General features: G+C 33.2%; 11 protein-coding genes across 25 annotated transcripts; 5 read left to right on the top strand and 6 right to left on the bottom strand.

The window, feature by feature from the left end:
• Positions 1-10,623: 10,623 nt before the first annotated feature.
• Positions 10,624-12,521, bottom strand: LOC129303306 (ethylene-responsive transcription factor CRF1-like). Its single transcript, XM_054942526.1, has one exon. The coding sequence runs from the start codon at positions 11,879-11,881 to the stop codon at positions 10,781-10,783; it is 1,101 nt and encodes a 366-aa protein (XP_054798501.1). The 5' UTR covers positions 11,882-12,521; the 3' UTR covers positions 10,624-10,780.
• A 25,138-nt stretch (positions 12,522-37,659) lies between these two features.
• Positions 37,660-40,719, bottom strand: LOC129303473 (ubiquitin-conjugating enzyme E2 10). The gene is made up of 5 exons (XM_054942815.1): positions 40,551-40,719; positions 40,338-40,415; positions 38,890-39,017; positions 38,358-38,462; positions 37,660-38,044 (listed from the first exon to the last, which is right to left on the bottom strand). The coding sequence occupies exons 2-5, from the start codon at positions 40,405-40,407 to the stop codon at positions 37,901-37,903; spliced, it is 447 nt and encodes a 148-aa protein (XP_054798790.1). The 5' UTR covers positions 40,408-40,415; positions 40,551-40,719; the 3' UTR covers positions 37,660-37,900.
• Positions 40,720-43,974: 3,255 nt separating this feature from the next.
• On the top strand, positions 43,975-46,392 carry LOC129301764 (uncharacterized). 2 transcript variants are annotated; one of them, XM_054940358.1, is made up of 5 exons: positions 43,975-44,383; positions 45,321-45,386; positions 45,516-45,639; positions 45,917-45,975; positions 46,076-46,392. In XM_054940358.1, exons 1-5 carry the CDS (start codon positions 44,095-44,097, stop codon positions 46,105-46,107), a joined length of 570 nt encoding a protein of 189 aa, XP_054796333.1. In that variant the 5' UTR covers positions 43,975-44,094; the 3' UTR covers positions 46,108-46,392. The 2 variants fall into 2 exon arrangements, with proteins under 2 accessions (XP_054796333.1, XP_054796332.1); XM_054940357.1 differs by having other exon boundaries at positions 43,986-44,383; positions 45,321-45,639.
• Positions 46,393-47,496: 1,104 nt separating this feature from the next.
• LOC129304073 (probable inactive receptor kinase At4g23740) lies at positions 47,497-51,185 on the bottom strand. Of its 3 annotated transcripts, none has more exons than XM_054943710.1 (4): positions 51,060-51,185; positions 50,425-50,670; positions 48,765-50,098; positions 47,497-48,669 (listed from the first exon to the last, which is right to left on the bottom strand). In XM_054943710.1, the coding sequence occupies exons 3-4, from the start codon at positions 50,002-50,004 to the stop codon at positions 48,014-48,016; spliced, it is 1,896 nt and encodes a 631-aa protein (XP_054799685.1). In that variant the 5' UTR covers positions 50,005-50,098; positions 50,425-50,670; positions 51,060-51,185; the 3' UTR covers positions 47,497-48,013. The 3 variants fall into 3 exon arrangements, with proteins under 3 accessions (XP_054799685.1, XP_054799684.1, XP_054799686.1); XM_054943709.1 differs by lacking the exon at positions 51,060-51,185 and adding an exon at positions 50,884-51,029; XM_054943711.1 differs by lacking the exon at positions 51,060-51,185 and having other exon boundaries at positions 48,765-50,093; positions 50,425-51,024.
• An 11,563-nt stretch (positions 51,186-62,748) lies between these two features.
• Positions 62,749-68,187, top strand: LOC129301737 (uncharacterized). The gene is made up of 5 exons (XM_054940330.1): positions 62,749-63,078; positions 63,444-63,496; positions 65,789-65,953; positions 66,350-66,451; positions 67,894-68,187. The coding sequence occupies exons 1-5, from the start codon at positions 62,874-62,876 to the stop codon at positions 68,026-68,028; spliced, it is 660 nt and encodes a 219-aa protein (XP_054796305.1). The 5' UTR covers positions 62,749-62,873; the 3' UTR covers positions 68,029-68,187.
• Positions 68,188-73,121: 4,934 nt separating this feature from the next.
• Positions 73,122-74,196, bottom strand: LOC129304156 (protein MKS1-like). The gene has a single exon (XM_054943837.1). The coding sequence runs from the start codon at positions 74,114-74,116 to the stop codon at positions 73,460-73,462; it is 657 nt and encodes a 218-aa protein (XP_054799812.1). The 5' UTR covers positions 74,117-74,196; the 3' UTR covers positions 73,122-73,459.
• Positions 74,197-80,214: 6,018 nt separating this feature from the next.
• Positions 80,215-81,278, bottom strand: LOC129302524 (uncharacterized). The gene is made up of 4 exons (XM_054941465.1): positions 81,144-81,278; positions 80,781-81,068; positions 80,420-80,712; positions 80,215-80,296 (listed from the first exon to the last, which is right to left on the bottom strand). Exons 1-4 carry the CDS (start codon positions 81,276-81,278, stop codon positions 80,215-80,217), a joined length of 798 nt encoding a protein of 265 aa, XP_054797440.1.
• Positions 81,279-90,031: 8,753 nt separating this feature from the next.
• LOC129303498 (ABC transporter G family member 22-like) lies at positions 90,032-93,760 on the top strand. 2 transcript variants are annotated; one of them, XR_008591503.1, is made up of 10 exons: positions 90,032-90,571; positions 90,695-90,789; positions 90,875-91,107; positions 91,204-91,359; positions 91,453-91,636; positions 91,730-92,038; positions 92,135-92,425; positions 92,499-92,783; positions 92,869-92,981; positions 93,233-93,373. XR_008591503.1 is itself a non-coding variant. In XM_054942857.1 (10 exons), the coding sequence occupies exons 1-10, from the start codon at positions 90,199-90,201 to the stop codon at positions 93,482-93,484; spliced, it is 2,286 nt and encodes a 761-aa protein (XP_054798832.1). In that variant the 5' UTR covers positions 90,038-90,198; the 3' UTR covers positions 93,485-93,760. The 2 variants fall into 2 exon arrangements, 1 of the variants encoding a protein (XP_054798832.1); XM_054942857.1 differs by having other exon boundaries at positions 90,038-90,571; positions 92,874-92,981; positions 93,233-93,760.
• Positions 93,761-100,500: 6,740 nt separating this feature from the next.
• On the top strand, positions 100,501-103,967 carry LOC129303730 (dof zinc finger protein DOF1.2-like). 6 transcript variants are annotated; one of them, XR_008591532.1, is made up of 3 exons: positions 100,511-101,459; positions 102,684-102,867; positions 102,962-103,573. XR_008591532.1 is itself a non-coding variant. In XM_054943229.1 (2 exons), exons 1-2 carry the CDS (start codon positions 100,710-100,712, stop codon positions 103,748-103,750), a joined length of 921 nt encoding a protein of 306 aa, XP_054799204.1. In that variant the 5' UTR covers positions 100,501-100,709; the 3' UTR covers positions 103,751-103,967. The 6 variants fall into 6 exon arrangements, 5 of the variants coding, with proteins under 5 accessions (XP_054799204.1, XP_054799205.1, XP_054799206.1 ...); XM_054943229.1 differs by lacking the exons at positions 102,684-102,867; positions 102,962-103,573 and adding an exon at positions 103,580-103,967 and having other exon boundaries at positions 100,501-101,459; XM_054943230.1 differs by lacking the exon at positions 102,684-102,867 and having other exon boundaries at positions 100,507-101,459.
• Positions 103,968-110,387: 6,420 nt separating this feature from the next.
• Positions 110,388-114,839, top strand: LOC129303440 (LRR receptor-like serine/threonine-protein kinase RGI2). Of its 4 annotated transcripts, none has more exons than XM_054942758.1 (3): positions 110,388-111,707; positions 111,825-113,300; positions 113,460-114,839. In XM_054942758.1, exons 1-3 carry the CDS (start codon positions 110,495-110,497, stop codon positions 113,918-113,920), a joined length of 3,150 nt encoding a protein of 1,049 aa, XP_054798733.1. In that variant the 5' UTR covers positions 110,388-110,494; the 3' UTR covers positions 113,921-114,839. The 4 variants fall into 4 exon arrangements, 3 of the variants coding, with proteins under 3 accessions (XP_054798733.1, XP_054798732.1, XP_054798730.1); XM_054942757.1 differs by having other exon boundaries at positions 110,388-112,421; positions 112,527-113,300; XR_008591490.1 differs by having other exon boundaries at positions 110,389-113,300; positions 113,460-114,131; positions 114,374-114,839.
• A 3,089-nt stretch (positions 114,840-117,928) lies between these two features.
• Positions 117,929-123,796, bottom strand: LOC129303475 (uncharacterized). Of its 3 annotated transcripts, XM_054942818.1 has the most exons (11): positions 123,703-123,796; positions 123,463-123,558; positions 123,278-123,343; positions 119,998-120,078; positions 119,855-119,908; positions 119,709-119,777; positions 119,003-119,065; positions 118,681-118,763; positions 118,527-118,592; positions 118,352-118,431; positions 117,929-118,244 (listed from the first exon to the last, which is right to left on the bottom strand). In XM_054942818.1, exons 2-10 carry the CDS (start codon positions 123,508-123,510, stop codon positions 118,386-118,388), a joined length of 576 nt encoding a protein of 191 aa, XP_054798793.1. In that variant the 5' UTR covers positions 123,511-123,558; positions 123,703-123,796; the 3' UTR covers positions 117,929-118,244; positions 118,352-118,385. The 3 variants fall into 3 exon arrangements, with proteins under 3 accessions (XP_054798793.1, XP_054798792.1, XP_054798794.1); XM_054942817.1 differs by lacking the exon at positions 123,703-123,796 and having other exon boundaries at positions 123,463-123,696; XM_054942819.1 differs by lacking the exons at positions 123,463-123,558; positions 123,703-123,796 and adding an exon at positions 123,052-123,162 and having other exon boundaries at positions 123,278-123,312.
• Between the last annotated feature and the right edge of the window lie 6,997 nt (positions 123,797-130,793).

Below are 130,793 nucleotides of genomic sequence, written 5' to 3'. Positions count from 1 at the left end.
CATTTTATCCTGCTTGGGCTTTCGCGGCAGCTGCATCGAAGAGAGATTGTCGATGATGTGGTTTTGTGCTTTTGTTCCCAAAAGAAAAAATGTGGTGTGAATATGTAAGTTAAGAAATGACATTTAAACTAACACCAATAACCTTCAGCTTCTTGGTAGTCGATCTGTATCCGAAAATATACGCACTTTTATAATTTGTGAAGGTTGGTAAAGTCTCTTATTGAGAATGCAATTCTGTCCAACTAAGTGGAGTCCTCGGTTTCGTCATATGCATGTATCACAATTTGCCACGAACAGCGATATTAAAGACCTCTTTTTGCAGAATTAAAAAAACTTGTGATGCTGAAATTTGGGGTGGAAATGATGGACCTGTGGATACCAGCAACTTCATTTTGCTTTCACCAGGTTCTTGAAAAATGGATCGACCTGTTGTTACTCCAAGCTCAATGATGACCACAGTAATTGCATCGCATCGGGATTTCCTGCGGATGCGTGGATCGATCGAGAGTTTAGTCAACACGCGATTGGAGGAAAAATGTCAAAACGAAAGAAATGTCGGAAAGTTTTTGTTTCTATACCGGCAACTACTTTTTGACCCTTGCTTTAGGGATTTAATCATCGACGAAATGAGGAAGCATCAGCAGTTTGAACATGATGATTCACCTGTGTCTAAACACTAGCTTTGACTTCCCATTGGATGCATAATATTTATAAACATATATTAATTAATTGCATGAAACTAATGAGTAAAACAAACATAGTATCTACAGAATCAAGCACAAGAGTGTGGTACTGTTAGACAGACAGAAAACAACCCTTCCTTTTACGGTCCAACTTTTCCTTATCATTCTCCAATTCCGCTGTTCCTTTTTCCCTCTGCTGTTAACAGACTTTTCCTTTCTATACTTCAATTTTATGATCTCCATGGGGCCATGAAAAGATTGTGTCTCTGTGGAAGCTGTCAGGTTCATGTGATAAAGATAGGTCAACTTGCAACATAAATATCTTGCCCCGTCTATCAACTTAATTAGTTGTAAATTCAAACTCTACTTTTTATATAGGGACAGGCGGCCCGACCATGTTCAACTCCCCACACGAGAAACGGAGAACCATTTCAGTACAACTTACTTTTTCTTTCATATTTGAAACAAGAAATGTAATGAGATTGTGAAAGAGAGAAAGAGGTCGGCATCAATCTCTCTCTTGCTTCGTGTCTTGTGCACATTTTTCTTACTACTTGACACTAGACAGTAGTATAACAAATTAGTTATATTCATATTTAATTTGACGCTGTCCATTTCGGATCTATATATCCTTGATGAGATCGAATTTTGATCCTTGTGTGAGAAATGACATATACTGGCTCCTTACCAATACCTGTCTTGTCTTGCGCATTTGGAAGGACCTCCACTAAAAGGGCCCCCCCGTTTTGAATATGTGTGATGGGTTAGAGTCACACTTGAATTTTTCTTTAAGATTACTTCCTCAAATTTATTTAAAAATTATTTTTATTAACATCATCCATATTAATACAATAAAAATATAAAAAATAAAACATAAAATTTTAAATATAATTCTAAAATAAAAAATAAAAAGTAAACAAGTAATATAATATTATTTTTTATCTTTCCCTTTCTTACTTTTTAATGATAATTTAAAAATTTTATTTAAAACAAAACTATCTCATCAACTAGTACTTAAAAGAGAGACTAAATTATGCTTTTAAAAAGTGATTAATATACAAAATTGTAGGAGTGCATTAGAAAGAATCTTTCTATCATATTTCTTGCTGGTTTAAATACATGCGTCATGAAAATACAGAATCTTTCATTTGTTTCTTTTTTTAAATTATATGATATCTACAAAAAAAAAAAAGGGAGCATCATATCACCAGATTATAAAGCGATTCATGGGTCCTCTGATTTGTTAAAAGAGGAGATAAAAAAGGGATTTGGATCATGGCCCAACACTCACTCATTTATACAACTAAAGGGACATTAGAGATTTTGTTGTATAAAATTTAAAAAGTATCAAATTAATTTTGTTGTATAAAACTTAAAAAGTATTAAATTTCAAATCATTAAAGAGAATAAAGAGTGTTTTCATCATAAAAAATCATGATTAAGATTTTTATTTGCTAAGTAAATTTAGGTTACTCACCGAATCTAATCGAAATAAATAGGAAAGCCATGTAAGTGTAGATGTGTAATACAATAAAGTGAGGGAAATGGAGGGATTTTGAATGAATGTGCAGCGAAAGATGTAGCGAGTTCCATTGATGTCGGTGGGTGAGATGCGCAGCGTTTGAGATCATTAGAGACGGAGAGAGTGAGGCCTCTCTCTGTGGGGCTGTCCGCACACGATCACATCACGCCTTCGGTGATGAGCGCCGCGCCGCCATCATTCACAACATGCAAATCGGGCCTTCAGAAATGCCACGCGTATTCCACCCGATCCCCTTCTCCCTTCAGACTAATATTATTTACCAGGAAAAAAAAAATCATTTCTTTTTAATGACGTCATGTGAGGCATGCTTCCTCCGTTAATTATTATTTTTTAAATAAAGGCAGTGATATGATATAATACAAATAAATCAAATTTGTGTTTTTTATCTCCACGGAGAACACTTTCTTTTTTTGGGGGGGGAGGGTGGGAGAGCGTTCACTTTAAACTTGACAGATTCATGGTATGCTTAGATAGTTATGGATTTAGATTTGCATTTAAATTTAAATTTTAACTAAATACTCTATTTAAACACTTAAAAATTTATAAATCTGGACCTTATTTAAATCTAAATCTAAATTTTTTATTTTTTTAATTTAAAATCTTTTATGAATCTTTGCCATAATATAAATACATAAAAATTTTATGAAATTTAAAGGTTACTTCAATATCATGTTGTTAGCTTGGTATAACAAAACTATCAATTATCACTAAAGTTGTTGGTTGAATTATTTAGTTGGCAATTAAACAATAATAATTAATAAATATTTAATAATAATTGATAAAAATATAAAGTTTTAGAATAATTTTATTTAAATTGTTCGGGTGGGAGTACACTTTCAAAAAGTTAAAAAAGAAAAAGAAGAAGAAAGAAAGAAAAGATGTGGAGGGGTTCCGTACATGGCCCGTGGTATAGAACAGACTGGGGGACGAGGGTGTTAAAAAATGGTTAGTGTGCAGAATGGATGGATGTGGGGCCCTCTTTGATTTGAAATATGAATAGACGGGCCAATAGCGTGATTGCAATTGTTCGGGCCTTGCTTCTCCCATATTTTCTTTTGCATTTGGCGAAGGAGAAACGGAGAAGAGGCACGTTCAAAGATCGCTCAAATAAAATATTAATAAATAAAAATTAATAATAAGTTTAATTTGAAAAAAATAAATTGTATTTTTATTTAACAACAATATATTTCATCTTGATCATTATCTGCAAATAATTTCTTAAATAGTTATTGAATGCAGTTCTTTCATTAATATAACTGAATTAACATAATTGATTTTAATTAAAAGAGCGGGTTAATCCATTCAATCAAGGTTTGCATTCTTTTTAAAAAAATATTTACATTTAATATTTGTTTGTCTCTTGAATATGATAATTTTTAACAAAAGAATACATTTTTATAGTGAAAAAATAGTCAAGAAAGACCATATAAGTGGTTGCATGATACAGAACGACTAGCTGGGGACTGCACATGTTATTAGGGCTAATAATTTAAACAAAACTCGACAAATCAATCAAAATAAAAAAAATTTAAGAACAAGCTAACCAAAATCATACTTTTTCATGTTTGGCATCCAAATGAGTCAAAAAAAATTCAAGCCAAGCTCGATCAGATTCAAGCTTGACTCAAATATCGAACCAAATTTTTTTAAAATATATATAATGTATTAAATGTTAATTGTTACTTTAAATTTTAGTTCATTTTAGATTAAAAGACCATTTGAGTATATTATTATAGATATTTTCTAAAAAAATAAAAAATGTTCACATTGTTATATTTTTAATCCACAAAATATCTCAAAAAAGTATTTAAAATGTAGTCAATATTGATTGTTAAACTTTGAGACTTGCAAATTTTTTTTTAAAATGAGTTTTGTACATTTTTATGATATAAAAAATAATTAATTTTAAAGTAAAAATTGAAATTTGTTTTAAAAAAATTGGCAACTTAGATATTTTAATTAACCCTGATGTCATAATATATTACGATCAAGTTTGACTATTTAATTTTTTTTTTATAAGTCTAAGCTTGTTTGACTCAATTTAGATAAAACTGGCCTACTCGAATTACGCACTATATGTATTTAGGGAATTTTTCTCAAACTCAAAAAAGTAGCAAGTAATTAAAGCGGTGGTGGGATTATGATGAGTACATTAATATAGAGCAAGTAATAGCAAGAGTAATGAGTTTGGCCTAAATCTCATCCACTAAGACAAGTAGAGCACCTTCAATTATTCTTCAATTCCATGCCTAACTTTCTTAGGTCCTTTTCCTTCTTCCATAATTCCTTCCCTCCTCTCCTATCAATCTCTCCTCCATTGACAGACAATCTACATTTGCTTTTCATCTCTCTCTCTCTCTCTGATTCATTTTCACAATTTATTTGGATCGTAGACAAAAGATGGAGCATGAGTTAATAACATTAGGTAGTTGAATATTGTCCAATTCACCAAACCATCCAAACCCCTTGCTTCCATTTTAAATGCAACCTCTTACATTTAACTCTAGAGTCACTTCATTTACTCCTCTATGGCCCCTGTCATCACCACAAAACATAACACTTCCCTAACACTGCATGCCCACTTACCTTTCACACACACACACACAAACCAATCTCAAACCCAATTTTTACTCTTACATTCTCCTCACCAAAATAGTAAATATGGTCTCCCTCTATTCCCCTGGGTCTGATTATATAATATGACACTGAACATTATATCATCACATCACCATTAATGCACTTTTATCTTGCAATTTTATGAATACTGAGGGAGTTAGTCTGATGCAAATATAATAAAATTCATAGCAATTTGAATAGCAAATCATGAATTCTTTCCTCATACAATTCCTAGAATATCATATCAAGGTCATTAAGAAAGCAAGAGCCACACCCACCACCCCCCATTGTCCCTATGCGAACTTGTATGCAAGTTGATGCAACAATATAGTTTTGAACCTCTATCATCCCTGTCAAGTTTTGGCCATATATATGGCCTTGGAATGACCTAATCAACTTTTACAAATGTCGTAAGGACTCGATCCACTGTTCGCTATGTATATCATCCAAAATGGTTTGTGTTTTGTTCACATTATAATATCACTTTCCTCTCTTGTGAATATCCTCTTCCCCGTCGACACCTCTCATTCCTCGTACATAAACATCAAAAAACCATCATTATGAACCAAAACCCAATATAGAACTCTAAGTGATTCTGAAACCAATGAGTGTCTTGAGTATGTCTTTTCATGACTTTAATAAAGTTGAGAATATAGATGGGCTCGGCCTTTATAGGCTCATTATGAACCAAAACTCTATACATAACTCCAAGTGATTCTAAAACCAATCAATGTCTTGAGTATGTCTTTTCATGGCTTCAGTAGAGAATACGAATGGATGCAGTCCTTATGAGGCCAGCCCTTAAGGGCTTGAGCCCTAAAGTTTGGTTTTTCATTTTTAATCTCATTTTTCAAGTATGGCCCTTATATGAAGGGCTTAGGATTTGGCTCGGAAGCCCTTTTTAAAAATTAAAATAAAATTATAAATTATAAATTAATTAAAATATTTTGAAATTAAAAAATCAAAATCTTCATAATTTTTTAGAAATTAGACAACACATATTTAAAAGTCTAATAATAAAATTAAAATTTTGGTTAAAACAATAGTTCATTTTTTTATAAATATACAAATATAATAATTATAAAAAATAAAAAAAATGTATACTATACATTGATGTTTATTAAATTATATTAAATTAATTTTAAAATAAATTAAAATTAATAATAATATTATGCGTGTAAGATTAGGTAAGCAGATTATTAGTTTTAAACACGTGTTCCACCAGACAAAATAACAATAATAATAATATAATAGGGTTTAAAGGGCTAACCGAGCCCGAGCTTTTTTTTAAGAGCTTATCAAAACTAAGCCCTCAAGCTCAATTACTTTTAAAAAAATTATTTTGAAAATTTGAATCTTTATTTAAACAAGACCTCCAAGCCCGGCACTTTAAGCATAGCCCTTATTCTCTTGACTCTAGGTTTCAGTCAAGTAACTCATTGTATTATTTATTTATTACTCCTTTTGTTATAAATGTAAGACATTTTTAACCGAATCTCACCCCTCAATAAAGTAGTTACTTAATTTTAAAATAACCTTTTTTTTTTATTTATTTTTATTAAATATTTTATAATAAATATAAAGTCACTCTTAATAAAGGTATTTGAAAAAATAATAATTATATTTTAAAAGATTAAAAATATCTTATATTTTTTAATATCTGATTTTCATATATTTTTAAATAGAGATAATTATTAATTGCATGCACGTGCCTTTGCCTGTGCGTAGAATGACAGAAGCACTGTATAGATTACAAGGTGACCTTGTTAGGGGTTCTATCATCTATGTATGACCTTGCGGACTATTGGCAAATCACATAGGTAAGAATTTTAATAGACCACTAAAAATGTCAGGTTCTTTTAGCTTTTATGCATACTGTCTAAAAGTGATCGACCTGAGGCTATAATTGCCCGCGACTGGCCACACAGTGAAAGTAACCTAACTGCATATATAAACAGTGCTTGGAGATGTGGCTGATGCAGACTTGCAGAGTGGATGGGAGCAAGTTCTAAATTTAATAATATCTCACGTGAAAGGAGATATCATGAGACTTTGACAATAAAAAAGAATTGAGCAGCCTGAAAGATATTTTTATAATCAAATAAGCTGCCTGAGATAATTTTTTAAATTCATAGAAATCCTTACAATCATGAAGCTATCATTTCAAACATGTCCTTCCTTCCAGTCCTGCCTGGCGCTTCATCAAGAACAGTGCCCAATGGAGCTGCTTCGAGAAATTGTGTGTGTGCAAGAATGTTCGTTATACAGTTATTAAAAAAAAAAAAAAAATCCTCAACTCCTTTGCTGCTCTACCATTACACCAAGCAGCTTTAATTCTTGTTAATTTTTGAAACTTACACGTATTTATATTTAAGTATTATACAAATATTTGTTATTTTCTTTATTTTCTATATTCATATTCTAGTATTGATTATTTATCATATCAGTTTTATTAATCTCAACATTTTATCGTTTCATGATTTAATACAATTTAATATTTATTATTTTTGAAATATTAAATAATAACCGGCGTTGACACCATATACAGGGATTCATTTGATTATTTCATTTATAACACAACACAGTTTAGGAAAATAAAATGAATAGATTAGAAAAAGTATAAATCAATTCCCTATGTAGCTGTACAGGTGAACGTATTTTTTTGGGGAAAAAAGTCATAATTAAAAAAAAAAAAATAGAATTACTTTTTTTCTACTTGTAAACATGACATATTGATATTGGTTATTGGTTAAAAGATTTAAAGATAAACCGTCTAAAACATAAAAAAGTAATGATTCCACAGGCCACAGCAGTGTGCTTTAATTTGTATGGCCGTATTATTGTGTCCCTACAGCTTTCCTGCTCACATGGCACTGACTTATGTTGCAAATATCAGCATAAAAAAGAGGAGATGAAGATGGTATTTGAGACCAAAAATTGCCAAATGAGAGTAGATAATAGGAATATATAAAGAGAACGCAGTAGTTGCATGAATGAAGTATTAGGTGAGATGTCTTTGAATGCCTGAAAGGTGTGTGCAGTGCTGCAGAAGCCTGATAGAAGGGCAAGCAAAGGGGAAGAGTTAATTCATGGAGAGATCAGTTAATGCCCCCAGCAATATCAATAAATTTCAAAGGGGAGACCCCTTCTGGTGACACGCCACAAAAATATGTGAAAACCACACTTCAATTATAAACGAGGCACTTATTTTCAAGACTGGCAGAGTTGGTGAACTGTAATGGCTTCAAAACAACATCATTTAATTTCAACGAGCCATCTTCACGCCGTACATTGCTCTTCGTTAACATGCATTAATAATCCATACTCGTATCCAATGTTCTCACATACCTACACACACACTCCCTGTATGTATACGAATGTGGATACAGTATGTTTATTTTAGGGTACAAGGAATATGCAGATCCACGTTGTGGGGTTTAGTTCGCATTAAAAAGCATACGCATAATGGGAATTCAGGTGCCAGCTCCGTAGCTGTGGGAATGAGAATTCATTCATAGACAATAGAAGGGGAATTATGGTGTTGGAATAATGTTGTCATTTTCCACTGTGTTTCTCTGTTTGGCCACGCTGGACTCTTGTCTTTTCCCTCATCAGTTTGTTTTGCCTCTTGCTCTTCTCTTGCTTGTGGTTGGTGGAATTGGGAGACTCAGGAGGACTCACCCTCGCAAAAGAAGAAGAAGAAGAAGAAGGAACAATTCGAGAATGATGATACGCCTTTTTCCCTTAAAGTACTATATCATCAAAATAGCTTGTGAAGGCTTTAAGTAGTTATCAGTGTTAATCATGGAGGGAAATGATTATGTGGAAGCCTTTTGGCATATGGCAATTATTGTCAGCAGTTGTTATATTCATCGTGTAATTAGGTGAGGTTGACATGGTCAAATCAGAATTTGAAGAGAATATAGGAAGAGAATTCTGGAAGAATGAAGGTCTAGTGACGAAAGAGTAGTGGAGATGCAAGCGGTGAGATATTGGTATCTGAAAATGGAAAAAGAAAGGGGCATAAAGTGGAGAACGGAGATAGGGAAAGAGGAAAATAATGTGGGGGCGAATTAGTAATTGACACGTTAGTTAAGGGGGAATAAGAGGAGGGCAGGAGCAGCGAGCGGCAAAGGAAAGAGTGGGAAAAAGCTCGGGATTATGTTTGACCTACTCTATTTTTTTCCCCCAGCCTGAAAATGGAGCCCATGCATCAGCAATTACAAATTGATCAACCAATAAAAGTTGGTTTGAGTGGTCCGTTTAAGTGAGGTCTTGAATTGGAGTTTTGTGCATGAAGAAAACCTTTTCTGAAAGACTCATCCACTATAGCCACATGCGCAATCTGGGTCAGACCCGGATTAATCAGGTTGAAGCTTTAGATATTGGGTTGGGCAACAAAAAAATTGCAAATTGAGCAAGAACTCAGCAAAATTGTAACACAAACTAAAACTGGAGACGTGAGTGAGAAAGGGCACGTGTGTGGGTGAGAGGGACGGAGAAGATGATTAGGAGCATGTGAATTAAGAGACAGGCTTTCAAATAGAGGTGAGCACAATAATATTAATAATGGGGGGATAGATTCCTAGACTGTGAATTGAAGTGCGCTGGCGAGAGAAGGCGCGCCCTTCTAATAATGGTTTGCCTAATTTGTAGCATATGGCCTAATCTTGCTTCAGACACAATCATAATCATTCACTTTGCAAGCCCCATTTTCGTTTTCGTGGAGTGATCGTGAAGCAATTTATCTCCTGCGTGCCCCTTTCCCTCACTTTCTCAAACATTTTCTGCCGCCATAGTCTATTCATTGCTTTATTTCGTAAATTCCTCAAAAAACATTAATCCGCGCACATTCTATGTGTGCGCAATATTTATTAATGGGAAAATTTCAAAAAATAAGGGGAAGGAAAAAAAAAACAGGGAAAATAGTAATGGGAGGGGAGGATACGGGAAATCTTGAATTGTGTCAATATCAAGCTTCCTGTTTTGTCTTGCACGCAAACTGCATCCAATCCGAGCGTGGTTTATTTTTCTCAAATGGAGTAAAGTATTGCACGAGCACTTGATCTTTGTCATGGGACGAAAGATTTCAAGTATATTTGGCTAGCGAGCAGTACCCATCGCTGGGCGGCCGGATCAAGTCTACACGTTCAGGAAGCAAAATTAAGAATGCGGGATGCATGATTCGTGCCCAAATTTCAATTTGACTTTTCAACAATATTTTGTTCCTTTTGGCGTGAATCATTTTTGGGGCTGACTCCACCCAGTTCAAAAACGCGAAAACGCTCCTTCCCATTCACAAATGAATTTCGTAATAAATGAAAAGGGGGAATTTTTGGAGGTAGGAATGAGACGGAGTGGGGGTACGAAGGCCCGAGAGTCCCGACAATTAAGTGAGTCTCTCATGTTGTTCGCCTTTTCACGTCCACGCACACCTTCCTTTATACGGCTGCTTTGCGGCCACCACTCTCATCAATGCCCCAAAAAAGCAGCCCCACACGCCTCTGCCTCAACGCTCACACCTCCCGCCTACCACCGCAATCACCGCCCCGTCCACCCCCTTCAACCACCCCGCCCTGTTTTTTTATTTATTTATTATTTATTCAAAAATAATATTAATGATTAATCCAAATCAAAGTATCTGCTCTTGGTTGTGAGTTGGGACCTGGAATTTTGCTCAGAACCACTTCATACATTTTTGGATTAATAGTTGGGTACAATATGTTACACTCTCGTCAACACTGGCTAGTTATTAAGCAACCCAAGTGTAAAATGCAAACCTTAAACAAAACTTCACTGCTGTTTATCACGGAGATTTTAGAGACAAATAAATATAATAAGAAATACTCATATGTATGTCTGCCACCGGAGCAAAATGTGGCAAGGGACGGCGGCAAAACGCAAAGCCAACGCTCCACTCAGTCAATGACTGACAGTCTCAGAGCACCACCAGAGGATCCGAACCCGACAATATGTCTTGAAAGAAATCGTCCATTTGGCATAACGTCGATGGCAAGAATGATTTCTCCAAATCCAAATCCAACTCTGGTCCCCCCACTATCATGGTGTCCGCCTTGAAATCTTCCTCTGCTATCATTGCCGTCGTCTCCCCTAGAAACGGTGGAGCTTCTTCTAACAGCAATGAGTATTCCGGTTCTGGCGTTGAGAAATCGAACACCTGCTCCCAATCTGGCATATCGAAGCCGAAGTAATCCTCCTTCGCCATGTCGAACCCGAAATAATCCTCCTTCTCATCCGACAAGCTCGATTCGCCTTCACACTCCCGGGATACGTCTTCACCTTCAGCCGCCTCCGCCTCGCTTTCTTTCTCCCGTTCGCTTGCCCCCTGGGCCTCGGTCTCTTCGCTGCAATTGCTTCTGAATTGCAGCACTGACGTGGGAGATGGTAGACGGTGTGATTCGTCGCCGGAATCGTAGCCGGAGCCGGACGCTTCTGACTTCACCACCACATTCATTTCCGTCTTCACCGCCACCTCTGCTTCGTCGGGCTTTTCCCTCGGCGGAGGGGTCACGAAGTTTGTCAACGCGTCCGGTCCACGAATCTTAATCGCGGCATTGTCATAAACCATAGCCGCTTCCTCCGCAGTGTCGAAGGTTCCCAACCACACGCGTACGCGACGCGCGGGATCTCGAATCTCTGCCGCCCATTTCCCCCAAGGTCTCTGTCGTACTCCTCGGAACTTCCTTCCGTTATTTGTAGAAGAAACCTTCACCGGCCGCCGGCAAGCAGAAGCTTCTCCGGCGGGTCTCTTTCGCGGATTAGGGGCAACCGCGCTCTTGCAGCTAGCTTCGATGTTAACCTGGTTCACATAACGCTTCACTCTCTGACGGCCAAAGAAGTACCCTCCTTCCTCATCGCTGGAGGAGTCAGTGGCGTCCGGATCGGTTACAGATATCCGTACCACTCTGGGCTCTATGAGAGTGTGAGCGTCAGAGGCTTTGCTGGCCGCCAACGGCCTGGTGTACTTCTTGGTAACACTTTGGTGGACTGTGTATTTGCATAGGATACTCTGTTCCATGATTTCTACCCCAAACAGAGCGTATTCTGGGCAGAACAAATAGGCCAGGCCTTTGGAATAAAAGAGAACCGTGAAGAAGAAGACTGAGACTTTAAGAGGGGCACTCCAAAGGTCTTTTGTTGATAAATCTGCCAAAAAGACATCCAAGGGTGGGAGGGAATGGGAGGAAGAAAAGCAATAATGACAGTATTGATGAAATGGGAGGGGGTCACAGAGGAAACGGAAATGGGAGAGAGAGAGACGGGAATAAAGAGAAAAGAGGAGCTTTTAACATCATGGGGGAGGGATAGAAACCGGTGGATAAGTGAAAAATCTGAGAGAGAGCAATAGGGCTTAAAGGAGAAGCCGAAGGAGAATTATTGGGATGGATTCCGATAATCTTGAGCGATTCTCGGTGACACTTTCCTTGAAGTTTCTAAAGCGAACACTGTTTGGCGCCCTCGAAAGAGGAGCATAGGGATTCAAATCGAAGAGATCAGATGGAGATTCTGGGGTCCTGCACACTCTGTGGCTGTGGGAACGGAGAACAAAGCTAAGCAGTGAGAGCGTTGGTTGAATGGGTGAGAGAGCTGAAGCCTGAAATGGAGAACCAGGAACCAGCAGTTTAGTTGTTGAGGGGGCCGAAACACCGAAATCGCTGTTTTATAGGACCAAACAGCCGAAATGGGAATGCTCGCAACATCAGACTATATATTTTTTTTTTTTCAAAATAAAAAACATTAAATTAAATGCTAACGAATCTTTCAGATTTTTTTTACAGGGTTGGATAACAAACTTGTATCAGATCACTTTCTCCAAACGCGCCCGATATTTTTAATTTTTTGTTAAACAATGTTGCCCTTTATCTTACAAAAAGATTGCAATGTCACCTTACGGTTAAATTCCATCAACATTGACAGTTAATTTGACTACTTTGGCTAGCAAACACACGTGAGGCAAATTGAGTTGGGGAGAGGGGGAGGGAGAAGAGGCTACATGTGAAATGCTTGAAGTTAGAGAAAGGAAGATGGACTAATAAATGGCTTAATGCTCGGTATTGTTGCTATTTCAAAGGGAAAATCGATGGGGAAGAGCATTACCTTCTGCTCCAAACAAAAATCTTACCTGCTTATTATATTGAAATCTTGCCATTATATCGATATAATGGTTATTTGAAAGAATTTCAAGTGTTAATTTCATATTAATAGAACACGCTCATAATTGTAGGATTTCATATTTCAATGACTCGTCCATCATTCCAGTGTGTGTGGTTCATACCTTATGACTTGTTGTTCATTTTTCTATCTCACTTGTTCATTACAACACTGGCTTGAAAAAATTTTAATTGTTGGTTTCATATTAGTAGAACATGCTCATACTGGTAGGGTTTCATATTTGAATGACCTATTTGTCACCCTAATGTGTGTGGTTCATTATCTCATGGACTATTGTTCATTTTCACACATCACTTATTCATCATAACATTGACTTGAAAGAATTACAAGTGTTGGTTTCATATTTGAATAACTCGTTCATGACCCTACTGTGTGTGATTCATTATCTTATAGAATGTCATTCATTTTCCTACATCACTTATTTGTTATAATGCTAACTTGAAAGAATTTAAAGTATTGGTTTTATATCGATAGAACATGCTCTTACTGATAGGGTTCATGTTTGAATGACTTATTTATCATCCTAATATATGTGGTTCAGTACCCTATGATATGTTGTTCATTTTCCTGCCTCACTTGTTTGTTACTATACTAATTTGAAAGATTTTCAAATATTGGTTTCATATCAATAGAACATGCTCGTGACAATAGGGTTTCATATTTGAATGTCCTGCCTGTGGATTGTTGTTCATTTTATCACCTCACTTGTTCATTACAACACTAACTTGAAAGAATTACAAATGTTGGTTTCATGTTTGAAGGACTTGTTTGCGACCCTACTATATGTAATTCATTATCCTACATAATGTTATTCATTTTTTCACCTCACTTGTTCATTGCAACATTGAAACAATTTCAAGTGTTGGTTTCAAGTCGATAGAACATGCTTATATCGATAGGGTTTCATGTCTGAATGACTTGTTTGTCACCCTAGTGTGTGTGGTTTATTACTTTGTGGATTTATATTCATTTTTCCACCTCATTTGTTCATATTGATAGAACATGCTCATGCTAGTATAACAAATTGATACGGAGCATAAGTGACTCATATCGAAATAAGTTCCAAATATTGGTATGATTGAGGAAGGTGTGGACGTTGGGAGGCTACTGTGGCATGAAAATTCACTAGGATTTAAGCATGACTTACCGATATCATATGCATATATCGGGTCAATAGGTACGTTTTTTCATATCTCATCTTTAAATTTCCATCATTCATTTTAAATTCCAAGCAACGATTTCTCAAATGTCATCACTTTCATATACCATTCATTTTTATCCTTATTATGAAACCCTATTGATACCACATCCATTCTCTCCCAACTCAATTATCCTCTCTTGATCACCAAAATCAAATTCCTCCCAGGACTCGGCCAGGGAGACTCTTGGGTAAGAACTTTAGTGACAAAGATATGATTAATTTTCAAATGTCCTAATTCAAGTTATGCAAAGAAGTTTGGGAAGCTTCATTATGTGTGTATTTTGTTTTCTGCGTGTTTGCGTTGTAAGTTTAAATAATTGACTATTTTTCCTTTTCCTTTCAATAAGAGGAAATATTATCATTTTTCTGTGAAATTTAAGATCAAATTAATATGCCAAATTTAAAGTGACATTTCAAAAATTTAGAAGGTTTTTTTTTTAGTGAGTTTGATTCAAGAGTTTTTAGTGAAATTTTTACTAAAAAAAATTTAAAGGTAAATTTGACTTAGTGCCTGTTTGGATAGGCGCCAGAATTGATTATCCAAGACAAAATTATGGTTTCAATAAAAATCACCCGAACAATCCCTAACTCTTTTTTCAGTTCTCACGCTTCTTTTTCCAAAGGTGTGAAAGATGAACCGGTGATGCAGCACAGCAACATGGTGCGTCCCGCCGCATCCTTAGGATTTTGACACGTTGCCGGAGTGGGACCCGCAGAGAAGACCTGGACCTATGGAGAAGCATCAACGGTGCTGAGTAATCATATCTCGGACAATGCGATGCCAGTCACGTGAGGCCTAAGATACCCGGTCACTTAATGTTGATCGATCAAATTGTTTTGACCATCCCAGAGCATCTTTGATTCCAATTTACCTTTTCCCCTGATTTATGCACCAAATTTGCCGACTAACGCGAGTGATTAAGGCGGGACAGTAAAGGGCAATTCAGTAATAATGTCAAATTCCGGAAACACTTCATGCTGTGCTGGCCAGCGGCCCTATGGGGGGGCCAATGAGTTTTTTCCCTCTAGCGGTTAAAGTTTAAAAAAGCCAAAAAGGAGCTTCTATTTTAAACTTGCATCCTGTGGTTCCGCTTCATAACAGATTTTTTATAATATTTACTTTTTACAGCTAAGAACTAACGTGGCGGGCAACCTAGAATTCGCCGCCATATACAATTCGATTCTGCACGTCTCTGGGGTTTTTTCCCCGTTCACCGTTACAGGAATCGAGGAATGCCCGATTCTACGCGCGGAAGGGACCCGTGTTACGCACTCTCCAGTGTGGCCATGATAGAAACAGGACGCTCGGAGTGAAATTGCACTTAGTATCCATTATTGTGGAAGTAAATTGGGCTTTGCGTATGCCTAAAGTAAATGGGGGGATACAGCCTAAACAAAAAAATAAAGAGGGAGGAACGGCTTTGACCCACTTAAGTAACGTTTGAATTTAATTTATATTTTTTTCCAAAAAAAAATAATTTAGCCAAGTAACGCTTTGCGATAAAAAATCGTTGCGATTCAATATTTTATTAGCTGGATTTTTTTCCTCTAAACATTTTGCTTTACATACGGGAATATTGAGCATTTGCTCAGCTTAATAATATACAAGCATTAAGTAAGTAGCAGAGGGACTGTTTGTTTGTTTGTTTTTTTTTTTTGGTCATTAATTCGACGAAAAATCAAAAGGAAACCTTTTAACTTGAAGGCGAGCGAAAGGTTTCTTATAAGTCAAGTAGTTGAAGTTTTACACAGTGATTGCGTTGAAAGAATTGGAGTTAAATGCAATAGAGTTGGCAGATTTGAGACCGGCATTTATATGTGACATTCAATTGCTTATGAAAATTATTGCCGCAACTTTCTTTTTTTTTTTTTTTGGGTTCCGGATTCTAATAAAGAGAAAAGAACAATGCGCTTTAGAAGCCACGTATTTTTGCTGGGCACATGAAAGAGAAAAAGGGAGGGAAGCTTTTTAGGGGAGCGCGTGTGCGAGAGTAATAAAGAAAGAATGCGGAGTATGGCGTGCTTCAGCTGAGGCGATACGTTGCCGATCGCAGAGGCGCACACATCGCTCATGCCATGACCGAGGTTCCACAGCGGCATGTGGGCCCCACATCCATCCGACGTACGGCAGCTTTATTGACCCCACCCTCCTCCTGCTTTCATGTAACCAACCACCGTTACTTATTTCATGCATCCAATTTTCCATCCGCCAGATATTAATCACGTTTTGAGAATTTAAAGATCTACGGTGAATCATTTCGTGAGCGTCCGTTTCCTTCAGGAAACAAATTACTTTTATCCCTTACTACTCCCCACTTCAGTTCCATTAATGAGGATGGACCGCTCAGAATGATAGGCTGGACGCCATCGATTATTGACCCTTAATTCGATTAAAAAGCTTCCATTATGCAGAACTAATTAATAAAAGGCGCATGTCCTATTTCCTTTCTAATTATTTAAATTTTTTAAAAAATTTCCTTCCTGATATTTGTTGCCGTTTTCTGTAAATACAATGACTTAAAAATATACTTGCAACATACAAAGCCAACGAGTTCATGTTTATTTCCTAATACTGTTCATTTATAACATAAATATTTTTATTTCATTATCTGTCATCTGGTCTCAGTTTTAATCTATGCCTATTAATTTATTTTATTTATTTATTTATTCCGTGCTTAATAATACCGGTCAAGGTACCGTACGCAACCGCGTTAACCTTAATTACTAGCGACTCGAGTGCCAAGCAAGAGCTCCAACAAGTAGGGAGATGCTGCTAATTGCGCTGTACAGATTCGGTCACTCCTTATCCTGTTTGCATAAACTGAAAATATTTATTTATTATCATATAAAAATACAAAATGTAATTATGTCCAACGATATTTTTGCTGCCCACTTTCATAAAGACAAGCATCCCTCACTGTGGAAATATTGACTCTTATTCTGTCAATTTTAATAATTAAAAATACTTTGTTTGGAATAATATACGGGCCAGAACCGGCCCTGAGAAAACGTCGCACGCACCCAGAACACTAAAACATTACATAAAACAAAGAGGCCGACCCCTTTGGTTTTATCTCTGCATTTTTAAGAAATAACAAAAAATAAACAAATTGGAAGAAGCCGCAAGTGGAAGGAGTGATCGTGCCCATGGCTTGGCACTCCGATGTCCAGGTATGACCGGCGTCGCTATGTGGCGAGCAATGATTGGTGGTTGGGCTTTCTTATTCAGAATTTAGTAATATTTTTTGGAAAGAAACCAGACGGAGAGTGAATAAAATCGCGCATAAATTCAAGAGTCTGCTTTTTGCCGATTTGGACGGGGAAGGCTGCTTTGGTTTTTGTAGCATCGCTTTGTATATAGATACATGTGATTTCATGTTTTCCCGACTGAACTTAATTTTTTTTTTTAAAAAAAAAGGTTGGTTAGCGCGATTATTTTTGAGAAAACACTGTAGTTGGATCTTAATTTTTTTTTAAAAAAAGTGAACCATTATTCTCAGAATATATAAAAGTAATAAAAGCAATGGGAGTATATGTGAAATGGTTCTGAATTAATATATTTAAACAATGCAAGTAGAAAAAAAAAAGCATGGCGTGGACCGTGGAGGTTATGAGAAGATCGATGGATGTCCAAAGGGTGATGATGCCGGGATCAGGTAGTACTCACATGAGGTGTTGCATTTTTCCGACACAAATGTAGTGGAGCACAGCCATAAATACACACACAAAAACAGCTTTCATCAATTGCATAATCGCATATACCTTATGTCATGAGAAATTTTCCTCAGTAACTTCAAGAATTATACAAGAGCCAGCATCAAAATAAAGTATATGCAGAGACAAAGCTCCTCAAACTGTTGATATAATGTAGCTAGCTGTAATAGTAAGAAATGAATATATATATATATATATATATATAGTGGAAGTTGAAAATAGCAGTGGACACGGATGAGAAGAGGAGAGGGAAGTGTGGAGGTAATAATTGTGGGGGGGGGGATGGTGAGTCACATGATGAAGTGGGATGTGGGATGTGGGAACACATAAAACAGTGTAAAACATGGGAAGTGATAGTGAAGGGGTTGGTGTAATATATTGTGGTGTGCATAATTAAATTCATCCTTGTGACTTTATCATCCCATGTTTTCCTATCTTGCTTCAGTACTTGATTACTCTCACTCATTTATGAATACGCAACATTTTCAGCCCCAATTCGGTGCTGGTAATGGTATAGTAACTTTTTAGTCATACAGTTAGCAAAGACAAGATAGGGGTTAATGCAAGTTGAGAAATGGGGTTTGATGTTATAACAAGCTGAAGAGAGAGGATGGCATAAAACTAGGGGAGTGAAAACCAGGACGACAAGAAGGGTGTGCACATTAGTGAAGGAAGATCCTATGGATCAACAGAGAGAAGACAAAAGCCAAGTCGAGGTTGTAGCTTTGGAGAGGGGAAGAAACTCTTATTAATATAGGCAAATGGCCCTCAATGTGTCTTGTCCTCCATTGAGCCAAGTGAAGGCTTACGAAAAAATACGGTCGCTCACTCTTAAATGAGCAGACAATGCCAGATTCGACAAAATATCACACCCCACTCTTGCCCTCTCAACTTGTTCCATTCTTTATTAGTATTTTTACTGTTTTGAGCTGAACCGACATCCGAGAACGTCGTCGTTCTCTTCGTTCCTAACTTTCTCGGCTTCGCTTCACCCTCTGGGGCCCCTCATCACGTTCACGTTCTGTTGATAAGGAAATAAAACAAACAAGGCTTAATTGAGTTTTAGCGACGCGTAGTGCGTACTGCCACGGAGGAATGAAGTCAAGGGGGCATGGAATCCAAGATCCTGCATGTTGGATCCTTTGAATTTGTTCGTCTCATCTTCAATTTCTTCCTCCAAATCCTCCGCTGTCCCTACGCGGATCGATGCTCTTGAATTTCGTGTAACCGCCTCGGCCTCTCGTCACTCTCTTTCATCTTATTACCCCTAGTAATCTTGCTTGCTTAACTGTCACCTTACCTTTCCACCGTCTAAATACTTAGCAAAGTGTGCTAGTTTAATGTAAGAAACGTGAAATCAAACGGGAGTAGTAAAGTCAATTAATTACAACCCTCCATATGTGTGTATAAATTGTTGTGTTAATTTATATATGATAGATAGATAGATAGATATATACACTCCTTCTAATCCTATTTATAGGATACTTTTTAGAAGTGAATTTCGCAATAATAATTAAATTATTTTTTTATTTTATTCTTTCTTAATTAATATGAAGGTATTTAATGTAGTTATATTATTATTTAAAATTAAAGATAAAAATAAAGTACATATAATTTTTTTATGATATCAAGAAAAAAATTATTTTTTTAAAATATGTAAAATAGTTGAAAGTATCTTATAATAAGAACCAGAGAGGGTATATGTAAAGAGAAATGCTATTCTAATAATTGTAAGATTATCTTAAAATAATTATAATATAATTTCTTTGTCTCCAATTATAAGACATTATTAGGAAAGATACAACATTTCAAAATGTAAGATACTTTGATAAAAATAAAGTTTTATTAATGATATTTTTTAATATTATCCTTCTCATATATTATCTTTTTTCAATATTATTTCATCAATTAAGTATTAAATAAAGGGTATTTTTAAAAATTTATATTTTTATCTTGAAAAAGTAAAGTTGTAAAGTGTATTTAATTAAATTTATTGATATATGATATTTTATCTAAAAATATTTTATAATTTAAAATAGAAAGAGTATGAAATTATAAATATGGGATTGATAATATCTTATGAAAGAAAAATTACCCCAAACAAATCAAATCATATCAATTACAATTAACTCCACCCTCAAACTAGGAACTGGTTTCGGTGCTTATATAATTAAATAAAAATTATAATTTTGTATAAATAAAATTTTTAATAAATTTATTCTATTATCAATTCAAACAATACAGATTCAATTTAAATGATCAATTAAATATTAAAAATTTTATAATTTTTATAAATTGATTACTCGAATATAATTTGAACAGTCTAGATTTGATATTTCTTTTTTATAAATTTTTATTTTGGTGAATATAATATTAAAAATAAAGATAATACATTTTTTTAAAAAATTCTTTTGGAAAAAGTTGTTAGTTAAAAATTTTAAATCTAAATCGTTCAAAGTACATTTAGATAGTTAACTTATAAAAATTTTAAAATTTTAAATATTAAATTAAATTTCAGATTAAATTTATATTATCTAAATTGATGATAAACTATATTTATTAAATTTTTTATATTTTTATTAAAATAAAAAATAATCTTTAAATTTGGACTGTCCATGTTAAAATCTGGACAGTCCAGATCTAAGCACCCTGAACACCCTCAAACTGAAGGATGAGGATAAAGGGGAAAGTATATTGAGTTTGCTCACTGGCTAAAGACTTGATGAACATATATATTACTGTAAGCAATTTTCACGACGCTCCAACTATCACTGCAGAGATCAGCGGAAGAAAGTGACGAGGAAAGGCAATAGTGTTGGTGACACAATAAATTAAGGTTGGCACTAAAGAAAAAATGCAAAATCCAGTTGTAGATCCACGATCACTATGTTCACCTCCCCAGTCAGCATCTTCAGAGCAAGAGAGAAATTCACCCTCATCAAATCATATCAATCATAATTAACTACACAAATTGGCATTTCTTGTCGACTGACCCTATCCGACCATAAAAAAGAAAAAAGAAAACAAAGAAAGAAAAAGGATGGCGATGCAATGTAAAAAAAAAAGAATTTCACCGACACACAATAGAAAGAGAATATAGTTTTTTTTTTTTTTGAGTGATCCTTTTGCAGTTGAAATTTTAGTTTGCAAAGGAAGGCAGAATGGCAGACGATGCAGCGTTAAACAAATGAGCAACACCCATGTTTCTGCAATAAATCGGAGCAGGAAGAGAGATAAAGAAATGAAAGCCAGATCTATTCTAAAAAGAAGGGTCATTTGGTTCAGAAGTCGGAAGCTTTATTATCATCATGTGTGGGACGTCTTAATATCTGTGTTACCGCTTCATTATCAAACAACGTAGCTCGCTTTCCCATATAACCCCATCAAAATCTAAACAAGGTGCGGTCGATCTCTTGCGGGATGGCCACTCTTAAAATAATTAATCCGAACACTAATCATATATTCATCTCCCATTCTTTTACTGTCCCTCCGCAAACTTCTTTTCGAAGCAAGAGATGTTGGTTTTCTTTCTGTCTCTACTCTCTGCGTGCGCTTATAGTCTTCAACCACAAGACCCGCCCCTTGAAGGGGAAAAACAGAAAATATGGTATATTATCATTAGATCAAGCGTGCGTGCGTGCGTGCGTGTTTAGTTATGGCTATGATGATGGAGCTCTTTCTGTTTAATCATATCACTCTCTCCCAGTACTTTTTCATTCTGGTTTGGTGTAGTTTTGCAGTAAAATCTTTGGAACAAGAGGAAAATGACGGTGATGGGTTCCGTTTTTATCCAGGGTAACTTGTTAGATAGATAGAAGTCAGCAATTAGTAGTGAAAGTTGATAGCATCATTCTGGTAGGTAGGATTTTCTGATCTTATTAGTCTCAGTAGTCAGCAAGTCAACATGGCACGTGCTTCCTCCTCCTTGATTTCCTCTTTCTTAAGTACTTGGGAGGGGAGGGCAATCGAATATTTAAAAGGGAAACGCTTTTACAAATTTTATATTGGAAAAGAAATAGTTGTATTTCCCCCCTGTGCGAACGAATTTTGTAAATTGACAAAGATGCTGCGATGAGTATATTGCCATAAAAGGAAACCAAAGAAAAAGTGGAAAAGGAGTAGATTAACCAAAGATGCTGCAATGAATACATTTATGTGGGCATTTTCTTTTTTCCCTTCTTTGTGATGAAAAGAAAGGTTTACCTTCCTACACTTTTCTGCTTCATGTTCCCCTTCACTTTCTATTCCAAAAAACAATTAGAATCCTCTCATCCGCGAGTAATTTTTTTCTTCTTTTTTTTGGGATTAAAGTTGTCATCTTTTGTTCTTCTTTCGGGAGTGAAATTCAACTTTATTTCTTGCCAAGCTTATTTTTGTGCAAGATAAAGAAACAGGTTTACGAACGAAGCAGCCCTCCATCTTTCTTTTGCATATATTATATATTTTAGTGAACGACAAATACCTGCAACACCACTCAGGGAAAGAGAAACTGAAGAAGAAAACAGAAGCCTATAGCTACGTGTTAAGTTGAGCATAGGGGCTTTGGCAGGATTCAAATTTTCAAATGAATGGATTGTGAATGAAGATTCACTACAGTTGAAGCACATCACGTGCTTGTCTGTGGAAAATTTTGGACCAACTTAAAGAATGCTATCCGATCATAAGCATGTATGAATCTAAAATTTACTATAGTCTTGTGGAAAAGGGAGAGGCGTCATGCATAAGAAAGTTTCGTTGGAGATCTTTGTTTTTTCAGCTGAAATATTTGAATATAAATTTAAACTCTTTTTCACGCTTAGTTCAGACTTATTCCAACAGTTAGTGAGCAGGACGTGAGAGGATTAAAAGCTGGTATCAGTTGTTCTCGCTCCATGTTCGACCATTCACAAAGTTTGGTCCCAGAAATTAAAATTGCTAAAAGGCATATTCCATGCAACTGATTTGATAAATTTCAGATTCTATTTAATGTATGCATGTGTTGGTATGTGCGTGAATAAAGAAAATCGAATCTGTATTTGCTTCCAGGAACTTGCACAAAAAAGTGCACTGCATTTAATAATCAAATACTATGCTAGCTTTATGCCCGCAAATTTAAGTCTCACTTCTCATTGCTGTAAAAAGTTTGAACACATTTACTAGCATGCTAACGGATTTGTTTAGACCTGTCCGACTCGGTCAAAAGCCTTGTTTTAAGCAAGTTAATGCGAAAGTAACTTTAGCTTGAAGGTTATGAAAGCCTGTTGTCAACTGAAAATTGGATCATAACAGTGAGACTGGCTTGTAACAGTAGTTTTGCATGTAGAAACAATTTTTTTTTTTAATTCACAATTGCAAATGAACGTAGCAATTTATATTGTCTCTGAACTATAATATAAATCATAATTATTTAATTTATGATTTATAAATAATATTAATTGAAATTTTAAATTTTTAAAAATATTCATATCTTTTCAATTATACCTCATTTGATATCATATATAAGAACATTGATAATATTAATTAAAATTGTAATGTATGGTTTTTTTTAAAAAATAATAATAAATGAAGTAGAGATATAATTAAAAAATAAAAAAATTATTTAATATTTTATATTTTGAACTAGATAAAATTTATAGAAGATGTCTTATGGTCAGGAGAGAGCATTTTTTTACCTCGTTTTAGTTGGTAGGCATTCTAACTCTTCACATACATTATGTTTGTTTATTTTTTGGTTAATTTAACTTGCAACACGTACATATAGTGAAGACATTCATATGTAAGGTAAATATTAAATACTAAATAAGGGAATATGGATGATATTTGAAGAGTGAAATTTAAAATGTAATTTAGGAAAAATAAAATGATGGGATAGAAGTAGAAAGGATGGAAAGACAATTTAAAATAAAGAAAGAAAGAAAATGGGATTTGGTGGGAAAGGGGGGAGGTGATGCGGTACACTGTTCCTGGGAGGAGGGGTTTTGACGCCCACACCCTAATTGCTTGGCACCCTGCATCCTGCAAACGCCACGTGTACTCCCCCTTCTTTTTTAATTTTTTTTTAAATCACGCCTTGTGTTATGCCCTCATGCTTTCAATATTATCCCTTCTTTCTTAAATTATAAGATATTTTTAAATAAAATTTTATATATTAATAAATTTCATTAAATACACTTAATAATCTCGTCTTTTTAAAATAAAAAAATAAACTTTTAAAAATGCCCATCATTTAACATATTAAAAAGAGTAGGGATGGAAATTAATTATAAAAAGAGAAGGGATAAATTTAAAATTGATGCATTTAATGAAACCTAAATATATCTAAAGTGTCTTATATTTTAAGATGGAGAAACTCCTTCAAAAGTGTCTTATAATTTGAAATAGAGGGAATAGTAAAAATCACACCTTGTGGTTAAGTTGATTAATAGATTTGGATTCATAGCAACTATAGACATTGAATGTTTATATCTAATTAAATCAAGTGTTTGGAGAATTACGCTGTAATCAAAACCAAAAACATTGAATCCAAATTTATTCAAATCTCTAAATAGCATCACATAGTAAATGTCCATCCTGTTGCACGCATAAAATTTATAACTTTCTTAAATAGTGCATACTTATATTAGTATTTTTATATGATTATGATACTTTGCATCTATCTTTTCTATTCACCACCATAAAAATATGATTTTAGGAGCGCCTTTATGAGAGCGCTTTTGTTAAAAAGTGCTCCTAAATTGAGAGGCAAAACTTACCAAAGTGAATTTTAGTTAAAAGCACTGCGTAATGCATAACATATAGGAGCACTTTACAAACAAGCACTCCTAAAGTATCATAAAAAATAAAAAAAATAATTTATACTTTCTTTTAGAAGTATTAAAAAAAAAGAGCACTCGTAAATTCATACGCCTTTATGAGCACTTATAAAAAAAGCGCTCCTAAAAGTTGATAAAAGAAAATAAAAAATTTATTAATCTTTAGGAACACTTATTTATAAAGCACTCCTAAGTATCTCTTTAGGAACGCTCATTTAATGAGCACTCCTAAAATTTTTAAAAAATTGTTTTTTCATTTCAATTTTTGTTAAAAATAGTTTCTATTTTAGATTTATAGCATCAGATGCGTCTCCCCACTCCCCACACGAAGTCGAAACTTTTGTCATTAAACTCTCCAGTCCCTACACCCGATCCTGTTGAGTTTTATACATAAAAAAAAAAGGTTTGTATTATTTGCTTAATTAAACAAATTGGTGTGCATTTACATGATTGTTTAATTGATATTTTAAGTTTGTATTTTGAATATGCTGTTTTGGATTGATATAAAATTTCTAAAAATTTTAAAATGCCCAATTTATAGGGGAGACTCTACCAAATTTTTGCCAGCAAATTAGAATTACATATATAATTTCATCCCCAAAGTGTTAGTAATTAAGTTAAGATTTGTTTATATCTTATTTGGATAATAACATCTTCTATTTTTTTATAGGTACCTAAACAAGTACAAGGTTGGGATTGTGGATATTATGTGATGAAGTTTATGAAAGAAATAGTCACATAATAAGAGTTGATCATTCTTGAGAATGTAAGCCAAGTGTTTTAAAATTAAATTAATATAATGTTAATTACTTATATGTTGCTTTTGTAACACCCTCAAAACTTACAGACCGATTTTTTACAAATTATTAATTCAACAAATCATTTTTTTTCATTGAACCCTTATCATACCCTTATCATGGTAGAAAAATTTCTACCATGATACATCCAAGACAATATACCACAGGTCTTAAAATATCTCAAAAAACAATTAGAACCATGAGGGACAGACATAATCTTCATGGTCATATGACTACTTTTTATAAAAAGGATTAGAGTTTACATGCTCCACAAAGAAGATATGTCCTAAGTTGGCACAAGATACATTGTATAATCCAAAATAAGAGGCAATGTAAAAGATGGTGTCTCATACACCATAATTACACCTCTGGTACTTTCTCGATCGGACTCGCTCCTGTAAAAATATTAACCACGGGGAATGAGACTTAAAAGTCCCAGTAACCAAAAATTAATATGTAATGATGCATGCGGATGTAACTAATCATGCGATTGCTAAGTGGGCACATAAAACATTTAACCGAACAATATTTTCAAACAAATCGAACAAGTATATAATTGCATGACTGCACCTTATATCCTCCTTTCACCCTGCTCGGACGCCAAATCACCCGGCCAAAGGTGAGTTGGACCAAGCGACACGCCACTCATTGGGTCCAATGAGGGCTTACCACGTGGTAATAATTAACCAAACAGAAATTTCCATTAACACCATACATTAAAATACCCTGACAAGTCATGCATCATTCAAATATCCAAACAGGAATATATCCGAACAATAATATCTCATCATGATAAAGAAAAATAAATTTTTAACCCACTTGGCAATAATTTCAAACAAGTATATATAGTATTTATTTTCAATAATTCATAATTTTTCCAAACAACAAAACAACACATAACCATTCACAAACACACCCATCACAACATATTAATAATGGTTACCTTGTGTCTTGAATAACAAGTTCCCCTTCACAACTCCTTTTTCACCACTATCTTTGTCAATATAATCTACATAATTATTTCACAATACTATATATTAATTTTACATTAAAATAAATAACTCTAATTTAAATAATTAGAAAGTCTTAGATCTATAATCCATATTAACACTAATTTAAGATTTATGCCTCATTTAACTTCCCAAATTCTTTTCTAAAATTCTCGTACCCTAATAAACTATTTTTTTTATCCTCAAATCACTTCTAGTATCACAATTTCATCCTTCTATATTCTAAAAATTTGTCTAAAAATAAATTAAATTTTAAAATTATCCTGAAGCCTCAAATCACCTTTCTATAACCTCAAAAATACCTATTCATACTTAAATAAATATTTAATAATCATAGGTTTATCCCTACATCTCAGATTCTACATAAATTCAACCATATAGATCTAGATTTTAACTCAAAAATTCTTAAACATGAATTTCAACCTCAATAAAATATTCTATAATATTTATTATATCCCTAAGAGTTTTAACCTATATTTTTAATCCATCATATCATCAGATTAACTATCCTATAGAAAAATCCTAATCAAAATATTTACTCTATCCTACAAAATAATCATATTACTAAAAAGCTAATATTATTTTAAAAAAATAACTATAAAATTAATTTTATAATTAAATAAATTTTTAAATGCTAATCTAAACAGGAAAATTAAAACATACTTGAAGAAAAAGAAAATAATCCCCCCTTACGAGAAAACGCCGAGCAACGTGAGAGGAAGAGAGAAAAATAATATAAAAATGGGATTGTGAGTCCCAAAATTATATTAAAAAAAAACTATAGGTTTGAATTTAATTATTCAAACCTTTGGGCCAAAAGTTGCAATTTTCTCTAAATTGCATCTTAGCCTCTCATGCTTCCTAATGCACACACCCCCTCCTTTTTATACATGAAGGCACCTCTTCTCTTCCCTCATCTAACCAATGTGGGACTTAGAAACAACAACCTTTCACCCCCCCTTTTTTTTGTTCCTTCTACTTTCTCTTTTTTTTTAACACACACATAAAAAAAATTATTTATGTATTATATCTTAACTAAATATTGCTTATGTTGTTTTAAATTTAAATTTTAAATTCATAATTAAATACCTAATCATAATATTATTTCTAAATAACCTCAAATAATATAAATTCCTATTATTATCATTTTTTTCCTCAAAACCTAAATTCCACAATTTCTTTATTATATAAAAATCAGGATGTTACAGCTTTCATTTTTCATGTAGTATTTTGCGAGAGCAAGAACTTCACATTTTACCATGGAGCAAATAGAAGATGTAGTTGAAGAGTGTTCAAAATATATAATTGGTTATTTGTGATGATAGATAACTTGGCTTTTAATGCTAGAAACACCAATAGTTTTTATTTGTTAGGCTAGGTAGAAATTAGACAAGTTAGGAAATTGAAGTAATTGTTTTATTTTTAAGTTCTTTCATTATATATAACCTTTTATATTCAATAATAATGTTTGTAAATTAATTTTTGATATTGAAATTAGTTATTTTAAACAAATAATATGAGGACATATTAAATTAATTCGATTGTAAAAAAATGTACACAAGGGAACATTCTATGGAAGAGCTCACTTGAAGATCCTATCATACGGGAGCACTCTACTAAAGGGCTCTCTAATAAGTTACCATTAAGGAGCGCTCTCGTATGATAACTTATGGGAGCGTTCTCTTTGAAGAGCACTACCCTAAGTTAATTTTACATATTAAAAGTGCTCCAGTATGTACCAGAGCACTGGTTACAAGAGCGCTCCCAAAGGCCTTAATAAAGAGCTTCTATAGAGTTATTTTATAGTAGTGATTACTTCTCTAGTCATATTTATAAATTACTTTCAATATATTTTACTAGTACCAAGAAAAACTTTAAAACTCATTAACTCTATCTTAAAATTTAATAAATTCTTAACTTTACTCCTATTAAATATACATACTTCATTAACATATTTTCTCTCCATAACATTCAATGGAGAGTAAAAGAAAAAATTTAATGACGTGATTTATAAATAGGATAAAAAAAATTCTTCTATCTTTTCCCTATAAATAAGACCAAAGGGAGTATGATTTTTTTTATTATGATATATTATTTATGAAAGGATTTGCATTATTATATTATTATTTTTCCATCATATGTTGCTCAATGTCATAGGAAATTGAGGAAAATTTTATACCAACAATAGGAAAGGAATTTGACAATGTAGAAGAAATATGAAAATTTTAGATAGTTTAAGGAAGTTCTAAATTTTAGGCTAAAAATGGGGTAGACATTCATTACATGATACAAATTTGATATAAATGTAAGAAATTTTGATGGATTCAGACTTATTATTTGTGATTTTAGTTGCAAAAAGATTCCTCAGACCCTTGATCCAAGGAACATTATAGATTTTACCACATGTATATAAGCACCCAATGCATACAGCTGCTCTAGGCATGGGATCCAAATCCTTGATTAAGAGTCTTTAAACACTACTACAAAATAGACTTTTCACGTCACATTTTTAAGCATTTTCACGTCACAATTGAAGGAAAAATCATATTGGGCGACTTAGAATAATGGCTTATCCACGTCGCAAATGCCTATGACATGGAATATCATAAACTATGTCCCCTTTAATAATAGGTGAGGTGGTTTCTACAAAATTCACGTCCCCCCTTATAGGTGATGGACGTAGTTTATAAAGAAACCACATCCCCTTCTAGTAAGAGAGACGTGATTTCTCATTGCTTTGTTCATAGATTGAGAAATCACATCCCTCTTGATATAAAGGGACGTGGTTTCTTAAGAATTCACGTCCCCTGTGGTATGGGGGACGTGGTTTCTCATCTAGATTCACAAATCACGTCCCTTTCTACCGATAGGGGGACGTGGTTTTTAAATTTTTTTATATATAATTTTCATTTATTATACAACTAAAATAGAATTTGTCAAAATATGTTATAGAAACAGCCAATTCATACAGTGAAAGTCTAATAAATAGCAATTTATTACAACCATTTATACACTATCACAACAAAATACACCAAATGCAATGAAAAACAAAATGATTGCACCTATAATTATATAATTATAAAATTATCTAAAATAATAAGTACATACTTTCATGGGCTCAAACAAAATTTAAGCATCATAATATCATATATATCATGTAAAACTAAAATTAATTGATCACATTCTTAGGTCAAAATAAAAATCACATTCTTGCGTGGAAACCTGTTCAAGAAAATAAAAAAACAAGGAAAAAAAAACCTGGAGAGAAGAGAAGAGGTCCTTAGTCGTGAGTGGCTGGGCTTCTTCGTCCACAGAGCTGCCGAGAGAGACAGAGGCAATGAGGAAGCTGGGAGATAAGAGATAGAGAGCGAGGGAGGGAGTTGAGAGATAAGAGATAGAGACAGGGAGAGCTGAGAGATGAGAGACAGAGACAGGGAGAGCTGAGAGAGAGAGAGAGAGTGAGGGAGGGAGCTAAGAAAAGAGAGACAGAGAAAAGAAATGAGGAAGCTGAGATGAGAGAGGGAATTATGAGGGAGGGAGCCGAGATGAAGACAGAGAAAAAAGATGAGGGAGCTGAGATAAAAGAGGGAGCTGCGAGGGAGGCAGAGATAGCACAGGGAGCTGATACACTAGTTTTGAAAAAAGAAAAAGTGAGTATGCACGGAGTTTAAAATTTCAACATATTATACGTCCTCTTTTTAGAAGGGGGATGTGAAGTTGAGAATCCACATCCCCCAAGGGAAAGGAGAAGGGGGAAGTGGATTTAAGAATCCAAGTCCCCTAGGGGGGAGGGGGACGTGGATTGTTTAGAATCCATGTCCCCTTCCCAGTTGGGGGACGTGGATTCTAAAGAATCCACTTCACCTAACTTACGGGAGATGTGAATTTTTAAATTTACTTTCCTCTCATATTTGTGTGACATTGATTTATTTTTTTAAGTCTCATTTCCAAAACAGGACGTGAATTAGGGTAATAGAAAAGCCTTTTTGTAGTAGTAAAAATTGCAAAATTTTCCAATCTTTACCCTTATTTGATAATGAATATCAATTAGGATATCTTATTAATTAAACTCATTAATTAAGGTTATTTTTAGGAAAATCTCATTAATTGTACCTTAAAATACCCAAAATGTCTTATATTTTTTAAAATCCAACTTGAAAAAAATGTCTTCTATTTTTCAAATGAAGGGAGTAGTAAATTATGGGTATCTAGCTAATTGTAAATTTTTATCTACAATTATGGTCTACAAGTTACATCAAACTACCTCATTAAAATTAAGAAAAGAAAACGTGGTTACGTTCGTATGAAACAAATAATAAATTTTAATTTAACTTATATATGTATAAACGAAAGATTTTTCATATTTTCATGACATTCGCTTTTCATTGTTTAATAAGTTTAAATAGAGATATTTTAAATAAATTTAATTAATATCTTATCTCTGTCTTTATCTTATAACTAGACAGTTTCTTGTGCGTTGTATGGGTTAGATTTAAAGAATTTAAAACAAATATCATGGATACTATTGATATTGATACATCTAAAATTGCTAAAATTTTAAAATTTCCTCTATTCAATCATTTTTATTTTTAAAATTACAGAGTTTGAAAAGGTCAATTTTTTTATGATTCCTTCATACATGATTAAGGTGTGAAAACTTCTGAATAAGTATCATTTCATTTAAAAAAATGATGTAGAAAATGTGAATTATATACTTTTTTAGTATTTGAAATATATACAACATAATTATATTTGTTATTTTGATTTCATGTTTATAGTGTATTGTTAGAAAAATTATCGCGCAAATGTTTTTCATTAAAATTGTATATAATTATATGTCTAATAACTTAAATATGAGTGAATTAATTTTTGTAAATTGCTAAGGTTTGATGTAAGAAAATTATAGGTAATAATATAGATATAGCCAAGTAATATTGATATGAACTCATCAACAATATGAAAAGGTTCTACAAATCAATATATTTTCATTTCATTTTGTAGTAGTGGAGTACAAGCTATAATTTTGTATCATCCAGTGCAAGTAACAACAAAGATACTGGCCAGGAGGTATAATAAACTTTCTTAAATATTTAAGTCTATTTCGTTGGCACTCCATCAGAACAAAACAAAATAGAATTTGAAGACTTAAAAATTGTAAGGCACCTCAAAGACTTTCCTCTGTCAACACTGAATAAGTGAAGCAACTAATATATCCCCAAGTAATAACATAAACTTCCATCCTTTAATATCGTGCTAATTCATGTCCCAAATTAATTGTACAAGATATACATATTTAATAATCAATGTAAGTAATGATTCTTCAAACTATTGCAACACTATATGAAAGGCTTAGTCTCATTTATTCAGTTAAAAAGATGCATTAATTGGTCTATTTGAACAATCAATTATTAAAGCACATCAAGAACTTACAGAATGACTGAAGTATTGGAATTTGGCTTTGTTCCAATTGTCGCCAAAAAAAAAAAAAAATCAATGGCAAGAGACTGCCTTAGACCAATAGTACTTGTAAAAGCCACGTGATCATGAAGATACTGAACTTCTAACTACAGTTAAAGGCACAATTATAATTTATCAGAGACGATATTATATCTCACTCAAAATTTGCTTCCCAATAATATAAAATAGTACCTTGCTTAAGCTGTAATAAGTTAGTTGTATTGAAGCTATGGTTTTCTCAGAACCAATTTTGAACCTCCACAAGAAACCTGACTGTTTTGTGATATAGAAATATTTTCACAAGAATCAATTACAAAACACATCAGAACCAATTGCATATGCATTCTAACATTCTATGTTTTTTTTCAAAACAAAATTGTTTAAACAAAGCAGAAAAATAATTACATTAATAGTCTAAATAAGGACGTTTGCGGAAGCATATCTGTTGAGATGGTGTCCAACGACTTACCATATAAAAGATTCATATTTTCTGGAAGTATACCCATGAACAGATTCACCTATGTGTAAACGAAAGATTTTTCATATTTCCATTACATTCGCTTTTCATTGTTTAATAAGTTTAAAGAGAGATGATTTTAAATAAATTTAATTAGTGTCTCATCTCTGTCTTTATCTTATAATAAGGACATGACTATGCGGGAATGCAGGACAACCGTACCATTTCATTAATTAAAGTTTAATTTTCAACGTTACAATTACATTATTATTATTATTATTATTATTATTATTTGATTGCACCATACAATTACATTATTGATGCGTTGATTAGCTCCTGGGAATCCAAACTTTCTCTGAATGAGAGGGTGGAATGGAAGGATACATAATCTGGGAGTGTGGATTTCCAAAGCTTTTTTTTTTTTTTCATTAGATAAAACTTTATTACTAGTAAAAAGAACATATAGTTGCAGGGGGAGAAGAAAGAAAGTGGATTTTTGCATATATACTTTCACTTTTTTAATGCAAGACCCAAAATGATATTCCTGCCTAAAAAATTATCTTCAAAACTTGAATCCCTTGATTTAAGAACAAAGCTGGCCAAAATGGGTTTGGTTACGGACACAGAATAATGTCTGGTTTGCCACCAGCCTCTCACGGTTTTTTTTTTTTGAAAAAGAAGAAGAAGAAAAGAGTGAGAAAACAAGCAGGAAGAACCAGAAGCAAAGAAAGACACGAAGGAAGGCAAAACCCAGAGAACAAGGGAGATTTGGTAATTGAAAAGCTCAAGTCCAAAAAATCTGTCCTCTAAAAGCATAGCTCACTAATAATAATAATTTGCAGCTATATATCTGCCCAGAGAATCCCTGTCCAACCGACCTCAACTTTATTCGTATTCTACTAAGCTTATAACTCCCTTGTTATTATTGCCAAACATCTGATTTTCTTTATATTCTGTCTCTCCAAGAACATGAATAAGCTCTGATTCCTCTTCCTAACTTGGTAACATTATTGAACGCTCTTAGTGCGCGGCATGAGTATCCACCCCGCTCATACTTGTAATTGTTCTCTTCATGTTCATTAATCATTCATAGCTCCAGCTCACTAACTGCTAAAATTCCACTGTTTAGATTCATTAGTGTAGAAATTAATATTTGCTCTCTTCTTCAGGTACGGTTTTTGGGTGGTTCTGTCCTCAGAAAAGACAAGACCAGAACTACATTTGCAAGTGAGATTAGGTATTTAGTTTTTACACCCTAATATAAACCAGATTTTCAGGGGCTGTGCCCTTAAACCCACTCGTGGGCACGACCAATTGGCGAGATTTTTATTGTTTCTTTTTTCTTTTAATGAAAAGCCAGCCTACTTAATTGTTTATGTAAATACAATATCATAGGTATGCATGCTGGACAGGTAAGATTGTAAATAAGTTATTGAGATATTCAGCAGAGCCGTGAAAAGAAATAATAATATTATGCATACGGGACATGGGTCACGACACTGTCCTTTAGATAGTTATATACATTATTAATTATTAATAAATTCTCTAAGTAATGCAGTCTGCTTGTGGGTTGGCTTCTTCTCAGTATATGGCTGAATTAATAAATACAATATAGATATTGGCATTCCTAGGCTTTCTTTGTCCGTTAATATTTTGTTTGTTTTCTGGGCAAGTGGTGTTGTTAGCTTTCAAGGTCAACAAGGAGACATAAAAGGCATAAATACGTTGACGTATATATATGTTTCTTTCAAATGATTAGAGTCTATAATTATAATTCCGCGAGTTATTACAATGCTCAAGGTATGACCAAGAAAATGTTCACCGGATTTTAGCAAAAATAAAATAACTCATTTGAATCGATCACTGTTCAGTTTTGTGTGTAATTGATCGTGCTGGATGACCGCTGCAATGTTTTGTGAAATCAGCAGTTTATGAATTTAGTTAACAATCTATTGAGTTGCTTAAAAAATGCTGCGCTTGCATATACATGCTTAAAAAACAAATGCAACGTGGGAAGCAAAAAAGGAATTTACGTATATATAAACTAAGATCTAAATTTAATAATTATATTTAATACAGGTATTGAGTGTCTATATTATCTAAGCTATTAAAATTTATATTGACAGTTTTAAATTTATATTCTACTTGATATTAATGAATAAGTAAATTCATTTGAATCATTGATATAGATTTCAATGCTCACATAATGCAAGAATTTAGTGCCTACAATTACTGAATCCAAAACTATAAAAACTATAGGTTTATGGTTCAAATGCTATAACAAGCATTTCATTTTTCTTGTTCGATCACTGTAGTTTCAATTTCATCCTAGAGTTTATTCCGTTTTCTTTTGCTTTTTCTTTTTTTGGTTCATCAAAACCTAAGTCTGAGATTTCCTCAATGATTTGGAAAATGGTCAATATTATTTCCTCTCCTCGTTGTGCTAACTTCACCAACGGATCTATCCTAGGCGGCCAATAGTTGAATGAATGTTTTCTGAATTTTTAATGGCTTCACGGTAGTCCCTTATATGTTTTTTAAAATTCAAAGATATTGATTAAATTTAAACATCTTCCTTTTTTTTTTTTACACTGTGACTCTCTAACTAAAAGGTTCGATTCTATGGCGTCCTTGTCTCTGCAATCTGAAAGCATTAAACATTATCAAACATTTTTCACCCAAAAAAAAAAACATTTTTAAACATTTGTTTACTTAATTCAGCCACAAAGGGATCCGCTACTATAGTATAATAGAAAAGGACACTTTTATGACAAACAAGAAATATGTGTGGGGCGCTGTGTGTGTTATGAATTGGAATATACTTTTTTTAATTTTTTTTGTAAGTCACTTTTAATATATTTAATTAAAATTAAAAAAATTTAAATCTCGTTAACTTTCTCTTAAAATTTAATAAATTTTTATCTCTATCCTCTAACAAGGATAAAAAAATTATTTTTAATAAATTTTTATAATATTTTATAAGGATAAAAATGTAAAGATAAATATAAACAAATAGTAAAGTGCTGTATAAATAAAATTAAAATTAATTTTTTTATTGTATAAATAGTATTAGACAAGTAGTAAAGTTCAAACATGAAAATAGAAATAATTGAGAATATAGTATATATGTGTGCAATGAAAACTCACCATTCAACTAACAATAATTGGAACAGATATAGAGCATAGGAAGGGAAGGACACGAGCTCATGAAACATGAAAATAACTAAAATGTGGAGGATGGATGCTCTGAATCGAAAAGGAATATAAAAAAGGAAATGGGAAGAAACATGCCACTTTTGAAGGGTTTGAAGGGATATGAAAATGGAGTGAATGCAGCCGATAACTTTGACCCTTCGACCACAACACAACTTGCCTATGAATGCCTTCTAAGGCTCCTACCCTTTCCTAATTAATTTACTGCGCAGCAGGCATCAACCATCCTGTCTCTCAATTAATGTCTTTGTCCCACCTTCATTTGCCTCCTTAATTTAATCCAACCACCCTCAATTATCTTCTGCTGCTCTATTAACTTTCCAAAAACAAAGGAATTTGCCAGTTGGGGACTGCAGATTCATTGTTCTCTCGCAGTACACAGCCACTTTTAATCACTTCACAATAATTAAAATAATAATTAAAAGCAGTTTATGTAATTAAAATAATAAAAATTGTCACTACTTTTTAGGACTATCCTCCAATTAAAAATCAATATATCTTAATTGCTTTTAATTTATTTCTTATACAGTCTCCCTACAATACAATTACTAAGTTCATTAGTGAAAAAAGAATTTAATGCAATTGACATTTTGCAAGTGTTTTGCATTTAGAACCAACACCAACGAGTAGAAAATGTCCACCTAGTAAAAAAAAAATAAAGGAAAATATCCTGTATTAAAGGGGGGGATTATCCTTGTTCCTTTTGTTTTCGTCTTAAGTTGCTTCACTTGTATAAAATTGAAACTAACCAACAGAATTCCCATACACCCTGTGTCTGGGTACTGGCCTCGCCTGCAACCAGCTTAGGCATTGCCATTGAACCAAACCTTCTTTCTTGTTTAATAAATGAAAATGGGCCATGATGCCCAGCAACATGGGGTTGGGCTGAGTTTGTCCTTTTTAGGATGGGCTGAGATTCCTAATTTGATGCACTCAGCTTTATATGTTATTGGCATAAAAAAAGAAAGACAAGGAAGAAGTTCTGCTGCGCCTTGCTTGTTCCATTGTTTCTTTCGTGTCGTTATTTTTATTTGATTTCGCTGGCCCAAATGGATACGTCTTCCCAGAAAATTGAAAATCATTGCAATACGACCGAAGAGGACAGAACGATAAGGCGACGTGGCCAGATTTCTGATAGCCGATTTCATCTGATATCAGTTTTGTTCGTTATGCTTCTTAATTCAAGTAATCTAGGTTTTTTTTTGGCCTTAAAAATCATATCATTGATTGAATTAACATCTAAGATTTATTTCTTGACAAAAAAAAATGCTAGTCGAATCTTGCAAGGCTAAAGGGAACATGAGATGATAAGATTGTTAATAAACTGCTTTTCTCATGATAGGAGAAAAAGAAATGACTTATTCAGCTTTATTATAAAAAATTAGTGTGTTGTTCAAATGAAATGTATATATTAGATACATATATACACAAATTTGCGTGTCTTAGTGTGCCTTTTCATTTGCATTCTATTAATACGACGCATAATTTGGCACAAAATGTGAGAAATAGTTCCCAATCCCCTTCCTTTACCTCAGAGCTACCCAAGAGTTGAGACATTTTTTTTTTTTTTTACACATCACTCCCGAAGAAGGTAAGTTACCCAACGAATATGATTTCCACTCAACCTTCAATAATATTTTCGATCTTAAAAAGGAGATGAAATGTGAAATTTAATACACTGAGAAAGGGGTCTAAGTCCCTGAACCATAAACTCAGGTTCAATTCCAATCATGGGAATGAAAAAAATAAGCTTGAAAGAATTATCCCATGTTTGGGACCCAAGCCGGCTCGAACTCACTTCGAATGTGGAATGGTTTAACACCACCCCAAAAAAATAAAAAAGACCACTCACTACCTCCATCGAAAAAGATACGATGATACTAATTTTTATTTTAGAGTTCTCCAATAATTATAGAAATGCTTCGAGTTCAGTCGATTTCCAACCATCAAGACTCCATGGATATTTGATGATATCAAAGCAGGGTTAGGAATTTAGTCATACGCTTTCATTAGGCCCCACATGAGTGTCATAGAAAGCAAGGTTTGTAAATTGCAATACACCAGTAGAAAAAAAATGTTATGCCCCATCCACATCTTTAACTGGAGGCGCCATAATCAATTCAAGATTGAAGACATGAAGTTTTCATTACACGTTACACCCGGCTGCTAGGCCTAAACACTGAAAAATAAAGGGCATCTCCCTCACACATCATCTCACGGGTGTCTTAGCCCATGGCGTATTTCTGAGTCCAGCTTCTTGCAGTTGTCTCATACTTGTTCCGGTCTGTCTTGTACATGTGGGCGATTTCAGGGACCAAAGGATCATCAGGATTTGGGTCCGTCAAAAGGGAACAGATTGAGAGCAACACCTGGAGAAAGCTAGCAGTGATTATTGCAATCCCAACACGTAAACGAAACAACGGGTTTTATACTGATGATGCATAGAACCCCGACTACAACATAAAATAAAAGCATGTTTCAATGACCAGTACAGTGCGATGAAACCCGCTCTGTATGAAATGGACTTGGCCTATATCAGAACCATAAGGAAAATCAAGTGGATTCACCTTACCGGGAAGTACCAACTAAATAATTGCCGTATCTGTGCTGATTTGGGAACTTAAAAATGTGCTTCATGGAATGAAGATTTTCCTAATTATCCGAAACTGAAAAGAAACAAACCTTCGAAATGGTCAGAGCAGGGCTCCACTGCTCCTTTAGTATGTCAAGGCAAATGCTTCCATTGCTATTGATATTCGGGTGGAATACCTTCGTCCTAAATGCAACCTGCAAGATGGAAATGAGAGATCAATTTAAAAAGTACCAGGAGAACAATCCACAAGCATTTTTACATATACACTGAAGGAACAGGCATGCTCCCTCTCAATTTTTTCAGCTAAAAGAAAGCATGCAGCTAGATTCCAAAAGTCAACATTTTTCTTAAAGTTTAGATTGAATCACAAATGCCATGTTTTTTAATTTAAACTTGACACCAAGCATAAAATTCTAATTTGTTGGCGAGTTAGCATTCTAATAACAAAAAAAGTTGGATTTAAAATTCATATACCTGCCTCTAGAAGCAAAATACAAACTATATGTGAGAAGAAGAATGAAATCACTAAATAAAACTGAACTAGCGAACATGTAAAGACAGTGAAGAAGGAAACAAGAAAAGCAATACAAAAATAAATAGACAAGTGAATGAATTACAGACCTTTGGTGGCTTGAAGGGATAATCTGGAGGAAAATGAATGGTAACTAGGAAAACACCTCCAGCATAAGGACTGTCTGGAGGGCCCATAATTGTTGCTTGCCAATGAAACATGTCTTCAGCAACTGGACCTTCAATGTTTAGAAATAAATAGTGCACAATATAAGCAAACGTGAAAACAACGGCCAATGCAAATATAAGTTACATATTGCTTACATCAAACAATACAATGTACATCTCATGCAGTTAGTCAGCAGACTGTTAGCAAGTTAGAAAGCCAAAATTCCAGTAATTTTAGTTGACTGCGGAGAATATCTAAGCATGCATAATCTTTGCCACCCTCCTTAGCTTGGATAGCCAGTGCACATTGCGACTGTCCTAGGTTTAAGTCATAGCAACAAGTAACAACTTTCCACAGCATTGTCGAAAAAATTATGTGCCTTCTAACGCGTCTGAATCAATCTTTTTCCCTATTCAAATAATTTCACTGAAATTTCAAAACCCTTTATATCACTAAAATCCCAAAGACCAAAAGGAGAATCCAATTACAAAAGAGATTTTAGTTTGATTCTCATCCCCGCCCTCATGCCATAACCGAAGTGCACGGATATCCCAAAAGAGTATTAAAAGAAAGAATAGCGCAAAAACACCAATATCACATATATTGCTGACTGATTTGATCATAATAATGGCTGTGCAGGCGATATGTAAAATTGAAACATCACTCAGCTACAAGTACAAAGTCCAAATTCATAATTGCAGAATCTAGTACAAAATAAAATGCATATTAGCCAGGGCAATAGTTGAGAGTCATGCCACCGTCTGCTAAAAAAGGAAGACGAGATTTTAAATCAAAGACACAGCCTACCTATTAAGAAACAAATAAAACCAAATATTCATTTTACATTCCCAAAAAGTGCGTTGTTCACAAGCTTAATTATTTAGCAAGCGATGTATAACCCCGGTCATAAGACCAAGTAATCTTCCTAACCTACAATCTCCAGTTTAAGAAAAGCATACGACTCATTCGACTTCAATGCCATTTACGCCGCTTTGGTTTCACCATTTTTGCCCCATGAACCCAGAACCCCCAGATACAAAGATTGCCCTCAATGCAAGAAGGCTCCACAATCGGCGGCGAGTCCCAAAATATTCTGAACGTAACATTTCGATGTCGGCAGAATCAATAGAAATCAGTTGCAATCAGAAATGTCAGGCGGAAAGGACTCAATCGACGAAAGAGAATGCAAGAAACTCAGGATCGTAAGTTCCTCAAGAAGTCAGAAGATGTACACATATCATAACAAAATTTAAATTACAGCCACCGAATATAACTAGAACGATTTTTTCCCCTAAGAAAATTGCGAAGTCGAAGCATGAGCGAAGACAAGCACGCGAACGAAAAATCAAAACGAAAAAAACTGGGCCAGAAGCAATAAGAAATGCAATACCGGCGCTGCAGGATGTGGGAGGATCCTTCTGCAAATCCTTGAGTTCCTTCAAGATCCGCTTGGAGGCCATCACGAAACCTAAGCAAAAATTTAAAACCGATTCAGATCAAAGCCTACGCTTACACATGCACATGCACATGTAGGCACGGAGCACCAGGAACCGAGAGAATATATTTCTTTTTTAGGGGGGAGGGGAGGGGGATGCCATCATACCGAAGAGAAAACCGACAGATCCTCCTCTAGCCTTTAGATTTGGGAACGGATTTGCAAAGGAGGAGGAGGAGGAGGAGGAGAGAAACAAAGAGAAAAAAATAAGTGGAAGGCGAAGATGACTTTTGTAAATGACTGGGGCGGCTTCAGAATCGATCCCCGATCTTATTTCTTCGGTTGATTAGCATTGTTGCTTCTCTGATTAATTATTAATGTCATTATACTATTCGATTATTTTTTATAATTTATTTCCTCTTTGAAAGAGTGGGTCCCAACTTGGCGTTTTCTGTACGAAACCCCTTTCCTTTTTCTCTCTCGTGCCAAAGGTGGCCGCCGAAAAGGAAAGGAGGTCCGCGCTCCTTACTCCTTAGGCTCATCCCTCCTCAACGGCGTCGTTCCGCATCTTGATTTCGCGCGTTCGATTGCTGTCTTTCTGGCGTTGCGTGTGAATTTTGTTTTCCTCGGCTCTCATGCAAAATATTGGTGTAATCCTTATCATTTAAATAAAGTATTAATGTTTAACTTTATTTTTGTATTTATTTTTTTAATAATATCAGGTAGTCTATACTCTTAAATAAAATAATTTTATTCATATATTATTTTTTTGAGAAGTAAAAAATTCTTTTGTTAATGAATATTAACTTTTCCATTATCATTTGATACTAATGTGTTTCCAAACTCTTTTTTCAACATCGCTGAGTACCTTAAAATTTTTTCTAGAAGTGCTGGTCACCTTAAAATCTTGTTAAAATAAAATTTAATAAATATTATTAAAATATTAGATATTTTAATATTTAATAATTTAAATATTATTATTTAAAATATTACACCACTCAATTTAATATTTTATAATTTTATATTAAAAATGAAGAGAATAAACCTCTAAATTAACGAAGAGATTTTTTTTCTTCTCATCTCTTTATTTTTTCTTGTTAAATAACTTTTTTAGTAGTACAATAATGACATAAGTGATATTTTTTAAATAAATATTTTTTGTCATATTGTTAGTCTTAATTGTCACATTTTTTATTTTACTTCTGATACTGCAACATAGAGAGAGTATTAAATTTGGGTAGTATAATTTTTTAAAAAAAGATTATTAGTTGACTAAAAAATTAAGGAACTTAATCAATATTAAAAACATAAGTAAGTTCGACATGTACAAAAATCATAATAAATTAGGCATTATTTTGAAGAAAAGATTCAATGTTGATATATAAAAATAAAAAATTATTTATAAATTTACAAAATACTAATTTAAGTTGTTAATATTTAAAAAGTAATTTATAAATTCTAAATGAATATTTATAAATAATAATATTTAAATTATTAAATATGAAATATTTGATATTTTCACAACATTTATTAAATTTTATTTTAATAAGACTTTTAAAGTATTTAATACTCTTAAAAAAAACTTTAGAGTGTTTAACGTTCGTAGAAAAAAAAGTTTAGAAATAAATTAACACTAAAATATATGGTTAGAGTCTAACTTGTCATTATGTTTAGGCTCCACAGACATGCCACGTTAGCATATAACGGCATAATTAATGGTTCATTAATGGATGAGATTTTTTGTTTCTTGAAAAGATAATTTAGAGATAAACTTATTTTACTTAAGAATATAGAGTACCCAGCGCTCCTAAAAAATAAATATAAGGGCAAAATTGAATCTTTATCCTTTAAATAAATGGTTGAGCTTGTATATGTAGTATTTAGTTAAGGGAGGTTTATTCATTATTTTGAGTACTCCCTCCAAAGAATAATATAATCTTCTAAAAATCTTGTTTTGAATTTAAATTTAAAATATAAGATATTGAGTGGATTTTATAATTATTTTTTAATTATACTCCTATTTTATTTATTATTTTTTGAAAAAATTATGTATTAAAAATTTAATTATCATTATTAAAGCACATATAGGTTATTTAATGAAGATAAAATTAAAAAAATATAAATTATTTTAAGAAATTAAAGTTTTAATTAATATTTTTAAAATCATAATATAATTATCAATGTTTTGTATTTTAATTTTGATGGAGTATATTTTTTTGTTTTGGCGAAACTTATTTCTTATATTTACAAAAAAAATGTTGATGTAATTTTCTTTTATCTCCTTATCTTTGATTTTTAGTTTCATTTTTAATTCTGATAATAGGTGATAACGTTATATCCGAAAACATCACAAATCACGATAGCTGCTTTGACTCTTCAACTAACTTTTTGGAGTTAAAACACTGGTTTAAAGCTTCTAAAAGCCAGACTAAACATCCGCCTAGAATAATTTGTCCATTTAATTCGGTCCAGTTGATTATTTTTCTCTTGTTTAACTAGTCAAAATCATTCAAATTGGTTTTCATCGTTAAAAATCTCAGAAGAAGGAGTGGAACTATATATGTAGATGTACTTACTTCATAAAATCCGTGCACCATTATTAAAAAAAAAAAGTTATATTGGCATTAGTAAATAAATCTGTTCTAAAAGTATAATTTCTCTGTGAAATAGATTTCACACGCTCAAGTTTCAATGTTTCATGATAATATAATTTTATAATTTTGTTTTCTTTATTTATAATTTTTGAATCATTTATTATAATTTTTGATTTTCTTTTATAATTTTTAAGATTATTTTTTATTATTTTATGATCAATTAATGATCAAAATTGACTTTTAATAGCGGGATCGAATGCTATTGTTTTTAAAAATTAAAGAAATAATTCGTATAAGATATGAATCATGATTTATAATAGTATTAGACCTAAAATTTAAGCTAGTTTATCTATTATTTAAAAATATTTTTTTACATTTGGACGATTTGCAAATTTTTTATTATATAGAATATAGATATTTAAATTTCAATATTTTATATAAACACATATACTAATATAAAGACAATCAGCAACTCAAATTGCCATTAATGACAGAGATAAGGCAACCAGTTTATGATGATTGTTGAGAACTTATCGTGTCTGGATTGCTTAGATTTAATTTGAATAAGTTTTTTTTTTGGTCAGAAATTTGAATAAGTTAGATTTACAATTTTTTACTTTTATTTTCTTAAAGGAAATTATTTTAATAAATATAAAATTTTAAAATAAAGATAATCTTTTAATCGTTAATCTTTTAAAAAATATTTTTTTATTTGAAAAACACTAATTAAAAAATTGTAAATATGCACCATAAAAATTAAATCCGGACCGGGAGACACAGCTTCTAGGACTTATCTATAGATGAGCGCTGAATTACTCTGTTTCTCGTAATTGAAAGTGTTTGCCGATCAACGTCGTGATGATCACTAATCAGTAAACAATCGCCTGGCCGGAGCTGGACACTGCTGGCTCACAAAGTGCAGCTAGCTGACGTATAAGCCAGCTGGAACCAGATGGTTACGAGGCTCAGGAGCACGTGGTCCCACCATGACCATGTCACACCGCACGCAACTCCCCACAACTCCCAAAGGCATCAACCACAACCAGCACAGCATTCGCAGGCTGCACCGCTTCCCTCCGTCTCCGAGTCCCATCACCGCTCCAAAGCTTCAACTCTAGATGGAACGGTTCAGGACGGAGAGACGGGTCCAGATTCAAGATTCCAGATCCGATCCTTCCAAAGACGGTGGTGTCGAGGATGACGACTCCTCTCGAGGGCGATACGATAACGAAATCGAACAAGAGGAAAATTTGCGCTTGAGTTTTTCCAACGGCAGTGTTTCCGAAGATCAAGAGCCATTCATGGGCATCAAGGTCCGGAGAAAGGCGTCTCTTCACAGAGATTTTAAAGGGGACTACATCGATGTCCCTTCACAACCTTCTTTGATGAAAATTTTGCAGAAACAAGGTTAGTCCTTAAACGCAAATATCTTGTTATCCACTGGTAGTACGGCTGTGTAGAACTCTTTTGATGGTTGCGGATTGCTGGATTCGGTGTTTTCGAAACTAGCCTTTGGGTATCTGGCATGTTAACTGGGAAATTTGATCGTTTAATGAGACAATTGACTTGTTCAATGATAAGGACACGGGCAACTAGTGCCAATTAACATTTGTTACCAGTTAGTGGATTGATTCTTCTGTGATCTAAGCACGTAGTTATAATTTAAGTGTTTGCCTAAAGGACATACTAAATGATAGTTTGGATTGATCTTAGATAATGCGTTTGTTAATGTTACATTTCTGCAAGTAAAGCTCAGGAGTCATTCATGGTGCTGAATAATGCCATCCTACTGTGATCACTGATGAGAAAAGGAGAGGAAGATTGATTTTTTCTTACCCTTTTTTGTAGATTTACCATATTATGTATGAAAGAAACATAGGTCTTCGGTCTCTAGAGAGCCAAATATGTTTTAGGTGACGTAGTTCTTCAACTCCTGACAGTTCTGACTAGTGCATTCAATGGTTCAGTGCTCAATTCTGGAGTTTTCTTTTTCTTTAATGAGAAGTTTGTCAACGGTATACCAGAATATCGAAGCTTAACCGTTTGAATTTAACCAAGCTTATTGTATGATATCTGCAGGAAGGTGGGATCTCCACGGAGTAAAAAAATGAAAAAGAATTATGTGATATAAAAATAAGTGAATATAGAAATTCAGGGATTTTTTTTTTTTTTTGGAAAAAAAGAGACGCAATTGTGCAAGATGAATAGAGAGCAGTTTGGAAAGCCTTGCATCATGTTTGCATTTTTTGAGAAATGCAGTGGAGGGAGTGGGGTGGGAGAGGGTAAGATGTGGTGTACAGCCTACCGAGTTATGAAATTCTAATCTCCGTTCATTTTCCTCCAGGGGACAAGCAAGTTCTGTTTGCAGATAAAGTTTTGAAGTTCACTGGCTTGGGGAAAATGAAAAAACGTATCCTCTTAATTACTGATTTCGCCATTTATATTGTTGACCCGGATACTGGTGCCCTTAAAAGGAGGATAGCCCTTGCAGCTGTTGAGAGAATGTGTCTGAGCGAACTAAGTGATAACTTTTTTGCAGTAATAATTCCAACAGAGTATGATCTATTCATGGCCAGTACTAGAAAAACTGAAATTGTCACTGTGTTAGTCGAAGCTACTAAGAGTGCATCTGATTATCAACTTGATGTGGTTTTCTCCAATAGGTAAATGAAATTTATGCCTATTGCTCTGTGCTGTATGTTCTTGAATTCCAATCTATCCTTCATTAATGTTTCATTCTTGCTCCAGTGATCTATTCTTCATTATATATTTAAGTTGAGCCCTGGGGCAATTTTAACCTGAAAATATTTAGATTATTGGGCAAAATTTGACTCCTTGTCGTCCAGATTATACAATCAAATGATCTACATACTTACACATCCATTGACTTGCAAATGGTAATCAATCGTCAATAAAGGATATTTTGCTATTTCTTTGTAGGTTTGAGTATAATGCTGCCTCTGACATTGTCAAGGAAATACAGTTTGAGGAAGTTGAAGGTATGTTGCCACCACCCTACCCATTCTTATTTTGCTTAATGTAGCGTAATTTCTGCCTCCATTTTGCGAAGCTTCTCTTATTTTTGCTTTGCTAATATAGGGGGGGTGAAAACAAGAATTTTGAGGAAGTGAGTTGCAGTGCCCTTTGTGTGATGGCTGAGTTAGGAGATACGTACAGCTAATGATTCTGGGGTGATTGTGTGACCAAGGTTCTCACTGGGATAGTTTGGCTTCTCTTTTGAATGTCTGAATTATGCCTGTAATTCTGATACCTCATATTTCAAAATGAAAGAAATATATATACGTGATGTAAAATTTTTACTCGAAACCAGATTGGCGGATTTCTCTGGATGAATGAAATGGCCCATGGAACCCTTGTAGTTTTTATTATATTATATCCAGCCACACCTTTTTTAATGTTGTTATCTTCATCGCCATCTAGCTTGCTCAGCAGGTACTTTTCGACTTTAAATACTCAATTCTATTGTAATTTATTGTTAACTCATGAAATGGAAATTGTTAATCTGTTCTCTCTCCACTAATACTCATACCGCTTGAGAATAACAACTCGATCCAAGTTCCGAGGTGCGAATTGCCAGTTTGCGAATCCAGTGTGCGAGCGGATTGAGCTTAAAAGAAACTGTAGATTAGTAGACGGGGGCTATTATTCTTGTTATTTTCTTCTGGTTGAAAGGACCAAATGGTTGCCACATAACTGGAAAAACGGGCCAACCTGATTCTAAAAAGTTGGCCTTTGGTAGGCTTGGGTTTAAAAAGATCAGGCTTAAAAAGCCTATTTTTCTTTTGAGATATTAAATTGCGGGGCCCAACCTTTGAGATAGCAGGTTCAGGCTTACGGGCTTCAAATCCTATTACTTATTTTTATTTTTTTATTAAATTTTTTTATCAAATTAAATAGTAATATTTCATTTTATTTCATAACTCAAAAATTTCATTCTAGTATATAAATTAAGAGTACAACCATATCAATAAATGAAATGGTAGCAATTGAAATAAAACAACTGAATAAACCATAAACGCAAACAAAATGATACTATCAGAATGACCAAACAAAATAAATCATAGGCACAAGGTTGACTGAGAGCAAAACTAAGAATAAGGAAAAACAAATCAAACTACAGTTCTATTCGAGTAAGAGGATGACTTGAGAGATGATGTCATTTGAATCTTTGAGTTTGGCAAAGCATTGTCATAGACGAAGGAGCACGATGAAGTTCAATCACGGACAATGGAGCATTGTTGGAATTTGGGAGATTTTATCAATAAAGGGGAATGATGAAAGACGAGCACAACTCACATAAATAAGAGATAAATTACAGAGGGGTAGAATTAGTGGAATGTAGTCTGGAGAGTTAAGTTAGAAGATTTAAGATTAGTTGTTATTTTTTAAATATTTTTTTTCCTGTAGATATGGGCTAATATGTACAGATAGATTATGCTTAAATTTTTTTTTTAAGTCCAAGAGCCTATCAAAAGTTAATTATTTGAATAAAAAAAAAGTTACGTGGCCTTAAATAGATTGGCCCTCAACACATTTCAACTCAAATTACATTTCAAGAGTTTTAATTACAAGTTCAGCCCTCTTGTTAAACGGGCTTGAACAAGCCAATCCGAAGGGCTAGGCCCGTATTCCCACTAAAGTTGGTAACTTGATTAGTTTGAGCAGCAAGCTTCTCATGTTCTTAAATGGTTTCAAATTTCATTGACCAAGCGACTTGAGAACAACGACCATAATATTCTCAAGAACTGGCATCCCAAGAAGTAGGATCACTCAGTGGACTGTTCTTAAAAAATGACAAGCTATTTGTAATGGCCGAGAGACCAGGAAAGTAGAAGAATAATCTTTCATTTTGCTGGAGTACGTCAACTGACCTCCTTGACAATGATTCCAGCTAGATTTGGCTGCTGAACACGCATCCATTGAGAGAGTGGACAACAATCAACAATTTTTTTCCCTTCGCAGATGAAATTAAACTTGCATACATCTGAACAGCAATTGACTAAAGACGAAAGAATCTTATTGCCGAACAGAGGAAGAAGAAGGTACGTCAATAATTGCTTGTGGGGTCGGTGTGGAAGCTTCCGTGGATGATTGGGTCCCGGTATTCACTTTACGAACTTCCTCCAACATCCTCACAACATGTTGCACTTTTGGTCTCCGTTCTGGCACCCTCACCGCGCATGCCATCCCTATCTGCAACATATCTACCATTTCTTCCTCAATATTCGAATATCTCAGTAACTCAACGTCAAACACCTCCGCCGTCCACTCCTCCCTCACCACTGAATTCACCCACCTAACCAGGTGCACCGCCTCCTCACTCCCTGTGGCATGTATGGGTGATTTCCCGGTCAGAAGCTCAAGCACCAGCACCCCAAAACTGTATATGTCAGCCGCATGGCTCGCTTTTCTCATGTCTGTTACTTCCGGTGCACGGTACCCTCCGGTTCTCTGTGCTGGTAAGGCCATTGAACTTGTTAATGTCGCCAAGCCTGCATCAGATACACAACCATATCCTTGCGAGTTTAAGAAGACGTTTGAGGCTTTTAGGTTCCCATGTACTAGTTTCCCTCCATGTTGTGTGTGGATATGAGCCATCCCTCTTGCTGCACCGATCGCAATTCTCAGCCGGCTATCCCAGTCTAAAGAAGCCCTGCCTTCCCCTTTCCTACCTGCATGACGGGGATGCGTGAGCATTGCATTATTACCGTTAGCAAATAAGGTTTTCTAGTGCAAACAAGATGATAGAAGAAAAGGCTTAACGTACCATGTAACATTGCAGAAACGCTACCCTGTTCGAAGTGATCATACACCATAAGTTTCTCTTCCTTGGAATAATAGTATGCCCTTAATGGAACCACATTATCGTGCCTAATCCTCCCCACCACCTCCATCTGCTGTTCAAACTCACGTTTTCCGACCACAACTTCCTTCAATCTCTTCACCACCACCGTGGTTACATCATCTAGAGCAGCCTTGTATGTGGTCCCGAAAGTTCCTTTTCCTAGTACCTCGGCAGATGATCTCAACAGGTCTTCCAGGTCAAAGGCAAGATTGCGACCCTCAAAGAACACAATCTTGTTCTTGTCCTGACTTTCAGTTTCAGATGCTTCTTTTTTCAGAGACTCTTCCTTTTTCTTTGACTTCACTGGTGGCAAATCTTCATCTCCTTTCTGATAGCTGCGGATAAGCAAGAAAGCTGCAATCACCAGAAATAATAGCACACAGCCACCAATGATTATAGCCAATAATGCAGGTTCACTTAGTTTGGTTTTCATTCTCGGAGGAGCATTTGGCGGCTGAAGTGGCATTGCCGGAGGAATTGCATTTTCTGTTGTAAGATTGTCGTTACCAGCAAAAGCTGAACCTGGAAATCTCTCAAGGGATTTAGGCACAACCCCACTAAGGTGGTTGTTGGCTAAATTTAGCTCTTTTAGGCTAGGGATATCGAGGTCAGGAATTTCCCCTGAAAGCGAGTTGTTTGCTAGGACTAAATATGTGAGATGAGTCAATTTTGAAATGGACGAAGGGATGCTTCCAGTAAAAGAATTATTGCATAGATTGATAACAATAAGATTATTCCAACCTGAAAAATCCGATGGCAGTGGACCGGAAAACTTGTTGAATTGGAGATAAACATAACTCAAATTTTTAAGCTCAGAGAAATCAGAAGGAAAAGGACCCGTTATTCTATTGGATCTAAGACTCAAAGTATGTAGTTCTGAAAGACGACCAAGAGTATTAGATGGGAATGGACCGCTCAACCCAGCTCCTGGTAAATGGAGGGCTACGACTCTGGATTGTTTACTGTTGCAGAACACTCCTCTCCAGCTTTTGCATGCAGAAGAATTCTCATCCCAGTTGAGAGGATGAGAGTGACCGATATTGCGATAAAAATCAAGCAACGCTTTTTTATCTTCCACTGGCTCAGCACCAACACTCACGAAAATTGCCCCAGTGATGAAGGCTGCTGACAAAGTTATCAAGAGGCTCGTTTTCTTGCCCATTTTCTCGCTTCACTGAAGACGATGAGATCGTTGTTCAAGGAACTTGCACGAACGACTCTCCGCAAGATCCTGGTCGCATCTTCTTGTGACTAAACTGAAGAGAAAACAGAGGATTGGAGGATTAAACAATGGTATTAATATCTATCCAAAGCTGAACCAAGAGACAACTGGGTGGGATTTGTTAGAGTAATTTAATGACAGTAAAGTTTATCTTTGAAATTGCGGGTCAAAATGAAACAGCTCATGGTTGAATTCCAAATTTACCAACTCAATTTTCTACTCACCCTCTCTGTTAGCTCACAGAAACTTTGAAACTAAATTCTGCTCTTCAATTTGGTTGGTAGCTTATCAGTATCAATTAAACAAGCACAATCCATCCTTGGTATTATCATAGAGGGGGGAAAAAAATGTAACACTTACTTGTGGATTTCAAAACTTGGAAGCTAGATCAAGATCCAGAGACAGCCGGCAATGTCCCGCACAAGCAACGAATTGGGGTTTGCAAGAAGAAATCGAGTAGGGCCAGAAGCAAACCAGAAATAGCACTATCGTGTTCCAGAAGCAGTTAGAGGGCGAAAATCCATCCAAAATCGGGGTTCGTTGCAATGATGGGGTTATCGGTCGTGATGGAGAAGATGAGCTGGTATATGCTTGTGGAATCGGCAGCTTCACATGCAAAAGAAACAAGTTAATCCATCGGTAATCATTTAGAGGTTCAAGGTCTCACAATATTTCATGCCGCACGAACAGGATGGGGCATGTGGAGGAGGAACCCAATAAAAATACAATATAATAATGTGGTGAGATCAACATGCAATATATATAATATAGCATCGACAGTACTATAAGATACGGATAATTAAGCTTCTTAAACTCTACATATAGGCGATGCTTTCTGGGTGAAAATATTTTCTTAGATGATGTGCAGCTGCTTCGTTTAGGGTAAAGAAGTTGATAGAAGTGGAAAAAACAATGGAGATACAACAACAAAAGTAAAAGGAGCAGAAACTGCAGGATGCAGTTAGAAAAAAACAGGACAAGGGTTGTGAGCTCACGAGTGTTGTCGTCCTTGAGCTTGGTTTACACGTAAGACGGCCCATGTGCACAGCGCAGCCACGCTGTGGTATGGAACAAAGTAATTTAATTCTAACTGATAAGGTTTTCAAGTCAGAAAATTAACATACAGCTTTGAACAAAACGGTAGTTGACATTGATGGGAATCAGTCTTCTTCAAAAATATTTTGTTAGGTTTAATCAAAATACGCATCAGGGAAGGCGAGGATGTAGAATCCTGCACGCTCGGACAATTTGGCTGTCGTTGGTATTTGGCAAACGACCTGTCATATGAAGAGACAAAAAGCGTTGACTTGGGACTCCACTTTTTGCATCCTGCATGATGCAGCTCCGCCGAAAGCAAGGGTTAAAGCATCTGGACCGGACCAATCATTTCTGTGAATTTCACAGGCTCCTCAATCCTCATAATGCCGCGACATCGCTTCGGACAAACTACACCTGTTTGTACCATCACCAACAGCAACCTTTGATTTTTAATTTTCACTTGTTTTGTCGGATCTTCCCGGTTAAAGTAAACCAGAAAAATGCGGTCAGAATACCCAAAACTTTCATGACGATCATGACCTTGTAACGAGGAAAAGCTAATTAATTAAAAAAGGATTAAATATCATGGTGTTATTAAATAGATTGAAAAGCTAAGTCTGCTGTGGCCTCCTCAAATGGAAATCAATTTGAGACGAGTGGGTGTGGCTTCAAGCTGCGCCAACCATGAGCGCGTGAAATTAAACATGTAGATGACTTGAATATTACTATACTAGTTCGTAGCTTTTCTTATAGAGTAATTTTAATCATGACAAAAACAATCTTCTTTCCTAATTTCATACGAAAGTATTAGGTGTCAAATATAATTCCATAAGTTCACTAATAATAACTGATTGGCAAAGTTGATTTATTATACGCTAAGAGCATGTAAATTTTCCGTAAGCTAGTGTATAAATAAGCCCGTTCTCTCTCCCCCCCTCCCTTTTTCACTCCTTGTGCTTGCGAGGAAACAACTCGAAACGGCCATGTGGTATGCCGAAGAGGCAAATTTTATAGAAAATTAAAGATAATTAAGGGGTTGACTTACGCAACCCGTGCCCGTGCTGCGAAGATGCCTTTTGTAAATATGTTTATCTTTCTTTATAAAAATATGTTGAAATTAATTTTAGTCCCGCTTTTATTTGCATTCTTTCGTGAAAAAATAATAATAAAATCTCACAAAATATATAAATAATAATTAAATCTCTTAAAATATTATAATTTTTTTAAAATCTCTATGTACCTTTTTAATATTAATGATTTTAAGTTAAATAATTAAATTGTTTCTATTTAAAATAAAAATAGCAAGTTTGAGTTCTTTTTTTAATCACAACTTTTATTTAAGCAGTTACAACTTTTGCTCTATAAATCATAAAAATTAAATAAGAAATTATAACTTTTTATGCAAAATTTCTTTTATGATTAATCAAGATTTGAAAATAACTAGTCGTAATAATAACTTTAATTATATAAATCATATAAATTGAACAAGAAATTACAGCTTCTCACTTGAAATTTTTTTTATTATTGAAATTTAAGTTCTGAAAATAATCAATCATAACTTTTAATTAAGCAATAATAAATTTTATCATATAAATCTTAAGAATTAAATAAAAAATTACAACTGTCCACATAAAATTTCCTTTACCACTAAAGTCCAAATTCTAAAAATAACCTATCATAATTTTTATTTAAATAATCACAACTTTATTCTATGAATCGTAATAATTGAACAAGAAATCATAATTTCTCAATGTAAATCTATTATTTTTTTATTTTAAATAGAGGGAAATTTAGTCATTTAATTCAAAATTAATAGTGTTAGAAAGATACATAAAAATCATAGAAAAATTATAATATTTTAAAAAATCTGATTATTATTTATATATTTTAATAAAATTTTATTATCCTTTTTCCTTCTTTCATTTTGGACCCAACATAATACTGATGCCAGATCCATTGGCGGGAGATGAAAAATGAAAATAGTCAAAGCTTGCCTCCTCCTATCAAGGGTCCGTTTGGATTTCAGTTGGGTATAATAGATTATGAAAATAATTAATTAAGTGGTAGATTTTAATCATAATTGATTATGTTATAACGTAATTTATTTGGATATTGTTTTTTTAAAATTGATTTTAACTTAATATATGTTAGCAACTTTTTTAAAGATTTAAAATTTGAATTTTACTAAGAAAAAAAAAAGAGAAGAGAAGGGAGTTTGATTTTTTTTTATAAAATTTTGTGCTTTTTTATAATTTTTTTAGACCTTTTTATGTAATTTTTCCAGTACTTTTTTATCAGCGTTTCTGGAAAAGCTCAAAATATTAGCTTTTAAAAAAAATTTAATTTTAAGGGTTGAAATCAATTTTTTGCTTTTTCAGGTATTTGGCTAATAAACCAAATAATCAATTTTTTTGAGAATAAAATTGATTAAAGACGTATCCAAATGGGCACCAAACCGTCCTCCCAACTTCTCCACTTTTGGATCTCAATTTCATTGGTTGAAATTTATTGTATTATAAAATCATTATCAAATTAAATAATAAATAACTTAATAAATATAAGCTGTCAAATTTATGATGTACTCTCTCCATTTTTATATATAAGAAAAAGAAATTGTACCACACAATTTAAAAAAAATTAGTTAACTATAATAATTACATTTAAAAATAAAAAAATTAGACTAAAATGCCCTATATTAATCAACATAAATATGCATTAAATATTTTTTGTTAATGTAAATTATGAGGCAAAATTTAAAAAATATGTAATAAATATTCATTGAAATATGTGATTTTGTTTATAAAAAAACAAGTACAAAATGATAGTTTTTTTTACAACTAGAAACGAAGTAGTATTACTTAATATTACTTTTATTAACAAATGTATTATCTAATAGTATAATAATATTTCTATGATACAATAAATCTCAACCGTAGAATTAAGAGCCGAGGATAAATATAAATAAGCAGCAGAATGGGAGGAAGGATTAGCAAGAGAATGAAAACCAATTCTCTACGTTTGTTCCATGACGCCTGCATGGAATGGAAGCGCCGAACTGGAAATAAAGCAAAAAGAGATTTGACTTATTGGCCGACTTTGTGAAGATAAGCACGTTGTGGAACTAGAACCTTGTTATATCCAAGTCCAATTCCCACTGCAAACGAGTGACTAAAAGTCCTGGTTGATAAATACTGGGGAAGAACGTAACTTTAAGCAAACATAATTTTCAGACAATTAAGCTGTAATGCTTTTCCTCAGCGATACGTAATCCATTAATTAAAAGGTGAAAAAAACTGTGCTTAACGATTTTTTAAAAATAATTTTAACTGCCTGTTTAATTTACATGATAAAATATTTAAAAAAGGTATAAAAGCTTGGTAATATAAAATAAAAATACCACAACATATAAATAAATAAAATCATCATTCTTTTTTCCGGGTTAAACAAAACTGCTAGCCCACATTACAAGAAATGAATGAGCAGAAGCCCTGCCCTCCAAGGACAAAAAGTGAAGACTCAGTGGCATTGCAAAAGCACGTTTTGCTAGTTGGTTAGCTTCCATATTTTCTTATCTGCAGATGTAGCCAATATCAATAGTCCAATCTTGACTAAGTAAATTCCAGCACTTTTTGATCAACTCCCAATTTGCATAAATATCATTATTTCGATCTTTGACCGGATTCAAAGCCTCTAATGAATTACTTTTCAAACTCACCTTCCTAAGATCACCATCCCAAGGTTTTTTGAAGACCAATAAGAAAAGTCCAAAACTCAACTGCAAGAGGATATCCCCCAAAAATTTTAAGCATAAAAGTTTCAAGTGGAGATGGATGGTTGTCCTTAATAATATCTCACAACTAGTATCATTTACCCACAGGAAGAGGTGTGGCTCTGTTTTTATTAAGTTGATCCCATGCCTCTTGGTGGGTCTATAATTTTTTTATTAAAAAATATAATTTTCAATTTTTACACTTTACACGAGATTTGTTAATAATCTTTACACTTTATTTTTAATATTCTAAGTCCCTATAATTTTTTTCTTCTACACTTTGGGTCTCTACACTTTTAGGTGGGTGCTGATATTGTATTAACAATGTTAATTATGTTGATGTGGACAATAATATCGTTTATTATATGGTAACATGTTAGTTAGTGGTTGATGTGTATTTTTTTAGAATCAATTTTTTCACAATTTATTAATTCAATAAATCATTTTTACTTCATTGAACTCTTACTATGGTAGAAAAATTTCTACCATAATAATAAATAACAAAACTTCTTTTAAAACTCTACTATGATAGAAAAGAGTTTATCATGTAAATAAAACATTTTACAAACATCCTGCCATTATATAAAGAATTTAACACAATGAATAAGCTCCACCATGATAATTAAAAATGCATTTATAATAAAATTTTACCTAATAAAAAATAATGTAAAACAATTCATATTGAGGAAAATAATTTTTAAATCAACATTTGGCACAGAAGCCTATCTCAGGATGGCAGAATCTCAAATAATTTCTAAATACAAATTTTTAATTTTGTAATGTGACCCAAATGTATATCCGAAACAATATACCATTAGTTTTGTTTAAGTATTAATTCTTCCTAAATAATACTAGTTTAACAATACCCAAAATGGCTTCGCACAACATTCACCATAATCTAACACTTATTCCCAACAAAATATAATTATAGGATGTATACTTGTTCACATTACAAATACCTTTTTATTAAATAATCAATGCTTCCAAGTAAATTTTATCATGTTACTAACATCCCAAAAAGCAATTAGGTCCATAAGGAATAGACAAGATCTTTATAGCATGATGTTCAAATCAAGTCAAAAATCAAGAGGGACAGACATGTTCATCTTGGTCATATAAATGTAGTTAATAAAAAGGATTAAAGGTTATATGCTCTACAAATAAGATATGTCATAAGTTGACAGAAGATGCATTGCATAATCTAAAATAAGAAGTAGCGTAAAAGATAATGTTTCATATGCCAAAGTTATGTCTTTGGTGCTTTTTCGGCCGGACTTACTCTTATAAAAATATTAACCATGAGGAATGAGACTTAAAAGTCTCAATAACTACAAATTAATATGTAATGATACGTGTGAATGTAACTAATCATGCAATTGCTAAGTGGGCAACAAAACATTTAACTGAATAATATTTTCAAACAAATATTTAATTGCATGACTACATCTTACATCCTTCTTTCACCATGCTCAGATGCCAAATCACCCAGCTAAAGGTGAGTTGGACCAAGCTATATGCCACTCATTAGGTCCAATGAGAGCTTACCACATAATAATAATTAACCAGATAGAAATCTTCAACAATACCATATATTAAAATACTTTGTCAAGTCATGCATCATTTAAACAGTTGAACAAAAATATGATCGAACAATAACATCTCATCATAATAAATAAATACAAATTTTTAGCCCACTTGACAATAATTCTAAATAAGTATATATTAGTATTTACTTCTAGCAATTCATAATTTTAAAAAAAAAAACAACACATTAACCAATCACACACACACCCATCACAACACATTAATAATGGTTACCTTGTATCTTGAATGACAAATTCCTCTCCACAATTCCCTTTTCACTGCTCTCTTTGTCAATACAATCTACATAATTATTTTGTAACATTATATATTAATTTTACATTAAAATTAATAAATAACTATAATTTAAAGAGTTAGAAAGTTTTAAGCTTAAGACCCATATTAATATTAATTTAAGGTTTGTGCCTCATTTAACTTTTTGAATTCCTTCCTATAATTCTTTATATCCTAATAAACTATATTTAAGCCTCAAATCACTTTCAATATCACAATTTCATCAATTCATATTCCAAAAATTATCTAAAAAAATAAAAATTTAAAAATTACCTTCAAGCCTCAAATCACTATTCTATAGCCTTCAAAATACCTATTCATGCTTAAATAAATATTTAATAATTAGAGGTTCATTTCTACGTCTCATATTTAACATAAATTCAATCATATAGATCTAGAGTCTAACATAAAAAATATTAAATCTAAGTTTTAACCTTAAAAAAATATTCTATAGTATTTATTATATCTCTAACAACTTTAACATGTATTTTTAATTTATCATGACATCAAATATTTGCTCTACTCTATAAAATAATTATATCATTAGAAAACTATTATTATTTAGGAAATATTTATAAAATTAATTTTGTAATTAAATTTTTTAATGCTAATCTAAATTAAAAAGTTGGAGCATACTTAAAGAAGAAAAAAATAACCCTCCTTGCGTGTGAGAAGATAAGCCAACGTGAGAGAGCGAAGGTCATATGAAAAGTGATTGTGAGTCTCACAATTATATTAAAAAAATGACAATAGATTTAAAATTTAATTATTCAATTTCTTGAGCCATTAGTTATAATTTTCACAATTTACATCCCACCCATTTTTTGCCACCTATGCGCATTTCCTCCCATTTTATACTCAAGAAAAACATTCTTCTTCCCGCATCCAAGCAATGTGGGATCTTCATCCTCTCCTCCTCCTTTTTTTTAACCTAGACAAACACACATATATTTATTTATATATTTTAAATTTTAAAATTATATCTTAATTAAGTATCTCTTATGTGATTTTAAGTTTAAATTTTTAATTTATAATTAAATGACTGACCATATTATTACTTTTGAATAACCTCAAATACAAATTCATTCCTTAATTTAAACATCAAAATAATATAAATTCTTATTTTTTAATCTTCAATAAGACCTAAATTTTATAATTTTTTTATTATCTAAAATTTAGGATGTTACTCAGGACATTCTAGAAAGAATTTTTTTGTCCAAAATATACAATACTTTGTAATAATTAAATTATTTTTTTAATTTTATCCTGTCTTGATTAATGTGAGGTTATGTAATGTAGTGGCATCATTAGTTAAAGTCAAGGGTACAAATAAAAGTACATATTATTTTTTATGATAACAAAAAATTTTAAGATGAGTGAAACAATTGAAAACTTTTTATAATAAGGACCGAATATACAAAAGCTTTTCTTTCTTTTTTTTCCCAAAAAAAAATACACATCAGCCACTAATTGACATGTCACCATATAATAAACGACGTTATTGTTCACATTAGCATAATTAATATTGTCAATGCAATGTCATCATCCCTCTAAAAGTGTAGGGACCTAAAGCGCAAATGAAAAAAACAGCAAGGAATTAGAACACTAAAAATAAAATGTAAGGACCAATAACAAATTACATTGACTAAAAGTTATGTTTTTTTTATTGATTATATTTGAATTGTTTTGACACATTAGTGTTCTAGATAACATCTAGATTAATAAATTTGAATTTAAATTAAAAATGTAAAATCTCACATTTAAAATTTTGTATTTAGATAATTTAAAAAACTTTAACTGAATAAGAGATGTGAGTTGAAATTTGAAACGCAAATAAAAAAAAATTAGAAGTGGTAAGCTTTACTTTTATTTTTTTTAGCAGTGAGAGACTAGAACGAGATATGAACAAAAGATATGAGAGTCATCAAGGAATTAATAGTAAAAACAAAAAGAAAATAATATATTTAAAGTAACTAAAATTTTAAATGACTAGAGTATAGAAAAATTTAAAATTATAAAAGAAATATAATTAAAAAATAGATTTGAATTTCTAAATTCATAAATTCTTATATATTTAAATGAGGAATTTGGTCTAAATTTAAATTCATATCAATCCAAACATGCCACTGATGACATGATTTTCTTTGGGAAAAACTTGAGTTAGATAGTCGGTTAGGGATTGGAGAAGTGTTAATGAAGTTTTGGCACTACTCATGACATCATGTTGTTGTGCACGAAAAAGAAAACAAATTGGAAAATTTTCATTTGAGATCTCTTAACTACATTTAATAAAAAAAAATTCTTTAAATTTTGAAACTTTATTTCAGACCAGTAGTGGTAGTAAAGTAAAATTAAAATATTGTGAGAAATGATAAGACTAACCTTATTTCAAACTAAAAATTTCTTGGTAAAAAAAAAAAAAACTTCTTTATATCCTCTTTTCCTTCACTCCCTTCTAATTAAGGAAATGTGTAGAGAGAGAAACCTTGAATTAGAGCAATGAAAGAGCAGCTCAGAATTGTACTAAAAAGATAAAAGAAAATGATTTAAAAAGTTTAAAACAGGGACTGTGTCTAGCAAAATGAACTAATTTCTTACATTGTAATAAATTAATATTTAAATTTTTGTTAAAAGAAATACTTATATTTAATACCCAATCATGCCTGAAATGACATTACATTTCATAGATATTACCTTTTATAGATAAACAACTGTACAAAATTAATAAAATAAAAAATAAAATATTTTTAGTTACAATTCTAATTTTTCAATACAATTCTAAATTATTTAGATCAAAATTTATATATGAATTATTTAAGTCAAATTTTAATGAGTTAAATTATTCAAGTTTAATTTTATCATCTTAATATTTATTTATTAAATATTAGAATAATAATTTTATAATATTTATTTTTTTTATTATAATAAATTTGTGATTAAAAAATCAAAAAAAAAAAGTAACACTGCCAAATGGCAATGTTTTGGTGATGAGCGCCGTGGTGAAGATGAGCGTCGAAATCGAATTCGCTGATAGAGAAGATCACGAGAGCAACACGTGCATCGCAAAGAATTACGAGCTCCTCAACTTTCTTAAAGAGTTTTTGGGGTCGCTTCGAGAACGTCACCTGCTTTCTTGAACTCAGTTCGAGTTCTCCTTTCAAACAAAAGGACGATTGAACCATTAATTGTACTACTTGTGATTTGCATAAAAAATCAAAATAAAAGAGCTGCTGACTATGCAAACGGGATGAAAACTTATCTGGTGAGGGAATGAACAAAAAATCATGTAGAATTCATGGGCAAATTATTTGTGAACGAGCTTCGTCTCTCAAGTCTCATCCCATGAATTGAAAATTTGGGCATGGTTATGTATGCAGTTGTTTATTTGATTGCACTTCACATCACTTGGGATAAAATTAAAATTTAATAATAATACAAATAACTCTTGTAGATCAATGAATAATTTGATGTAAGGAAATACATAACTCATTTTATTATAATTATAACATATAATAAAATCAATAGTAATAATACAAACAACTCATATAAGTTAATGAACAACTTCACATAAAGAAATGAACAACTTATTTTATTATGATTATAACACTTGGAGTAAAATTAATATTTAGTGATAACAAAAACAATTCTTATAGGTTAATGAATAACTTGATGTAAGAAAATGGACAAATTATTTTATCATGATTATAATATTTGAAATAAAATCAAGATTCAGCAGTGACACAAACGACTCTTATAAGTTTATGAACAATTTCATGCAGGAAAATGAATAACTTTAATATAGAATCAAAGGGGATGAGGGAAATGAGATAGCATTTTAATTTCATTTTAGTACCCCTAGTTTGGAATAAATTTTCAGAGTTTAAGGAGTTTTTTTTTTTTTATTAAGCATAGTCGAGGGGTCTTAAATGAAATTTCCCAAACAAATATTCCCTCTATTAAAAACACATGAGACATGTTTTTGAGATTTAATGTTTAAAAATATACAATATTTTTAGTTTTTTAATGTATAATTAATTTTTTTAAATATCCTTAACAAATAAACAACCCAACTCTTCACTTTAAGTGAAACACCCTATTAACAAAGATAAATATAAAAAGATAATATGAATTTAAAGATAATTAATTTATTTAATAAAAGTATTATTCGATTGAAAATATCTTATATTTTTTAATGGGAGAGTATTTATCATTATATTTATATTTATTACTCTCATTGAATAAAAACATAAAAACCTTTTATGCTGGAAGAAAAATCTCTCATTTATGTTCATCATAAATTTACGAGTCTCGTTAAATATTGTTAACTTGTTTTCTTATTAATACTAGCATTAGTTTATCCTCTTATTATTATAAAGGCATTTTTAGCTATTTTTATCTATAAAAAATATGTGTTCGTTGTTATTTTCAATTTATCTTTTTAAAGATACTTTTCTTTAATCACAGTTTGCCCTCTTGATGTCTAATTCAAATAATTAATATATTACTTATAATTATAATATTAAGTACTACATTCATTTTAAATTATGAGACAATTTTAAACAAAATTACATTTACCAATAAAACTTATTACATATTATTTTTTTACTAGCATTAAATATACTTTATAATCTTACTTTTTTAAAGCAAAAATACAAACATTCAAAAATATTTTTCATTCAATACTCTATTTCCTAAAGAATATCAAAGAGATAAAATATTCCCTCCGGATTGCAATATAGAGTGCCTTTTATAAACATTGTTTAATTTAAAATATAAGGTATCGATCGAATTTTATAATTAATTTTTTAACTTTACTCCTACTTCATTTATTACTTTTTTAAAAAATAATTATACATTATACTTTTAATTGTTATTGTCAAGTAATTTATATATAATATTTAATGAGAGTATGGTTGAAAAGATTTGAATTATTTTAAGAAATTTATGTTTCAATTAACCTTTTTAAGAACCGTTAATTAGTTACTACTGTCTTATATATTATGGTCCAGAAGAAGTATATAAAAAGAGTAATATTAAAAAAAATAATAGAACCTTATTTTTATCAAAATGTTTTATCTTTAGAATGTCAAATCTTTCAAAAATATCTTATAATTTGGAAGGTAGAAAGTATCGAGAAAATGTCTTTCAATAATAAGTGGAGGGAGTGTTATTTATTGAGAAGAATCACATTTAAGGATCAAAGAAAAAATTATTCATAAATAAGGATCAATAACAATTCATATTCAAAAAATAAGTTATATTCTTATTTTAATAATAATATATTTTATATTGGTCATTATTTATAAATAATTACCTTTCTAAATCCTTATACATGATTCAACCTATATATTACTCATACAACAGCATTTGAGGGCGTTTAGTTTCTATGCTCATAGTAGTGCTTATCAGTTAATGAGCAATTTAAATTATCCAAATTTTTAATTTGAAAGGTCTAGGTTTTTAGATTTTATTTTTAAAATTTTATTTATATTTATTATAAAAATTATAAAATTTTAAGAAATTTATTTTACCATTAATTTGAAAAATATAGATTTAATTTAGATAGTTTAATTTAATACTAAATTTTTTATAACTCTTGTAAATTGATTATATAGATGTATTTTGTTCAGTTTGAATTTAATATTAAACTTTTTTCTATAATTTTTATAAATTTTCATTTTAATAAACATAATATTAATAATAAAGATAAAGATAATCTACAAACTATCTCTTGAAAACTTTTAAAAAAAGTTATAATTTAAAAATTTTAAATTTAAATTATACAAAGTATATCTAGATAATTAATTTATATAAAATATTTAATATTAATTTAAAATATCTAAATTAAATATATATTATATTATTTAAGTTGATAATAAAATAAATTTATTAAAATTTATAATTTTTATTTTAATAGATATAAAATAAAATATAAAAATAAAACAAGTAAATGTGGATTGTCATGATTTTATGACGAAGTTGCGCGTGATTGAACCTGAGGAAGGGTAAAACGCGAAGGAAATGTCGCTGAAGACGTGGCTCTAGCAAATCGCAACTTACAGTTCACGCGTCGTGGCTTCTTGTTGTTGCTGAAGATTTTCCTTCCCGCGACCATTTTTGTGAGGTCATGGACTACGATTTCAGAACCAGGTCAGGTCCACCCCACGACGCACAGGTTCCAATCTACCGTCAATCCTCGTCTTCTTCGCCTCCCACCCACCCCATGTACGGGCCCTCTTTGTACCCCAAGGTCGGCCCGCATGGCCTTGTCGCACCTCCTCCCGCCGCCCGTCCCTCACCGCATCATCAGACTTCTACCTCGTCCGTTCCGTGTATAGACCCTTCTCCACTCCCTCCTTTAATTTTACTATTCTCTAAACTCTTCTGAAATTTAGATAAGAAAATGTGAAGATATGGAAAGGGAACCAGTTGTTTGGAACCTCGTACGGTTCGATTAGTTATTGTTGAATTGAACCTCTAAAGGTTCGATAGTTACTGTTGAACTGAATCTAATAGGGTGTTAGGGCTCTAATTTGGACCAAAGTAACTTGATTACCCGGGTTAAAATAGGCAGATAATGTCATGTCTAACATTGTTTTATTCTTCCGGAAAATTACGGGGAACTTGATATGTCTCGTTCCATGATTAAATTGTTTATATCATCAAAATCATGGCGTTTTTCTTATGGTATTTTCAGCAGGATTGGGCATTAAGGTTGCTATAAAGCCGGAATACAGGATCACTCCACCGGTAAGATTTACTTTAATTGTCGCAATCATAAATTTGATTTGAAATGAATCTTGTGTGTTATTATGGAGATGAAAACTCAAATATATGTGTACTTTGTAGTGGATCTTTTGCTTGTTGTTCCTTTGAAGCACTGCTCCTCAATATTTGTCCCTGATACGCCTGCCTCTGTTGTGGTACAACTTAGATATTTGGATGCTAATACTTTTTGTTTGTAAGCAGCGGCTGCTGTTTATCTTAAATTGATTTCGCGTGGGTTAACAACTTCAAATTCCTCCTGTTCCTAATTATTCTTTCATTCAGTTTGCTGCACCTCTTGCTCATTATGTATACCTGCTTTGAGAATTTGATTGTTTATTTCATCCATCTTTTGTCACTTTTGCCCATCTGGGTGGTGGAGATTGATGACTCCCCATATTTAGTAGTATTTGATAAATTTCTGGGTGTAATTTGGGAGTCATCATTACACTGGGGATATTTTGATTTATTTTTTCTACAGAATTGGGCTCATGGATGTTTTTGTGAATTATTGGCAAACATTGGCAAAAAAAATTATTGGTAAATATGGTGAACAATAACAACAATAAGCCTCCCACTAGGTGATGTCGGCTATATGAATTGTTCGATGTTATTGTGCTTTATTATCAATCAAGTTTTTAAAAATATTGTTAATTAAATGGTCTTGTTCAACAACTTATATAATTGTTCTCTTTAGCTTTTCTCTATTTCTCTTTACAGGATTCAAAATTATTCATTCCACTCTCCTTATTAGTGCCTCCCATGGCCTTCTCTGTACATGTTTAAATTATTTTAAATAATTTTTTTAATCATTTTCTCTCAATAGATGCCACACCCACTTTTTCTCACTTATGTTCATTTTGAATTTTATCTTTTTGTGTATGCCCGCACATCTATATCAACATTCTTATCTTCACTACTTCAACTTTATATTCCTTCTGTCCCTTTAAAGCTTGACAATCACTACCATGTAACACATCTAGTTTTATAGTAGTTTGATAAAACTTTCTTGTAAGTTTATTGGGTGCTTTTCGATTACAAATAACTCCTTTTTTTTTTCTCTATTTAAATCACTCGGCTTGTACTCCATGCATAACATTCCTATCAATTTCTCTATTATGTTGAATAATAGCTCCTAAATATCTAGATTTTTTTACTTGAAATATAATTTAATCTCCTAATCTCACTTCAAATTACTATCGACTGGCCCCTTATTAAAATTGTAATATAAATATTCCATCTTACTCCTACTTAAGCAGAAACTCTTCGACTTTAAGGTCTTCCTCCATAACTCAAGTTTGCAGTTAATTTTTTCTCTTGTCTTCGTAATAAGAACTATATTATTCTTAAAAAGCATGCATTTGGGGATTTTCTTTTGAATACTAGGTCAAAAAAATGAGGAGTAAAAAATTATCCCTGATTTAGTTCAATCCCTATAGGAAAGGCTTTTGTTTTACTGTCGGACGTTTTTATACTAGTAGTTGCGCCTTCATACATATTTTGTATAGCTTTAATATAGGTAACCTGGACTCCTTTCTTTTTTAAAGCTTTCCAAAATACTTCTTTTGGTACATGGCCATGAGTTTTTTTCAAATCAATGAAAATCATGTGTAACTCTTTACATTTACTTTAATATTTTTTCATTAATGCCCTTAGTAGATAAATCGCTTCTATAGTCACCCTACTAGGCATGAAGGTAAATTGATTATCAGAAATATCAGTCTCCAATCTCAACCTATGTTCAATTACTTTTTCCGACAATTTCATTATATGACTCATACGCTTAATTTCTCTATAATTTGCAAAATTCTGAATATCTTTTTTATTTTTGTAAATAGGAACTAAGGTGTTTCTCCTTCATTTTCAGGCATTTTCTTAGACTGAATAATGATTAAAAAGCAAGTAGACGTTCTTTTTCACTGGTTTTCCTTATGGTAATTTCAGGAGTTATTAGAGATGCAAAACCCATTTCTTTTCTGCCCTTGTTGTACTTTTATAGCTTTCAAATATTCTGCAAGTCTGCGAAGATATCCCCTATGAGGTGGCTGTTGCAAATAATATTATAACTCTGTTATCTGGGGCAAAAGATTATGCATTAATATATTTGCCTAGACAATTCGTAACCCAATGTGGTTTGATGACATTCTATGTTTGGGAGATTAATGCTGCTTTAATTCCATTCTCACTTTATTTTTGGCTGGTCCTGCTTCACATCATTGACTTGATTCTATAGTAACAATCTAATAAACTATTTGTGTGGTTTTGCCAATTTTGTAGCCTCATTTGTTACCACATGGTGGAGATATACCACGTAGCAACTTTCAATTTGATTTTGACTTGGAGAGAAAAGTTTTGGCAGAAGCTGAGAAGCAAAACCCCAATTGGAGTAGATTTGGTATGGAAATTCTTCCAGCTAAGAGTGTTGAATCTACATCACCAAAGGTATGTTCTTTATTTTGGTAGTGAATCCCACTGATGGATGCATGCCATATTGCCATTTCTTTTATGTTAGTTAATTTTATCTATTGGAAAAAGAACCATTTTTTGAGAAAATATGGGCTATTATAATTTATTAAGAAAGTAAAGTGCTTGAACATCCTCCTAAACGTGATTTTTAGCACAAAATGATATTTTGATTTTATGATAGTTTAGGCAGCTGAGTTAATACTTTCAAAACAAAGACTATAATATTATACCAGTACAGATAGCTCAATGATTATTTCTGAAGGGAACACTCATTATGTAGAAAATTAACTTCATCATACCTCGGGGATTAGTGTACTTTATTAAATTAGCTTCCTGCTCTTGATATGAGAAATGGACGCTACTTTATTGCAGGGCCCTGTTTCTGATCCTATTGTGAGCAAATATATTGCTTCTGGGCTCAACCGAGAGGCTGTTCCAATTGCTGTTGCCAATTATGGAGATAATCCAACCAAGGTATATGCTTGATCCCTGTATCTCACTTTGCACGTGATGCTCTAACAATAGCATTGCTGAAAAAGTATGGTCATTTTTTTTCTGATTTCTACACATGCCAAATGTCTTTCTCTCTGCCCTGAATGCTGCAGATTGTATGGTACCTTGATTTTTATGGACCAAGTCGATAATTTCTTGGTGCGGAAAAATATTTTGTTCACTAAAAAAAGGAAATATCTAATGGCAATATGTAAGGAAGAAAAATACAACAAATGGAGTGGGGTGAGGGCAGAAGAAAATAAAAGAGAGAATCACATCCAAGCATTTTGCTTGTAAAGATATCAAGACACGAAAAATGACAGACAAACAAACATGTAAAGATATCTTCCTGACCCTTTACACATCTGCCATTTTTAAATTATCAGGTGCTTGAAACACAGAAGTTTCTCTCTAAATAAATGCACCAAAGAGTTGCATGAGTAGCACAGTGAATTAATATCTTCCCTTCTTTATCCTACCAAACTTTTTGCAACTTGGTAGCACGAGCCCAGTGCATTATCCAAAATCACTAAATCATCTTTTAATATGGTTTGAGTTACAGGGCAACGTTAGTTACTGTTCCAGAGCTGGTATACACTATAGTTTACTTATGTTGTGTTTGATCTGTGAATCATATGGTTATTTTCTGCCCCTCCAAACCCCCTTGGTTCTTCTTTTCCCAAAATCCACTGTGTCTTCACCATAAAGGGAAAATATCAATGATAAACGAAATGTAATGGTGATCTTTAGTGATGGATGTCATTCCGGAAGTCGTTCTGCTTTAAACGTTAATGGAAAAGATTCTGCTACAATACACACTCTCTCGATGTTAGATCACTTCAAGATCTGTCTGTATGCGAATGAGAAATTACTTCACACAAATTTCTCACCCTTTAGTTTGCCTCCTATTCTACTACTACCAGTACCTGTCATCTTGGCTTTCATGGGCAAACTTTTTCAGGATTTGGTAAAGTCAACTGATAGAGGTCATGGCCTGGCACTTAGTTTTATTTCCAACAATTCAATTTGTCGTTCTTTTTACTTGAGTTGGCCTGTTTGTGGTTACCAGAAACAGCTTGAGTTGAAAATATTTTAGTAGAGATTTCGGAAATTAATTTGAAAAGGGTATATTTATAGATGATAATCAGCCCCTCTTTTTTGAAGTGAGACTACCAACATCATCCCCCATTTAATTTGGTTGTAACAAGTTTTTCGGGCAATGATTTTTTGTTGATGATTTTACCTAATAAAGAAAAACTATCTCTGCAAATACTTTCTATGCCAATCACTAGAAGACGTGCATAATATTTTTCATGAATGTTTTAATTACCCGCAGTTGTTTAAGTCGCATTCCTGGAAAGATGTTGCGTGACACTCTTTGCGGCCTAAACCATTCTCGTAACCAATGGCTTGATTCATTTCAGGTTCAAGAATTTGTTAATGGCTACACCCTCCTGCGTGAAATGGGATTTGCAACAAGCACCGTTGCGGAAGCCTTGATAATGAATGACAACGATACGGACAAGGCATTAGCTCACTGCCTGAACGGCCCATCGTGAGAGTCTTAAAGCTTATTTATTGTACATCCTATTTATTCGTTGATAGATATTAGATTGGTGCTTCTGTGTAATGATGAATGACGTTCAAGTATAGACAACTGAGACGCGCGCTTGCAATCTAATATAAGGCTGCTCTTCTTTTTGGCCCGGCCATGACCATATGAATGTTTGAGAAAGGCGATTTTTTTACAACGTTTTATGTGCGTGTTATTTGGATTAAAAGTGAAAACCATAATTTTTCTTCCTTTTAGCCCCCTCTTCCTCTCGAAAACAGGCTACGTGCACTTTAGGTACAGGCTAACCATGGCAGCAGGATTTGGGCTTAACATCTTATGCAAGTCAACACGTGGATGGACAACGAAGGATTTTCTTTTTTTCACAAGTGATTGTATTCATGCCGTCTCCGATGTCGTGTTTTGGTCGGCGACTCTTTGTAGGGAGACCTTCCACCGATCAAAGGCAATGCGCCAATGCCTATGATTCTTTTGGCTTTGAGTGGCTTTAGGTTCGTGCTAACCAGCGGCGAGAGTACAGGCATTTGCTGGTGTGTCATGCCTTCTGAAATATCCCAGGTCCAAGCCACTGACATGTTACTCCATGTGAAATAGTATTTTTACACAAACTTAAAAAAAAAAAAAGGATCATCAATTAAGGTAAAACATTGCTCCACAATTAACATGAACTAAAATAGATTTGTTTAAATGCTCTTTTAAGTCTAGAGGTATGTCATGATTTTAGTAAGTCCTTGGAATTCAATTTACCTCATTTTTTTATATGAAAAAGAAAACGCATTTAATGCAATATTTAAGAATTTAGAGTGCGAGCAAGTACGATATTATGGTAAGTAATTAAATCATTTAATAAGAATCTTATTGAAAATAAATAAACCAGGCATGCAATTCTAAAACAACATGAGTACTAATTTTGAAGTATGACCACAAATGTACAGAAAGAAGTGAAGTTGTTGGTATTGAATGAAGGCATACTAGGGAAAAACCAAGATGTGAAATTGCAAAACAACAAATGTTTTGAAACCACTACCCAATAAAGCCTACAAACAACAAAAGCAGTGTAAAGGAGAGAGTATGCTATATTACATATTAATTATAATATTATTGTTCTTTAGTTGTTTTGATTGTTCATAGGTATTCTTTTATTAAAAACAGTCATGTTCAAGATATGGTTAAACATTAAATATGGGTAACTCTTCAATTAAGATCCAACTTTTGTCAGTAGGATTGATCTCTAGTTATGTAAATGTGGAAGATGATTCCTATCTAAAAACTCTACGTTATCATCTATTTTATAGAAGAAATTTGAACTAGAAAATAAAAAAGAATAATGAAATAATGAATATTAATTATTCATTATTCGTTAGTAAATAAATCAAAATAGAAAAATAAATAATAATTAGAATCAATTCGAAAATAATTCAAAATTCTTTTTGAAATAATTAATATTATTATTATTAATAATTATTAATTAATAAAAAAAGGAGATTGGATTTCAATCTGGAATTACATAAAAAATCAAAACAAATAGAAAAAAGCCGGCTATCAGAATCAAACCGATGACCATCGCATTACAAATGTGACGCTTTAACCTCTGAGCTAAGCGGGCTCACATAACAAAATTTGTGCACGCATAGGAATTTAATAAACTACTGGGATCTTAGTTATTAACTCTTTATTCTTAGCTATTTTATTCTTAGCTATTGATAACATAATTAATATGAATATAGAAAAGAATATAGAATTTCAAAGAAATATTCTATTTTTTTTAGTCTAGACATAAAGAACATAAATTCATTTCTTTTTTCACTTCTTTTTCTTTACCCCATAAAGATATTGAACAGAATGAGCTATTTTTTTTTTCATTAAAATTTTTACAAATTAACATTTAAATATCCTTCAATAACAAGTTAATAGATCCAAAACATATAAAATGTAGTTAATCCTGCAGTGGAAGAAGCTATTATTGTGAAAATTGGTGAATACAACCAAATATCATTAAGAATTTGATCTTTGGACCAAAAGCAAGCAAAGGGTGGAATACCATAAAGAGAAAGTTCATATTCTTTAGTCATTGATAAATAATTTGTTGGACAATACTCAACGCAGTTACCACAAAATATACAGATCCCGAAATCAATATTGTAATTAAGCAATCGTTTCTTTCGAATATTAGTTTCCAGTTTCCAATCAACAACGAGTAGATCTATAGGACATACACGAACACATACTTCACAAGTAATGCACTTATCAAATTCAAAATGGATTCGATGGCAAAAATGTTTCGATGTTATTAATTTTTCATAAGGATATTGAATAGTTACAGGTAAACGGTTTGCGTAGGCAAGCTCCCTTCTGCCTTTGCACTCGAGGGCCAATCTCCGTCTGACCCGAGGAAACCTTTGCACGCCTCCATTACCTTTTGGGAGGCCTACGCCCTATAGAAATTGTTTACCTGAGACTGTCCCTTGGCCCGTAGGTCCTAGCACAAGGTTAAAATTCTAGCTCTTCTAGAGTGGTATTTCACTGATGGCTCGGGCCCCTCGAAAGGAGGCCTTCTTTGCTTTCCACCTAAGCTGCGCATGAAAGGCCCAAAGCCAATCCCAGGAAACAGTGAAGCTTCATAGGGTCTTTCTGTCCAAGTGCAGGTAGTCCGCATCTTCACAGACATGTCTATTTCATCGAGCCTCTCTTCGAGATAGTACCCAGATCGTTACGCCTTTTGTGCGGGTCGGAACTTACCCGATAAGGAATTTCGCTACCTTAGGACCGTTATAGTTACGATCGTTGTTCACCAAGGCTTCGATCGCCGGCTCCCCTGTCATCATGCAATTTTGTTCCAAAAAAAAAAAAATCTTGTGTGATTTTAATTTGTACAAAACACATTTTCAATTGAAAGACGCTTGGTTCAATTGGTTAAAAGAATTGAATTAGCTTATTCAAGGGTTTTGAGTTCGAGTCCAAGTCTTAAAACACACAATTGCATTAAATAAATATTTCAAAGACATCTTCAAAGTACCCATCAAGCCACCATTGGTAACATCGATTTCATATAATAAAGGTTCAAATTAATCTGGACAGGAGGTGGATACCAAGTGTTGGAATTAAAAAAAAAAAAGATCTTTAGCCGGTCATGTCAAGCACTTTTGACTATTATATTATTAAGCCAATTTTTTTGGGACAAAGATGTTATAAATCCAATTTGATAGTAAAGGGTTTTTGCTTTTAATTTCCGCACCAAATCTTTTAATCAAGCTTTCCCTTATGATCGTCAATTATTGATTATAAAATACTCAAATATTTGGTTTGAGTCTTAAACTAACCTTTTGACTTTGGGGATCCAAATTTTATCCAATGATCGTTCATGTCTTTCAAGGCCCCGAATAGACATCGTTTTTGTTTTGTCCTGCACAACTTGACAGTTGACACTGTCGATCCAGTCCCATTGTCTTTGTAAAATACAATTATATATAATCAATTAATTATTCATTGATGAATTTAAATGTTCAGAAACACAAAAATAATTTAATACGCGAGTTTAATTAACTTCGGAAAAAAATGACTAAACAGACGCATCAATTGAACAAAGATCAAGCGTATATCTTATTGCGAAACGGTATATGCACAAAGATCAAGAGTAAAATTAAGATGGTTAGTTTGTAATTTTTTATGCTACGATAAATATGATCAAGTATGAGTATAGTATATAGGTAGAATGATAAAGAAGTTTTAAAATGATCAATTAATTTTAGTTAGGTCTTAAGTATCAAACTCCAGAAATTTATAACTCAATCTTTTAATTTTATAACTATATCGTAATGAATTTGTAACTTATTTTTTAAATTTTAACATGATTGAAGAATTAAAAAATTATTTTTCTTATTAAAATTTAGAATACAAGTTATAAATTCATCATAACGGAGTTGCAAAATTGAATGATTGAGTTGTTAACTTTTGAAATTTGATATTTGAGATCTAATTTAAATTAATTGATCTTTTTGGGCCTCTCGATCATTCTCCATAATATATATAATAGCTGGAAATTTCCCCAAGTTAGGAAATCCTTTTAATCCTTTTAGTTTGACTTTTGCTCATTGATTTTTCAATTTGTTCAATTTATATAAATTAGTCCTTGTAATTCCGAACAGGACATTGTTGTCCCAGCGTTGCAAGTATTGTAGAAATTAGTTCATATTCATGGATGTGATGTGATCACCATTCATCACCCAACACATTCAAGAGTTATCTCCTGCAATATAATTCTTCTCGTGATCATGTTACTTGAACAAAAACTAATTTAGTACTCTCGTTATTTTAAGTGTATAATTTTTTCTCTCCATATTTTGGGATCTCTGTCTTATTAAGTTTCAACAAAATAATCAAATATTTCGATAACGGTGTTCTTCAACACTAGGTCTAGGTTTTACGATCTAAATTCTAAATAGAAAACCTGGTGATTTCCTGCAAGTTGATTTAAACCTTATTACTTCCACCAGAAAAGCACATTTTGGTTTTGAATGCCGCATCTTCCAAATTTTGTCTTAATTATAATTTAAATGTCTTCTAGGAGCAGGCTGATGTATTATTTACTGGACACACACACACACACAACTATTATTCCCCTAATTTTCGCCGGTTATATATGCGAGTTTTGCAGAAGTCGGGTATCGGGTTTTACTAAATATTAATGATCAAGTTTTGCAAGAAAGCCTATTTAGAGGGAGAATGACAGTTAGACTTTAAAGAAATCAATTAATTTAAATTAAGATATCCTAACCAATTTTAAAGTGTTAAACTCTGAGGATTTGTAAGTTTGATTATCAATTTTGTAACTTTATTGTGATGAATTTATAATTTATTTTTCAAGTTTTAATATAGTTAAAAAATAAAAAAATTTATTTTTCTGTTAAAATTTAAAATATAAATTATAAATTTATCACAATAAAATTATAAAATTAAGAGTCAGACTTATAAATTTTTTAAGTTTGATACTTTAAAATTAGTTGGGATTTAATTTAAATTAATTAGTCATGACTTTAGCGAAGAACAATATGAAACTCGAAGTACATAACAAGACAGAAAGATGGGAACTCAAGCATAGCAATTAATATATAGAGCGAGCCAAGTCACTAATTACCAGTGCCATATTGATGAAACATGACAAAAATGGCGTCAACGAATTAATCTAGTGATATTATGGCCCACTCATCATCAAAGGAAATATTCGATGGTATATCAATGATAAATCCATTGAGAAGTTTCCATCTGCTAGCCTCCAAGTCCAAAAGAGCAACAAAACAAATTTCCAATTTAAGCTTGATTTGCATGTATATGCCCATATCCTTTGTCTGAGAAACTAACTACAACATGAAATGTGTAGAAAAACTAGGAAATTATATTAACTAGTCATTAATCATTAATTAGTTAAATAAAGTGTGGAATAAATCAATAGTACGAGGCGAAACAAAGTAATTAGAAGGGCTAGGGACGAAACCACCCTCCATTAAATTCCTGCCGCTATGAAGCACGGGGCTCAAATCATGAAAAAGGCCAACCACGCCGGGCTCCGATGTCGACGGTGGTGAAAAGAAACTCGAAGGGATCGGAGACAAGGAAGTGGGTCCCGGCGACAAAATCCCATGAGACACGGTCTTCTTGGCGCCGCTGATCTCCGCCCCATCGGCAACACCTACGTCAACATTCGGATGCTGAATCTTATTCTTGGGCAACGACCCGGCCTTCTCTATGGCGGCGAAACGTGCTGCAGGCGACACCGCAGCGCCATCATCATCGTGAGCAACACAAGTGAAAGGATCGTGGTTTGAGGAAGACGAAGTATTATTAGAAGAGGAGTGAGATCCAGTGAGGCGCTGAACGAGGGTCATGAAATCAGAAGGAGTGGTGTGGATAATCTTGGGAGAAACAGTGTAGATGATAATGGGTTGGCGAGGAGGAAGTGGGGGCTTCTTGATGTTGTGAGAGTCCTTGTTGATCCTGAGAGGCGTGGGACGTGGACCTTGGAGTTCAGAGGATCTCCTGGGAGATTTCCCTGTGGGATTCATGAGTGGAAATTCCATACATACGGTGCCAAGGCTTCAATTTTGATGGGACGAGGAAGAGGACCATATATATAGAGAGAGAGAGGGGGGCAGGGAATAAAAGGAGAGGAGGTCAGCGAGGAGGAGGTTGAATATATTAATAGCGAATACATTCGCTGGTAAACTCTGGCTTCCTATAACATGAATATTTTAAGTTCAAGAGCGTGGCCGGTTTCGTGATGTTATGCTTGTTTGGACTCTGGCTGTGTCTATTCCTTTGAGCTTTGGGGTTTGAACGAGTCGTCTCCCCCGTTAGGGTTAGTGGCATGATGACGTCAGATGTATAATTAAGCCTCTTTTAATGCTCAAAAGCCTCCGTCACAATATAATGAATCTAATTCTGTATCAGCTTATTGTCTCTTCTACATAAAACTTCATGACTGAATCTGAACTCAGCCTTTATGCTTCCCACGGGAAAAGAGCGGGATATTTCAGAAATCAGTAAATTGTAGAGCCAAAAAAAGAAAAAAAATGCAGTTATAATTGGATATGCAATCAATCTTTCCCTGCTGACCTGGCAATTATTCATGATCTTCAGACAATTGGCTGCTTCTTGATGACCAAAGACCCTGAGTTTGTCCAGGGGGGAAAAAGGATAGAAGCTAGACTGATCATCTATATCCAACTGTTCATTTCAATCACGCGATGTAGTCAGTCTAGGGTTTTTTTTTCCCTGTCTCAGCGACTCGGCCTCTCGTCTCTCGACCCTCTCTTTGTATCTCTGTTTCAATGTTTAACTATTAACTAAATTATACATTTAAATTTTTAATTTTACATGATATTTTATTTTAATTTCTTAACTTTATAAAGTGTCTTTTTAACCTTTATCTCTAATAGTGTTAGTTTTTATCCTAATAAATTTTTACATTAAACTTTTAAGTATTGACAAAATATTCTCAAATATAATATATATATATATATATATTAAGTTTAAATTTTTTTTAAAATAATAATAATTGACACAAAAAATAATCATTTAAAACTAATGATGTTGAGATTAAAAAATTAAAAAGATAATTTATAAAATTAAAGAATTAAATTAAAACTTTATATTAAATTAAAGAACTAAAAGTATAATTTAGCTTTTAACTATTTATAAGAGCCAATTAATATGCCCTTCATCCTAATTTGTATGCTTTAGTTGTTTGATTTATTTTTTAGGAAAATTAATTATTTGATCTTAGTAGTTTTGGCCTAATTGTAACATAATTCCTAAACTTTGACTCTTTATAATTTAATTCTTATAATTTTAACTCAGTTGTAATTCAATATCTAAACTTTAACTTTTGCAACTTATTTTTTATGGTTTTAAAATTTTAAATTTTAACATAATTTTAATTTTTAAAATATAGGGACTTGTATATTAAATAATTAAATTTATAAAGATTGAATTGTAAAGGTCAAAATTCAGAGATTTGGTTACAACTTAATCAAAACTATAAGGATTAAATTATAACAAGTCAAAGTTCAGGGATTAAGTTATAATTAAGTTAAAATTATAAAAGTTAAATGATTATTTTTTTCATTTTTTATATGCTAACTCCTATCACATACAGAAAAAAAATTTCAATCATAAATGAAGGCGAGACTTGGTGCAGCTAGGCCAGCATATATAATCAAGCAAAATTATCAGGAAAAATTACACCTAAAGGACTATATTTGGTCATGAATGGATGAAAATAAATACCTGCAACAATATTTTTCCCTTGAAAATGTCACGTACAAGCATAGGCATTAACAGTCTTAGATTACAGGCAAGATTGAATCCACAACCTCCCATTTATATGAAAGCTTACATATCATTAGGTTACAAAGGCATTGGCAAAATTTAAAATTATTACCTGCTTCAATTAGGCATGCCGTCACTCTGATGTTGTCTATAACACGGGTACGCAGTGTGTTTTGCATTGAATTCATATTATTATTATTATTCACCATGATTTATAAATAACACGGATCTATGTAGTTTTTATTAGTATATAGTTATAATTATGAAGCTTGTAGCGTGTATAACCATACACATGCAACATAGAAAATTGATGTTAAAATTTTTCGAATTTTAAGTTTTTTTAAGATTATTAATTAACCATCACATATAAAAAATATTACCCATATTCTAAAATTCAGAAGAAAGTTTTATCATTTTTATTATAATGAAATTTCGTCCATTTGTAATAGAATTATGGCCCTTTAAAATTTTTGTATGCTATCTTTAGACGTAATTTGTTTTTGTTTTTGTTTTTCATATTATAAAGAGGTGTGTCAAAATTACAGGAGAAAAGAAATGAAAGTAGTACACGGCTTGTAAAGAGAAGGGGACAAAGGGTACAAAAAGTGAGATCTTCCGTCTTCTTGTATCCTTGTTGGATTGTTGTTAAATTTGCTTTTGATGGTCATGAATTGTAAGTTATATATCTAGAAGGCTTTTGTGGGAAGGGGCTCCAGAACGTGAAGTCTCAATTGACGGCTTCATCTAAATCCAGCTACTTATCTTCCGCAACGTTCATTCAGAGACTTGCACTTTGCTTTCACTTTCACATTATATTTCAAATTACCCACTTCGTTCATTAATTAATTATTAGTTTATATATTTTCATGAATGGAAGATCCATGCATGGGGCCTAGGCAAGTAAAAGTAGGTTGCGACTTGACATGAATTTTATTCATTTCCTACTTTTCTAGATGATGCTTCCTCCATGCGTCAACACAGCAGCTAGCTAGCTAGCTTCAACACCACTGGCGTCCGGTCATTTTTCCTGTTTGTTTACTTTCACCTCTTGAAGAAAAATGTGGATCGGAACACTCTTGAAAAACGTTAAGAAAATTATTTGGAACTCAGATATATATATATATATATATATATATTTTTGGGTAGAAGCATGTATACCCAATCCAAAAATTGTTGGAATCGATTGTTCCTGGTCAATCCAATTCATATTCAAATCATAGAAATGATTGGAACCAAATTCTCGGGCTTAAATATAGTCCCAAATCAATTCAGAGAAATAAAAAAAATTAAGTAAAAGCATACGTAAACCTGTATTTAAAAGCGTCACGGGATTTAATGGGTTGGTAGATTAGCACTGTGATCTTCCAAATTGTAAATATTGGAACCTTCTTTATTTACATGTGTGGCCCCACAAGTTCAATTTTATTCTTTTTTTTTTTTTAAAAAAAAGTTAGAAGTGTACCGAAAGATTGATTTATGGTTAGTTTGCGTTGCATGCGAACCAAAAGTGCGCGAGAGATCATAAGTTCGGTCAGCTTACAAATTTTGTTATTCTGTGCTTAAATATTAACAAAAATGTCCAAGTACAAATTAACATAAATTAACTGCCTGTTTAGATATAAAAAAAATCGATTATGAAAGTCTAAACCATGGTTTTGCTAGAAAAAGCCCAAACACCCTAAGAAATTGATTACCACATTTTGTACCTTTAATTGTGTTTTTAAAAAAGCTCATCTCTCTAGTTTCCGTGAATCTATTCTCCACATTCAGCTTTAATGGCATGTCAGAAATCTTTTAGATACCATATACTTCTTTTAATTTTATTTATAAATTATTTTTATTAATCTTATCAATACCAATACAATAAAAATATAAAGAATAAAAGTAAGTAAAATTTTAAACATAACCCTCAAATAAAAAACAAAAAGTAAGTCAATCGTATAATATTATTTTTTTTTGTCTTTCTCTTTCTTATTTTTAAAGGATATTTTAAAAATTTTAATTTGAAACAAAACAATCTCATCAATAAATAACTTATAAAATAATTTAAATTATATTTTTAAAAGGTAACTTATATATTGAATCGAGGAGTATATCCTTGTATGACTCACTGTCAACTCACTATGCAAATGCCTTTTATTTTTATTTTCTTTTAAACTTCTAATACCTCCTGTACAACATTACTTTTCTTCTTGCAAAATGTGTGCGAACTCCAGGCTCTATCTACGACTTTTTATATATATATATATATATATAACCTCCAGCTATAACTTTAAAAAATATAATATATTTATATTAAATAATAAATATTAAATAGATATTACATTTATAGATTTATTTTTACATACATTAAATTATTAATATTAATATAATTTACATTTATATAATTAATTAGGTATATCAGTTAAATAGTATATTTTATTTATTAAATAAAATTGAACAACTTTAATGATATACACAACTTTATCAATATTTAAATTTTCAAAATTAATGTCCTTTATGGTAATTTATATATTTATAACTAATTCTAGTTAAAGTATCTAAACATCTTCAATTATATTAAAATTAATTTTAAAACAGATTGTATTATAACATAATTAATTATAATTAAAATCAATCATATTAATCAATTATTTTCATAATCAATTATATCCAATTAAAATCCAAATGGGCCTAAATAAAAAATCACTTTTTTCTATCAAACCATATCTCATGGAGAGAGAGGAGGAGTTGGGAGTAGTCATACAAAATGTAATGACCTCCATCATTAACCTTTAGGCTTTAAATAACTCCACTAACCAACACCTTTAAATAAAAGGATCAAACATGACTTTAATGTTTAAAACATTTGTTAACACTACTACAAAATGCCCCCTTACTTGACGGTTATTTTAGAAATTATTTGACGGTTTTTAACCGTCAAGTAATGAGGCGCCATATATTTATTTGACGGTTAAAAACCGTTAAATATTTTAGAGATTACTTGACGGTTATTTCAAAATAACTATCAAATAATTACTTAAACATTTGCATATACTGCAGCAATATACTTAACGGTTATTTTAAATAACCGTCAAGTATTTAGTAATATTTGACGGTTATTTTATAACAAGCGTCAAATATGCTTTTGTAAATTCTGTGTGCCAAATACTTGACGGTTATTTTGAAGTAACCGTCAAGTAAACTTATACTTGACGTTTCTTTCTAAATAACCGTCAAGTATTTATGATGTGTTTTTTTAAAAGCTGGGGGCTACTTTTTAAGCAGCCTCCCTACAAATACAAAGTAATCAAATATATATACCAGCCAGCCAACAATAAAAAATAATTGAATCATTATTTATATTGAAATTACAATCTAAATATCTTTAATTTATCTTATATCTACCTATACTCTAAACCCAATGCCATAAAAAAATCTATAACTTTACCTACTTTACAAGTTTAAATTTCAAAATTAATTGGCCTCAGACATAAAATTGACCAAAAAAATAAATGTGTACACTAAAACTAATTAGGCCTAACCACTGCTGCTATCCACATGTTAAACACAGCCTAAGCTACCTCTTCAAGGGTTTCCTCTATATGTGCAGCTGCATACTGAATATAGTAGGCATCCTCAAAGTACTGTATGCAAAGAGTTACAACAAATTCAAGTTAATAGCTATCTAACAAAAGTTGTTAAAATTTATAATTTAGGTATCATTATATTTAATATATACCTTGTTAGGTAATGTGGTAGGGGCATGGGTGATAATGTCCTTCAAGAATCTCATCAAGCAATAGCCACAGTCATTGCTCTGATCTGGCTGGAGTGGACACTGTGCAAAAAATTATTACATATCAATAAAATAATAGTTAAAAGGCCATGGTTTGTTAATTAAAAACTCAGTCCATTTGGTTTACCTTAACTGTGACCTATGTCTCACAAGAGTCCAATACCCTTAAGCTAGGGGACAAGGTCTTGTTGGTCGCAGTTCGATACAAGACCACAGCTCTAAGAAGGAAATAAAGAATAAATGTTAGAAATTTAATATATATGGATATTAAAATAATAATTAATAAAAATTTAACTTACTTATTAAAAAGTTCTACCATATCTGGCCTATTGCTTGGTTCTCCGTTAAGAGGATCAAGATACCAAATTTTTGAAGCAACAGGGTTAACCACAATAAGCATCCAGTGCCCTCTAATAAGAAATAACAAGTGTTATCAAATAAGTAAATATAAAAAATATTTACTTGTACCAAAAGTAGCTAGAAAGTGGCTTACCCTTGACAGTAAGGAGCAAGAAATAAAGTATCATTGCTTGCTCCCCTATCCTTAAATTGATTTGAAAGCTACCTTGCTTAATCTTCAAGAGCTTCCTTTATAATTCCATTATAGGCAGAGACATCGTGGGGATTAATCAGCTTGAATCTCGACTCAAGGCTGCCAGGAATCACAAATGAGGTATAAAGGTGGCTTAAGTAAAAAAAACCAGGTTAGTACACACACGTGCACACATACATATATATAATTTAAGTAATTAACTGAGCATTATCGAAGAAATACCTCATGTAGAAGCTCATCAGACTAGTACTGGCCATTTCGTGCTTGAGAATTTCATTTAAAATTTCATCCCGAACAACTTCAAACAAGCCCGGTCTTCTATACAGCCCATCATCAAAACTAATGATATCCCCAATCGTAACTTGACGAGCCATCCTCGTAGCCATCGCATATGTCTCAAGAGAGGCACGGTATTTGTATTCTACAGTTAGCACCGGTGCTGCTGGATATTGCGAAACTGTGGCTGACTCTTTGGTATGGCCTGACTTACCTTTTAGCTTGCTCTTCCCTTTCAGCTGCACAACAAAAAAGTTAGATATTTATAATTATATTATAAAATTATAAATAATTATTTAAACTGTACCTTTTTCTTTAGAGGCAATGGGTCCTTTGCCGGCTTTGGTGTTACCACTATTACAAGGTGGCTAGGCCATGCAACGAAGCTCCCTACTGCTTCCCCTACCGTCTGTGCCTCATCAGTAGGAACAGGCAATGGATAGTTGGGGTCGATGGCAACAAGTAAAGAAACTCTAACACAGTCGGGCGAGTGGGGATGATTATGGATTGTGTCCCCGAGAATGTTGTACACACGCCCTGTTGCAACTACTCTATGTTCAGGAGTGTCTGCCAAACAATTGCAATCGTTCTCGCCCTAATTAAACAAACAATGACAATCAGTTTCTAAAATAAAAATAATTAGACAAATTCATAAGGTAAAACATATTACCTCAGGTAGTTTTTCTGAGGGGACTGTGCAGCTATCTTTCTGACTAGGGCTAATCTCACCCAAAGTCCTCCTAAGGACTTGCCCTTTCAACAACATGTCAATTAATGCTGCCTGGGCTAGTAGTTGTTGCTTCATAACGGCTTGCTCTTCTCTCAGCTCTTGGACCTCAAACGAAGAAGCTGATGTTCACTTTTTTATCTTGCCAAAATATTGCTTCGTCGTGACTTCGAAGCCAACACCCCTGACACGACCAGGGTGGTCAGCAGTTCCCAACGCCCTAGCCAAGATATCTTCATCCTCAGGAAGGTTGCCCTGTGAGACTTCCTAAGAGATGGAATCCTGTGTAGAGTAAATATGTTTAGTTTGGATATTCATAATTAATTATTAAGTAGTAGATAAATATAATACTTACAATCTTTTCAGTAACCTCTTTCACGCGGGGCTTGTCAATAATTCCTTCTTTATTAGTGCGTGCCAATGCCCAGAGCTTATGGTGGGATATGATAACCTCTGATCCCTCCTCCTCTAATTGTTTCTGCTCAATGCCTGCATACCCTAACCTTCTTGCTCTATAAGGATATTCGTTCTTCGCTACTCTCTCCTTATTCTGTGTACTTAATTCCTTGACGAGTTAATAACAAAAATTTTTGTTAGTACATACACATATAATCAATAAATAACACCAAACTTGAAATTTAAGAAATATTAATACCTTGAATTCCTTCTCACGCCGTGAGGTAACAAAAGCATCCCAATCCTTTTGTTTTACCAAAGGCTATAATAAGGGAGGAACTCGAGCTACAAATTCAGCATCAGGATCTTTCAAATATTTCTGTGTGACAAAATATCTAAAAGACCGTAGTGCCCTCCTAGTCTTTTGTAGGACAAAATCTTGCCTACTCTCATCAATGTCAAATCTTGACTACAAAATAAAATAAACAACATATCATATGCATTAATTTTAAAAATAGTTTATACCAAAATATACTTAGTAAAATGTAACTTACTGCTACAGTATCCCAAATAAGAGCCTTCGTGGCCTCATCTACTTTGCGCCATGATTTTACTGTGATAGGCACAGTAGTCTTTGCCACCACCCCAATATAACTTATGAATTTTGAGGATTTAATTGCTTGCCCTTTCTTGTTCCATTGCACATCAATTTTTTTTCCTGCAGCTGTTGTTTTTGTCACCTCTTCCATTATTGTTAGGCCTCGTTGAATGTTATTGTACTCCTGCTCTAGCTTTTTCTATGTACTCGAAACCTCAGTCGGATTTGTAGCTAGAATTGATGGAGGGATATCAACAGACTCGCTATCAGAAGCCATTTATCTGTAAAGGAAGACAATTAAATCAAACATTAAATAACTTAAACAAAATTCACATAATTAATTCAAACATTAATCAACTTAAATAAAAAGAACACAATTAATCAACTTAAACAAAATGCAGACAATTAATTCAAACATTAATTAACTTAAATAAAAAGAACACAATTAATCAACTTAAACAAAAAGTTTTATCATTCAAGTTCTCATATAACTTAATTATACTCAATCAAGTTACCCAACAATAATTGATATAAAAATTTTATCCCAACAATCTATTTTGTCCTATAAATTTAATATAACTCAATCATATCTAATCAAGTTATCCAACAACAAAATTAATCACCATCATCACAATAAGGGAAGCAAATTTTCAACAAATTCATAAAATACCCAACAGTAAATTAATTTTCATATAATCTTAAATTTAATTTCAAAACTAACAAAGAACTGAAAACAAAAGCCTATATACATTCAATCACAAATCGTAGTTCTAATGAACAAAAAATTCATATTCCAATTGCTAATTCCAATCAACTTTCTAATTACAATCAATTGACAACAATATCACAAGGAAGAAGGATATGCCAACTTACTTAAGAGAGGCAGAGCACGAGGACGAAGAAGAAGAGCAGGGGAAGGAGGAAAGAAGACAACTCGCGTTTTGCACTGTTGAGAAGCAAGTAGGGGAATTTGAAGTCAGATTTACCCTAAACACTAAACCTAAAAATGAATTAAACAGATGAAGAAGAAATTAAACTCACATATGGAAGATGGAGAACGAACCCAAAATGCCCGAAATGAAGACTTGGATGAACGAACAACCCACAAACCCTAAAAAATGGAACCCACGAGTAAAACCCAAGAAGAATCGAGTCTAAATCTGTGTTTTTGGGCAGTTTTAGTGATGGAAAATGATTTCCGAGCACTCTGGGTGTATTTTCGAAAACGTTCGAGTTGCAGAAATGTGAAAATGAAAAGTTCTGGAGCGTAAATTTAAAAGGCAATACTTGACGGTTATTTCATAATAACCGTCAAGTATTCATTACTTGACACTTGTTATTAAATAACCGTCAAATAAAACTCAGACATACTTGACAGTTATTAGTAAACAAGCGTCAAGTAATTAACTTTTTTTATTTTTCCTTTTGAACTATATATTTGACGCTTTTTTACAAATAACCATCAAGTCTTCCGAAATATACTTGACGGTTATTGTAAAACAAGCGTCAAATATATTTATAAAAAAATCAAATCTGGGATGCATATATATTTGACGGTTATGCTAATATAACCGTCAAATATATACTAAATACTTGACGATTGTTTTGAAACAACCGTCAAGTATTTAGCGCCTTTTTTATTTGTCATTTTTCACTTATAACCGTCAAATATAAGCCGTCATATTTAGCTTATTCTATTGTAGTGTAAATAACAAATAGAAATTGGGATCCTAAAGAATCATTAAAGATTAAATAGGATGCTTTCTAAAGTCAAAGAAATTGAAAATATGGAAATATCAAACATAGCATTAAGAAAGGAATGAAACAGGTAAAATAGTCACCTTAAAAGATTAGACTAGCTTGTCGCAACCAAGAGTCCCTTCACCATAACCAATTGAGCATTGACCCACTTGTTATAGTGCAATACACCCTCACCATGGCCATCTCACAGTTACTCACTTGACACAGCTGAAAGTATGTTCACTATGGCATATGGCACAAAGGCCAACTCGTAGTTTATAAGGTTCTCAAGTACTTCCACTCTTAGGCTACCACCTTAAGAGCTAAGTTTGGATTTCTTGAGAGAGCTACTCTAAATGTACACTCCAAGCACAATCAATCTACAGCCATAATTAGCCATCACTAATTAACCCTCAATTACAATTAAGACTTAATCCTCTATTAAGTATGATCAATCATATCTAGATCTAAAACTAACTCTCATTGGTTTATTTAATTCCATCAAGCTTAATAATCACTACCATTAACCCCTATTAGCCTAAACTTGATTATTTCATATTAAGGTTTACTTTAAACCTCTTATAAATGACATTAAAAACTACCAACTACCAAAAACTAATGATAGTAACACTAAACTTTATTTAAGCCATAGGAGTGGCTGACCAATGGGTTTAGATTTGGATAAAAGCTCCCCAAGTCTAGTGACTAGTTGAAAAATACATGGCAAGGGAGAATAAGAGAGAAGGAGACTTATTTAAGGTGTTACAAACTCAAGGATGGCTCCAAACACCTACAAACCCTAACCATAACAGACCTTTCAACTTACTCTTGGTCAAAAACCTCAAAGTTCTCCCAAAACATTAAAATTGATTGTGTCTCTACAATTTAAAATTTTAATGCGCTTGCCACAGCGAACAACCAAAAATGAGCCGCTCAAGTTAAGCCCAATTTTTTGTCCAAAAACCCTTTGAGCCTTATTTTTAATCTTAGAGGATCTAATAAGTTTAAACGGCCATCCTAACTCACTTATTAACTCTTAATTAATCCAATTAATTAATTAAATCAATCAATTAATTTAAATCCTGACACACGTTAGTTTTCAATTTTTTGTAAGTATCATATACCCAGTGTTATACATTTTTACCCTCCAAATTTATGTAAACTTTTTATTATATATGTTTTTCAATTTCAGATCCTTATAATCAAGTTATGATTATTCCACTCCCAATTGTGGAGGATTCGGATTATAAATTAGGGCGTGGAACTAGTGATAAGTATGAAAATGCAAACATGATTGGAAAATAAATTAATTTTTATTATAATTTGGATTATATTATGTTAGCAGTTTTTTTAATAATTAAAGTTGCATGACATGTTTGAGATTATTAAAAGGTTCATGTTTGGATTATATTACCTCCATCACAATTTATAAGATACTTTTATAAAATATTTAATATCTTGAAATATAAGACATTTTGATAAAAATAATATTTCATTAATAATACTTTTTCTATTATATTATCTCTCTTTAATATTCATTCACAATGAGTATTAAATAAAGAACATTTTTAAAAGTTTATATAACATATAATTTAATAAATATTTTATAAATTGGGATGGGGGAATAATTAAGATTTCTACTTGGGGAATTTTTTCAAAAAAAAAAAATATAGTCGTGAATATTCACTGAACTTCGTGATATTCCTTATATTTACATATAACAAAAAATCAAAGCAAATTGTTTCTTATATTAAGTTGTAGCCATTTAATTTGTATGAGTGCTTTGTACTTCTTAATCAGATTCTTATTATAAGGTATTTCCAGAAGATTTTTTTAGTTCTTAATATCGTATATTATGTAAGAGTACATAATTAATGTTTTTTTGGGCAAATTTAACAATATAACAACTTTTTTAAGAGATGTGAAAATATTAAGAGCACGTTCCAATAAGGATAGCAACTAATTGTAAAGAACAGTACTAGTAATTGATTGTGGGGCAGTGTGTTTAATACTGTAATTAGCTAAGTTAGTTATGACTTGGCTAGCTAGTCCCAGTAAGTCCCAACCAATACCATCTTGGGCAGCCTCTGAAGTCTGAACTACCCCTTTTACTCTCATTGAACATGTCAACTGTGCGTCAAGAAATAACCACACACATGCGTACCTTTCACTTCTGTATTCACATTTCACGACCTTCTTTGCTTTCAAAATACTTTTCTGACGGCTCTTTTCTTTTCAAAAGTGAAACCTAATTAACACGAGGAATTACAAACGAATTAATTATACTGACGGTCACTTCCATCTTCTTCAACTAGTCAATTCTCTTGTTCTGCCTACCTAATTCCTACGCATTCAACATCGACACAATCACAAAACTTGTTTCTCAAACTCTAAAGCCCATTTAGTTTTCTTTTATTTCACATTCAGAAAATAAAATTTTACTTTCAGAAAGTTAAAAATTATTTATGTAAAATATTTTATAAAAAAAAATATATCTTAAAAATACATTAAAGTAAATTTTTAAAATATAAATATTTAAAATTTTTGAAAAGTAAATTTCAAAAGTAAGATATTATTTGACCATACTATCCCAAGTTTAATCTCTTATTCTTTTATTTAAAAAATAGTTAAAGTAAATTTTTAAAACGTAAATATTTAAAATTTTTGAAAAGTAAATTTGAAAAGTAAGATATTATTTGATCATATTATCCCAAGTTTAATCACTTATTTTTTTATTTAAAAAATAGTTAATTCATTAAAAATATAATTATTATTTCAATAATAATAATTAGGTATCAATTTTTTAGCATTATAAATTAAATAATTAATAATGTTAGTTTTTAGCATTAATGTATAATAAAAATTACAAATTGTTATCATATTTTCTAAAATTATAAATTAAAAAAATATAAATAACTAGAGATCAAATTTTTAACATTATAGATTAAAATTTATGTTATTTAAAATCTTTATCATATTTTTTTAAATATTTTAAATATATTACATTTGTATAATAAAAATTATAAATTATTATAAATTAATATTTTTTAATAATTATACATTCAAAAGCATATTTCACTATCACAAATTAAACAATTTTTAGTGTATTAAATTGACTTTTAAAAAAATATATTCAAATATAAATTTTATTATAACAACTAACTTTTATTAAATTAATTTTTATCAAATGGACTTTTATTAAATAAACTTTTGATAAATTAAAAATCAAACGCACACTAAAATTGCATGCCTTTCTTATTAACCATGAAATAGGAACCATCACTACTACATACATTTCTACTACAATTTTAGGTGCAACATATAAAATTGACATCTTTCTTTGTTTCTTCCCTTGCCTTTTTTTTTTTTTTTGGAAATTTTATACACTGTTACTATGAGATTTTGTCCGAAACGCTTTAACTTCTATTATTTGATTTAAAAATGTGAAAAAATTTTCAATAGCTTTACGGCTTTGCCACAGGATCTGGACATGGTCGCTTGAGGGGCTGACCGAAATAAGTTTTTTTCTAGAGCGAAGTCCATCCCAAGACCCAGGACAAAAAATATTTTTGTGTTTTTAGGAAAAGCAAACATTTTAAAAAATTCAAGACAATCTTTTGATCAGTAAACACTAAACAGGGACAATATAGATTAGAAATAATAAAAAATTCTAATAATATCAACAAGAAATTCAAAATCTTTAACATATTGTTCTTGAGATTAAGCGCCGGTCAATTAACACTGGTAGTAAATCAAATGAGAAAGGAAGAAAATTGAAAGAAGAATATGATTAGGTGAATGGTTGAAAAAAGTAAAGCCCATAAAAGGGTCAAAGTAAAGCAATGGGTCTGTGTCCAAAAGCATGACCTGGGTTGGACCTCGCAACGCCCCAATGGGCCCCTCCCTGAAACCACCCCGTCACTAATCCCAGTCTAATCACTGCACCTTTCCCATCAGTTAAAAATGATTGACCCAACATCTCTCAATTAACACCTTGGATTTGGGTTATAAAAATATTACCACAGTCTCCTGACAAACCGCGGTGGCTCCGTCGCTTCTCCTAAAGCTTTGTCACTCGAAGCATTTATAAAAAAAAAAAAACAATTGCTTTTAACAAATAGTGAATAATTTCAGGCCAAAAAAAATAAAGAATAAGAAGAAAAAATCGGCGGCAAGGAAGGAACATGGATTGGTGGCAATGGTGGGTTTGAGGGGACATAACGTTACTCAAGCGTAGTATCAATATCAATAAATAGTAACAAATAATTTAATGAGCAAGGAAACTCGGGCGAGTTTGGCAGTGACGGCCGGTGGAAGAATGGTGGCCATGAAAAAGCACGTCCATGTTGGAACTCTTGCATCACATGCCATCGAACACTCTTGAAGCACATGTTTCCCCTCACGTACTTCGATACTGTACCCGTTATCGATCAGCTTCACTCACGTTCGTGAAAAAGACTTCCCACTCAATGCTGTCCATTCTCTTAGCTAGCTCGTACTCCCTGATGAGTCAATTCTCACAATGAACTCACTTCTCTCCAGGCCCAGCTAACTAGAAACGGGCCGTTTCCCATCCTTTGCCGCTTCGCTTGTGTATTCTAAAGACTTTTCTCGAGGTGGATTGCTCGTTCACGTGTTGTGCCTGACGATATCAGGCTAGTTTGCTATCATACTTTATAAGCCTTGGCTACAATATGCTCTGGTCATCTTCTTCGTACAGTACAGGAAGTTGGCTGCATGTCACTGTTTCCTGTTCATGCCTCTATCAACTATGTTTTCTGGTCACAGCCATTCGTTCTCAATCCTGTGCAAGAGCTGCACGTGGAATCAATCTTGTTCCTCCTCGCTACCTACTTCTAAGCCTCTGATTCATATTCAACACCTAACAACAGTTCATGAAATCAGTCGCAGGTTGATCGGACAAATGAGGCGGAATTCATTTGGCAAATCATGGGTTTACTAAGATTGTATTGTGACCGAAACAACTTCCTCTGTTCAGAACACTCTGTTTTAGCCTCAGCCATTCTACAAGACCATAGAATGGTTTCATTCACCATTTTACCTAGCTAACACTGCAACCTTAATTAGTTCGAATTTTTTATTGTTATTAAGGTTGGGTAAGTTCATGAAGCTCGCAATATGCCAATGGTGATGCAGAAAAGAACAATATAAAGCTGTATGCGGGTATTGCGGTTTCTGTATGCCTCAGCCACTTTGAGTCCTCATGAAAAAAAAAAAAAACTCTAATTCTGGTATTGCCCTCACATCTTGGGCACCGCCTTTTCTTTTGGTGGTACTGAATCCAAAGGAAATATGGAAGTCTATCGGTAAACGTTAAATCGAGTAATTGCATACGTACAAGTATCCTTTTTCCTTTCTTTCCTTTTGTCCTTCTTTCTTTCTTTCTTTCTTATTGTTACATGAAATCTCTCTGCATAAAAGCTTCTTGTTTTCAGGAGCGGCGGCAAAGGACTCGAAGACGACAAGAGAACAAAAAATATCTTTTGGCAGCCAAGCGCTGGTAAGGGAGAGAGAAGAAACGAGAAAAGAAAGAAAGACAGAACACTAAGCCAATCCCCGTTGTCCTTTTTAATTAACACAGGCAAGACACAGCTGTACTATATGAATATGAGAAATGAGTCCGTAATTTATAATAGCGGCGCAGATTTTACTCCTTCCAGTGTTATTTGTAATTTAATTTTATCAATCTTATTAATACCAATACAATAAATATACAGAAAATAAAAATAAATGAAATTTTAAATGTAATTTTCAAATAAAAAATAAAAAATAAATAAATAATATAATATTATTTATTTTGTTTTTTTTTCTCTTACTTCTCAAGGATAGTTTAAAAATTTTAATTTAAAACAAAATAATTATATTAATTAATGATTTATAAAGTGAACCAAATTATATTTCATAATATATTGATATTAATCATTATCACTATTCAACGCCTTTGACAAGTGGTAAAGTCGCCAATTTAAAAGGCCTATATATATGTGTGTATATTCAGGACATTACATGCCTTGCAAATTGCACGGTTGTCCTGCATTCCTTTAAGTACGTTTCTCATGTAGCCCCTTCAAAATTCTTGAAACTGTTTTCGTATATCCTTATTACTTTGCTTGTTAGGCATTCTTAATTGTTTATTGTAGTTCTAGGAACAAAGGCAACAGAAGCTCAAATATATTTTATCTAATTTGCGCTGACCAGTGATGGATTTGTGTGTTCTAACTTACAGTGCATCTTGCACAAAAAATGGAGAAGCGAGAGCTGACATTGAGCAGTTTCGATGCTCCTTTCGTGCCTCATGGGAAGTTTGGATGTAGAAGTTCTCACATTTCTCAAACTCGAGAAAATGAGGATGTTCCAGCTCACAGTTTCAGCTTCGACAAGAGAGTGGAGACCTCGCGTGGTGGAACTGTCATTCGCAAAACTAAATCACTGAATGCTCAATTCTTGATCAACGTCGATGGCCTCATCAATAATGCTGCAGGAAGCTTTCATCAGATGGATTCCAACGTTAATGGTTCCTCTATCAAGGAATTAAGATATTCCCTTTCATTCACTGCACCCACCTCGCTCTCACAGGAACTCTCAGATGTCTTGAAACTGCCAGGTCCAAAGTGCGGTAAGCAACCGTTATTTACTTATTTAGAACCACTAATCTCCACAACAAATCGTGAACATTAAACTTCCAGTTCAGTGAGAATCATCATACAATGAGTTGTTCTTGATTTCTTCTGTTTTTCAGAAGATGGAGCATCTGATGTTTCTGCAGAGGAGGGATCAGAATCATGCCAGTGGACAAGAATGCAAATGGAACCAACCTTGCCAATACATCTCAAGGTGATGAATAATGAAAATGTTTATTGTTTGCTCTTACCCTCCATCCTATATACGTGTCATCTATATTGGTTCCATTGTCATGCAGTTTGAAGATGTGAAATACAACGTGCCGTTGAGAGGTGAGAAGTCTTCAGGAGAAGGCAAATACATTCTGCATGGTATTACTGGTTCGGTACGCCCAGGAGAGATTCTTGCTTTAATGGGACCATCAGGAGGTGGTAAAACAACACTACTTAATATCTTGAGCGGAAGGACCAGGTTTAACAGTGGTTCCATCACTTACAATGACAGACCATATACCAAATCACTAAAGAAGAGGTATAATTGATAAAGGCATGCGCATCTGAGAACATAACTTAGCAACTGAAAAAGCTGTTAGCGCTCAATACATTGCATATTGTGTATTTTACACAGGATTGGATATGTAACGCAAGACGATGTCGTGTTCCCTCATCTTACAGTCAAGGAAACTCTCACATATGTAGCTTTGCTTCGTCTCTCGAAGGATCTCTCAATAACACAGAAAAAAGAGAGGGTTATGAATGTTTTAAGTGAACTATGCCTCGAAAGGTATTATCTTTCCCCACCTTTTACTCAAGAGTCTCAGATTATTAGATCCTTTATATAAGATATGACAGTTAAGTATTAAACATGCGATTTCAGATGCCAAGATACAGCAATTGGCGGCAATTTTATTAGAGGGGTTTCTGGGGGTGAGAGAAAAAGGGTCTGCATTGGTACAGAAATCCTACTCAACCCATCACTCTTGTTCTTAGATGAACCAACATCTGGTCTAGATTCAACCACAGCATCACGAATTGTTCAGATCCTTCAAAACATCTCTAAAGTACTGTATATCTCTCATCTATTCTTTGATTATTTCTTTTCTTGATGGAATTGAATGAAACAATAATCTTCTTTCTTGATTTTGTTTGGTTAGGAGGGAAAGACAGTGGTGACAACAATACACCAGCCGTCAAGTAAGCTGTTCAGCATGTTTGACAAGTTGATTCTGTTGGGAAAAGGCAGCACCTTGTACTTTGGAAAAGCATCTGATGCAATGATGTATTTCTCCTCTATTGGTTGTTCTCCATTGATAGCCATGAACCCTGCAGAATTCCTCATTGACCTTGCAAATGGCAACATGAAAGAGAAATCTGTCCCTTCAGAACTTGAGGATAAGTTCCATTATGGAATCAAAACACTCGACCTAAAAAACAAGACACCCTCCCCAGTTGAAGTCCACGAGGTCAACCACGTCACTCAAATTTTGAGTTTTCCTATGGATCAAATCAAAACAATACTGTACAACAAAATGCTAAAACATGACTTGTTCCTCCTGCAGTTTCTTGTCAAGTCCTACGAAATAAGGCTTGCAAAAAGAGAGAAAGCAATGCTTCTCGAACCTGTGACAATAAAGGGAGATCAGAGTGGGATGCAAGGCAGTCCATTCCTGAGGGACTTTGGAGCAACTTGGTCTCAACAATTTTGCATTCTCTTCATGAGGGGCATTAGGCAGAGGCGTCATGAGTACTTCAGCTGTTTGCGCGTAACTCAAGTAATATCAACTGCAATAATTGTTGGACTACTTTGGTGGCACTCTGGTGCTTCTTCTTCCAGGAGTCTCCATGATCAGGCAAGCTCTAACTATTTACTTAAATCATGAGAACATAGATTGTCCTAAATACACTTATTTACATGTCAAGCAGGCAGGGCTGCTGTTCTTTCTTTCAGTGTTCTGGGGCTTCTATCCTCTGTTTAGTGCCATCTTCATGTTCCCACAAGAAAGAGCAATGCTGGTGAAAGAGAGATCGATTGACATGTATAAACTAAGTGCCTACTTCTTAGCTAAAAACACCAGTGATGTTCCAATGGAGCTTCTAATGCCTCTAGTGTTCATGGTGATTGTGTATTTCATGGTCGGCTTGAAGCTACAATTCTCTGCATTTTTTCTCACCATCCTCACAATTTTTGTGAGTGTTCTAGCGGCTCAGGTAATTTTTTAACCCCGTGCGTGCCAATTACCCCCCTGTGAAGTATAATTTGAAGATGGTCTGAAAGCATTTTTTGCCCCATAAGTGCAGGGTCTGGGACAAACCATAAGCGCAGCATTTCTAGATGTGAAGAAAGCTACTACTCTAGCCTCAATCGTGGTCATGACCTTCATGCTAACTGGTGGATTCTTTAGCCAAGTAATAAGACTTTATTTATATGTGTGTGCATATATATATATATATTCTATCTGTAGTAAGATCTCTCAAATCTCCATGGTCATTCTAAACATGCCACCTCAACTTAGTTTAACCAATATGGAAAACCAAAGCTCAAGAAAATGATGACCTGGCTTTTTGGAAAATCTCTAATAAGAACACAAGAATTGTAGTCATTGATTATTTTACTCTAGCGTGCAAATTGATTAGCGCTTATGTATTTGTGATTGCAGCAAGTCCCAAGGTTTATGTCATGGGTGCGCTACGTGTCTTTCAACTACCACACTTACAGGTTGCTTTTGAAAATTCAGTATGGCTGTGTGGGTTCAACTTCTGCATCAGGTTGCAGTGAATCTACTTTAGTGGAAAATAGTGAAACTAAATTCGGGAGAGAACTGGAAGTTGGTGCTATGATAATCATGATTATTACGTATCGGCTAATAGCGTATTTATTTCTTTGGAGAATGAATATAAGGACTAATTGATGCTCATCAGAAATCAAGCGCGCGCGCTCTAGCTTGTGAAGCCAATTTTCAGGCTTAAAATATTCTGTGTTGGGCCAAGTTCACATGGCATTCATATGGCCGTAGCTTTTAGAATGAGGTGGACTTAATGAATCGAACGGGACCGATTCTATTTCTCAACTCTTTAGATTTTCTGGCTCATTTATAAGTTGTTCGTTGACTTGTACTCGGTGATTGAATAAGAACTTTTTAGTGATATGTATTTGAAAATTGTCAATCCCAACCGAGTTTGTCAAATGACAGGGTATATGTTTTACAAAACCCAAAAAGAAAAATGAATGAGTTTTCCTTAAGTTTATGCTAGTTAAGGATATCTTATTTTTATTGCTTTAAAATGGGAGAGATTTTTTTTTTTTGGATGAATTGAATAGAATGGACTTAATAAGATCGAGAGAGTAATTTATTGTAAAATATTTTGTTCAAATTGAGAGCTACCTCATACTTGAGCATAACAATAATTAAACACAGATTAGTCAGCATTGGGTATAAAACATTTATATCAATTTTTTTTTGTTCAAGTTGGATCTCATATTTTTCTATTATTTGAGTTTTTTTATTTTATTGGGATTAATTTTCTTTCAAAAAATTAGCTATTCACATAAATTGTTGTAAAGCTATTGGATGCTTAATACTTTTATAATACAAAGGGCTTCCAATCACATTGTGCAAGAAACTAGATGTACACCTACTTAAACACTGACTGCAGCATATGCCTCCGTTTTTTTTTTTTTCAAGGGATCATTTTAATTTTTAACTACATACACACAATCATACTCTCTCTCTCTCTCTCTCTCTCTCTCAAAAGGTCAACCATGCTAAAAATAAAATGAAAATACATAAAATCTAATTAATCTAAGAGACTATAATTTATTTGGTTTGGGTGCAAAGAAAGGAAAACACATAATTCAAGGAATATGTTTTGCCCACAGTAAAAATTATCAAGGTATTGGTGACAAATGATAGATCACTCCCAATTAAATTCTTACATATACAAGAGTTAACATTCATGAAAAGTTCTTACATAGATCTAGTGCGCTACATTGTTTATGATCTGTCTAAAAAAATATGATATCTCATCTGGTTTTAATTATAAATTTATTCTCTCATTGATGATAATTGGGAAGAGGCAAGACCAAAAAATGAAATTCCAAAAATAAAGTAATTAAAAATAATCATAAAACATTTTATTTTATTAAATTGGTAAAACATGCCATGTTTTTATTAGACAAACCATGAATAATATAGTGCATCAAATTCATGTAAGAATTTCTCAACATTCAAACCTTTAACAATTTGTTTAAGTGATAAAAACTCTACTACTCATATTAACTTTAATTGATATTAATATGACCTATTTTTATTAGACAAATTATGAATGATATAGTGCATTGAGTCCACGTAAGAATTTTTTAATATTCAAACCTTTAACAATTTGTTTGAGTGATACTACCACTCAAATCAACTTTAATTAATTGCTCCCTCTAATTTTTTTTAAACTGTCCATATCTAATTTTTAAAATTATAAAATAGTTGTCATTTAATTAATTTCAAGTATTTTTTATTTTTAAAAAATATCATCTTTAAATTTATTATAAAAAATTATAGTTTTTAAAGTAGTAATTGACAAACTGATATAAAAAGTACAGGGTAAATTAAACAAAAACTATAAATTTAGAGACGAATTAAATTCTAAATTTATAATAGATATATTTTAAGTTTTAAATAATTAAATTTGAGACAATATTACTCCATTATTAAATTAATACAAATGCTTGTTAAAGATGAACAAGTTACAATTCTTTTTTCTTTTATTTTTTTTTTTAACCATTGGTTGATGTGGGTCAAACATGTTCCATACCCTTACCCGCTCCATTGTTCTACCATTTCCTAACTCATTCAACGGTCAAGGAGAGCAACGAGAGCGAGGTGCATAGACCAGAGCCGTCAAGTCGTCTTCTTCCTCTTGGAAGTGCCATTAATTACAAGAACCTCGCCCATCGAGTCATCTTCTTCCTCCCGGAAGTTCCCACAGAGCGCGTAGGCTAGGGCCAAAACCTCCACCTTCTGATCCCCTTCCTCGTTTCTCACACTCAGTAATGGCCGATCAACCTTGAACTCACTTCATCTCTTGCAGAATATTTTTCCTGGCCGACCAATGGAGGACCCTTTACAGATATGGATTTTGGGTTCTAATTGTTCTGTCTTGTTTCGGACTGTTAGCCAAATAATGGACATTTTTTTTGATTTTGGCTTTTTTCTGGCTGAGCAAATGGATATTGTTCTAGTACTGCTTATCTGAAGCCCGTAGCTGGAATTGGACAGGCTCAATCTTATCCCAACCATGTGCATGCTCAATGTTGCAAACTCTTCAGCCAAATCGCTTGAAGGCTCATCCCAAATGTAGTCTGAAGAATAAGCTGTATGTTCTTGCCAGAAATGGAAACTCTACCTTCTAAATTTGTTGAAGATATGCGACAGCGTGGAACCAGCAAGCTATGGAAATAACACAGGTTTAATTCCATTGCACAATTACATTAGACTAGATCCTTTTTTGTTGAAAATTAAATCGAATGAATAAGATTCAAGACTTGCTTTATCAATGAGAGTAACGAAGAAAGGCGACAGGTGGGAGATAAAGGAAGGGAATTTCTTGGGCACATGAGGGACGTTTGATTAGAATTAATGGTAAAGTTAGATTGCCCCTAAATTTAATGTTCATTTTCAAAATGTATTAATCATGAATTCTAAGTTTGAATTGCCTTTAAACTTATAGTTTATGATTTATATTGCCAACACTTTAATATTTGACCTTATAGAGATCATGATTGACACTTGAATCCCATTATTTGTCTGGCCAAGAAAACAAATCCCATAATCTAATTGTCTTTCATTTTTGCAAGAACATCTGATGTCATAAGTTTTTTAAATAGTTGGTATTTTGTTGCTCGTTGTTAAAAGTCTAACAGACATATTTAATATTATAAAAATACCACTACTTTTATTTTCTACAGCGTTTGCCTTTGAACTGCTATTAAAAGTCTCTTGTAAATGACAATTTCTTTACTAGTGCTTGCCTAGTGATATCAAATATTTCACATATAGGCTTCTTATTCTTTGGGCACAATAGTCTCGAGCGTACAAGTATAAGAAGGGGTTCAATTGACAAAATTAGGGGACACAATCCACACACATAGCAGATTCATTGATTAGTTTTCAATTCAAATTCACTATGTATTATGCACATAGACCTAGACTTTGTTATTCTTTGTACTTCGATTCTAGCAATCTTCACATCATTATCTTTGTATCTTCACATTAGTGTGAACTAAGGTAAGAGCGCTCATATCTAAAACTTTATGTCTCTGGTATGTCTGGCAATCATATTGTTCAAACTTCAAACACAATGAACAATTTGTGACGAATACCTACCTATCCTATATAGAGTGATTATGGTAAGATTTTTAAGATGTTTTACCTTGTTCTTAGATAAGCCTAAAAGAAACCAATAAGGCCACCATCATAACCAAAACTATCACAGCTAGTCCAGTAGCCTATCTATCCTAAACACTAAGAACATCAGGCTTCTCCATCCTTCTTGTAACATCTTGGTTTTTAATTTCTTGATTTACTAACATTAGGTAGGATAATTAAGTTAGTTAACGTGGTATGTGGTTAGAGGAGAATAATAAGTATTTTTAGTTAAGATTTCAGGTATAATTTGGGTTCAAAGTAAAATTGGGTTATTTGGGGACTAAAAAGTGGAAAAAAAACAAGCTAAAAAACCTCTGTATCACATGCCGTGGTATGTGGGTGTTGCACTGCAGCACATAGGGCCACCAGGTAAGAGCTTTCTTCTCCATACCATATGCTACGGCACGTGGGGACAAGTGTCGCGGTGCACAATATGAATTCTACAGAAATAAGTCACGAAACTAAGACAGAAATGGAAAGGAGGGAAAGGAGAAAATGAAGAGGCACGCCAAGCTCTGTGAGGGTTTGTTATTGGACGACAGTGGGAGTATTTTGGAAGTTAAAAACACCCAAGATAAGTACCACACGCATTAATCTCCTCATTTTTTTACATTTATGAGTTTATGATTAGGGTTTGATTGTGAAAATGAATTTTCACAGCATATGAGTTGTTTTCAATGATTTTCATTCTTTTTTACTCTTCTAAGATATTTCATGCTTTTATAACTTATCTTTACTCTGATATAAGAGATTTTGATGGATTTAAACTCTTTTTGATTTAGAAAAATTGGGATCCTTTGAATTTAAACTAAAACTTGGTAATCACTATTTTGTATTAATCTTTTGATTACCATGAGTTTTACTAGTTAATTGTATTTAGTGGAGTGAGATTTTACACTTCTCAAAACCTTTAGAATCTTATCCTATTAAGCCCTTGAAAATATCAACACCTCTTCCTTCATCACCTAAACAAAGACCACCTTTATCCTCTAGAGAAGACAAAAGCAGCATAATAAATCTAATAGATTCACCAAGAACTATTGCTTTTATCTAAAAAGCTATTTTTGAATAAGCTTACACTGAAAAAGATTTAGATTCAACTGTTTTGGTTGATCTCTTATCTAAAAGTGCAGAATTTGGGGATGATCAACATCTAGTTGATATTACCAAAATTGTCATGGTACAACTTCCTTTAATTGAACTAGTTGTAGAAGATTTAAAAGATGAATCAGGGTTCATAGAAGACAATTCTACTAAGACAAACACTTGTAGTTTTAAGCCATCCTCTGGGCCATGATTTACTTTTGATAATTTACCTCCTCATAAATGGAGGGATAGACTTTATGAGTTTGAACCTTGGATTAATTTATAGATGACTAGGCAATATGTAACTCTTCAAGAGCTAATTTTAGAATTTCTCACAAGAATGATTGCTTGAGAGAATGGTTTCAACACCTCAGCAAGTATCAAAAAATACAAGTAACACAACTTCCTGATATATACAGCATCATTCTTAAGAATGATCCATAAAGAACTTCTTGGAGATTTTAATCTCATTGATAAGCAAAGCAGACAAAAGTTCTTTGAAATGAAGGTTGAAGATATTTACAAAAGCATTTTCAACGAATGTCTAAAAAACTACATGTTAAATGATTTCAATCTCAGGCATACATTTACTATTTCATTATCAAATGAATTACAACTAGAGCTGCATGAAAATTTTTATTTGCCTTCACATTTGTATCGCCTCCCGCCCATAGCTCGAATTGGGCTTAAAGGCCCATTCTGCTAAAACTTTCGATTCTTTAAAGTGAAGGGGCCTCCAGGCCGTCTTGAAAAATAAAAATAAGATTTCCCAAATAACCGTCTTTTCCGCTTTCCGACGAAATTCTCGTTCTCACTGTAACCGGACCGGAGTTAATGAATTCAGTCGCCCAAATCAACACTAGTTCTGACTTCGGAGTCCAAATATTCCAAGTTAGTGTGGTGTGTGGTGTCAATGTTAATATATGATTTGCGCGCGTCAATGTTTTATATTTTCAAAATAGATATATGGATGCATTGTATACACGCACTCTTGTGTTGTACATGCTTCCTGATTTCAAGTATCCGATATCATGTTTTATCAATCAAGTTAAAGTACATGTGAACATAGGAGTGGATCAATATTGTAATCAGGAAAGAAATTGATTACATAGACAGAATTATATATTCATATAAATTTGGTTTAAATGAGAAAAGGTGTGAGAAGAGAAGGAACAAGCGACGTGGAGGAGACGGATCCTCAACAACAACAGGATGGCATTAGCACCCGCAGTGACAGCAACGTTAAACCCCCCACGTGCTTCCTATGTTAATTTCTGGCATCCCTTCCCCATATATGTGATTACACATACATTATCATCCGATCTTCATGTTAATTTATTTCTTCCGCCAACCATATAGTCTATATAGCAATTCATGATAGCCGACTTTCATTTTGTGACTTGAATCAAATAATAACGAAGATGGTGAGTTATTAAATTAGGATTAAATGATTAATTTGCCCCTAAACTATATAAGGTTAAAAGTGTCTAGAATTTTAAACTCATTTTTTATACAATACTTCCCTCCTAACTTTTAAAAACAATGCAATGTCACCATTACAATTAAAAAAATTAATTTTAACCATTAATTAATTAGGAAATATTGACCAAAAAAAGATCAAAAGAATTATAGAAAATGACTCAAAAATTACAAACAAATATCAAAAAATTTTATAAAAGGATCAAGAAATTTTTTTGAATTATTCTGTAATTTAATTTTTTTCTTATTTTGTGATCAACTAATTATTAAAGTTATATTAATAATAATAAAGGTTAAGTAAAAATATTATATAAAAAATAAGTTTAAGTTCAAGGATTTACCATTTAACCCCTTAAATTATTACATGACGGAGCAAGGGAGGTGATAGATCTAGAGGTTCTCATGTATGTTCAGGTTCTGACTTCTGGGTAAAAACTATTAGAACCTAGTTTTGGCGATTTGTATATAATGGGGAATCAAATATGCACACATAGTCTGGCCAAAAGAAATACGCGCACACTGAAGCGGCGTTGAGGAATGAGTATAATTAATTACTACATACTATAGTTAGATTATTATAGTGAATTAATGAACGAATTAATTGGAGGGGCGAAATATAGGGTCAAATGTGGGGTGAGGATGAAGGAAGATATGCCACGTACCTCAAAGGTGCACGTGCTCCCGGCTTCCGTGCACCGTATTTGAGCACTTCATTGCTCCTTGACACGGACTTCTTGCATGGCCACCGGGTCATCTCTCTCCACCACCCCCACATGACCTACCCCTTCTTCAAATACCCCCACTTTGACTTCTCAGCCTCCCCCTCTCCCCCAATCATCTCACACCACGTCTTCCTCTCCCCCTCCCCTAAATGTCTTTATTATCTTCCTTATAAGACAACTCTCCACTTCTTTTTTTTTTTTTAAATAATAATTAACCCAGCATTATAAGCTTTTTGAGTGTCAATTTATTACTTTAATTAAAAAAATATTTTGAATTCCTTTCCGCACATCCAGTCCAATCACCCGTCACTTGCTTGGGACGACACCCCCACGTTCCTCTCTCCTCCTTATATTACATCCATGTACTCCTCTGCCACCCACAAACACACTCGCTCTTTGCCTCTTGAGAGATCTCTTTGATATGTACGATGTTGGGTTCTGAATTCTCAGCCGGGTGTGATGCCAGTCCCAAGCCATTGCCCAGTTGGAAACCCAGCCACGTGGAGCCGTCTCCCCCCTGCCCTCGCTGTGCTTCTTCCAACACCAAGTTCTGTTACTACAACAACTACAGCTTATCCCAGCCTCGCTACCTGTGTAAATCTTGCCGTCGCTACTGGACCAAAGGCGGTTTCCTCCGCAACGTCCCCATCGGCGGCGCTGCCCGTAAATCCCGCCGTACTAAGGCCCCTAGCCTCCCGCCAAACCACCGTCTTTCCAGTTCCACCAACCTTACTCCTAACTCCGCCAAAGACTCCGAGGCTCATGATCCGTCCCAAGCCAATGGGTCGCACATCGACATGGCCCTCGTCTTCGCCAACTACTTGAGCTCCGGTCATGATTCTAATGCCGACAACGATGCTCCTCAGCCGTCCGATCCCGTCACGGATGTGGTGCCAGAGGGAGAGAGGCTTCTTCCTCGGGACGAGTCGGTGACGAGTGGAATTGAGCCGGAGTGGGAAAGCTTGTTAGGTGGCGGCGGTGGACAAGTGGTCCACGATGTTTTCTGCTTGTCTGATGCTACGACGTCGTCCTCGTCCGTCACCTGGCAGCCGCCTCTGATGCAGTTGCAGGAGGAATTGGAGAATCCCTTGCCCTTCAATTATGACGAGGATGCTCTTTCTCAATTGCCCATCGCCGATTCCTGGAACTGGAATTCCTTCGATTTTTCGACTTTGCAGGTCTTCTCATCAAGACCTCTTGATTCATAATTAGGTCCAATATATACATACATACATGTTAGTTAGTCCATTACTTCTTTTCTTCTTCCTTTTACTTGAAAGAAGGAAAAAAAAATAAAATGTTTGCAGCTATATAGCCGGTGGATGAAAAACTTAATGAATAATATATGTTATAGGCTCTGTTAAAATGATATTGAATGGAAGTAGAAATGAAGTTTTGCTTGCGTGGCCTATATTATATATATACCAGCCTCTTGGAAATGTCCGTTCAAAAATGACATACAGATCAATCTCGTATCGTTTAATTTATACATGTATCGATGTGTGCATGTACATATAATGAGGCTGGGCAGCTCAGTACTGGAGACAAAAGATCGGCCACAGAGCACAGATCGAGATCGATCGTAAAAGCATAATTGAGGGGATAGAATAACTTAATCATTTAGCTCAAGATCCAACACGTACAATGCTTTAGAATATTTATATTTCATGATCTCATCAAACGCACTGAGCCAGAGGCTAGGCTAGGAATGCCCATAATGGATATAATATAATGCATTGTTTTCTGGATAGTTATCTTAAAGACGAGTATTCTATACATTGGAACAAATGAGTTCAAACGAGAAAGCCATTAAATAACAGTAGGAAAATTGGATATTTATGGGTGGCAGCTGGCAGGAAGTGATGCATGAGATGGACAAAAGCAGTTATGGAGAGAGTGACGCATATGGAGAAGGTTGGGTGGTTATGGCAAACAGTTATGGGCGCGCCAAGACTTGTAAAATAAAAATAGGGAATGTTTCTGGTTATTTAGGGCATACATAGTACAGCCACACACACGCAGAGACACACGACGATTAATTAATTTCAGCTTCTGATAACCTCTTGCGTCGCGTGTCTGTGTTAATTTAGGAATTTACCGGTGGACTCAGCTCTCACTCTTTGATGTCTGTATATATACCCCTGTTACATCATTCCTACGATGTTGCTATTTCATCATCTAACTGTTTTCGAATTTAGTCACACAAATCCGAAACACGTTTTTCACTTATTGCATCATGAGCCCAATAACTCAAGAGGAACAATCGATGGGGATTATGGGCTGGGTTGGCTGTAAGTACCTGTTGTTGACCTGACTTCATGTATTTTTTTAAAAAAAGTTGGGCCCATGTTAGATATCTTCACTGATCTTCCAGCCTAAGCATATGATGGTGCTTGGTACAGCTTTATTTTCTGGACCCAAAACCTAAGTGATCAGAGAAGTTGCAGATAGCCGTAAGAAGGCCTAGTATGTCCGTCGCTTTAAAGTCACGTTGTTTGGTTATAAGGCAAACAAGTTGCTCCAGTTTTTTCCTTTCTTGGGGATCATGGTTGATACTTGTACGCTGACACACAGCCTCTGCATTAGGTGATATTTGATTAAGATTATATCAAATTCCTTTGTGAACAAGTATATCTCTCTCTCTTTGAATTCCCCATGTTTCTGATCAATCCATATATAGTTTGTGACAGGACTGATAATAGTACAATGTTGGGATATTGTGGAAGCGACAAGAACCGGACCCTTCAATCCTCATCAATTATAAGTCACAGGAATGTGTTGCTTACAACCCCCCAAGACCCTAATTGGTGGTATTATTGCTCAGCTCAAGCCATTATTGCTCGCTCTCCTCTCTTCCTACCTCCAAATGTTACGGACAAAAACCTCTTTCTATCACCAATCACAAATCACAAATCACCATTCGTGAACATGATTTCCGAGACTTTAATTTGATCATTCATGTACATACTCTTCCTCTGAAGCACAGTAAGAATCCCTTTCTTCTATTTAATTGAGACGTAAAAGTAGGGAAGAAAAAGTGCCAGAGGACTCACTTTTAGTGCCAGAATGTTGTCCATATATGGATAACACCGCGTAGAGCAGGATCTAAGGGCTAAATATAGTAGATATCTGAATTATTGAGACACGCACGAGATATAAAGTAATGCAAATGTCAACCTGTCAAATGTCAGCTTATAGGTCTAGTCACGACACCGAGGAGTATTATTGGCAGTATTATTAAAGACAGTGGGAAGTTAATCATGGTGATGATGTGAAGTGATGATTATTTTTTGGTTAGGAATTCTTATTATGTCAATCTCCACATAAACGTTGGGGCTGTGACGATGGCGATGGCAGCTCTCCTAGTAAGCTCCGGAGGAGAGAGGGAGGGTTGCAAGTCTCTGCAGACACTTTTGATGGCAAAGCAAGTGAGAGAGTGGGAGGAGAGAGGGGCGAGAGTAGGGGATAGGCAGGACCGGTTCAGCCGCCACCCTCTCTAGTAAACGCCCGATTTGATGCTTGGAAACTGGAATCCTTGCTGCGGTCGAACCGCCTTGGACTATTTTAATCTGGCTAAACCGAAGTCCAACCGAAATCAGACCAATTCCAATTTTTCTTTTTGAAAGTATCCTTACTATGTGTTTGAATTTTACTTTCAATGGTTTAGACTTTGTTATTACCGGATATTACATTGTCTAAATGTGACTGAATTTAAGATAATATAAAAAGTCTCAGCTAAAATTTTGCTCGATAATTAATATGTATGTATATATATAATAAAATATAAAAACTTATAAATATCAATATTAAAGTTTTGAATTAAGATATATATTCTTTTGTTATCTTGTTCGCTTCCCCTTTATAGGAGTTAGGATCAACTTACCTTATATATTGAATAAAGTCGATTTTAATAATTGATATAAATTTAAAATAAAGTGCAAGGATTTATAAACTTAAGTTTTAAAATTTTAAATTAATTTATATTATATCCTGCCTCTACTTGAATATTTGTTTGTTACTTTCCATTTCTAGCATCATGTGGGTTATATGTGTGACATTATTTTTAAATTTAATTATTACATTATCAATTAAGGGTTCAACTGCCTGAACCATATTGAATCTATGATTATAATATGCACGTGGAATTTATAAGTTCAGAATTAAAATCTCATGAGGAAAAAAAAAAGAAGAAGCTTGTGATGCGAGTAATAATATGCATGCTTACTTCTTTCATTTCGTACTTTATCTCTTAACAACCTACGTGGTTATTTAAATCATGCATGCAAATTAAATCGAATTTAGATCCTTGAGATTGATGAATTTCTGTAAAGTTTTTCTTTTTAATAAAGTAAAATAATATTTTATATTTTATAAAAAATAATAAAATGAAAGAAAATAGCTGGGGAAATTTTCATTTAAGATCTCTTGATTACACTTAATAAAAAAAAAGTCATTTAAACTTTGAAAATTTAATTTAGATCAGGGGTATTGAAATGAAATTAAAATGTTAAGAGAAATGACAAAACTAACCTTCTTTTAAGTTAAAAAAAAAAATCTTCAGTTTCCCTTTTCCTTCTCTCTCTCTGAGAACACTCTCTTACTTTTATCCATACCCAAAAGAAAAATTTGCAGAGAGAGGTCGATCACCATGGGAGGCAAGCTTAGCAAGAATAATGGAGGAAGAGGGTTCATGTTATATATATTGTGGGTTGAAACATAAAGTGCAAAATAATAAGACGTGAATGAATGCATGAAGAAAATAGGACCACCAAGCAAAATGGTTGAAAAATGGTTGCGATGAAAAAGGGGCTGGCTATGACATCGCATTGATCCCCAAAAATATGTGCTTTATTATTTGCTCCACTTTCCCCTCTTATAATTGCTCCTCCTTGTGTTTCTAATTCTTTAGAGATCGCTCCTAATTTCATCCCATATCTTTGTAATTGACCATACCATTTTCACCCACCAAGTCAGATTTATAATTATATCCCGCTCAAGTACAAAGATATAAAAAATGCTCTGGGCTTTTACTTATTCACCTCATTTTTAATCTAGTCTCATCTTATAAATTATAGTATTGCGTGGTTATGAAGGTCTGATACTTTAAATTGCCTCACGTATCGATATCAGTATCGCATCTACTATCAATACTTATTCGACACGTATCCATAAAGTATCAAAATAATATTTTTTTAAATTTAAAAAAATTAATTTTCGATACCTACCCTATACTTCTAGATGGTTAATCGATACTTGAAAACCAAACAATTTAAAAAAATTAAATTTATTAAAACTTGCAATATTAAAATTTTTATTAATAATATCATTTTTTTTAATTTTCTTTTAAAGTCATAGATTGGATCTTCTTTACAAAATAAATTTTGGATGTAATAACAGAATAAATATTATATTTTTCTTAATTATAAAAATGTGAAAATGTAATCTCATGATGGTCGAAAAGGAAGAGATATTGATACTACACCCATCAATAGGGACTAGGCGGTAAGCAATTAGGTATAGATAAAATAAAAATATAATTAATTATTATATTTTACGTGGTATTATTATAAAGGACTATATATGTATGCTAATTTAAATATTTTTTAAATTGAAATTATATTTTTAATATTTGTTATAAATATATATACACATATCGAAAACGTATCATATCTTATATTTTTAAAAATTAAAGTATTGACTATCATATTTGATATGTATATTCATATCCGTGCAACTGTTTCAATGATCATAGGGTGTTCTAGGATAAAATTTCTCAAAACTATGATTTTAGACTCAAGATTGATTCTACACGTGCGTCCTAACATCCCCCTACACCTAGTTGAGAAGATGAACGAGGAAAGAGCAAGAAGATATGAGGCTGTTGAGAATTTGCAAATAACTCCTGTAGAAAAAATAACCACTTCAATATGGATAATGAACAACATTTGTAATAAAATCAAGATTAAGTAGTGGCACAAACAACTTCTATAGGTTAATGAACAACTTCACATAGGGAATTATGAACAACTTCAGTATAGATAATAAATAACTCATTTTACCTTGCATGATTACAATACTTGAAATAAAATTAAGATTCAATAGTGGCATAAATGATTTTCACAGGTCAATGAACAACTTGATGTAGAAAAGTGAATAACTCATTTTATTATGATTACAACACTTGAAATAAAGTTAAGATTCAGTAATGGCCTAAACAACTATTGTAGGTCAATAAATAACTTGATGTAGAGAAATTAACAATTTGTTTTATCATAATTATAAGACTTAGAATAAAATCAAGATTTAGTAATGACACAAACAACTCCTGTAAGTTAATAAACAATTTCATGTAGGAAAATGAACAATTCATCTTACCATGATTATAATACCTAAAATAAAAACAAAATTAAGTAATGGCACAAATAACTACTGTAAGTCAATAAACAACTTATTTTATTATAATTATAACATTTGAAATAAAATCAATATTCAATTGTGCCACTAACAACTCATGTAGAGAGGTGAGAATTAGGGCAAGTCCGACTCTTATAGGCCCTACCCTTAAGAATTTAGGCCCTAAAGCTTAGTTACCCAAAATTTGACCCAATTCTGAGGCTTGGCCCTTATTTATAGGGCTTATGATCGGGCCCTTAAGCCTTCTTTCTTAAAAAAAAATCTAACATGTAACATAAAACAAATTAAAATCTCACAAACAATTTAACATAAAATTCAACAAATTTTAAAATTTAAAATTTAATATGAAGATTAAAATCTTCATCAATGTAAATCTAAATCCTCCTTATCATCATATAAAAATAAAATATTATATCCCTCAAATATAGGTCTACTTGTTGAAGATTGAGGTGGAGGTTTAATGTCAATTATCTTTGCAACTTCTTTTTCATCTCTTATAATAAATATTAAGCAAATTGTGTCATTATTAATCAAATATATGTATGTATATGCATAAATATATATATATATATAAGATAACCTAACTTATTAGGGCTTGAAGGGTCGTTCGAGTTCGAGTTCGAGCCCTTTTTTACAAGGCTTATCAGGGTCAAGCCTTTAAGCCCATTTACTTTTTAAAAAAATAATTTCTAAAGCTTGAACCCTTATTTAAATAGAGCTTTCAGGCCCAATTCTTATTCTCGACTCTACTCATGTAAATTAATGGACAACTTATGGAGGGAAATAAATGATTTATTTTACCATGATTACACCACTCAGAGTAAAATCAAAATTCAATAATTGTGCAAACAACTCTTGTAGGTTTACAAACAACTTCAGATAGCAAAATAAATAATTCGTTTTACCACAATTAATAACACTTGAAATAAAATTAAAATTCAGTAATGACACAAATAACTTCTATAAGTTAATGAATAACTCATTTTAATCAGTAATTGAATCAGAAGAGATGAGGAACAATAAAGTAGTTTTACTTTGCATTTTAATTTTATTTCAGTGTTTCTAGTCTAAAGTGAATTTTTAAAGTTTAATGGGTCTTCTTTTTCATTAAATGTGGCCAATCAGTCTTGGATGAAAATTTTCCATGAAAGTACTAAAAAAATGAAAGAAAACTTTACCTAAGGCAACTTCAGAGGATTTAAATTCAATTAAATTTGACCTTCATGTAATAACGTTTCAATTAATGTATCGTGGGCCTAGCATGGCCGATTGATCTGAGAGGCAAATCTGGTTTGGTAAGGTTTGCTAGTTTATATCAAATGTCAAATTTGGTAGATGACTATTGAACTTGAAGTGATTTTTAAAGTCTGAGAAATCTTTGGAGTATAAGCTTTTTATTTCCTCTCTTTCTAAAATATTAAAAAAAACTCATATAAAATACACACGCACATATTAAGTTTTAACTTTATCACTTCAAAAGACGCTTAAATTTCTTGCGTCCAAGTAATTTATCATAAATATTAGAGGCGTAAATCAAAAGGGCTACAAATTTAATTATACAACTATATTTTAACGTAATTATTTAATATAAATGAATATTTTAAACATGAGAAAACAACTAGAATAATGATTAAAATTTTGTGGTCATTAAAAAAGATATAAAAAGGAAACATCAATAAAGGTTGTAATAATGATCACATCATATGTCTAACCATGTGTAAAATAATATTATTAATAATAATCAAAATTCATGAAAAGACGAGGACTTAACATGTGCCCAGTGGTCTATGCTGGCCAATCACAATTTTCCCCTCAACCATAATTTTCAGCTCGAAACAGAACACGGTGGACCCTTCATGCAGGGCCAGACGTTGGGTCCATTTCTCTTGCCTGGCCTTTCTCAACCAATCACACTGTTCTGTACAACTGTTTGTGTCGCCCTCTCCATCGTCCCAATACTTATCTCAGTATTCTAGCGAAACCTAACATTCACTGATGTCAACACGGGCAAGGATTCATCTGAATAATTCTTAGTTCTTACCATACTGTAACAAGGATGATGATTTTGATTTCCTTGATGTAAAGTGTAACAGTGTAACTTGCCACCTTATTTTGTCGCTTCCTTTAGACAAAGGGAGATAGAGAGAGTCAATCTTGGAAGGGAAAGGTAGAAGAAGCAATTGCAGAACCTAGTGTGTAACCTGTTGTTGTGGTTGGGGAATGATTTGCCCCCACCTTCCAAATCCACAACTTGGGCCATACTGTCTCACTTGACATCTCTGCGAGACCCGTGATCCTGAGAGATCGTTTTCTGCCTTCTGAATTTTTCTGTTTGTTTGTTTTCTTTGTTTCAAAGTTCTCTATGATGTTCTCCTCACACTAACACCACCACACCCACACCCACACCCACATCTCTCTAAATCATATCACATACGACGAACGAGTCACTCGGTAATAATATACTGGCTCATAAATATCTCTATTCCATTCACAACCCTTATCCATGACCTGACCCACATGGCCACAATGGACACAGGAAGACCTGCTGATCTATTCTCATTTTCCTGAGAGGCCTATATAGCCTTGGCGAGTTCTTTGTTTTGACCAACAAAGCCTTGGGGAGTTCATTACTATAAGAAAGTACGCGAGTTAAATTTAGATCGGTGTCAGATTGAAATTGGAGGAAGGTTCATGCATACATTATTGGAAGAAAGGTGTATATGCACCTATATCACTGTCCTTTTGGAAGGTCACTGGCTGACTTTCATGATAAGAAACGACTTTGTCAAATATAATATGATTTTGAGACCTCACCATGCATGTATAACAGAAAAGGTTGAGGCTTTGTGGTCTCTACCACAGTACCATTTTTTTTTTTTTCATTAGTAAGCCTATTATTTAAATTTGTTGGGTGTTGCCTGGTCCATCTCAGATAATGGATTGTTATGCCGAATTAGATGAACCATCATTATGGTGGCTTCAGAAATTCGCAGCAACTTGTGTCACTAGCACCTAAAAGGACTGGGATGAAGAAAAACTGCTGTTGTGCGCTTCACAACAAATAAACAATTTTTCTACAACAGAAAAACATAATAAATAAATAAATAAAAGGAACACTATCACTGAAAGAGAAGAATAAGAGGATAGAGGAGGAGACCGAGATATTCTTAGAGGATTTAAAAAAAAAAAATCGCAACAGCTCAGGAGAGCACTTCTATTTTCCCAGTCATATTGTCCTATCATGTGTCAGGCAAGTTACCATCCAGAAAACAATATATAAGCCAGCACAGTCATTTTCAAAGCCGATATTCTCTTACTTCACATCTGGCTAATAGCTCCATTACATACCACTGAAACTTGTACGAAAATTTTTCTCAATATACCAGAAATACGGTATATGATACATTACAGAAGGTCGCTATTTATTGTGCTCTTGCAGTTTTGAAACTTCAGTTCTACATACAAAAATTATTGAAAGGGTCAATAATATTTATTACTTAACCAAGTAAAAAGTCAACCTTCAATTACCATTCACCGCATTTAGTACTTACTTTACCGACCTTCAAGTTTGTCCGTTTCTACTGTTCATGCAGTAAATTTGCTTCGAAGATAAACAAGAAATACTGTTTGAGGAAGGAGAATAAAGGAACAATCTGCGTCTTTATCATTAACTTTAAATGGCGTAATGGGAATTCAATATCCAACTATCAATGATAAAGGGAACATACAGAGTAATTTTGAGAGACCAGTGCAGTGCAGTTTGGATGAGATAGAACAGTAGCAACACACCGACCTCATCATGTCAAGCAATGCAATAACTCTCTTTATCATGTTTCTTAATATCCCCTTGTTTCCATCCGTCTATACTCTGAACCAGGAAGGTCTCTCCCTACTTTCATGGCTTTCAACATTCAGTTCCTCTGATTCTGCTACTTCATTCTCTTCATGGAATCCAACCGACAAAAGTCCTTGCAAATGGGATTATATAAAATGTTCCAAAGATGGGTTTGTTTCAGATATCGTAATAACATCTGTCAATCTTCGTAGCAGCTTCCCAAAGCAACTCCTCTCTTTTGGCCACCTCACTGCTCTTGTCATCTCAAATGGAAATCTGACTGGTGAGATTCCAAGTTCAGTAGGGAACTTGTCGTCTCTGGTTTCTTTGGACCTCAGCTTCAATGCTTTAACAGGAACCATTCCTGCAGAAATAGGAAAGTTACCTAATCTGCAGTGGTTAAAATTAAATTCAAATTCCTTACATGGTGAAATTCCAACAGAAATTGGGAACTGTTCCAAGCTTCGTCTGCTGGAACTGTATGATAACCAGCTCTCCGGCAAGATTCCTAGAGAGATAGGCCATTTGAAGGATCTAGAAATGTTTCGAGCAGGTGGAAATCAGGGAATCCATGGAGAGATTCCAATGCAGATTTCAAACTGCAAAGCTCTCACTTTTCTGGGTCTTGCAGATACTGGGATTTCAGGGGAGATTCCATCAAGTATAGGAGAACTTAAGAATCTCAAGACGCTTTCTGTCTACACAGCAAACCTCACAGGTCACATCCCACCAGAGGTTCATAATTGCTCAGCCTTGGAAAATTTGTTTCTATATGAAAATCAGCTTTCTGGTAACATTCCTTATGAATTGGGTTTCATGAAAAGCCTAAGGAGAGTAATGCTATGGCAGAACAATTTAACTGGCACCGTTCCAGAAAGTCTGGGGAACTGTACAAGTCTGATGGTTGTGGATTTTTCTTTGAATTCCTTGGAAGGTGAGCTCCCTGTGACTCTTAGAAATTTGCTCTTATTGGAGGGGCTTCTTCTCTCTGATAATAACATTTCTGGAGAAATACCTTCCTTTATTGGCAATTTTTCCAGACTGAAGCAGCTTGAATTAGATAACAACAGATTCTCTGGAGAGATTCCACCTGTCATGGGACAACTGAAAGAACTCACCTTGTTCTTTGCTTGGCAGAACCAACTATATGGAAGCATACCAACAGAACTATCCAACTGTGAGAAACTTGAGGCACTTGATCTCTCACACAATTTCCTCACTGGGTCAATTCCAAGTTCTCTTTTTCATCTAGAGAACTTAACTCAACTCTTGCTGATATCAAATCGACTTTCAGGTCAACTTCCACCAGATATTGGCAGCTGCACCAACTTGGTCAGGCTACGGCTAGGATCAAACAGCCTTAGTGGTTCAATTCCACCAGAAATAGGTCTTTTAAGCAGATTGAGCTTTCTCGAATTGTCAGATAATCTACTCAATGGAGAAATTCCCGGCCAAATTGGCAACTGCAATCAGCTAGAAATGCTTGACTTGCACAGGAATCAGTTGCAAGGAACAATTCCTTCCTCTTTCGAATTCCTAGTTGTTCTTAATGTCTTAGATCTTTCTACGAACAGAATAAGTGGAAGTATTCCCCAAAATTTGGGCAAGCTTACATCTTTAAATAAGTTAATAATCAGTGGCAACGGCATTACAGGTCTCATCCCTCAATCAATGGGCCTTTGTACGAATTTGCAGTTGCTGGATATTAGCAACAACAGAATCTCTGGTTCCATCCCAGATGAGATTGGCCAATTGCAAGGACTCGATATCCTCTTGAACTTGAGTTGGAACTCTCTAACAGGTCCCATTCCAGAGAGCTTCTCAAATCTCTCAAAACTTTCCAACTTGGACCTCTCCCACAACAAGCTAACAGGCAGCCTCAGAATACTGGGTAGTCTTGACAATTTAGTGTCTTTGAATGTCTCCTACAATAGTTTTTATGGTTCACTTCCAGATACGAAGTTCTTTCATGATCTCCCTGCTGCTGCATTTGTAGGTAACCCTGAGCTCTGCATTAACAACTGTGAAATGAATCGAAATCACCAAAGCATCAAGTCAGTAAGAAATGTTATCATTTACACTTTTCTTGGTGTTATTTTAACAGCTATGTTTGTGACTTTTGGAGTAATTTTTGCCCTGAGAATTCACGGGGCCACATTTGAGAGGAGATTTGATGAAGAAAGTGAAATGGAATGGACTTTTACTCCATTTCAAAAACTTAACTTCTCCATTAATGACATTGTCACAAAGTTATCAGATTCAAACGTTGTTGGAAAGGGTTGCTCAGGGATTGTTTATCGAGTAGAGACTCCAATGAAACAGATAATTGCAGTGAAGAAGCTGTGGCCAGTAAAGAATGACGAGCCACCAGAGAGAGATTTGTTTTCTGCAGAAGTTCAGACGTTGGGATCAATAAGACATAAAAATATAGTCAGGCTTCTCGGATGCTGTAACAATGGAAGAACGAGATTACTTCTATTTGATTATATCAGCAATGGGAGTTTGTGCGGGTTGCTCCATGAAAAGAGGTTGTTCTTGGATTGGGATGCAAGGTATAAGATCATACTGGGAGCAGCTCAAGGTTTAGAATATCTGCATCATGATTGTATACCTCCAATAGTCCATAGGGACATTAAGGCTAACAACATCTTGGTAGGACCACAATTTGAAGCTTTTATTGCAGATTTTGGTCTTGCAAAATTGGTGAATTCCTCCGAGTGTTCAAAAGCCTCTGCCATAGTTGCAGGCTCTTATGGGTACATAGCTCCCGGTAAGTATATCTGCTCTGAGGCTCCTTAAACCAGTTAGTAATTTTCTGTGCTATGTATCATTGATTTGTTAAAAAAACCAACTTTTTATCATTATGTCGGTTCATTTCCCATGCCAATTGACTTGTGACTAATGAGAGGATTCTTCTGTGAAACTGCAGAATATGGATACAGCCTAAGGATCACAGAGAAAAGTGATGTGTATAGTTATGGTGTGGTGCTGCTGGAGGTGTTAACGGGGATGGAGCCAACTGATAATAGGATTCCAGAGGGTGCCCACATTGTCAGTTGGGTTAGCAGGGAAATCAGAGAGAAGAAAAGGGAATTCACCTCAATTCTTGACCAGCAACTAGTATTGCAATGTGGTACTAGAACGCCAGAGATGCTTCAAGTGCTAGGGGTGGCTCTCTTATGTGTAAATCCATCCCCAGAGGAACGACCCACCATGAAAGATGTAACAGCAATGCTCAAGGAGATCAGGCATGAAACTGACATTTTCGAGAAACCAAGTTTTCTCCAAAAAGGAGAAGTCACCAATCCAAAAGTGGCAGTTCACTGTTCAAGTTTCTCCAGATCATGTGAACCACTAATAGAATCCTCCTCCTCGTCATCTTCTTCCTAATCCCCTCACGTTAATTAATATATTTGTTCATTCGAAGTGACAAAATAATTGTATAGATTAGTATCAAATAGCTATTCCATATATCTGCCTTTTGAATGGAAGCTATACATATACAGGCTAACTCTTCAGTTCAAACTTCAAAGAAAACCAAAGATACTGGAACCATCCATCCCTCGTAAGTCCGCCATTTCATAGAAAGAGTATCATTCATGTATCCTTTTTATAAGAATAAAATACAGTGTCGTGTATAATTTATTTTGTAAGTGGATGTAACAGTCTTGTCACATAGCAATAGAGTACAGCATAATCCAGTCCAGTAAAGAGCATTCTTTGAGGACTCAGGTCTAAAAGACCTGTTTCTGCCGACGACAAATGGCAGAGGAAGTAGTCATATTGATCAGCGTGTTAAAGTAACTGACTTTCATAGGTTGAATTAACCTTAGCATCTATTAGATAAGGAACCTGGGAAAACGGACACGGCATCCAAATGAATGGAGAGAAAGGCCAGAGAAAAGCCTAGCTGACAGGGTCTATCTTGGCGTTAAGCTCATAGAGGGCAAAAATCATAGAGAAGCATCTGGGCCACCACCCTCTCAAATGTCCCAACAATCATTTCTGTGAAGATAGAGAGATCCGGTGATCCATGTTCATGAAAGATACGTAGCTCTTAGTCATGTGATAGGAGACCATCCTAGGCCTACAGATACAGTGCAATGGATCAGATGTCCACTAGTTAAGAACGCCAGCAATCACCCATGTTAAGTAACCACAGAATTTTCCCATTCAAGAAACATGAACCTCAAGTGAAAAGGTTAAGATTGTACATCTCGATGTAGATCCAGAACATCATATTATATAATCTACTGGATTGTAGATTATAACAATAAAATTCGAATGGGAAGGAGGATATGTGGAATGACTCGTAGAAAAGTACAATTTGACAAATAGAGCTCAGATATATTATCTGCAGCCACAGAATTCTTCCTATCTCTATCTGGGTTCCACATGCTCGGATTAATCTTGTTTGTTAATTATAAACACAGTGAGGATTAGGCAAGAATTGCCCACAGCTGATACCAAACAATCATGCTGTAGAGCAGGAAAAGAGAAAAGAAAAAAGCTACAGTGATGGTATTCAATAGATTTGGTGTTGTAATCAGCCATGAATGAAACTGAATTCAAGGAAAAAAGGAGAATCATCATATGAGAAGCTATGACCTATCGCTTTCTTTCTTTACACAACCAACCTACCATGTTTAGCGAATTTATGCTACAGCAGACATGATCAGACACTACACGTGTATTTTGGAGGCAGAATCTGAATTGTAGGGCGGAATCAATGATACAAAATAGATGCATATAAGAACCTACCACACAGATTTTTGGGAGCAGACAAGTGTACTAAAGAAACAATAACGACAAAGGCAATGAAAGGAGGATTCTATTATACTCAATTAAAGTGTCTTAGAATAATAGATTTCGCCGGATGAGCATATCAGAAATTAGCAAGGAGGACGTGTCACGCTGATGACGACAATTCGAGTACATTGTGCCACAAAGAAGACGAGTTTTTTCGAGTGTTAATAGCTTCGCCAAATAAACTTGTATGGATGGATATCTTCATGCAAGCCATGCGATCTTCTCTGATCGGGATGATGAGTAAATTGCCTTTTGTGACTAAAAAGAACAAGACAACAACAACGCATAAAAGCGCATGTCTGCCCTTTACATATAGGTCAAGCAAATGAAATTTTAATTTTAATTTTTTTTTTCAGGGCCACATCTTGATAGCAGTGCTAAATGATTAAAGATTGTGCTTGATCTCATGCTACGTTCTGGTTTTCGCTAATATAAGGGTTTATTTTGACCTAGAAATAAGAATTTTTTCCCCAAAAACCTACAATACAAATAAAACTTAAAGCAAATTCAAAAATTTATAATAAAAAACTATAACAAAAATTGATTTAATAATCGTCATTACAATTTTTTGCAAATATTTTATTAAATCAATTTATTTTATTAATTATTGTAATGTATTATTTTTATAATATTTTTAATACCCTTGTTTTATAATATTCATATCTTTATAGCCAGCTCAATCAAGTCGTTGAGTTCACGATATTAATTCAGTAAATCTAGTAAACTTTATACTTGGATCCCTTTAAATTTGGATGGACCTTCGATTAACATAATATGGATAGGTTTTGCATGGACTCATTTTGATCATTGCAAAGCAATGTGTATATTCTCTATCTATAAAGTGAATGTAGAAATGTAGAAGTAAAAAGTGCAAATCGATTTCATTTTTTTTAGGGGGGGGGGGGAAGTACACTAGCATGTATCCTATTTCAGCGTATCACTCTAACCAGGCAATATAATGTGACCATTTAGACTTCATAGCTTACTGTATGAATTAAAATATGAGACACCAGTCGATAGGTTATAAAGCTATTTGAGTTGAATGATTGAAGAGTCAATCCTAATTTGAGCAAAGGGAGTGGCCTCGAGTTTAATAAAAGGTCACAATAGGATGAACATATTGAAATCCTGCTAGTTGTAAACATTGGATTGTTGGCACATAAAGACACGATCTCAAGTGATCCCAAAATACACAAGAGTAGTATCATCGTGCCTAAATATCTTAATGAAACAGGCTGATTATCAAAAATAAAGAACACTGAGTAAAGATCGTGCCATGAAGATCCCTGATTCTTTGATAGAATATTCTAGATTTTAAGGAAGAGGCTACCATCACTCTAACACTATAAATAGAATACAAAAACACAAAAGAAAGACAATCAACACTTAACAAAGACTCGCATTTTATACTCATAGCTTTTTAGATTTAATAGTTAGTTTTTACCTTCAATTTAACCTTGTAATCTTTTTAAATTTCAATAAAAATAAAAAAACATCTGTTCTATCAAATCTTGCATATTTTTTACATCCGAGTGAAATGTAGTAAGAAAATTTAGGACTTTTTTGTTATCAACTGAGACTCAACATCTTTGACATGTCTGATATTTATTGTTCACAAACGAACACTTGCTAATAATATATAGCGAAGTTTTATAATATGAAATAAACACTTATTTCAAAATGAGTATAGAAAAATAATTGTAGTTCTACAGTCCAACCTGTCGATATAAAATACAAAATACTATACTTAAATTTCATGTAGAAAAAAGGTCAATACAAATCAGATACAAAATTTTAGTATGATAAAATAACATTGGTATAAAATTATTTTTATAAAAATTAAATTAGGAATATCTATTTAGACATATAAGTTTTCACGTTGAATATCACGGATTGTAAAATAAAAATAAATTTAGAAAAAAATCACGCAGAAGTTTCAAGTAAGGTCCCAAGCGAGTAATTTATCGATCCCCTTTACATGTTAACCTATGTAGTATTTACACGTCATTTGTGATGCTTTGTCACAATTAGGACCTATTAACTATTGAATTCCTTACCTGGAACTTTAATGTGACTTACCCTTAAATTTATTTTAAATTAATAAAATTTGAATTATATTGAAATAAATTTGTCATTGCATATTACATTTAACTGCATAGTTAAATATTTTAATAATTATTTACTAATATATGCAAACTTTTACAAAGTTACTGCATGAATTTACGTTGCAAGCTTATATTTGCATGATAAAATTACTTTGACTCTGGAGTTGACCAAAAAAATAATAATAACATTAACAACTAAATTTAAAGGGATTAAAATTCAGTGAGTGATTTAAATTTATTCATTTAATAAATGTTTTAATTACAACTATTGAATTTCATCAATATATGAAAATTATAGGATATATTTTCTTCAAAAAATTTAAAACAATTCTCATGATTAGAGCATCCCTCACATATATTGTCCCCTTTAAAAATTTGAGATTTGGCATTTTCTGAATGTTATATAACAAAATCTTATATAGTCATTTGATTTAATCAAAATGAGACACGAATGAGTGAACTTAAACTACCCACTCGATCTAAATTCAATTTAAAGCTGTCCCAAACGCGCTCCGTGATATTGCAAAGCATATATGCAAGTACGTCAACTTTTTTCATATTACAAAAACTAACAGGAAAATTTCCAGAAGAATTACAAAATAGAACTACTGGTTGCAACACATGCCTACTGATAAGCGGGGGGTAAAAACAACTGTCTCAAGCCTCAACGTATTATGTAATTTCGTGTTAAATAAGTCACAATACTACATACATCAAACAGGAGAATCAGCCAGCACACCGTTATTGCCTTTTAAACAGTACTTTCTAGAAACTCGGGGTGATGGAATGAAACAGGAACACTGGAAGAAAAGAAAAGAACAGTAAATGTCGCATATTTCAAAATCACAATGGCTGTAAATCGCTAAATCCCAGAACACCTTGGAGAGAATGAGAAACTGGAACTCACATGAATATGTTGAGAGAGATTTTGGCAGTTCCCATTATTCCAGCTTCTTCCCTGGGTTCCACTTTATGCTGCATCCAATACTTCATACAAAAAGAAAAATGATGACTCTAAGCACGTGATCATGACGGTGACCAAAGATGCCCGAACATTTGAAAGAAATAGCGAAGCGTGTTACCTGGGCTTTTGGTCTGATGGTACTGGCTGGCCACTAAGAACTCGATCTATCGCCAAACTCAGATCCCTTTATTTATTAAACAAATTTACAGGTTACCAAATGTGAAGATAAATCCATTGGCTTACAATTTAAGCTGAGAGTTAAAGAAGCCAACCTTCCAGTGACAGGCACATTGCTATTGGGCCGTGAATCATCAAACTGCCCATGATAAACTAGCTCAAACGGCCTCCGCCCATCCTGTCATTTAATAGGGTTGATTTAGGATTTCAAAGAAAGAAGTGGATACTGATACCCAAAAAAGAAAAAACAAACAAACAAACAAACAAAGAAGTGGATATCATTACCAGCTCTCTCCAGCACAAACCTTTGTAAATTCAGGATTAATACTGAACCACAAAGGAAACCGATATGCCAGTTCACAAGGTAGATTTTAACCTATCAATTTGCAAGAGACAGGGCGCCCTAGAAGTGATTACCTTTTTAAATAGGTAAAATTCCGGAGTACAGACTGCTCCAAAATCTCTTGCAACATCTTGGGACTGCACTCCAACACATACCACTAGATCATGTGAGATTTTACCAAATTCGAGAAAGACAATGAAGAATTCATGAATTCTTCAATAAATTATTTGTTTTTAATCAACCTTGTCAGCTAAAAACCCTCTGCTGTTGCTTTTTCATGAGAACATGCTATCAGAAAAGGGAGTTCCGAAATTATTATACATCTGCCAGTATGACTAAGAAACAAAATAAATACTTAACACATGCTAATGAAAATATAGTGATAAACGAGTTGCATTGTGTTGTATTCATATCTTGAGAAATTGGTATTCCTAGGGATATACTTCATATCAGGTCTCAGATTTCTCAAAACTTCAGAATGAATATGCAATAAATTTTATGAATGAAATAGTTCTATCTACCAGTTATCAGTATCAAATTCATTCCACGTCAGTGACAGGAGGACAAGCAGCCCAATTTTAAGCTGTAAAAGTGGACTATAGAGAATCTAACAAATGAGTTCATCATGTTAGTGTGTGTGTGTGTGAACATAACGATGTTGATTTTCACCAAAAGTAGTCAGTTGATAATTACAGTGAACAAACAAAGCCAGTTAAGCATTCGTGCAGCTATTAAAGCAAATAATTAACAATGAACACGTTGAAATTTACTGCAGCATACCTCATCATAGAGATATGGGAAAGGATAGTTGAACAGCCTAGCTTCTTCGGCCATAAATTCTGGTCCATCCTGACAAACTATCCCATGTTGGACAAACTACAGTAGCTTCAAAAAAGCTTTATCGTCAAATATAAAATTACAAGAACCTGGGGATGTGTGGTCACCGAATTTGAAGAAATAGCAATGACAGCAAGTCCTTTCTGTAGGAAGACAAAAGGTGATTGTTTTTAACATTTTGCTTATGCAAGTACATGCTTCTGCTAAAAGAAGAGGTAGACAAATTTGCTACCTGCATGTAGAAATTTGTAAGCTTTGCTATATCTTTTTTCAGGTGTTTGACAAACGGACAGTGATTGCATATAAACATAACCTGTGTGAACATAAAGTGAAAAACATAAATTAAAACAAGAAAAGCATGGTCGGTACTCACTGGAGACTCCGATTCGGCCTACTCAATTCGAGATTGTGGTCTAAGAGAAACAGAAGAATGTTTGCTGATGAAATTCTCACCCCTCAATCCATTGTAAATTCGGCTTATGCTCTAGTTGAATTTATTGTTCAAGCCCATGATCTCGTTAAAACTATTGAACATGCGGCTTAGTTTGTATTAACTTGTTTTCCTACCTGTTTTGTATACTTTTGTACCCATTGTAATTATTCCATAGTATTAATGATATTCCTTTTCACCCAAAAAACCAAGAAAAGCATGGTCAATATTGAAAGCAACGAAGGAGATCAGCCTTTCATTAAATTAGTGAATACTCCAACTAGAGAGGTAACATTGAAAGCAACGAAGGAGAACAGCCTTTCATTAAAGTAGAGAATACTCCAACTAGAGAGGTAATTATTACCAAAACGCCCATAAAATTTATATAATAAGGCTGAATAATTAATGAAGAGGAACAAAAATAATTTTTGAGTATGTTTGCTCAATGCATCAAAGAAAAGAAAGTAGTTCACCTAGACCAAGACAAACTCTCTATGAACTATGAAGCAGATAGGAACCAGCATATCGAGTCAACATTCTACAAAAATATTTTCTTCGCAAGTCAGGGAGTTAATTTTAAAACAATCACCAGGTTCGGTGATTAACTGGTACCCAATCTCTTAGACTAACAAACTAGTGAATACAATTTGAAGCTTCTAATTTGTGGTCATGTTACTTGACCTTTTCACTCATTGTAGTGTTCTCTGGTTAAATTATTCTTAGTCCTTATAATTTCATGAAAAAATTAATCCGCAGGTCCTTATAGTTTTTTCAATCAATTTTAAATTAAGTCTCTATAATTTATTTTATTTGAATTAAACCCTTATAATTTGATCCATTAAATATGTTAATCCCTAAAGATTAAAATGTTAATGAATAATTAACTTTTTCAAAACAAAAACACTTTTGGTGTTTATAGAAAATTTGATTTAATATCTTTGACTGAAAAAGAAAAAAGAAAATTTAATTTAATTTGATACAATGTTGACCATTATTTATTTATTTTTATGAAAATTCCATATGTTCAAAAATTATTAAGAATACATAATTTAATTATATAAATTTTAAATTTTATCAAGAGGCATTTAATTCAACTGGTTGAGCGAGTTGAATTAGCTTATTCTAGAGTTTTGAGGTCAAGTCCTATAATATGTAGTTGTGTTAAATAAAGATACTAAAGATACATGACGCCTCTATTGGTAGTAATGATCTCATACAGTAGGAGTTTGGATTAGTCTAGATAGCTAGTGATAATAACCCATGTTTTCCAAGATACGGGCAATGAAATGTAAAAATAAAATAAGGTTTGAGTTGTAAAAATTAGTATATAATTAATTCTAAAATTATATAATCATTTAATAAAAATATAAAAATGCTCAATTTCATTTTTTTAAAAAAAGAAAAAAATTAAGAATTTTAACTTTCAGGGAGCTAATTCAAAATTTAAAAAACTATAAGGGTCCAATTCAAGTAAAATAAGCTACAAAAACCTAATTTAAAATTGAGAAGAATTATAAGGACTTATGAATTAATTTTCCCTAGTTTCCATTCAATTTTCAATTTGGTTCCCATAGTTTAAAATTTTGTAATTAGGTTTTTTATTTTAATTGTAATATCTTTAATTTGATTTAGATACAGTTAGACTTATGTCATTGGCAAAAAAAAAAAAAGACTTCTATCAATATTATTAGGGGTGTTCACAAGATGGGATAGAACTGGAACACCCTTGTCCCTTGTCTCGTCCCATATCGAAAGTTATCTTGTCCTTCAATTATTAAATTACATCAATAACAATTACAAGTTTATAACTTAAAGTCATGTACACATAAGAGATAACACATCATGACAATAGCCAAAAGTGATCTCTAAATTACAAGAGCAATAGTAACAAACAAATCAAGCATAATATCAAGTTATTGTTCTTTCTCTTTAGTTAAAATATTTGAAACTATTAACTCATCCAAAAATAAAGCAAAAAATATAATATAAACAAATATTATTAAATAGATAAATATAATAATAAATTATATTAATATAATTAACATATTGTAAAAAATGAGATTACTCATATTGCTTGCTCTGTGTCATTAAAATTATCTATATCAAGACTTTTTAGTTTTGAATAAAGATGGCAAACATTGAAATTATAATACATTAATATAAGAATAAATTATATCAATACAATTAATATATTTAATACATATTTTCAAAAGAAAAAATAATATGTATGAATGTGTGTGTGTGTGTGTAATATACGGGACTGGAAAAGAGCGATATCATGTCCCATCCTATCCTAAATCCCTTTTCATCCTGTCCCTTTTTTAGGACCTAGAAAGACCCGTCTAATTTGACCGGGACAAGTAGAACACCCTCAAATATTGTGTTAAATTTTATTGATAAACCATATAATTATAAATAATGTTAAGTAAAATATAGAAAGTGTAACCTTGAAAGCAAAAACTGAGTGAACGCTACACCTGAAAAGTTTTTAGTGAAATCTTTACTCGTGCTTAATTTTTACAGTGCCTAAATGATCCCTTTGAAACCCCTGACTGCATTCCAGAAATTAGCAGCATGACCAGCTCCAACTATATGTTATCTTAAGACTCTAAATATGGAATATTTATGCCAACAAATTAAGAGAAATAAATCTAGATTACGAAATAAAATTAACTCACATATACACCATGTACTGTAATTTATGCAAAGTAACTTGAGAGACAGATTATTTAAATCATGTTTATTCTCAATGACAAGATGGTATGACTTTTCCTTCGCATTTTATTTTAAATAAATTCAAGTCGAGTTGCACAAACTTGTTTGCTGATGAATGAGGTTGCACCCTTAGATATTTACCATTCCCCTCTCAGAAGTCAGAATCCTTCTCTTTAATACTTTACGTTTCAGGATATCATCAGTAATTCAAGTCTTATTCTCCTTGTCTCTCATAATCCATATTTCATAGCACTGTCTCATCAATTTTAAAATCCAAATCATTATATAACAAAAGGGCAAGGCAGACATATGATAAAAAGCAGAAATGATCGACAGCAGAAGCTCTGTCTAGCACATGCCATCTTACCAGAAGGGCTGGGTATCCTTCAAAATCTTCTAATTTCCATATTTTCCCGGTGAGAGGCTCTGGAAGCTAATTAAATCCATCCAACAACAATACAGGAGGAAAATGGCGATTAACTTTTTTTTCAAGAACTAGTATATTCCTTGGTAAAATGACAATCAAAGACCCAAGAACAGGAGAGTAGACACCTGAAAGTCCGGGGCTCTAAAACCCAAGGTGACCCTTGTGGACTCCATTCTGGCAGCTCGAATGACGATCCTTCTCGGGGACGAAGTTCTCCTTAACTGCAAAGAATGGAAGCCCAATTTTGAAACAGAACGTGCTCGCAAAATTTCAGTGGAAGTAACAACTAATTGCCGAGGTAAATGCACTAAAATTGAGCCTAAGGGAGACACTCCCAGAGATACAGTCATAGCTGACTACGCTACCGTAAGATGGCGAGCTCAATTCTCTCTCTGCGTCAACATGCTTGTTGAAGATAAACGGAAGGCATTCCTGGTCCTCTTTCCGTCCGTAAGCTCGTGATCATTAGGGAGAATATAATGGGCCGGGCTCATGTGATCTTATTGGAAGATAATCTCTCAAAGCAATTATTGGGCCCAAGGACCAGAATTAAAATAATTTGTTGGGCTCTAAAAAACCCAGAATATTCCTCCGCTGTGTGATTAGACTTCAACGACTTGGTTTGGTTTAATTAGTTTTAGATAAAAGTAAGCCTAATCAAACCAACTGATTTGACCACGCAAAGCCTGGGCTTTTTTTGTCGTTGAATTATTTTGCGAGTATTACTGAATATTCTAAATTATTTGTTAGAATTATTCCGCGCCTCAAATATCAAAATTAATACAATATGATCCTCTGAGTAATATATTTTGAAGTTGACCGTTAACACGTTAATTTCAGATGAAAGAATATTTTTGTTTTTAAAGTGCTATTTATGACAGAGTAACCAACGCTCTAAGGTTTAATAATATTGAGTAATTGGTACCTCTATTTTTTACCAAAACACGTGGTATAGTATTTAAGATGTCACGTGTTTTGTCAACTAAGTATTTAATAGTAAAAAAAAATATCAAATTTGTATGAAGTTTTTTTTAGCATTTTTTATTCATTTTATTTTTTTATAAAATATAAATCTACCCTCTCTTTCTTAAAAATAAAAATTTTATATAGATTCACCAATATTAAATTCAGAGAATTTAAATCCAAATCTCTTTGTCTTGGGCGGTTCGGCTTGATTCAAACAAAATCAAATTCAACCAAAGCGATGAGTAAATCAAATAATAATTCAATCTTAACATTATAAAAACTAAACTAGAGAGAACCTGTACTCAGTTTTGCTGGGTTTCTCTTGACTTATCTTGGTTTAATTAACACCAAACATTGATATCAATCATATTAATCATCAATATCAATACAAAACTTATATCAAATTGTATTATTTATAAATCATAAATAATGCAATTTATTTATCAGACGCTGCAAAATGATTAGGACTTCAGCTTAATTGTAAGGATAATAATGAAAAAAAAGGAGCATCATATAAAAACAAAATATTCAATAATGAGGCATTACGCATGCAAGGAAGAATTAGCTAAACTCCGTTCGATTAATATATATCACCAAGTGTCATCCATGACGTCAAAATTCCCACGGACTACAATAAAGAAGACACCACCGTAGATATGCTTACTCATCCGTATGTACGAGTTCCTTCTAAAGCCTTGTTTGTTTATGTACTTGAAGACCATACTAGTGTTGATTTAGAGTTTGATTTAGAGTTTAATAGTATTTCAGGTAATCAAAATCAACCATCAATATATATATATATATATATATATTACATATGAATATAATAAACTATGAATGAATGGCAAGGCAACGGCAGCATACATCAAAACAAACAGTTGATAGTAATAATGCCGCTGATACGCGCATGCAGAGCAGAGTTAGTGAGACTTATAATTAATTTAATATTTCTATCGCCAATCGTCATCCCTGACATCAAAATTCCGTGTGACCTCAGAAAAAGAAAGGGGGAAAAAAACACAATCGTTGACTTGTAATGCATATAGTACGCTTGGAGTGTATCCGTGGATGAACGTTCCAGCTGCTAGCTTCTTGTTGGAGAGGTTTATTTAATATTTAGTATAAAGACGCGATTAGTTTCAACTTAGAGGCCATTAAATATTACTGATTAATATTTAGCGCAATGAAATGTCGACTTTAATTTCGTTGTTGATGTTCATTTGTCACACTTTGCTTCCCAACTCACAATTTTAAACCCAGTTCTTTGCACACACACACACGCCCTCGTTAAACTTTAATTCAAATGAAAACTCGCTATCCATAAATGCAGGCACACATACAAATATATATAGAGAGGCACAATAGATTGAATCGTCTCACAATTGACCGTGCCATTTGAAAAGCAAATACATGTGTTGTTGGCCTTGATGGGCTCAAGCAAATTTTGATAATTTTTTCTAAGATTAAAGGGCAAAAGTATTCTAAAACTTTTTCACAATGAGCATCTAGTATTTTAAATTTTTTGTTGAAGTAATGTCATCTTGAAATTTTTAAAAAGGGTGTAATGTTATCCAATCATTATTCCAAACAAACATTGACCATTAAATCTCTTGGTTTGACAATGAAATATACACATATCATCTATTTTGTCGTTCCTCTTCTTCCTCATTCTTTTCTTGCTCGTCTTCATGGAACCCTCTAACATCCTGCCTCTCACGGCCATCTCCCCCTCCAAGCTTGACACCTCTTTCTCCCTCACAAAGAATACAAGCACCGTACCTTAGCCTGAGCTCATTCTCGATCTTGATCCCTCTAGTTTCCATGAATGCTTCAGTTGAAGCTAAACAAAAGAACAAAGTAAGGGAAAGAGAAAGAAACAAAGCATGCAAGTGGTGTCCAAGCAATATTATCATATTTTCTATCTAACGAAATGTCAAGCAAACCCATGCATTTAGGTGACTTAGATGCTTTGTTCTCAACTGTCCCAAACCCCCCCAAATCAAATGAAATCGAGAAAATTTCACCATCACTTTGGAATCCCAAAAAGATGCCATTCTCCAACATTTTCAATCCTCCCCATACCTCAAAACTTGATTTCTTTATCGCCCGCTTCATTCCTTAAATGCTTCCTTGGAATTCTTCAATTTCATATTACCATACAAGCAACTTGTTGTGAATTGCATGCAGTAAGTTTTGTGTGGAATCTTTAAGGATGAACTTGAGAACAACGACTCATGTAAAATCCTGAAGAATTTAACCCTTAATTAGTTGAATAAATGAAGATTAATTAAGTAAATTAATGGGGTGTGTGGTTATAGAGAGTGGGTGTTTTAGTTATCATTTCAGCCTTAGAATTAAGTCCAAAGCAAAGTCAGGTCACTCGAGCATCAAAAAATGAGAACAATAAATAGAAAAGGCTCTGTGACACATGCCGCAATGCATGCACGAGAAGCCATGGCGCATGGGCTAGTAGTGTATGAAGACCCCTCTTTATATCACATGTCACAATGTATGGTACAAATTTTACAAAATTAAATCACAAAAATAGACAAAAAACATTGAGGAACTAAAAGATGCACAAGCGAGACACGAGAAACTTTGCTAGGGCTTAAAAGGTTGAAGTATTAGAAGTGTTTTGAAGCTTCTAAATACTAGAGGTAAGTTTTCTAAGCCTAAATCTCTCTTTCTCTTCTATTTTCCTTGATGATGGGAGTTAGAGTTTGGTTTACAAAGATGATTCTCAGCTCATAGAGCTATAAGTCTACACCTATTGACTTAAATAGAGTTAATAGGAGTTGATTGAGCTATCTAAACCTAGCATTTATGATTCCATGTGTTTTTAGTTGGTTGGGGCCATAAATGGACGAAAATCCACTAATAATGAGGTGGTTGAAGTAATATGGCTCTATTAATGGTTATTTAAGAGTTCAATAAAATTAATAAAAGTTGAAAGAAGCTTAAAAAAAGCCTATGAGTACCTTTGTATGTGAGGGGTATGAATCTTAAGAGTGAAGAAGTATTGAACTGGATAGTGAAAATTAAGCAAAAAGGGATATTAATAAATTATATAATGATTAATTGTAAAGTAATCACATTTGGCACCATTCAAGCTTCATGGAATCATTGAGAGTATGAAGACGAGGGATAAACCTTTGACCTCTCAAAAGTTTAAGATAATCGAGGAAATTCTTTCTTATACTTTTGTGTGTTAATTGATTTATTGAGTTATACTTGATAATTAAAATTTGCAAAATTGAATAAAATGCAAGTGTGGCATGACTTAAATGAAAATCCAATATAATGATCTTATAAAGTTCAATTATGTGTTTCCTTTGGAGTCCAATGATGTGATTTGTTAATGAAGTTTAATGATTTTGTGTTAAGTGAAGTTCAATGACTTGATGAGTGAAAAGTGCAATGAAATAGTGTTTTTGAGGTCTTAAGATATGTCATTTATGGAGTTTAAAGAATGCGTGTATTATGAGGAGTTCAATGATTGTGTGATAGGTGAAGTTTAATGACTACTTGTAAATGGAGTTATATGATTGTGTGTTTTGGGAAGTTTAATGATTATGTGTAATGTGGAGTTCTATGATCAATTGTAAATTAAGAAAATATAGAGTACAGTGAAGGGAATTGACATGTTAATGTGTGGAATAATTGTATGCTATAAAAAATTAAATTTTTGATGCACGGTATGATTTTAAGAAGCAGGAGTTCACCTAAGGAAGGGAGTAAGAAACTAAATCTACACAGTAAGGTTTCCATCAGAGCTCGATGGTTAATTTGGATTTATTATTCATATTGTCCCACATATTCAAAAAGGCACTATCCCATTGGTTCAACGAGGAATTTAAACACAGCTAGTTATCCACTCTTTCAAAGAGGAAACTAGTTTAGTGAAGATGACACTTTATAGTGTGATAAATGGGAGAAGTTGTGATCGAAAAGTAAGTTGGACAACCATGACCGGGTAACCTTTCATGTGTATTTGGCTAAGGTAGTTTCAATGTATAAACAATCCCAACATGTCATAGCCCATAATTTCGTGTCAAAGGCATAAGAAGAATATAAAAGAGGTGTGATAATGCGTATAGTGATAAAATGACATATGGTTGTCTTTATTATGACCCTAGTAAAATAAATCATGTGATTAGTCTTATTTCTTTATGAAATTGTACTACTAAATCATTATCTCATGAGCATATGTTATTATAAATGAGAATTTTGAATTATGCTCTTAGACATGTTAAATGATTTGAAATTGAATATCCTTTCCATTAGTATTTAAATTGATTACCATGCATTAGTATAAGTTAGATAGATCTTATTTATTGAGTGATTGTACTTACCCCTTTATTTTTAGTATTACAAGAAATAGCTCATCGGGACACAAACGAGGAAAAATAAATTAAGGTTTAAGACTTTAATCATAATAATTAGTAAGCCTCATTTATTTTGATTATTTTTATGTGTATAACTTAAATGATATTGCCAACTAGGGTTGTCTATATTTTTGGGCTTTCTTGTATTAGGATATTGTTAAACTATATTGTGTATTTTGAGCCCTGAGGTGTATATATACTGATTGAGAAATCTACTATATGGCTAAAATAGTAGTATAAGTAGGATGTTAGTGAGATTGTGATCATTGTGGATTGATATGATTATTTATAAATCTAAGGCTCCCCCTTCTGCTTTTGTAATTAAGGAGTTGAATATTAAAAATGTGTTTTGTGAGATATGTTTGTAGTGTAGTTTGTGTTAGTCTTTTGAAGTGATCTAGGGCATAAATTTAGATTTTAACACTTGTCATGTGATTTAGGCACTTAAATTGTGTGTCGGGATTGTAAATAAGTGAGTTTTTGAAATGGCTGTCTAAATTTTGATTAGAAAATGCTATGACTATGAAATTAGTGTCATTAGTTAAAGCTAAGAGAAATCTCTCTTTGGACACCTAGATCACCTCATTCGAACATCAAATGGAGTAATGGGGCGTGTTAGAAGTTCATCCTTAGTGTTATTAAATGATGATAGCAGTGCTATAAAATACATGCAATATGCCATAGTATAACATCCTAAATCTTAATCTTTGGATTACTAAGGGATTAATCAAGTTTAATTGTAGTAATTTAGTGATTTTATATGGTGTATGGCCAGGGAGGTCTAATGAATGTATTTAGTTGTGTTTCAGCCTTAATTATAAGTATAAAGTGAAGGCAGGCTACCTGGGCACTAAAAGGAGGAGAAAATATGAAGGACATATGTTTAGGCTACATTTATGGCATGCAGTATATCCGTCGCAGCACACAGATAACAACTAAAGAGGGAAGGGATCTCTTTATACCATGCGTTATGGCACACAGCCCATTTTCTACAATTTTAAGTCATGAATTAAGGCAGAACATACAGAGAAGAGAAAGAGGAAATGAAGAGGATGGCTATACTTTGCTAGAGCTTGTTTCCTTGAAGGTTTGGGAGAATTTTGAAGCTAAAAACACTTAAGATAAGTACCTTTAACTCCTTCCCTCTCTTTTTCTTCCACATTTATGAAGTTTTTAGTTAAGGTTCATTAATGGGAGATGATTTTTTATCTGTATAAGTTATGGGTCTAAATCCATTGACTCAACTAGAGTTAATAGGGGTTGATTGGAGTATTTAAACCTATAAGTAATGAGTATTGATATCCTTAGTTAGTTAATGTCATTAATGTTTGAAAATGACATTTATAAGGGTTGTTGGAAGGGTTCTAATACCATTAATAGGAGTTTAATGGTTCACTAATATTATTAGGGACTAAAGATAGATAATAAACTCAATGGGTAAGCCCAAACATGAAAAATATAGGCAATTGGGTAATCTAAAAGTAGAAGATGAGAGTTGAAAATGTGTGTTTGGCATTGTTAATGAGTTGAGAATTTGACTAATTGTATATTAAACATTTGGGCACCATCGTGACTTGGGAAATCAAGCTTGGAAGCTAGAATATTGAGGAGTAAACTTTTAACCTCTCAAAGGTTTGAAGTAACCAGGAGAACCCTACTTTGAGCAGTTATTTATTAACTGTATTATAATTCAAAACGTGTGTATTTGGCTTGTACAAATGTGAATTTTGAGTATGTGTAACATACCATGAAACTATGTACTTGTGTAATTGTGAAATGAATTTTTAGAAGTTTTAATAGTGATGTTGAAATGAGTTGCAATTTGCAATGTGTTATGAAATTGAATAGTCGATGATGAGTTTGATGAAGATGTATGTATTAAGTTTGGAAGTAATGAATATATATATAATAAAAGTGAAAATGAGTTTGATGCTCACTTAGATAGTGTATGGTTGTAAGCCTAATGTTAATTTTGAAAATGAAATTTGAAAATAAAGAGTAAGCATCATATATGACATGATTAGTGGGCAGAAGTTTGCCTAGGAAAAGGAATAGATAATAATTCATATAGTATTTTTGGCTGCCTTTTAGTGCATGAGAGCACG

The sequence above is a fragment of the Prosopis cineraria genome, unplaced genomic scaffold (assembly GCF_029017545.1).
Source record: "Prosopis cineraria cultivar Desert tree isolate PC_DT_omini unplaced genomic scaffold, ASM2901754v1 PC2, whole genome shotgun sequence".
NCBI classification, from domain to species: domain Eukaryota; kingdom Viridiplantae; phylum Streptophyta; class Magnoliopsida; order Fabales; family Fabaceae; genus Prosopis; species Prosopis cineraria.
The sequence above is the reverse complement of the archived record's forward strand: the minus strand, read 5'-3'. Positions and strand labels throughout refer to the sequence as shown.

What these genes read in the sequence shown, in the direction of transcription:
- LOC129303306 (XM_054942526.1), bottom strand. Translation starts at nt 11,881, where the DNA reads ATGGAACAGAGTATCCTATGCAAATACACAGTCCACCAAAGTGTTACC.
- LOC129303473 (XM_054942815.1), bottom strand. Translation starts at nt 40,407, where the DNA reads ATGGCCTCCAAGCGGATCTTGAAGGAACTCAAGGATTTGCAGAAGGAT. An exon ending in TCCCACATCCTGCAGCGCCG is followed by an intron (nt 39,018 to 40,337) that starts GTATTGCATTTC and finishes TAAACATTGAAG; the next exon opens with GTCCAGTTGCTGAAGACATG. An exon ending in CTGCTCTGACCATTTCGAAG is followed by an intron (nt 38,045 to 38,357) that starts GTTTGTTTCTTT and finishes AGCTTTCTCCAG; the next exon opens with GTGTTGCTCTCAATCTGTTC.
- LOC129301764 (XM_054940357.1), top strand. Translation starts at nt 44,095, where the DNA reads ATGGAACGGTTCAGGACGGAGAGACGGGTCCAGATTCAAGATTCCAGA. An exon ending in GAAAATTTTGCAGAAACAAG is followed by an intron (nt 44,384 to 45,320) that starts GTTAGTCCTTAA and finishes ATTTTCCTCCAG; the next exon opens with GGGACAAGCAAGTTCTGTTT. An exon ending in ACAGTTTGAGGAAGTTGAAG is followed by an intron (nt 45,976 to 46,075) that starts GTATGTTGCCAC and finishes TTGCTAATATAG; the next exon opens with GGGGGGTGAAAACAAGAATT.
- LOC129304073 (XM_054943710.1), bottom strand. Translation starts at nt 50,004, where the DNA reads ATGGGCAAGAAAACGAGCCTCTTGATAACTTTGTCAGCAGCCTTCATC. An exon ending in CGTTTCTGCAATGTTACATG is followed by an intron (nt 48,670 to 48,764) that starts GTACGTTAAGCC and finishes CCCGTCATGCAG; the next exon opens with GTAGGAAAGGGGAAGGCAGG.
- LOC129301737 (XM_054940330.1), top strand. Translation starts at nt 62,874, where the DNA reads ATGGACTACGATTTCAGAACCAGGTCAGGTCCACCCCACGACGCACAG. An exon ending in TTCTACCTCGTCCGTTCCGT is followed by an intron (nt 63,079 to 63,443) that starts GTATAGACCCTT and finishes TGGTATTTTCAG; the next exon opens with CAGGATTGGGCATTAAGGTT. An exon ending in ATGGAGATAATCCAACCAAG is followed by an intron (nt 66,452 to 67,893) that starts GTATATGCTTGA and finishes GATTCATTTCAG; the next exon opens with GTTCAAGAATTTGTTAATGG.
- LOC129304156 (XM_054943837.1), bottom strand. Translation starts at nt 74,116, where the DNA reads ATGGAATTTCCACTCATGAATCCCACAGGGAAATCTCCCAGGAGATCC.
- LOC129302524 (XM_054941465.1), bottom strand. Translation starts at nt 81,278, where the DNA reads ATGAAGCAACAACTACTAGCCCAGGCAGCATTAATTGACATGTTGTTG. An exon ending in CCTCAGAAAAACTACCTGAG is followed by an intron (nt 81,069 to 81,143) that starts GTAATATGTTTT and finishes TTGTTTAATTAG; the next exon opens with GGCGAGAACGATTGCAATTG. An exon ending in CATTGCCTCTAAAGAAAAAG is followed by an intron (nt 80,713 to 80,780) that starts GTACAGTTTAAA and finishes TTTGTTGTGCAG; the next exon opens with CTGAAAGGGAAGAGCAAGCT.
- LOC129303498 (XM_054942857.1), top strand. Translation starts at nt 90,199, where the DNA reads ATGGAGAAGCGAGAGCTGACATTGAGCAGTTTCGATGCTCCTTTCGTG. An exon ending in CCTTGCCAATACATCTCAAG is followed by an intron (nt 90,790 to 90,874) that starts GTGATGAATAAT and finishes ATTGTCATGCAG; the next exon opens with TTTGAAGATGTGAAATACAA. An exon ending in ACCAAATCACTAAAGAAGAG is followed by an intron (nt 91,108 to 91,203) that starts GTATAATTGATA and finishes TATTTTACACAG; the next exon opens with GATTGGATATGTAACGCAAG.
- LOC129303730 (XM_054943229.1), top strand. Translation starts at nt 100,710, where the DNA reads ATGTTGGGTTCTGAATTCTCAGCCGGGTGTGATGCCAGTCCCAAGCCA. An exon ending in TCGATTTTTCGACTTTGCAG is followed by an intron (nt 101,460 to 103,579) that starts GTCTTCTCATCA and finishes TTTTTTGGTTAG; the next exon opens with GAATTCTTATTATGTCAATC.
- LOC129303440 (XM_054942755.1), top strand. Translation starts at nt 110,495, where the DNA reads ATGTCAAGCAATGCAATAACTCTCTTTATCATGTTTCTTAATATCCCC. An exon ending in TTATGGGTACATAGCTCCCG is followed by an intron (nt 113,301 to 113,459) that starts GTAAGTATATCT and finishes GTGAAACTGCAG; the next exon opens with AATATGGATACAGCCTAAGG.
- LOC129303475 (XM_054942817.1), bottom strand. Translation starts at nt 123,687, where the DNA reads ATGACTGTATCTCTGGGAGTGTCTCCCTTAGGCTCAATTTTAGTGCAT. An exon ending in AAGGATACCCAGCCCTTCTG is followed by an intron (nt 120,079 to 123,277) that starts GTAAGATGGCAT and finishes ATGTTCACACAG; the next exon opens with GTTATGTTTATATGCAATCA. An exon ending in AATTTTACCTATTTAAAAAG is followed by an intron (nt 118,764 to 119,002) that starts GTAATCACTTCT and finishes ATTAAATGACAG; the next exon opens with GATGGGCGGAGGCCGTTTGA.